Source organism: Epinephelus fuscoguttatus, linkage group LG22, assembly GCF_011397635.1.
Source record: "Epinephelus fuscoguttatus linkage group LG22, E.fuscoguttatus.final_Chr_v1".
Lineage (NCBI taxonomy): Eukaryota > Metazoa > Chordata > Actinopteri > Perciformes > Serranidae > Epinephelus > Epinephelus fuscoguttatus.
In genome coordinates, this window is record NC_064773.1 from 14039321 (window position 1) to 14182544 (window position 143224).

General features: G+C 42.4%; 1 protein-coding gene across 1 annotated transcript; it reads right to left on the reverse strand.

Annotated features, from left to right (window-relative positions):
- Positions 1-13746: 13746 nt before the first annotated feature.
- sema3aa (sema domain, immunoglobulin domain (Ig), short basic domain, secreted, (semaphorin) 3Aa) lies at positions 13747-65720 on the reverse strand. Its single transcript, XM_049566234.1, has 17 exons — positions 64974-65720; positions 41923-42083; positions 39346-39408; positions 34327-34446; positions 32693-32783; positions 32480-32599; positions 30340-30482; positions 28899-29013; positions 28726-28795; positions 26277-26421; positions 25939-26158; positions 24236-24327; positions 24080-24121; positions 23678-23835; positions 21958-22025; positions 19032-19180; positions 13747-16384 (listed from the first exon to the last, which is right to left on the reverse strand). The coding sequence occupies exons 1-17, from the start codon at positions 65077-65079 to the stop codon at positions 15653-15655; spliced, it is 2595 nt and encodes an 864-aa protein (XP_049422191.1). The 5' UTR covers positions 65080-65720; the 3' UTR covers positions 13747-15652.
- Positions 65721-143224: the final 77504 nt, after the last annotated feature.

The following is a 143224-nucleotide window of genomic DNA, read 5'->3' on the forward strand; positions in this document are numbered from 1 at the left end:
TGGTGCATTTATTTTGAAAGAAACTTATGTAAATGACAAGTTTCCTGTGAAAACAGAAGTGTATTTTGAAAGAAGACAATGCATGTAACGGGCAGAACTTGATATGGCGTCTAAGACCGTCAACAACCAACACACCCAGGGTATCTTTCATGTCATATGTGGACGTGTAGAGTCCATGACCAAACGTTAATATGTGACGAGGTCGAAGTGAGAATGTGTTGATCTAGAGCGTTTTAGTTTGATGTTTTTGGTAGTGATGGGTGCAGGGTTGTACTACCAAATTGTGGGCCCATGAGCAGTCTCTGTCCCCATGAGCTTTACTTATCCTCATCTAACTCATACAGGGGTATTTTTTTTCCAAAATGTCGAACCATTCCTTTAATTTTTAATCAATGACAGTATCTTACTATCTGATCTTACTATATAATGATGAAAACTCTGTCTCTGTGTGTGTGAGTGTGTCTGTTCCACGTTTTTCTCCTCACTGACTTTGTCAATCCATGTGAAATTTGGCACAGTGGTAGAGGGTCATGGGAGGATGCGAATGAAGCAATATTACATCAATTGGCCAAAGGGGGGCGCTATAGCAACCGATTGAAATTGCACACTTTGAATGGGCATATCTCATGCCCTGCATGTCATACAGACATGAAACTTTGCACAGAGATGCCTCTCCTCATGAGGAACAAATTTGCCTCAAGAACCCATAACTTCCGGTTGTATAGATTTTCCGCCATTTTGAATTTTTTGAAAAACACTTAAAATCGATCTCTTCCTAGGAAGTTTGACCAATCTGCATGAAACTTGGTGAACATAATCTAGGGACCAATATCTAAAGTTCCCTCCTGGCGAAAGTTGGAAAACTTACTAAAACTGAGCTTCTACAGTACAGGCCAAAAGTTTGGACACACCTTCTCATTCAATGCGTTTTCTTTATTTTCATGACTATTTACATTGTAGATTCTCACTGAAGGCATCAAAACTATGAATGAACACATGTGGAGTTATGTACTTAACAAAAAAAGGTGAAATAACTGAAAACATGTTTTATATTCTAGTTTCTTCAAAATAGCCACCCTTTGCTCTGATTACTGCTTTGCACACTCTTGGCATTCTCTCCATGAGCTTCAAGAGGTAGTCACCTGAAATGGTTTTCCAACAGTCTTGAAGGAGTTCCCAGAGGTGTTTAGCACTTGTTGGCCCCTTTGCCTTCACTCTGCGGTCCAGCTCACCCCAAACCATCTCGATTGGGTTCAGGTCCGGTGACTGTGGAGGCCAGGTCATCTGCCGCAGCACTCCATCACTCTCCTTCTTGGTCAAATAGCCCTTACACAGCCTGGAGGTGTGTTTGGGGTCATTGTCCTGTTGAAAAATAAATGATCGTCCAACTAAACGCAAACCGGATGGGATGGCATGTCGCTGCAGGATGCTGTGGTAGCCATGCTGGTTCAGTGTGCCTTCAATTTTGAATAAATCCCCAACAGTGTCACCAGCAAAACACCCCCACACCATCACACCTCCTCCTCCATGCTTCACAGTGGGAACCAGGCATGGGGAATCCATCCGTTCACCTTTTCTGCGTCTCACAAAGACACGGCGGTTGGAACCAAAGATCTCAAATTTGGACTCATCAGACCAAAGCACAGATTTCCACTGGTCTAATGTCCATTCCTTGTGTTTCTTGGCCCAAACAAATCTCTTCTGCTTGTTGCCTCTCCCTTAGCAGTGGTTTCCTAGCAGCTATTTGACCATGAAAGGCCTGATTCGCGCCAGTCTCCTCTTACAGTTGTTCTAGAGATGGGTCTGCTGCTAGAACTCTGTGTGGCATTCATCTGGTCTCTGATCTGAGCTGCTGTTAACTTGCGATTTCTGAGGCTGGTGACTCGGATGAACTTATCCTCAGAAGCAGAGGTGACTCTTGGTCTTCCTTTCCTGGGTCGGTCCTCGTGTGCCAGTTTCGTTGTAGCGCTTGATGGTTTTTGCGACTCCACTTGGGGACACATTTAAAGTTTTTGCAATTTTCCGGACTGACTGACCTTCATTTCTTAAAGTAATGATGGCCACTCGTTTTTCTTTAGTTAGCTGATTGGTTCTTGCCATAATATGAATTTTAACAGTTGTCCAATAGGGCTGTCGGCTGTGTATTAACCTGACTTCTGCACAACACAACTGATGGTCCCAACCCCATTGATAAAGCAAGAAATTCCACTAATTAACCCTGATAAGGCACACCTGTGAAGTGGAAACCATTTCAGGTGACTACCTCTTGAAGCTCATGGAGAGAATGCCAAGAGTGTGCAAAGCAGTAATCATAGCAAAGGGTGGCTATTTTGAAGAAACTAGAATATAAAACATGTTTTCAGTTATTTCACCTTTTTTTGTTAAGTACATAACTCCACATGTGTTCATTCATAGTTTTGATGCCTTCAGTGAGAATCTACAATGTAAATAGTCATGAAAATAAAGAAAACACATTGAATGAGAAGGTGTGTCCAAACTTTTGGCCTGTACTGTATAAGGCAATGAATATTGCGGAGGGCGAGGCTCATCACATGAAGGTGTATAAGGTGTATATGTTTTTTGCCTATATTTGACAGGACAGTGAAGCATGACAGGAAGGATGGGAGAGAGAGAGCAAGGAAGACATGCAACAAGGAACAAAGGCCAGATTCCAACCCCCACTGCTGCAACAAGGGCTAGCCACACCTTTCCCATGTGAACTACCAGTGCGCCCCACTTTTAAGTCAATACAACATATAAACATTTTAACTATCTGCCTTTCAATGTGCTACCTCAGCTACTAAAGTACAGTTTTCACACTGTGTGAAACTGTATGTGGGCAACTGTGCACTCAATGGGTATGGACTAGTTCTCATATTATTCTTCAGGCAGTATACTTCTTGAACAGAACAGTGGTGTTGCTCGTGATATGTAATTGCTTTCCAAACTAACTTGGTGTTTTTATCAAACATCACATCAGGTACATCGTGCTGCCGCAGCTCCCGTCTGACTCATGCCTTACATTTCTTTACATCTGCAATTTATTTTCCTTTGGAGAGATGTGGTATTTGAGAGAAACCTTCAGAAGCATTGCTCACCAGCATAATGGACACATTGTGTTGTCTCCTCCTCTCCTCATCACCCACTCTCACTCCACATTCATTTTTGTGAGTGAATTGACAGCAGCTGACATCTTAACTAATGCTGCTCTGAGGTCTAATGGGCTGATTCATCAGGAGTGGAAGACAATTGTCTGGGAGTAGTCCTTTAGAAAAAAAAAAAAAAAGAAAAAGAAGCTCATTTTAGAAAGAAAAGGATGAGAGATAATGTCAAAGTGATGTTGGTGTGAATGCCAGTCAAGTCATACACACCCCCGCAGCTCATGAATCATTAACAACACACACACACCTGTTGTCAAGGTAGTGCGTCATAGCCAGTGACATCATCACTTTGAAACAAGGGGGTAAGTCCCCTGGGTTAAGATAGACCAAACACAGATGAGTCACACTGACAGAAAATTCAAATGTGTGCACGTAAATACACAAACATCACATTAGGAAGCTAACAAGGGGGTTACATAAAATACTCCAAAGCCGACTGTCTCTATAGGGCTTGGGGGAATTTTCCAAATGCTGCCTCAGCTTTAATGTAATCTTTTTCTTGGCTTGTTACTAAAGTGACGTTTGGACCTGAAAGCTTTGGCAGTCCTTGATGATTTACCAAGTCCTTGAACGTAACCCTGCAGCCGGCAGTGAATCAGTATTCTCTCCAGAGACGGACAGGAATAGGGCATTGATCACCTCATCAATCCCGAGCAATCAGTGAATGGAGAGGTCAAACTGGTGTGAGTCAGTCTCTATCTCTCCCCTGCGAACGTGCCCCGGCTGTGCTGCTGTGTGAAGTGTCTCTGTTTATGACTCCCAGCCTTGTAGCTGGGTGTTGAGGAGGCGGGATGACTGCCATAAATCATGGCTTCTTAACAACAGGCAGTGAAACAGCACTCCCAGAGGGCACTGTATGTACAGTGAACCCCCGAGGAGTGTATGTGCAGAGAGACGGAGTGCTTGGTTGTGTAATTAGTTTTTGAAAATGAAGGTAAACAAGGCCGAGAAGCTTTTATTTTAATCCAGATTAAAAAAAATTGGAGGTAAAATTGTAGCTCAGTTATTGTTATTTTAAGGGACTGTATCATCATTAGTGTGGTTTGAACCTTGTGTTTCAATTATAAAAGAAAAAAGAAGAAAAGAAAAAAGACTTAAACAAATGGATTATCTGCGGGTCTGAAAAGTGAGGCCAATACAAAGTGCCAAACTGCATTCTTTCTAAAGGCCTGCAGGGGGCGACTGAGAAAAGAAATGTATGAAAGTCTAACAGGAAAATGGCCCTACTTCTCACATGATTTATTATCAAAGTAAAAATTTTCCTAATGAGATTATGGGCTTGATCTCTAGTTTCAAGTCTTCTTTAATACAGCATGATGTTTGTAAATTACAGTTTCATTCAGAGTAAAATAGAGTAATGCAAGTTGCTACCATGGCTATAGCCTCGTGTTCTGAGTAAAGCCTTGTCTCAGCCTATTCTTATTTCAAACTTGTCTAATATCGATGCTTTGCCAGTAATTTTGGCATCAGATAGCGATGCAAATGGCACCTTTCACAGCAGTATCATACGCCGCTGGTAACAACATAATATAAGGAGCTGGAAAGTCCCTGTCAGACAGGGAGGAGGGGAGGTGTACGGGCCTAGCAAACCTGGGACTTTCACCTGAGAACACACTGTTTGCTTCCCGTGTGAGTGTAGAGCCCATCCATGATGGTTTTTTCTAAACCTACGCACATGCCTTTGTTACATAAGGAAATAAATGTAAAAATAAAGTGTTTTGCCTACATTGTAAGCAGCATTGCCAGGTGTACAATAATTATCGTATTTGTACGATAATTTGGCCCTCTGTATGATATACGATCAGTAATCCCTAAAAAGGCCAAATGTACGATAATTTGACCATATCATGAACGTGTGGTTGTAATCAGCACGCCAGAGTTTTTTTGTGGGCCCTGAAGGCATCTATTCCCATGTGACATGTTTCCAGCCAATCGCACTTTGCTTAGCGTGAGATACAGGTGATGTTTATCTCTGAACAATGAGCACAATTGGCTGAATGGTCAGCTGTACCCGCCCCACAAGGCGCTAGGACCCATCAGGAAGTTGAGCAAGAGAAGAAGAAGAGGAAAAACAGAAGCAAGGAAAATGGAAAAAAGTAAACCAAAAAAGTAAACACTAGAGTGACTATATTTGCCTATAGTGCATCAGTAGGATTGTTATTTTGGTTATGACGGATGTACGATAATTTCCCTCAAAATACGATGATTTTGAGTCTCTAGTATGATAATCCTACATTTCCCACCTGGCAATGCTGATTGTAAGTGTATTTCGAAAAAGACTGTACGCATCTAATGTGCAGAAACTAAACATTTCCTGTGAAAACAGAAGTGTATTTTAAAAAGACAAAATACATGTATGAAGCGTACAATGACACATTGTCCTCGAACTTTAACAACAGATACAGGAGGATACCTAGCGCATCATCTTTAAACCTGAAAGTCGGGTTGGGATGAGAATGCGTTGTTTGACCACACGTTGATCGGTATTTTTTAAATGGAGCTATTTCTATGCGTTTTCATCTTTTGTCCAGACGCAAATTGTGTTTAAGTTTACTGAAAATGTATCTTTTGTTAAATTCTGTTCTAGCCTGGAGATTTTCAGAAAATTTTCAATGACAACATGTAGACAAGCGCTCTAATCAGGCCCCCCAACAAATCAGGCCTGACTGTACAGTAACCGGTAACAGTCTTTGTCCAAGCTCGCCAGACACCTTCTGTCAGCCTATCATCTTACTGCTCCTCATTTTAAATACAGTTCTTTCTTACTGCAGTCTTGTGCTCCTCCCACCTCCCCATCACAACCTAGTCTTTACGTATTCATCAACCTCATACGCCCCAACAGTCATCAGCCTCAGAGTCATCAGCCACCAGCACCCCCACCAGTGTCTACACTTCATGGGGGGATTTATCCTGCTGCTGCTCAGATGTCCCTCGATCACAAAATATTTCCCTCTGGTGTCCAAGTGCCAAAGACTTCTGTTAAAACTTAATCAGCACAAATCATCTGCTAATCTGTACACTCATATTCTGTATTGAATATTATCTTTCCTTCATTCTTCTGTCTCTCCTGATTGAAATTGTTTCTAATATTAAAACATTTATTACAAGCTAAGTGCTACCATGGTTCCTCACACTTCTTCTCCTCCTTCTGTTATTTCAAGACCTCGTGAGTGTCCATCTTCAAATTTGCACATCAGTCCATGATGATGCAAGGCACAGATGATGACAATAACAGCTCTCCGCTACTTGTTACACTCGTCTCTCTCAATGCCGGGGAAGCAGATTCAAACACTGCCAACCGTCTCTCTTTCTCTCATTTCACCTCCAGTCCAGTGCAGCTCTTGCCATTTATGCATGAGAACTGCCAGTTTCATGCGTCTCCCTAACAGCGCACAAAAGCTTGTGTACAAACCTGACTTGTTTCAAGCCTGAGGGGATTTTGAGAAATTACAGCACGGCCGATTCTCAGACAGGGGATCAAAGCTCTAGAACAGACAGGGAACACTGAGTTTTTGGCTTGAGACATCTGAATGTACGTCCTTATCTCCTTTTCGAGGTGTCACAAATGGGGCAACCTTTCATGCAATGGGACCAAATCCGTGCTGGCGAGTGCTTATACGCAAATGTACTTCCATTATATTGAGAAACAGCCATCAGATTTTGATACGCAGCTCACTGCTTCAGCTTTTATTAGGCTTCTGATTGGTCAACTTATTTTTCTATGAGGTTTCAGGGTCAAGGTTATATCACTGCCTGTAGGTTTGGCGTGCTCTTGACAGCATTTCAGTTGCGTTTTTATTTGGATCTTTTTTTTAAATAGAGCTCGTGTGGACAGGATATTTTTAGAGGAAAAAGAAAGAGGTGAAAACAGTTCCATGTGTCCGTGTGGACGAGGCCTCTCTCCTCCACAGCTCCACCCTTTCGTCCAAATATGGTCACTTCTGGCTCCAAAAAAATCAAGATGGCGATGGCCACAATTCCAAATTTGAGATTCAAAACAGATGTCCACAAACTAGTGCATGCCTACTTCTTTTTGAGGGCTTCAACTAATTGAGCATAGTGTTAGTTCAGGCAGGACATGGTGTAAAGTTCAGCTTACATCTCAGCTACATCAGCTGATCTCAAACAGCCCAATCAACTGATGCTGCTGCTCTCCCTGCCTTAGGATTTCCATGTAGGCGCATGGAAGGGCAGGGAGGTGTGCTCTCACTGCCTCAGGCTTTCCTTATTTGCGCATGGAAGGGCAGAGGTGTGCTCTCTCTGCCTTAGGCTTTCCATGTAGGCGCATGGAAGAGGCTTTCTCAAGGCCTAGAAAAAGCAGAGGCCCCAGAACAGAGCCATACTGAAAATGGAACTTGATGAAAGTGTTCCTGACTGAAATTATTATTTTCATCCTCAGTTAAACTGCTGACTATTTTCTCCATTAAGCCTTTTGTCAATAAAATGCAAGAGCATGTGTTCCCACCACATGACATGCTGACAGAGACTTTTCTAAGTCTGAAGGCTGAAGGCAATCAGTGAGGAGCTAAGCACAGAAAGTTGCACCTGGCGATCACAGTTGTGGCTCAGCAGGGTTCAGTCTTGATGGGAAATGTCATCGATCATCAACGGGAGCTGCTCTGTGTCTAAACCTTCCCCGGTTGCCATGGTTTCTGCTGCAGCTGCCACTCACCTGCTGGGTCCCTAATTATGTGATTGCTTAAGGATGAGTGCGATGCACATTACAGTTTGTTACAGTCCAGTGCAGCGCACCTACAAAGCCCGCAGCTGTAAGCCTCCATGTATGTAAACATAATGTGTGTCATCACTTTTCACAGCAGCTTACTCAGTAAGGAATAGATGAATGGAGTCACATTTACAGATGTTTGAACCTCAGCTCAACAGAAAGAGATCGGCAGGGGCTTACAGAGGAATCAAGGAAGAATAAAAAGATGGAGAGTGATGAGAAACTCAGAGCAGAGAAAGGAAATTATGCAAAAGAAGAAAAACAGAGTTGGAGGAAGCGAAACAGGACATTCTGTATATTTAATATGCTGTATGCTGTAGTGGGAGAGGGGCTGGGGGTGGGGGACAGTGAGTTCAGCTGCTGTCCTGCCGTTGCCCTAAATCTCCTCCTCCCTGCTTGCCCACAGACTTGATTTCCCACAATCCCTTGGGCTAGCTCCTGGGCAAGAAGGAATGAGTCAGAGCTTCTGAATAGAGCCGACTTTCAAGAGTCGTGAGGAGCTTGGGATGTGCATACACACATAATGCAAGTGCACACACACTGATTCAAATCAAGTATGTGTAGCTGGCGGCAACACGAGGATGTGTTGGGTATCAATGTCGCTCTTTTCTCTCTGCTGTCTTGAACATCCAACTGAGCACAAGCACACATAAACACAGTGTAAACAGTGGGATATAAATCACGGGCTGATCAGGATGTTGTGTGCTGATCATTGGTTTTGAGTAATTTTGCTAAAAATTAACAAGGTGCTGGAAACATTTCTCAGAGATCTTGTCGGCTGCACATCCATGATGTGAATCTCCCGTTCCACCACATCCCAAAGGTGCTCTATTGGATTGAGATCTGGTGACTGTGGAGGCCATTGGAGTACAGTGAACTCATTGTCATGTTCGAGAAACCAGTTTGAGATGTTCTGAGCTTTGTGACATGGTGCGTTATCCTGCTGGAAGTAGCCATCAGAAGATGGGTACACTGTGGTCACAAAGGGATGGACACGGTCAGCAACAATACTCAGGTAGGCTGTGGTGTTTAAACCATGCTCAGTTGGTACTAAGGGGCCCAAAGTGTGCCAAGAAAATCTCCCCCACACCATTACACCACCACCAGCACCAGCCTGGACCGTTGATACAAGGCAGGATGGATCCATGACGCCAAATTCTGACCCTACCATCTGAATGTGGCAGCAGAAATCCAGACTCATCAGACCAGGCAACGTTTTTCCAATCTTCTATTGTCCAGTTTTGGTGAGCCTGTGTGAACTGTAGCCTCAGTTTCCTGTTGTTAGCTGACAGGATTGACACCTGGTGTGGTCTTCTGCTGCTGTAGCCCATCTGCTTCAAGGTTGGACGTGTTGTTGGTTCAGAGATGGTCTTCTGCAGACCTTGGTTGTAACCAGTGGTTATTTGAGTTACTGTTGCCTTTCTATCATCTTGAACCAGTCTGGCCATTCTCCTCTGACCTCTGGCACCAACAAGGCATTTTCACCCAGAGAACTGCTGCTCACTGGATATTTCCTCTTCTTCGGACCATCCTCTGTAAACCCTAGAGATGGTTGTGTGTGAAAATCCCAGTAGATCAGCAGTTTCTGGCACCAACAACCATGCCTCGTTCAAAGACACTTAAATCACCTTTCTTCCCCATTCTGATGCTCAGTTTGAGCTTCAGCAGGTCGTCTTCACCCTGTCTACACAGCTATGAATATTATACACAATGTCTGCCAACTCATCTCCCTTAATCCTCCACACCAGACCTTCGAGAATGGCTCAAATTCTATGTCATATATTTCAGATTAGGAAAGAAAAGGGAAAAATCCCAAACAAATAATCTATCTCATTTGGAATTGATTTTCTGTTACAATCATGCCTTTAAAATGTTGAATGTGCGTATATCTTGTGCCAGCTATGCTGGGAGCTGACTGTTGCTGTTAAGATGAGTCTCCTGCTGAAATAAAATGTTGTGCCAAACAGAAACGCAGCTGTGAAGAGACACGAAGAGAAAAGCGCTTCAGACAGTGAAGAAGCTCCCCCTGACGCAAAGGACAGTAACAAAACCCTCCAACATAATGGTCAAGACAAGACTCCTCTCTACAGCTGAAAATGTGTATTTTTAAGACTCAGACAGACACACAGGACATTCAAGGACAGTCGCCATGGTAACAGGAGCAGCGAATTCGTAACACGTGTGTGAAACTTAAGAGGGCGGACATGATTGCAGCGCTCTAATCACTTCAGCTGACGAGCACGTGCACGTACACACATGTCAACATGTGTGACTGTGAAAGACGTCTCTATAAAAATATGACAACATGTTGAGATGGTAACAGCCTCCACTCAGGCCTCACCACAAGACTCTGATGGGCTTTGACAAGCAGGCTGCAGAGGCGGTTAGACAACAGCGACATCTGGTGGTGACTCATGAGAATGACCGTGTTCTCTGCAGGCCATAATCCTCTTAACTGTTTGAGTTTGCAGGCCTTTTTCATGCAGGATATTTGGGCATGTCAGGGTAGAACAATCACAGATTCAAACTTTAATATTAATTATGCAGAATTTTATTTAACTAATTTCATTTCAGGATGTTGGTATGCACATGCTGGCTCAATGTCATGGGTTACTGGCACACTTCAATTTATTAGAAACGCTGGTGCTTTTCCTACAAAGTCAAAATATCTGTTGTGGAACAATTTTAAATTAACATGAATATTAATTGCAAGAAAAAGAAAGTTAGCAGCGAGAGCCCCAAGTGAACTTCTTGTTTAATCCTTGGAGCAACATCACTTTTCTTGTGCTGCTTTTAGATGCCTTTTGCAAGTACTGAAACCTTTGAACCCTGGGAAAATTGGTGCGATTAAAGAAAATTATAATAATAAATGCAATTTCATTTATTATATATTATATTTTTTAAATAAATCAATAAATTAAAAAAAAATTGAAATTTATTTTGAAAAAAGGGACAAAAGAAAAAAAGCTACTTTTATTACATTTTAAAATTCTGTTATATATTTATTCGAATTTGTAAGCACTCTTTCCAGGTCATTTTTGTGTTTTTCCACTTTTACCTTTTTTTTCTTATTTTTTTTAACAAACATAATTAATTATTTCTTATTTTTAATATTTAATTTATTTTTTTTATTTAATTGTAATTAATTTGATTTTTAATTAATTTTCTCTTTTTACTCATTTCTTGCTATTTTTTGGGGTCATTTCCTCTTTTGTCGCTTGTCGCCTTCTTCCCATGTTTTTTAAAAGAAATTGCCATGTGCAGAGTTTTGTGTCATTTGCTCAGCTTTCTGCCTCCATCACAATACAATAACAGTAAATCCATTTCTGCAGCACTACAGATATTACATCTGAAAAAAAAAAACCCTTTGCAGCTCTCTACACTGCATCTTTTCCCACAGCAGATATTTGGAGTTGTCGCAGCAGGGAGAGCACAGGTGGAACTAATTTTGTTAACGATGGCTCAGCTCCATCAAGTATCTCAGGCCTGCCAGTGAGCCAGCATGCTCCCCACACACGCTCACCTAAATGGAATGCGGTTGACTTTAATGTTATCAATTACACCTGTGTTTTCCCTGCTATGACGCGCCAACATTTCTGCTGTGTAGAAAAAAAGGTTATTCGTCATGATTAGCAGTGATTAATCTTGGTAATCAAAGAGCTTGCTGTGATTCATTCACAATAAATCCCCATGACAACTGTTCAGTGGATTAGACAGACTAACAAGGGCAGTGTTTCTGGAAAGATGTGTTCCTTCATGAGATTTTAGACATGTTCTATGGCTGCATTCTGCAAGCCATGAAGACATTACACTTACACGTTTCATACCTTTCGTATCAACGTTTCTCAGGTGACAAAGTATATAAGCTGACTTTGTTAGTGGGAGGTGGAGGGGATGGTGGGTTGAGTGTCACCTAAGGGCTCATTTATGCTCAACATTAAATACGGATCCGGATACGGACGGAGCCTTCAGTCTGTGCTCCGCATTCATTTCGTCCGTATTTCTGCACGTTTCCATAAAGCTTACAGATACAGGCCAAACGGAGCAGTACCACCAGGAACCGCGGGGGCAGTGTTGCTGTCACTACCCTATAAGTAGCTCTAGTGAGACACGAAGAAGAAATAACAATTCAATTTCTTTCATCGGCAGTACTAGAGAAAAGAATTCTTCGTCCTCACCGACCACCACCTCCTACAGCGCTGCCCCTGTTTTTGTCTTCTATGCAAGAGGTACATTATCAATATCTCCTCCACAGTCGCCATGTTTGTTTTTGAGTTTGTTGTTGTCATAAACTTTAGACGCTGGGCTGCCTCCTGGTGGATATATTGGTCAACATCCATGCCAACGTAAAGGGCGCATGGAAGTATGTGGGCAGTGATGGTAACATCGTTTGGAACAGACGTATACATTTTCGTACGTAAAGGGAGCATAAATGAGCCCTAAGTATGACACCTGTCAAGCTGCAGGTCACTGTTCAAGACCAACAAACAACAAACCTGGTTGTGATTTAGCGAGTCATTGCTGTGTTTCCAGCAACTTTTCAGGCGCCAAACTTGGGTGTTTTGTAGCAACCTGTCGCTGTTTTTCCACTGAGGATTGTGACCCCTAAACCGTCTATTTTAAGCCAAAACATCATCTTTTCCCAACCATAACCAGGTGGTTTTTGTCCATCCATCCATCCATCCACTTTCATCCGCTGATCTGGGGCCGGGTCACAGGGGCACCTGACCAAGCAAAGCTCCCCAGCGACGCTTTCCAGCTCCTCCTGGGGGGGACCCCAAGGTATTCCAAGGCCAGATATGTAAACCCTCCAACGTGTTCTGGGTCTGCCCCAAGGCTTCCTACCAGTGGGATGTACCCAGAACACCTCTAACAGGAGGTGTCCACAAGGCATCTTGATCAGATGCCCTCAACTGACCCCTTTCAACGCGAAGGAGCAGCGGCTCTACTCCGAGCTCCCTCCGGATGTCCAAGTTCCTTACCCTATCTCTAAGACTGCACCTAATTCTCTCAGTCATTCCCCATAGTCCATACCCTTGGGTATGGTCATCTGTTGATTAGCTGCAGCGGCGACGCAGGAGTGTTTTCAGCTTGATACAATTACTGCCCCACCCCCCTGATAATGAAAAATATTGGAAGTTTGCATGTTCTCCCTGTGTCAGTGTGGGTTTTCTCCAGGTACTCCAGCTTCCTCCCACAGTCCAAAGACATGCAGGTTAACTGGTGACTCTAAATTGTCCGTAGGTGTGAATGTGAGTGTGAATGGTTGTCTGTCTCTATGTGTCAGCCCTGTGATAGTCTGGTGACCTGTCCAGGGTGTAACCCACCTCTCGGCCACTGTCAGCTGGGATAGGCTGCAGCAATGGTGCCTCCAAAGCGTGGATGTATTTAAGTGAGGCGTCGCTGCCTGTCCAGTGGTGACTGTGCCACCAAAAGTTGGTATAATAAGTCAAAACAGGGTCTTCTCTTAACTGTAACCAGGTGCCTGAATATAACCACACATTAACCACTGTGTTGTTGAAATGAAGACACATAAAGTTTCAACACATCCGCCACATAATAAGACACAAATGTTACATATTCGTGGTTTGCAGAATTGTACAATGCCAAGATTAATTCTGGTGATAACGTTAAGCATGGCTGCAGACTCTCAGTCTGTCTTTTATACAATGTGGGTGAAAGAAAGAGCGAGCGTTCCTGTATGTGCAGCTGTGTTTTGTCACTGGATCAGCAAACATAAATTATTAAAAGCTGAAGCCCTTTGTGTTACCTTCCATAAAATCGAGAGCAGCTGAGGACGCTGTGTGCACAAGGTTTCAAACTGAAATGAGAACAACAGGACTTTTTTTTTGTAACGGAGATGTTTATTTAGACAACTGAATGCATGCCAGAAAGAACTGTGTTACAGCAGCGGTAACTTTCAGCCCTCTCACTTTTCTAACTCTGAGGGAGAGACCCGAATCAGGGACACACCAAACTTTGGAGTTTTGGTAGAGAACACTATCTGCTCTAATTTATTGCGTTGACACATTACTCTTGTCGTGTATTAAGGGGGACAGGGGGACACAGGAGGGGGTACCACTGTTGAAAGTTGAAGCTTTGGCCAGAGTATCGTGAGTTGTTCATATCACTGTTTTGGCAAAAGGACAAAAGTAATTCACACCTTGCTTTAAGGGAACTTTACCTCTCACACAAAACACGTAAAGAGACGATTAAAAAAAGATGCACTTACTGTAGGTAGCATTCACATGCAGTATAACGTGTCTTCTCCTTCAGACTAGATTTAACATTTTTCTCCACTATTTCTTACAGAGATTCACAGCTAATGTTTTTTCAGTTCGGGGATTTATCTTACACATAATGGCGACTGGATGAACAAAGACATGTTGGATGGATTTTGGGAGAACGAAATGTTGACAAAATTGTGCTTATCGTTTGCGGGATCTCTGTCAAACATTTTGTCGTGACACAAACCCCTGAACTCCTAAACGTAACCCTTTCATCCCCCAAAAAGGGAATTCCTCGACACGATTTCAGCCAGTTGGTCCATCAAAGTTTTCTTATAGTTGCTGTTGCCGTTGTTTCTCCAATATATTGATGAGCCAAAAATACCATAATATCAAAAATAAATGCAACCCTTTCACAAAACAATGAGCAATAAATAATAATCAAGTGGTGTTCTTGTACTGTATATGTACTGTATATACACAGAGAGTTAAGTTTGTTGTATATATGTACACAAAACAACTTTCAGACTGGCTTTTTTTAGCGTAGCCTACGACTGGAATTCGTGCCCGGAGTCTACGAATCCCAGGAAAAGCAACAACATAATAACTTACACAGAATCCTGGAGAGCTGACGGGATAATGCACAATAGACTACTATGTTGCTTGTAATTTTTGCCCCCCAAAATAGAAGCAGTGGTCTGGAAAGGAAAGGAAATATAAAAGAAAAAATGTTTTTTTTAAAGGTAGGGTGTAAAAAAAAAGCCTCTAGAATTCCATAAAATAACTAGCTTATTAAAACATTGATTGACAACAACATGCACAATTCCCAGCCTCGCGTGGAGAAGGTTATGATGAAGCACTTTCTCTGCACCGCGGCGCGACTTTGCAGTTTTTGCATGTAACAATGCTTCAGGTGCAACCCTTCCCTTTCCTCCTTTGAAGGTTGCTGTCGTCCGTCTTCACTCGAAGGACGAGACGGAAGGTTCTTTTCTGCTCAAACGCTTCTTCAGAATAAGAGTTTTTTAAATCCGCTATCTTGCAGTTCACATGCTCAGGTCACAGAGGGCGGCAGGTCGCATCGTCTCTGCTCCCCGTTAACGTCTGTGTATCTATCGACTGTTCTCTCAGCACATTAAGTCCGTCTGCTTGCCAACAAACACCTCACTCAACGTTTTTGTCCCAGTTTTATTTTAGTAGCTTATGTACAGGAGGTTGAAGTGTCTGCCAGGCAGTATCCCAGGCAACCAGCCGTATCCTCACACATTTACAGTATGCATTCCAGTTTTTCAGTCCTCTGTTCGTCTTTGTCCTCTTCACAGGTTATGTATATGTCTCTGAATGAAAGCTCTATTGTTGAGTGCAGCTCATGGATTTCTACCTAAAAGTGTTTTTTTGTTATGGTTCTGCTGTTGTCATGGCGAGGTCACTGAATCATACGTTGGACACACAATCTATAGAATGTGTTTTGTGTGTATGTGTGTGGATGCATGGGTTTGTGCTTGTGTGTGACTGCATGTGTGCATCTCTGTGCTTTTTCCTCAAACGCTACGTGGGGGTCTTTGAAGCTCATGGGTCCTCCTGTTGCGCCCTTTCTTGTTTTCCTGCATCCGTCTCCACTTGGCCGTGTGCTGGCTGCTCGCCCGAGACCCCACCGCGGCCTGAGAGCTGGCCAGGCTGCCCTGTCCCTTCTGGCTGTTTTGCGTCTTCTGATTGTTCTTAGGTGCTTGGCTGCTCAACGTACCCATATTTGGTTGACCTTTCTGGGTAGCCTGGCTCCGTGCTGGCCCTTCAGCTGTTGGAGCTCCACCCTGGGGCCATGACCTGCTCTGCAGCGGACCGGCTTGTTGCCTCTGGGCATTGGGAGGCAAAGCTTTAGGCCGTAACGCGAGGACGGAAGCGTCGGTGCTGTCAGGTTTACCCTGACTGCTCCCAGCGGGTGTCTTCACCCTCTTCTGTTTGCGCTCCTTCTTCCAAACTCGATCGCAAAACTCCTCCACGCTGTTGAGGTCTGGGTGGTCCAAGAGAGACAGGAAGTCTCGATACCACAGCCTGTGCTTGGGAGAGTGACCTGCCCCGCCTCCTGCACCGGATAACCCAGGCAGGATGTCACCCAGTTTCTGGGTGGGGATGACCTGGAGGTTGAGGCGCAGTAGGGGCTGGATGAAGCCGTGCTCGACAGCCTGGCAGTGGTAGACTCCTGAGTCAGACTGGGTCAGGCTGCGTATGAGCAGGCCCTGGTCTGTACGGAGCACCCTGTCATCTAGCTTGATCTGAAAAAAGACAGAGAGAAAGACAAAAATAAATAAGGAGCAAGAAATGAGAAAAAGGGACAGACTTTAAGGGAAAACAAGTGTGTTCCCATCTGGACTGAAGCTTCTAGAACTGTCAGATTCAGCAATGTCTCCATTCCAGATGTGTTTTAGGACATAAAAATACTGCTGGGAATAAAAATGTCAGACATACCAAACAGACGTCAAAGAACAAGTGGAGATGAAGGTCAACATTTGCGTTGCCACATGTCGCCTGTGTCTCCACCAAAAAGTTACACTAAAAACACAACAAAGACTACAGCCGATGGCCAACAAGCACGAACATTCTACATTTGCGTGAGAAGAAATAACTCTCCATACCAGCAGGTGGCAGTAGTCGGCATTCATCATTCAAAAAGGGAAACTGGAAAACCATCGGGACGGATACAAGAAGCTATTTAGCCAGTGAGCACAATAACAACACAACCCGATGTTAAAAGGACAAAGGAAGATTACCGTATGCTAGCAAACAATAACACAAACAATTACAAACCATTTCTGCTAAAGTGCCCAATGGCTAGAAACATAATTTTATCTCATATAAAAAGTGTTTTTCGATACACTCTTGACTTAAGCCCTTTGTTTGCCTTCCTCACGTCTGTTTCACTTCTAGTGCATTACGTTAAACTGTTAATCGGAGTGATTCATTCACCAACTGACTTTCGTCAACCAAAAAGTCAACAAAGGCCAACAAGAGCTTATAGTGTGCAACAAAAACTAGGGTAACAGACACTCAAAAACAGCAACATTGGCCAACGCCCCACCATCTGCTTGGGTTTTCACAAAAAATTCAATGACCCACAGTAGTTAAAAAATTGGAAACGTACGTCTCATCCTACTGTTATTAAAAAATCAGAATCTATTATTACACAAACAATTTACAAAACAATCACACTTCTGTAAGTTGCATATAGGACAACAATGAGCTTCCAAACGAGTTGTGATGTCACAAAGTCACACTTGTACATACAGTAAAGTATGTCCTGAGCTCATATTTAAGGTTGGAAAAGAACACATAAACTCTTCCCTTCCAACACATGCATATGAATAAGCCAGTGAATCTCAACAAGTGAAGCGACCATGCAGTTTCAGCACAAGCTGAAGCTTACATACAACAGCACTGTGTGAAAAATTGCTCCCATGTCATTGATCTGAAAGGGACTATTGTGTTGAAGCAGTGAGGATAAATGGAGGGATCCGGCCTATAAAGAAACATGAGATAAGATGTTTATAAAAGATTAAAGGATTGCTGCTGGGATATCTGCCAAGAGTGTAAAATCCTATCTCGTAATATTAAAACCTGCTGTGCGGTGGGTTGCGTCTGATAAGCCTTAAAGGAATATGTCACCCATAAAGCTGAGGAACTCGTCAAAGCCAGACTCCATTGACAAAAACAGTAATTTTACCTTGCTGAACATTGGAGCTGCTGGTCTACCACTGCCTCGATTGGCAGTTTGTTTGTGTTGTTGTGTGACTTTGGTGTTAAAAAAATTCAACAAAGTCACACAATAACACAAGCAAACTGCCAATCGAGGCAGTGGTAGACCAGCAGCTCCTGTGTTCAGTGAGGTAAAATTACTGTTTTTGTCAATGGAGTCTGGCTTTGAAGAGAGCATAGATAAGTTTCACTTTCAGATTAGTTCCCTGTTGCAAAAGGCTGCATGTTTGGGAATTACAGAGGGAATTATTGGATAAATGAGACTTTGATTATGCTGCATGTGTTGTGTGAGAGTTTGTAAACAGATGTTTTGATATTGTTTTGTTGTTGTTAAACACAGACCCCTTTTACTCCTAATTGATCAAGAATTCTTTTTCCATTTTTGGATTTTTCGTTCACTGTGAAGGCGAATTATTTTTACGTTTTTGGATTTTTTTGTTCACTGTGGAGGCAAATAATTTTTCCGGTTTTGGGATTTTTTGTTCACCATGGAGGCGAGTTATTTTTCAGTTCTTGGATTTTTTGTTCACCGTAGAGGCGATTTTTTTTTATCCGTTTTTGGATTTTTCGTTCACTGTGGAGGTGAATTATTTTTCCGTTTTGGGATTTTTCGTTCACTGTGGAGGCAAATTATTTTTCAGTTTTTGGATTTTTTGTTCACTGTGGAGGCGAATTATATTTCCGTTTTGCATTTTTTGTTCACTGTGGTCGGAAAAACAAAGTCTTCCTACCATATTCGTCAGAACAGGAGGTGAGTAACTGAAACATAAATGATCATTTTATCGTGTAAATATTCCTTTAAAACTCGTGGATCTGTTCCTCAAACTGGACTTCCTGGATTGTATTTCTTCACCCTGAACGCCCGGTTAGACAAATACAGCCCCAGAAGAAAGTGAAGCAAAAGTAATTGGTTACATCACAGGGTCAAAAGTCAATCTAAACATCCACACCCCTAGGTTAGCCCCCTAGGGTGTTAAAGATCAAGGGGTCAGAGGTCATTACATGATAACACAGGAGAGGAAAGGTGTAGCCTTTGGCAGAGAGATGATGTTTTGTTTGCAGTGATTGAATTAGCGTGAAATCGAGCTCATCCAGACTGGGATGTGTTGGTTTTCCAATCATCCAGCTGTATTTAACAAAACTCAGCAACAACGTGAGAAGCATACACACCTCGTGCTTGCGGTCGTCGTTGGGCTTCTGCAGCTGCCAGTATATGAGCGCTCTCTGAGACTTGGGGCTGCACTCCAGGAACATGCTGCTGTTCTCCACGCCGTACACGCTCCTGTCCTCCACGCTGCTTCCAAAGCCGTCCACGTCGTCTACTCAAAACAAAACACACACAGGCAGGGGGGAATGAGAAGTGTGTGGCAAGAAGAGGAAAGATAGAGCTTTGATTCTCTGCCTCAGCCCGACTGGGCTGATTTTCGCCAGTGTACTGGTGTTTTTTTATTTGTTTATTTTCTAGTGAAACTGGCAGTTCTGGTGCAGAAATGGCAGAAGTTGTATTAGACTGAATTAAGAGGGAAAGAGAGGAAAAAGACTGCAATACAGACGTGACAGAACAATCGAGCAATATAGGGGAGAACAGAAAGAAAAGGATAGGCTGAGCACCAGAAGCGGACAGAAAACTAGAGAAAACAATCTGACCATTGTGACAGATCAGAAACTGAGAAAGATACTGACTATGTACAGAGTCAGTGATCACAGACTGTTCATACAGACTGGCAGACACAGGCAGACCTGTGACAGGCGGTGTCAGCTCTGTCCTCAGAAACAGAGCAACATTTCCTGCTACAATGTGGCACATATGAAGACCTCAGAACAAAATTCTTCACAAAAATTGAATGTGAATTTTGATTCACTCTCTGACCAGACGACAATGCAACATCTACTTGGAGAAAATTGTGTCAGCGCTATAGATGCAGCAAAACATGTCAGTGCAGGGCACAGCCGAAGAGACAACCAACACAACAACATATAGTTCATTTCATCACAGATCACTTTCTCCTTTAAAATGTATGTCTATGTCAATAAAGCTTATTGAATTGAATTGAACTGAATTGAGAAAGAGGACTACAAGGCAACTTGGTTGGCAGTGTCTGCTTTGGCCTCCCCAGCAGTGGAAGAGGTGTGTGCAACATCATCTGTGCACCGCATTGCCATGGACCACTGTGTGCACTCAATGACGGAGATGCACCAAGGTTTGCAGCCATAGATTTTAATAATACCTAGGTACCAGACCCCAAGATGGCGCCTTTTCTTTCCGATGGAATAGCACGTCTAGCACATACACCAGAGAAGTTTTCTAGCCCCCAGTTTTTCTTCCCTGGTATGCTGCTCGCTGAATATGAGCAGTATGGCCCGCCATGATTTTCCACTCAGCTCATAGACAATGTGACATTTTTTGGTGGGCGGGGCTTAACCGGAGACAAGTGGTTTCAATGACGAATCGCATTGCTGATTTATCGCATCTGGACTCAGAATAGACTGTGCAGATATAAAGTTTGGTGTAGGTAGCCATAGCAACGCCCTTTATAAACAACAGGCCTGTCAATACAAGCAAGTGTTAGCGGATAGTGGGTTAGCTTCGTACTAGTGATGTGACGTTCACGAACGAGCCGAGTCTTTGAACCAGCTCTTTTAAGTGAACGAGTGAGCGGCTGCACTGTCTTTCTCCCTCACAAAGTAGTCTCTTTCAACTTATTGCGGATAAAATAATCTGAAATAAATGGATACAGAGTAAATCCAAGCAAAAAACAAAGAAATTAGGAACTGGCTCATTCACTCTAAAGAGCCAGTTCAAAGACTCGGCTCGTTCGCAAACGTCACATCACTACTACAGACATTAGCTGGGAGTGTATGTGTGATTAACTTAACCACTTGTTGATTCAAAAAGAAATCTAAAGCTCCATTTCCTAGACCAACAGGACTTTCATTTTAATGTAGAGCGCCAGACTGAATTTTTGAACGCACTATGTCAGGTCACTCACTCTCCTGGACCGCGAGTGTTACTTGAAAAGGTAAACACTGACCAACGGGACCAGACTGGCCAACCCGTATGCTCTCACTCAGTGGATGGATGAAGTCACAGGAAGCTTTGTGGTTGGTTACTAAGCCAATCTTACAAAGGAGGACTAAACGTGAACAGTTTTCTCCAGTTTGTTTTGCTATTGAAGCTAACATGTGCTAAAAAGTTAGCATTACGGAGATATCTAATATTCCTCTTAATACATCCCCAATTTATAATGAGGTGGACATGACAACCCTTAATACACATAACGTTATTCATCCCTACAACAGGAAATACTTTTTCCCTAACTTGATATGAAGTGTGCACTGCACACGTGAGCATTTTTGATAATCGCTTCTATCCAGTCCTTTCGTCTTATCGCATTTAACCATAGTTGACTTTGTTTTTGTTGACGGGCTCCTTCTATTCTGGCTCCCAGTAACACAACAAGACAACATTTTAAGACTCCTGTGTAGCCTACAGCCCTGTGTTGGAGAGTCATGTTTTGCCTCCAGCTTACAATGGATTGTGACATTGTGACATCAGCCCTGAAAGGGTCTATAGATTTTAAATTGTGATGACGTCATAGTTTTTAATGCCTTTTTTTCAGCTCCAGAAAAGTTTTACAAACACAAATCCACCATGGATCAAAAATTCATAACAGAAAGACTTATAATTGTCCTTGTTTGCAGTTCCAGGTTTCCTGTCAACTGTTTTTTATTTTATAATAGTGGCCTATTATATGGGGAGAATGCTTTTTTCCCCACTACAATACAGTGAGTGGCCACTGTAAAAATTGGCTGCAAGGCTGAGCAGCTTTCCTGGGGGCCTGGGTGCAGCCCATTCGGCTGAACCTGTTGAGCGTGAGATGTAGAACCAGGGACAAACTATTTAAGTAACATAAGGAAGAGAAGAAGGAGAAGTGGTGTGAGGAAACAGATCAGGCCTTAGCTTAAAAAAAACTGATTTTAACCAGGCTTTGGCCCAGAACTGCTGCTGTGGTTCGGACTTGGACAGCTTTTTTTGGGTTTGATCAAAGCTCTAAGAAGAGAGTGTGTGTGTGTTTGTGTGTAGTCATTAAAGTACCATGATGCTGAAGGTCTGAGCACTGGGACAGAGGGTCTCCGTTTCTGATATCCTGCCGTCTGGTTCGCCTGGGAAGAAACCACAGTGACAGTTAATGGCAGTAGTGGGTGTACTGGTGATTTAAGCAACACATATTCTACAATATAGACCAGAAATGCACTTATCATATGTTCTGCTCACTGTACTGCTTTCATTCAACCACTAGGGGGCAATGTTACCCAACACTATTCCACATTGAGCTTTTAAAGCCTGAAGAGTGGGTATTTATTGAACCTTCACTCCACTGTTAGTGCAAAAAGCTGGCAGAATTGTTAGAAACATAAACCTGCCGAGCAATGAAACAGTGTGCTTCATTGCCTTCTGATGAGCCGTTATTATGAAACACATACAGCATTGTTTCGCCCTTGAAAAGCCTTGTAAAAGCAGCCCCGCTCTTTGTCCTCTCACTATGAAAGTCCACTATGTCATTCAGATTTTTTTTTTTTTTTTTTTTACTGCAACGGCGAGGCGTTTTCATATCCTGGCTTTACTGACTAAATTGCAAATGTGTCTCCCCTGTTCCCAGTTGTCATGGTGGCATTTTAAATCTCGCTGTAAAAATCAAAGTGGGGAGGAGAGGCGGGGTAAGCCAAAGGTGAGGCGAGGGTTGGAAAGAAGGGAATGAAGTAGGTAGAGGAAAAAAAGTAGACGCCTTAGAGGTAAAAAAGAAACAGATGGAGTGGTCAGTGTGTGTGTGTGTGTGTGTGTGTGTGTGTGTGTATTCTGCACACACAACCCTTACTTCTGTGTGTCATACATGTTTGGACACTCGTCTTTGTGTCTCTTTCTCACACATGTCCCTCCTCTGTTCGTTTCCTGGCCTAACATTCCTGTCTTTTTTGGCCATCTGAGCACGTGCGGGCCCGGGTGTCTGGTTCTCATTCTGGGAGGGAAAATATTTGCAGTGTGGAGGAGAGCGGAGAGGAGCCGGCCCTGGCCTTAACTATGGGGTGTGCCACCTCCTCTGTACCCCTGCCAAGCTGGAGTATACCCACTGGCCTACTTCTGCTGGTGTGAGAAGTTCTGGATGAATGAGATGCAGGGGTGTAGTGCTACGTGTGTGTGTGTGTGTGTGTGTGTGTGAGGGCCGTGGTGGTCAGCCTAATCCCGCTGGATACAGCAGAGGGTAATTTGAGGGTGTGTATGTTCATACCTCCTGGCTGCAGGGTGAAGCGGTCAGACGGCTCCTGTTGGCTATAATTTAGTGTGTGTGTGCTTGTGAAGATGTATATTCATGTGTGTGTTTTTATGACCGTGTGTGTGTGTACATCTTGGCTGTAGGGCGACGGGATCACAACTCCGAACAACTGTTGCTGGCAGAAGTTACAACCCAGGTTGTACCTCTTGGAATGCGTGCTCGGCCTGTGTGTATTTAATGACTGTATTTTGTGCCTGTGTAATATTTTGACTCCGGATTACTTCCATGTTTAGATGTTTTGGCATGTACCGTGTAACCGTGTGCATTAGTGGAGGTCTGAGTTTACAGAGACAAAGTGGAGATGCCCTTGAGCAAAGCGTTTAAAGGCGATTGCAGCAGCAGACTGCAGGTGCACTGATAACTCCCAGGTGTTACTGTGTATGACGGCATGACCACAAAGGCAGGATGTTGCTGAGAAGAAGCATGCAGGCTCAGCAGGATAAATAAAGGTCAAAGTTTTGTTTGGTGCGTGCATGCTCCTACCTCTTGGCGGTAGGAAAGTATCTCGAGCACTCGGCGCCGTCCCAGGCGCAATAAGGGTCTCTGGCCAGGCAGCATTCGGCGCAAGCTTTCCCATACACCTCGCAACGGTGTAAAGACATCTGCGATACGCCCAGGCCCGAGCCAAGGTACAGCTGTTGCTGTGGGAGCAAGATACAGAGCGAGGATGTAAAAGTTAGGTATTCCTGTGAGGCTCACTTGGAAAGGCTCCTGTAAAAGAAGGTGGCTGTGGCTTTGGCTCTCAGTAGGCACATTAGATTTCTTTGTTTTTGCATATCAGTGTTTGCATTAAGGCCCAGAAGTTCTCCATTTTTAGTTTCGTTTCAAGCCCTGTCAACGACTTCATGATAAATTATTGTGTGTGGAAACTTTAGCGGCCTTTACCTGCTTGGTAGACAGCTCCATCGCAGTAATGGGAGTCGGCTCCTGCACAAAACAAACACAGCACAGCTGCTTTATTACCACATCTACGGACATCGTGTGTATTTATAGGCAGCAGCTTCATAAATTGTTGTTAACACTCAATTTTCAGCGTCGTACCCTGAAGACAGTCATCTCCTCCAGCACCACCTCCTCCAGGTCGTGCCAGCTCTCTCTGGGGATCGTCACCACCTTCAGCACCGTGCCCATGTCTGAAAGAATAAAGACATTCAGATACAGTTTATGTGTATACAAGTCTGTTATCATCATGTATGAATAAAATTTGTTTCAAAGTAGTGAAATTCACAGCTTAAAGTCCTGATCAGTGGCTGCCACTTTTGTTTGAGATTTGTTACAATATAGATGCCACTGTAAAGTCAAAGATTTGTTTAGTTTGTATTATAATGCTGAATTACAAAATAATGCTTGAAATATTTAATATAATTTCTCAGGAATATTTTTTAAATTGCCATTTTTTAAAAAAAAAAAAAAAAAAAAAAAAGAAGAAAAAATTTGTTATATACAGGTTTGAGTTAAAATAAAAATGTAATTTATCAGTTTATTTTGTATATTTAAAAAGATAAGTAACAGGAAAAATACATAAAATATACAAATGATACCAAAATATACAAGAGCCTGCTTGCAAATCAAATTTCTTTCATAATAGTAATAATAATGAAAATGACGCTGGATTCAGACGCATCATCGGAGCTCATTTTCTCCTCATTTCTCTATTCACATTTCTGAACTGTGCTCATACTGTGGCAAGAGGACCTAATTTACAGTGTGGTGATCAGTTTTCTTGCAGCAGGAAACAAAACACCTTATAAATGCACAGGGACGTGTAATCTTTGTTAAAGATATACTCTGCAGGATTTTCCTAAAAAACAATGTATAGACTCATACACAAGTCATCTCTTTCAATCATCATTTATGACATCATTATGTTTTCGGGACGTGTTCGGACAGCACTCAGGTGAGGTCAGAGCTTTATGAAAAGGTAGCCAGATAGATAGATAGATAGATATGTAGATAGATAGATACGTAGATAGATAGATAGATAGACAGATAGATAGATAGATAGATAGATACGTAGATAGATAGATAGATAGATAGATAGATAGATAGATAGATAGATAGATAGATAGATGCATAGTATACCTTTAAAACCTGATTCAAGTAAGTATTTTTTAGTGAAACTAGGTAAAAATGTTAATAATCCACCTTTATACCCCATAACTGTGACTGATTTCAATCATTTGCCAAAAACTCAGGCTGTACCGAATGTTACGTTTTACATTCAAAGCTTCTACTAAGGTTTTAGAATGAAGCTTTGAATGTCTGCTGTCATATCTTATGACATTATCACCTTAAAAAGAAATAAAACTGGTTGAGAAATCCTCCATATGAATAAAGTTGTTAATTGGATTAAATGAGCTGATGTGCTTTTTTATTCAATCAAATGTATGGTGCTGTTAGATTGGTCGTTGATATAGGTGTGGGCTAGCGGTAGAGAATATGGACTGAAGCAGACTATTCTGAGAGATAAAAGCATGTTGTGAATTTTGGAAACGATCAGATGTGTCTTTTTTCAATAAATCTTTTGGACTTTCAGACCTCATAACACTGGAAATGTTATTGGAAATGTTTGGATCACACAGGCTGGAAACAATCCCACACAGCCACCACTGGAATGTAACTCTACAACTTGTTTCATACTAATAATATTAGCGTCGTTTAATGTTAATCTGCAACGGTGCAGAAATGTCGGGTTTAAACAGAATGAACAGACAAGCCAAAAATGTGAATGTGAAGTTGTGTACCTGTCCCGATGAACATGACGTCATACTGTCCGTCCTCAGCCTCCACTCTGTCCACCACCAGCTGGGAAAACTGGTAGTCCACATCCGTCCGCACCATGATGGGACGCCCTCCAATTGGGTGGACTGGGTTGTACATGGCTGGGTGACCCCTGGCAAAGGTGATGACATCATCAGGGAGGTCCTTGGTGGAGTCGAATCCTCCGAATGTCTTACTGGGGCACTGAGAGTCGGAACAAAAGGCCAGGCAGTTGATTAATGTTAAATTATCCAAATCCTGTGAGCTAATTTGACTTGGCTTGTAAAACCATTTATTAAAAATTGTTTATGCAGAGACTCACAGTGCCAGGGCGGGGGTAGGGCACCCTCCCTTGGAAAGGCACCCACTGGTAGTTGGGTCCATCTCTGTGGGCATAGGGCCCCAGGAAAACCCTCCTGATGTCTGCCATGTTGTACATACACACTGCCGAGCCTTTAAAGATGTTACTGTGGAGGGAAAGAGAGAGAAAAAGAAAAGGAGTTTAAGGATGAAGGGAGGGCGGGAGTGAGAGGGCGGTGAAAGAACGAGAGATGACAGAGACAAACAAAAGGGATTCGCAAACGATTGGTCACAAGACAGGGATTAGGAGTTTGTGAAATGCTGAAGAAAGACAACAAAATGACCCTTCATCGCACAAAGACGGAGGGGAGCAAGGTTGTCATTACCTAAGTATAGGAATGACAGATTGGAACTTCTCTCTGATTGCTTCCAGCCTCTCGAGAACAGACAGGAATTTGGGCACGCCACCAACAAAACGGGAGACCTGGTTCAGAGCATATTTGAAATCCCCTCCAATATTTTTGCGAGCGCTCGCCCGAGCCAGATGGGTGGATTTTGCTTTCGCTCGCCAGACAAGGTCCAAGGCAGGAAAGGTCAATCAATCATGCAAGAAAAGGGAAATTTTGTGGATTTTATTTCAATACAGGCTCCATCCTGGGTCATCCAGAAGACAGCAATTTGAGCTGTGACTCATTAAAGTGGAAAAATTTGGGAGTTTCGGGTGAATATTCCAAGACATATATTTTCCAAAAGAGTTATTAAAATATTGCTGTGGAGATTGTGACAAATACTGTAAGCTGGCTGTTTAAATCTCCGTGCACCATGGAGTCCATTAACCTCTGACCAATTATAAGAGTGTCACAATTTTATGTAGTTATTTGCTTGTAGGTTCAAAAATCAAGTTCATTCATCAGCTTTTTGTCACATTTTACAGATGGCAGATTTTAATTTGGACAGCCAGTCTCTTGCATTTGCAGGAACCGAACGCTTCAATAAGATTCGGGACGTCCTTTGTCTTGCTGACTGCACTGGGAAGTTGTATCAGACTAATTAGGGATGTGGCTGGCATACACACAGCCGACAGTACTCACCAAAGCGTGGAAGATGAATGGATTAGCATTTGAAAATGTTAATTACAGAGAAATTCAATTAACTCCGGGGGCAAAAAAAAAAAAAAAACGACACTCCAATATCTATGCTTAAGAAGAAGGGCGAACATGTGTTTGTGCAGATACACACAGGCCCACAAATTCTGTCGACCCCACAAAAATTGCACATACGCACACAAACAGCGGCACAATCAAACATTGATCTGTCAGTGGCAGCTTCTTTGTGCCTCATTAAGCAGTGATATTAAAAGCCGGTCCCTCTGAATCTCTGCTCTATTCATCTCTGAAAACCGGCCACTTAGAAAACCAATTAAACCACTCTAATTCCTCAATGCCCCATAATTGAATTTTAAAGCATGTGTGTGTGTGTTTGTGTGCACATATGGGCACACATGTGGGGACGCTGTGTACAAGCACACATGTAGGGACGTAGGTGTACACCCACCGCCGCGCACCGACCTCTCACTTTGAATACATTTCCAGAAAGCAGAGAAAAGTCATGCAGGCCAAGTGATGCGAGGCGCCTGTCGGTATGCGTTAGCTTGTGCCGCCGTTCCATTCAGCCTGTCTTATCATTAGCGGTGATTGATGGTGAAGTGTTTGTCCTCCTTTCAAAGCGGTTCAGAGACGCTACTGGACACAAAATGCCCCCTCCTACTTCCCAAATGCAAATTCATCATCATCATGATAAGTGCCACCATCTGTGCCATTTTAACTCACTTATCTGCCTCGCCCCATGCCTTCACCTCTCCGCATGCTTCAATAGAGCCCCACCCGGCCTTCTGAAAACCCCATTCAAGGCTGGGGCGGCGGCCAGGGGAAAGACGCACGTTCCTGCCGAGTGAATATCATGTTTCTCCCGCTCCCCCCTGCTCCATAATCTGATTTCCCTACAAGCCTCTGCCAAGGTTTCACTGTAAAGAAAAAGGGGACAGGTAGCTGGGAATCGGCTAAAAGCAATCTCCATTCTGAGACGTGGAGAGGGGAACCATATGGGGGGAAAGCAGCCATAAGACACCTGTAAGTGGATTAAGGGACGGGGAGCGCCGTCTGGGAATTTGACGGGGGCACGCTTGGGCGCTTGCATCCTGTCGTATCATTTGAAATGGTTAGGAAATTACAGATAAAGGGAGGGAATAAAGGAAGAATTCTTGAAGGGAAATATGAAGCGTGTGTGTTTTTCAGATTCAGAGGAAATAACTTGTCCAGGACGGTTGCCCGCTGAATTTATATCAACTCCCTCTGATCTCCTAGCAACAAATCAACAAAACAAAAATGATACTACCAGCATCTGTCAAGCTGTTTGAGCTTTGGCACACACAGTTTGGAGGTCATCGTGAAAAGATCTGCATGGGTTTGTACCTGGATGTGGTGAATACAGCGTAGATAACTGGATTCTTTGGGTCCTTGGAGCTCATAAGGTACACGTCCTCTGAAAACACAAAGCAAGAACAGGTGAAGGTGAGGCTTTTCAACAGTGTTTGAAGAGGAGTCTGTGAGTATCTTTCAAATACAAATAAAGAATGCACACTTACGTAGCTCATCAAAGTGTGTATCAATGCCGTTGACCCCGGGCACTGAACACATTAGCCGGGCCTTGAGGAAAGTGGTCCACTTGTTCACCAGACTCCTGTGACCTCCCATGTCATTCTGTATTACGAACACACAAAGACTTCAATGCATTTCTGCAAACTCTGACACAAACATGTAGCTTTTCTCTGGAAGACCGTGCAGATAGCTAAGAAACGATTATGAATAGGGAAGTAACGATACCAAAACTCATGCTATGTCATTATTAGGCATAAAAAGTCCACAATGCTAAGAAAATTAATTGAAAAAAATAATCTTCATTAAGTAATAATTGTGATGTTAAAATGTTCTTGCTAAGTCTGAGCTTTATTTTAAACAGTCTATGGTCTGAGGCTATCTCTTTCTTCTCTAGTATGATTGCACCCTCTGCTATCCAAACAATAACAGGGTTTGACATTAAGCTTTTAAAAGATAAACTTAATCAACAGGGATTTGAACAATTATTATAATTTATAAATGTACAAATCATACAATTAACGGGTAACAATTACATGACTAAGACGAAGACCATTGTTTTTTGGCAAGATTTAAGTGGTTGAAGGAGCATTTTAATCCAAAAACAAGTGGCCAAACTGTGGAATTACAACTCTGGGGTTTGTTAAGTGATGCTATCGGGCCCAAAGATACTTTTTCCCATAGATTTACATCGGAAGACAGATGTCAGTAAATAAGTGGATACATTTTTTTGAGCATCACAGCCACCTGAAATAACTAATAACTACGAACTTCACTACAAGGATTCGATTGATTCGTTCTCATAACTTTTGGAAAGCCTTGGAAAGAGACGTAAGGGAGGGAGGTCCCTAGTGAGTTAGCTCTATGGGCCTAATGATGCAGAAGCAGCAGCAATCATCAAGATAATTTCACACAGCGGAAATAGAGCTTTTATGGCTCGATTCGCCACAGAGCATATTTCACAAGAATGAATGGGTTCCGGCCTCCAACACTGCATCCAGGTCTTTTTATACATCCATGACCGGAGCCCTCATTGGAAGGGCACAATGGCTCTCACATGCAGCCTTCCTGAGATGTTTAATGCTTGTAATGTTATGTCATTTACATCGTTGACCTCAGAGTTAACTTCTATAGTGTCCAGTGTGGTAAGACAGACTCACACACACAGCTCAGCAGGAAAAGCTTCGCTTCAGCATTTATTTCCAGGTAACAATACTTTAGACGTCATGTATTTTACACTTGCTCTATCAAACAATTTTCAACAGGGAGAGACAGCAGAAGGCAGCTTTACCAGCAGAATAACCATCTAATGTATTTGCAGATATCGTCACAGTCCCACAATGACATCAATTCGATATGTCGTTACATCCCAAATTATGAATCTTCATTTTCTCAGAGTTAAAAGGAATTTATTTGTGTGTGTGTTGTTACCTTACACAGTTGTCCTATCCTGGCGATGGTAGCTTTGCCAGTGTGCTCTCCGTCCATGGCATTCTCTTTAAAAAATAGGAAGATCTTGTCGTCTTCAGGGTTGTCACTTTCTGGGATCAAGTGAACACCTACGAACCTTGGGTCTAGAGGAAAAAGAAATGAATAAGTGAAGCACAGAAACACTGTACGCAGTAAAACATGCACACGTTTGTTCATACACACATGAATCACACTACACAAATTTTACAATCCAACCTCTGCCCCGATGACAATCCTTTCACCCCTATTTTACACCTCTGAAACCAAATCCTCCGTGATATTCTCCAGTCACGGCTCAGTAATAACAGCCATTCACTTTACACCCTAGTGTTACAGTATCTGACTTTACCCCAAGTGAGCGCTCCAAGTCCAAATCCCACATAACCCCTTTCTCTGGGCCACATCCTCACAAACACACATGGCTCTGATTGTCCCCAGTAACACTTGAATAAATTTATCTCGACTTTAGGCGCGAGAGGAAATCAAAGCTAAACAGGGCGAGCCGAGGCCTCAGGGTCGGGATATCTCTTGACTTGAGGGGTGCAGAGGGACTGAGGAAAAAGTGGCCGCGGTCACTGAGGCGTCGTCACGCGTAAAACGAGCCTGTGTCTGAAATCTCCGGGGTTAGCCGGAGAGAAACAAGCAGTGCCATGTTACGCCTCCATGGCCGTTTAGGATATAGAGTAGCTGTGAAAAAGACAAGTGTGGCCAAAGTGGGGAGCAGATTTATAAGCGCTGCGCGGGTGCGAGACCTCTGGTATGAATCATGCGTACCCCACACACGCCTCATAGCTCCATTGTGAATATGTGCCATTAAATCTACACATTTATAAATTCAACCTTGCGTGCCCTCGCATACAGAAACAGGCTTCTACAAGTGTCGCCAACCACTGAGGTCACAAAACTCATTACATTTAATTCCCAACAAAAGGCCGCTGAAGTTTAATCCAACCTCAGTGTTGAGTGAGAGAGAGAGGGCATTAAAGGGTGAAGAGATGTGTAAATAAATTGCATGAACAAAGACCAGCAAAGCCAAAGCTACCATTTAACCCTAAATCCTTTTTCAGAATCAACTGCTATTAAGGATTCATCCCCAAGTTTCTGTCTTGTTACATTTGAGTACCATGTAACCTTGTTGATAAAGGCTCAATGGACCATCCCCATCCCAGTAATCCATGCAATTACAATCCCCTCTTTGTGGGGAAGGAGCTGGATTTTCCCGGGCCGAATGGATGCAATCCCTGGCGTATTTGTTTGAACAAGGTGAAAGATCGATGGGGATTAGTGCTGTAACAATGGCTTCTCCTTTTTGAGTCGCTCTTTATTAATATGTCACAGTAATCAGCACTGCAGAGAGCAGTGTTTGTGATTTTTGATGGTGCTGGGGGAGGGTGGGGTGGTTGAGGGGAACTGAGAGGAATTTGACTCCACTACAGGAAAACAGCTGAGAGCGGATTAGTTCTGTGGGAAAGAGGGGGGAAAAGGGATGGCACAGCTTGAGGGAAAGGTTCAAACTGACCTTTTGTGGCTCCCTAAGTCCTCCGCAGTGCCGAAAGATAGCCAGACAGACTGAACAGTCAATAACCCCTGCTGCCGCGCTAATCTTACTAGCACAGGCAAATCCAGTGACTTTGTGAATGGGCTCTGATATCTGATGTCTGCACATGAATGGAAATGATTGGAGACTTGAGGCTTGTGAGGGAATTTAATGCTTCAAAGTCCATTAAAAAGCTTCATGGTGTTCTTTCTCCATAACTGGCCGGTGATAAGGGTTTGCTTCCACCTTGTGCTGAACAGTTTATGAGGGCCACAAGTGTCCAATCTTAGTTTAATAGTGAAGTTTGTTGGAGTTTGTCAGGTTTGGAAATTAATGTTATCTAGTTTTTGAAGTCTGAACATTATTAGGTTCCACTGAAAGCTTGCAGGTGTAAGCGGTCTTTTAAAAAAGAACAGGAAAGGCAATTTTTTAAGCAGACTGCAATAACAAAACCCAACATAATACAGTCCAATGTAAAATTACACAATCAGCTTTTTTTTCCATGGAGAAGGAGTTTTTGGTCTTTGTAGGCTAGTAAAAACCTTTCATTATTCTTTTTTTTACCATTCAGCCATCTTGAATCATGCTGCTCCGTTCTGATTGGATGATGATCTCCCAGGGTACGGAAAATAGCAAAGTCCCTTCCCATGAAATCAGCAGATGTGCCAGAGTACAGCTCTCCATCTGCCAGCGAGAAAAGCGTAGTTAGGAACAAGTTCATCTTGAAGAAAATATGTGTACTTCCTGGAACTAATCAAGGCAAGAGATCAAACTCACCGATCAGGAGCGAGGCTGACAGCATTTTGGGGTCGTAGGGGCTTTTCCCGCGGCCATTCTCGAAATGCGAGGCCAGTCGAAAGATGTTGTCCTGAAGTGGAAGAGGTCAAAGTTTAACATGAGGCCAGTGAAAGCCACATGAAGCCTGGCCAAAGGTGCATTTATAGCCCGTGTTTCAAATTACACTTAATTCTTATTATAGTGAGCTGCTTTTGGAATAGCCAGCTCTGCTTTAGTCACAGATCAACAATAATTTCTACAAGAAAAAGAAATAACGCAAAATAAAGTAAAATAAGGCAGCAAAAGCACAGTTCACCCTCAGACTCTCAAAAGAAAAGTCACTTAGGAGAGGCCTTACTTAGTTTTCTTTAAATCAATTACTGACAATGATACTTTAAACTCAAGTGAACTCATGCAGGGCTTCTGTACTCTAAACCTGCATGGTGCAAACAGTCACTCCCCTCCCCACTGTCAGGCTGCAGAGCCCATGCTGGTGCATTGATTAACCTGTAGACCTTTATTAAGATGACTGATTAAACTTTTATGTAGGGGAGAGGTTGTTTAATTTCTGACGGCTGAAGTCGAACCATGTAGTGACCACTTTTTCCTCCACACAAAAGAAAACATTGATGAGAAGATAATCAATGAAGGGGAATGGTTACTGCTGTACTTGGCAGAAAATGTGTGTGTGTGTGTGTGTGTGTGTGTGTGTGTGTGTGTGTGTGTGTGTGTGTGTGTTCATGTATTACTCATGTTGTGGGGACACTGTAACATGGCCACACTGTGGGTACTCACCTTCCTTTAGTCCCTATAAGGTAAATCTTTCTAGTTTCGAGTGAAGACTTAGCTTAAGCTAAGGGTAAGGTTTAAGGTGAAGGCTATGGTTCACGCTACTTGTCATGTTCAATGGAAGCTGGTGACATGAAGCTATGCATGAAACTGATGCATGACACATTGCAAATCAAAGTGGAGCTGGCCTCAACTTTATGGGCACTCCAATGATGCAGTGAAGGGTCAACCAATCATATGCTTTTGTTTCCAGCTGTGGTGCTGTGTTATTTAGCTAGTTAGCTGATGCTATGCTACTTTTCTGTGTGCTGCAGTGCACACAGGGGTACAATGTGGCAGCGAAATATGCTGTTAAAATTTGGTTCACACAGTAATCAAAACCATAGATATTTTTTGACTGAATACAAAGTTTAGGTGACGTTCAGTTGAGCTGTTTTATGGCAAGTATGACACGATGACGTAACTACGTTAACAGGCGCTTGAGCAATACTTCAATAGTGACTCGGCAATAATGCAGCTAGTCATGCTGTTGCGTGGTTGCTCATAGTGTGAACACAGCATTTGGGTTGGGCAAGTAGTGGTTATGGCAAGGGTAAGTCTCCAGAAAATGAATGTAAGTCAAAGTGAAACCTCTGAAACAATGGAACATGACTGTGTGTGTTTGTATGTGAGCAGAAACTGTTTTAATGCGATACAAAACACTGATGTCACATTTCATGACTCACTAATGAGCGCTCAATTGAGATCTAAATTTCCTTTTGCATACATATAACTGATTAAACATGTAAAAAAAAAAAAAATGCACAGTATTTGGTGACGCAACGTTCATGTACCCAATGTGTTACCTCTGCCCTCTTGCCCATCTCCAGAAAAGAACAGATGGGGTGGAAGGCTCCTGTGCCACAGATATACAGGTGGGTCTGGTTGTAGGGTTGGAGGACCCGGATGAAGTTAGAACACTCCTTCTGGAAAAGAAATAAGACATGGAACATCAAAAACCTCACCCAATGTATAATTTCATGCAGTGAGACATACATCTGGCAAAGAGATATTGTGTAGGCAATACCTTTGTCTGTTTATGTAGTAATCCTACCAGCATAGTATATTATATAGCCTTGCAAAGCATGTGGATTTTTATGAAAGCGATTGCATATGTTAGCATTAACCTCTGAAAAGCCTCCTTCATATCATGCAGTTTGAATTAAGTTTTATCCGTTATGAAAATAACATTGACACTTTTAATAGAGAAAGGCGCTGCTGTGATTGAATTGAAACTGGAGAGCAATAGGAAGCAGAGAATAATGGAGAATATAGGAGAGCTCTGTTGGAATTCCCTTTAAAGCAGGGACTTTCCAGTCGGATTGGAAAGGACTTATAAAAGTCTCCTTCAAGGAAATCCCACCTGTAAGTCAAATCAGGCAAATCTACCTCAGATCTTTAATGATCCATATGTTTGAATTTACCGAGGGTGTTTGGGTTGGCTCTCCAGCACATGCTGATAGTCCCAGCGGTGTCAGACTGTTTATTAGAGTGCTAATCAACGGGATTGGTTAATGTAGGAGGGTTATTAGCAGCCTCGAGGAGTTGATTTGGGCACATGTGTTTAAGAGATTAGGCTGGGGTTTGCCTTATTATACATACACGCTGAATATCCACCTCACAAATAAGTCGACATTTGCTCGGGGATTTGGAAACGCAGCGCACACATCAAATCTCATGCAGACGGCCAAATTACCCTTCATTCTTCCTCCCCTTTAACACATGTATCTCTTCAGGCTTCCAAACCTCACGAACATTTCAGTATGATGATTTGATGATGTCCCTCATATGAGACATAAATGGATTCGAGGCTTCCGCTGAGTTCAAGTTTGAGTGATGACATTTTCCAGTGCAACACCAAATTGACTCTGGGATCACACAGAGCACAGCCTCTCCAAAAAACAGAATTTCCTGCTATTATTCAGGGAGGCAGAAACTCATGTTTGAGCTCTGACTCTTTCGCCTCCTTGGAAATCTGCTTAAAGGGAGAGTTCGATAATTTGAAAATGATGCTTAGTCACTGCTTCAGCAGGCAGCCTGCTAGCTTAACTTAGCATCAAGAATAAAATCAGGGGGAAACAGCTGCATCAAACCAAGAAGTAGTCACATTAATACCAAGCCCAGTTGCCGGAAAAAAATGTTGGCATTGTATGTTTCTACAAACCACAGGCACGTTACATTTGTATGTTTCACAGGTATCATATTAGCGTTTCTAAAGTGATGTAGTATATCAGCTGACATTTTCATTGGTAGGGTATCAATAAGTATGTCAATAACTTTAAGGTATTCACCGAATTAACCCAATACGACCCTTTTTGCAGTCAGATCTAAAAAAGATGACTCTGTGGCTTTGCCATCGTATGGCTTTGCTTGCAGCCAATCACCACAAGTTTTCCTCCTTTTAATGCGACGTGTGATTGGCCCACTACTCCAGTAGCAACAACCCACATAGCCTTTGGTGTGGTGAAGAGCGCAGTGTATTTGTCCAACACATTCTCACTCCGACCTCGTCACATATCTACGTTTGTTCATGGACCTTCCACGTCCAGATATTATGTGAAAGGTAACCTGGGTGTGTTGGTTGTTGACGTTCTGGGACACAAGTTCTGCCTGTTACATGCATTGTCTTCTTTCAAAATACACATCTGTTTTCACAGGAAATTTACCGTTTACATACAGTCTCTATCAAAATAAACGGACTACATCAGTACAACAGAAATTTCCTTTTTTTTGCCTCCAACAACAAAAACACGTGGTTAGGTTTAGGAAAAAAGAACAGGGTTCGGCTTTAGAATCTTACAGGACGCGAACACCGGTCTCCTGAGTGAAGGTCACAGTTTGTTGAACCTATCCACCTAACCTACCGCCCGCCTTATTCGGAATTTTGCCGTCTTAACTTTCAGTCTTGTCCTGCCAGGTCTTCCCTGACGCCGGCCGCTAATCTACCGATGTTAAAGGACGGCTTTTTTGTCAGTGCCTGACGGTGCAAGTCACTGCCCAAGCACTGGATTTCAAAGACTTTGGATTGATTTGACGGCGTTAGAAGTTCACTGTGCCGAGATGCTACCAAAAATGTTTGAAAGTATGGCTATACTATTTGCTTGTGGTGTCTGGTGGCATTTCACGCAACTGAATGCTTGTATTCACATAAAGGGTATCAAATGTTTGTAGACAGGAAGGAAGAAGACAATAAAATGACCAACCATCACTGTGTTACAGCTGCTTTTGTGCCATAGAACATGAGTGTTTTCTAGCAATGGTTGGACGCGTTCCCAGCAAACTTGTGCAGTCGAACTGTTTTTTAGTGACCCGTCACCACAATTCAAGAGGCATTTGTGCTACTAAACGTGGAATTTTTTTTAACCACCCATCACTAAATCTCCAATGGCTTTAATTTTAAGCCAAAACATGAACCTTCCCTAACCGAAACCAAGTGGTTGTTGTCCCCAAACATAACTAAAGTTAACAACAGTGTTGTTATTAACGTGACATTTCGATGTATCCACTACATAATAACATACAAATGTAACGTATCTGGGGTTTGCAGAAATGTACAATGCCAACATTTTTTCTGGCGAATGGGTTCCAGCACCACAGATTCATTTTATACTTTGGTTTTTGAATACATAGCAATAAATAGGAATATAAACAGAGTGTGTTACCTTTGGACAGAGCCAAGCTAACTGTTACCAGTTATGTAAAGCTTTATTTAAAGCTGCGCTAACCAGCTCAGTCATGAGAGTGGTATCAACTAACTTTCAACTAAGCATATTTCCCAAAATGTCCCAACGTGCCCAAACTATACAGACAGATACACTGATACACACTTCAAGTGGGTCATAAGTGATGATTAGGAGTCAATCCATTGACTTTTCAAGGAGAATCCTGCATAGTGTACCTTTAACCTCATGCTAGTAGTTTTAAGCTGACCAGGGATCATTCAACCATGCACCACCTTTCAACTGTGCATGTTATCATTAACCCACTACCCCAACAATGTTTGCACATTTTAGCCACATGCCTATTGCTGACTTTACAGAGGAAGACCAAACTTGCATGATTCCTTGTGGTTGACCTCAACCCTGCACGTCTCTGCATCTATTTGACTGTGTAACTTAATGACTTTACCCTCTGTGTTTTCAGTCTCCCCCCCAACATCATTCTCACGACCTTATTATATGCATTTCACCAGCTCCTATAATCCCCCTCCAATGTCAGCTCTGTTTAGGATTTTACACGGCTGTCTTCGAGTTAGACTCATTAGCTATGTGGTAGGTAGGTTGCACATAAACACTGACAGACGTTAGCTATGCGCGTCACTCAAACACGCGGCTCAGTCGTGCCCCCAGGTGAAAAACGGTCTCCCTGATCACAAACCATGTCATTATGTGAAAACCAAAACACCCGCAGAGGATTAATGAGTCATTATTGGATCAAACTAATGACTCACTCCGGACTGGGTATTGATGATGACTTTCCATGGGAGAAATGGGTGGACAGATTTGAATGTGGGTTTGTATATATTTGGATGAGTTGAGTGAATTCTGAGATTGAGCCGAGGCCTTTAATTGAATATGGAGAATGCATTAGACATGTAGGATAACTTTTATTCTTCCTTCAATATCTGGGAAAATATTCAGAAATGACATCAGGCGGCTCTACGAAATCCTGAATCCATACTCCAGTATCCGAGCCCTTTTGTTAGCTGAATCAAACGCAACAACCTGGGCCATGTTACACACTCATCCTGCCAAGGAGAATGATACAGCCATCAGGCATTTTGGAAGCGGGCAGCTGTTACATTTGTTCTGCGGCTGTAAATTGTGGTTTGGAGAAATGCATCACTTTGGGAGCTCTGAATGCTTTAGTAATGTCCTAATCAAGGCCTCTGCATGCTGCGCTCCGTCTCTGCTCTCACCGCCTCATTTTCAAGGGTAAACATTTTCACAGCTTGCAAATACCTCATCATTGTGTTTTGTGTGATTTTTCTGCCGCCAGAAATATTCTCCTTCCACTGTGCAAGGGTGCGAAGGTGTAGTGTTGCTTGTGTGGTTGCAGCGTTGTGTTTGCGCGAGAATCCCGGAAAGCTGGCGGTTGAGTTGGACGCCCAGCAAAAACCTCTGTGATTTAAAAGGGCTACGTAATTCTGGATAATCCCAAAACCCTGCAGCCGCCGCACTCCAGACTCATCCAGCCGTGAAATTAAGATCAGATACAACACAGAGTGGGCCTATCCAAACACAGAGATAACACACACCAACACCGCCGTGCACACGAGCAAACCTGGTGGCATATAGTATGTGTTCAGCAAACTTGGGCAGAATGGCACATGTGAGCTAACACGTCGTGCCAGATAACGAGAACTCAAACACTCCCACATAAATATGCACACATGTGCACACTCTGAGGCACAAACATAAACATCCTCCTGACATTAGCGTCACAGCAGCAAATAACCTCTGTGGTAATGCGTCCTCGAGTGACTGAGACACTGTGTACACCTTAATGTGACCGCACATCTGTTGTACAACGTGTTTAGCTGTTGGTTTCCCTGGGGAACGGCCTACAGAGAGTACAGTGAGCCAGAGGTGAAATTCATCACTGTACTATCACTTTTATGTGAGCTAATTCCATTCCTCTGCTCTTGTACTTGTGTGGCCGCTGGTACCGGGGCGACTCCTTCTACTGCTGCGACCAAAACATGCATTCCAGAGAAATTTGAAGACTTACATGGACGCGGGACAGACGTATAATTTGTTTAACAATAGAAGCAGAAATTGCAGGGAAGAGCTCAAACGATGATGCCATCGTGAACGTGGACTTACCCCGAGGTCTTTCCCTGCCCACTTGCATTCGTCCCTCTTGGAGGGGGTGGCGGGCCACGCGATCTGTGCACGAGAGAAAGACAAAGTCATACTATGCCGGAGGAGGAGAGCGGAGATTTCACATGTTGTTGAGTGAGTCAATGCAGTGAATCAGAGAGGGATACAGATTTGTGTCATTCCAGGAGAATGACTTTGGATTTGTCATGTTTTATTTTGAAATTCTTTGTTTACTCACTTCCTTATTTCCCTCTATACACCCTGCTCATAGCATCGGTGTTGCGTGTCCGTATGATAAAGACGGTACGGCCTTTCAACACTAAAATGATGACTGTATCAAAGTGGAGAAGGTGAATGAAAATGAGGAGACACAAGTTATAAGTGTGCTGTGTTTATGTGAAATTGGATAAGTTAAAGCACGTAAAAACACCTTGGAATATCACCCTCTTCTCTTCCTGAGTCGATATAGACAGTTTATAAAGTCCAAATATGGGTTCTGGTTCAAATTATGGCATTTTAAAAAGTTAAACTCTTCTCTTCAGCTCAAATCCTGAACATATGGTTGTAGTTTTCACTTCAAATATTAAAAGAAAGTTCGCCTTCACTGCTTTAGTTTGGACTCATTGTGAAGTAAATAATGGCTTTGTACTGTCCTTAAGGCGAATCTATCTGTGGCCCCTGGTGTCACATGGATTATAAACACACACATGTGTAAGGGAGTGATTATGTACTCAAAAATTGGGTGCGTTTGAACTCAGTTTCTCGCTGGTGGCCACACAGATGTGGACAGACAAAGGAAATGTATGCACACGCATGCATGTGCATTATTACGTCCATATAATACGCACACATTCCTCATTCTATTCCTAGACTTTATCTCCTCTCTGGATCAGCTGAGTTTTCCTCTCCTGGGAATGTGCGCTGCACATTTCAGGGTAATTACATTAGATTTGCTTAATCACTGCTTTTTGGCCTTTATCTGATAATGATGCAAAGATCAGAACAAAAGAGCGAGAAAAGGGAAGAAGAGAGAATACACATCCGAGCCAAGGGCGAAAAGAATTCACTCTTTCTCTCTTTCTCTCTTTCTCCATCTCTCGCTGCATTGACTATGTATTTTTCAGCACTTTCATTCCCCCGCTCGGCTCTCTGCAGCCTGCAGGCAAGTCTGTGTCAGTCTGTGTGTGTGATAGCAGCTCCAATCTGATAAAGAGACTGTTAACCTAGTCCAGGTGGAGTAATGGAATTATGGACAGCCCTGTCTGGACCAAGACAGACAGTGGGAGGGAGGGAGGGAGGAAGAAGAGGTGGTGGAATGGACTCCAGAGGGAGCAGCGGGTAGAGGAGAGGAAAAGGGGGGAAAGGAAAAGGAAGGAAGAAAAGGGGAGGAGACAAAAGAGGAAAGAAGAGAGGAAGAGAGGAAAGGGAAGGGTGAAGAAGAGGCAGGAAAGGGGAGGAGATGACAGGGATGAGGGGAAGAAAGGAGAGGAGAAGAAGAAAGGAAAAGGGAGGACAGGAGAGGAGACAAAAGAGGTTTGGTTTTAAAAGGGGAAAGAAGAGGAGAGGGGAGAGAGATGAGAAAACAGGGGAGGAGAGGGGCGGAGAAGAGAGGAAAACGGAGGAAAGGGGAGGGGAAGGGTGAAAAACAGGGAGGAAGGGGGAGGAGAGATGAGAGAGATGAGAGGAGGAGAAAGGAAAGAAGAGGACAGAAGAAGAAAGGTGAGAAGAGGAGAGGAGAGAGAAGAATAGGAAAGGAAAGGGAAGAAAGGAGAGGATGAAAGCAAAAGGGAGCAAAGACAGAAGAGGAAAGAAGAGGAGAATGGAGAGAAGAGAAAACAGGAGAGGGTGGGGGAGAAGAGGAGAGAAAAGGGAGGAAAGGGGAGGGGAAAGGTGACGAGGAGGGAGAAAGGGGGAGGAGATGGGAGAGACGAGAGGAGACGGAAGGAGAGAAGAGAGGAAAAGAGGAGAGAAGGGGAGAAGATAGGAGAGGGGAGGAAAGGGAGGAAAGGGGCGAAGACGAAGAGAAGAAGCGAGGGGAGAGAGATGAGGAAATAGGGGAGGAGAGGGGTGGAGAAGAGAGGAAAAGGGAGGAAAGGGGCGGTGAAAAAGAGGGAGGAAGGGAGAGGAGATGAGAGAGACGGGAGGAGGAGAAAGGAAAGAAGAGAGGAGGACAGGAGAAATAAGGAGAGAAGAGGAGAGGAGAGAGAAGGAAAGGAAAGGGAAGAAAGGAGAGGAGGAAAGGAAGAAGGAGGAAAGACAGTAGAGGAAAGAAGAGGAGAATGGACAGAAGAGAAAATAAAGGGAGGAGGGGGAGAAAAGGAGAGGAAAAGGGAGGAAAGGGGAGGGGAAAGGTGAAGAGGAGAGAGAAAGGGGAGGAGATGAGAGAGATGAGAAGAGAAGGAAGAAGAGAAGAGAGGAAAAGGGAGGGAAGGAGAGGAGACAGAAGAGGAAAGAAGAAGAGAGACGAGAGGATAAGAAAGGAGAGAAGAGAGGAGGACTGGAGAGGAGAGGAAGAAAGGAAAAGGGAGAGGAGGAGAGGAAACTATAACCCAAATAAAGCTGAGTACATCTGTATTTTACCATTTTGTGGTCTCTGTTGATGTTGACGAGGTCGAATGAGAAGATGTGGTCTTCGGCTCCGACCAGTAGTCTCCCTCGCTCCTCGTCCAATAGGAAAGCGTCGTAGCTCGAGCTGTTGGCCAAGCCGTTGAAGGTGACGAGGTTACTGGACTCTAACATCTCTGGAACAGAAGGAGGAGGAGAAGTTGGCGTCGATGACGTACAGGGACGGCTTACAAAGAGTTTGAAAACTGAAGTTAGTGAAGCTGGTGTGAAAATAAATAAATCAGTGCTCCTCAATCAGTCCCCTTTTCCCATGTTTCCTTAATAGCTTTTCCACACACACGTTTGCACACACTTCCATACAGACACACGTCAGTCAGGTATAGCGTGAGACGTTTGAAGTGAACACAGCATGCCCCAATCAGGGACACAGTTCAGACTGTTCAGCCGTGTGATTGGTTGAATAATTCATACCGAGTCAGGGCCAGGGGAGACACTGTGTGTGTAAGTACGTGTGTGTGTGTGGCCTGTAGCTGTAAATGGGTTATTATGTAAATCAGCACTGACGAATGTGAGCCTTTAAGTGTATACTAACATTATAAGGGTAAATGGAAAACAAGCATTATGTATGGGCTGAAGTCTAACCAGACCTCTGATGGTTAGTTAACTTTTAACCACCACAGATGAGTTTCATCCGCTCTGATGTTACATTAACAAAGAACCAAACTCCCTTCCTGAGACCAAGTTATCCCCCTGACTGAATTTGGCTCCAGTGAACCTTGTCAGACAAAACAGTTCATTTATATTCATATATAATTTTACATTAGCTGAACCAATGTCAGGAAGTAGTGAACATGTAATTAAATTTGTAGTTCAGCTACATTCATGTGTTCTGGGTCATAAAAGTAAAGGACTGATCTTTTGTTTGCATTTTATCATTGCTTCTATACTGTTATTAAACCCCTTTTGACCATGATCAATCAGTATTGATTGTTGCAATTTATTAAATGTTCAGAGAAGTTGCTGTAGGCTGTTTTGCCCGGCTATAGTAACCCTTCTCGGTGCAGTGCACCCACCAAGACTCTAGTTTCTGGATGGCAGGTGTGTGACTGATGGACAGTATATACAAAACAAAAGCGGACATTCCTGCACTTTCCCATGAATAATGGGGTATTTTTTGTTTTATGACCTGAGAACAAGTGGGAACTTTTTGCAATAAACTCAACTGAGTGGCGTTTTTTTGTTCCCTTATGACATTTTTGTTAGAACGCATGCAAATTCACAATTGGGTCATTTTTTAGTGTAGCTTAAGTCAACTAAACTCAAGGCAGATTCTGCAATTTACATTGTAGAATCTGTCAGCAGCCCTGTGTGAAAGATGACTACAGAGGGGGGTGGGGGGGCAGGGCTTTGAGTTTGAACGATGCTGCGCTTTAGCCAATCACAATGGAGGGGGCGGGGCCGAGACGTGCAGGTGTCCCCAGGAAATGTGTACCTACAGAAACAGCAAGCTCCGCGTCCATAGCGACCGCTCCACCCAAAACACCATCTCATCAACGTAAATTTTTTTTTTTTTTTCCAGCGGATGTCTGAGTTACAACATGATTGAGCTAACTGAAGTAGTTTCATGTCGTATCCGACAACGGGAGGTTTTTAAAAGATGACATCCTGATGTTAGCTTTGCTAACTGTCCCTGTCAGCTGCAGCCACTGATGCTTTCTAGACATCGTGATTTCCCAAAACTGAATAAATACCACACACAGCAACACAAAACTGCTTTGCTAGCTCACTCATGTTGTAACTAAGATATCCGCTGGAAAAAATATTTTATTAACGGATCGTTTATTGAGTTATTACCTTACTTTTATACAGTCTATGGTTATAGACAACGCTAACGGCTAACATTAACAGCTAATGGTTAGCCCAGCTAATCTACGATGTTATTATTGTTATTTACAAAACGTGCACACAGAAATAGTAACGTTTGTTCAGTCATTGTGTTTATAGACTTTACAAACATCAGATTAGTCTACACGGTGATACAGTGACGTGAAAAATGTGATATATAGCTAAACTCTGCTGGTTTTCTACCCGAAGTATTTGTAAACAACACAGCGATTCCCTGGGGGCATTGCGGGAAGTGAAGGGCATGAGTGATCGCCGAGGCGCCTGCACTTCCGTTAGTCGAAAAACTCCGGGCTGTGCCTCCAGAGGTAAAGGAAGAATTTTTTTTTGTTTGTTTGTTTTTAAACTGATGGATTTGCAGATTGACTAAACTAGAAATCTCTTTGCTGTGGTCCAGCTACTTCCTGTGTGAAGTAATTGGTAGCTTGCAAAACTAAACTTTCAAAGTAGCTTCCCCAACACTGAGCATAACCATATTTCCAAAGACAATTAATTGGCAACCATTTAGACCAGTGGTTCCCAACTGGTCCAGCCACAGGGTCCAGATTTCTCCTTAGTCGTTAGTTCAAGGTCCACAGAGTTTAATACATTCAGGGTCATACTTGTATTCTGCCATGTCATCGAGCTACTTTGCTGTCTCTGTGAAGCAGCTGTCCAGTAGTCACTCACTCTACAACAGGAAACTGTACTTCAAAATAAAAGCTCTGTGCTGGATATTTACTATACTTCAAATAAAATGTGTTTGGAACAAACTTGACACGTTGCCACGTCACCTATGGTCCATATGGAACCACTGATTTAGATGATTAATTTCTTTAGTAAATTATCAATGAAAAATAGCAAACATTGTCTTGTTCTAGCTTTTAAAATTAAAGGAGTTAAGGAGTCTGGGAAACTGTGACAAGCTGTTTTTACTATTTTACTATTTTGTAGACTAAACAATGATCAAATAATCAAGTAAAAACAACAAACCATAGACTATAAAATATTCAAAATGATCATCAGTTGCATTCCTCAACAGTATAAAAAAATTCCACCATTGATTCTACTGTACAAACCACTAGAGGTGTGAGAAAATAGTGCTACACTTAAATTTTGTGACACAACACTAAATGACAGAATAGATTGAGTTCCACTGACTTCTAAAACTACATATCAACGTCCCCAAAACAACATATATTACCGTCCTACCAGTCACAGTTTTAAACACGTCCTTAAGTTATGAAATTCTTGCAATTATGCTAAAAACTTTGTGGTTAGGTTTCCAAAATCCCTGTGGTTTGGCTTTCGATAAGTACTTCTGATACTAACATAACATCACATACATCATGTAGCGTAATGTACTACACATACTAGAATACTACGCTATGTTGTTGCTTAATAAAGACCTCACTGACTTTGGGGCACAAACACTGCTCTCTGGGTGAAAGTCCTGTCTGTTTGACCCATCCACCACCCCTCCATCCACACTCTATTTGGGCTTCTTCCATCTTAACACAACATCACACTGACTTTGACCACCATCATAAAATTATTCATTTATTTTCCAAGACCACTTATCCTGTTGGGGGTCGCGGGGTGCTGGGGCCTATCCCAGCTGACATTGTGTGAGAGGCAGGGCAGACTATCACAGGACTGACACACAGAAACAGACAACCATTCACACTCACATTCACCCATACAGACAATTCAGAGTCACAAATTAACCTGCATGTCTTTGGACTGTGGGAGGAAGCTGGAGTACCCACAGAAAACCCATGTTGACACGGGAGAACATGCAAACTCCACACAGAAGGGCTTCCCCACCCCGGGTTTGAACAAGAAACCCTCTTGCAGTGAGGCAACAATGCTAACCACTGCACCAACGTGCCGCCACATCCTAAAATTAGATTTTTTTTAAATTACAATATTGCAATATATCGCAATGTGACCTATTGAATACGGGTGGTAAATCACCAGAGACCCCACGATACGATTTTATCACAATACTGACATGATGCAATATTATTGCAACTTCTAATGTTGAGTATTGGGATTGCCACAGTTCGATAACGTTTATTGCAATAAATTGTAATTAGTGGACTGAAAAAGCAATTTATTTATTCTTCTACCAGGCTACCAAAAGTTCAATTTGTATTTGCAGTATTAATGATTCAAATGATAAAAAAACCTAATACTTTACATCCACGTATTGATACAATATTGCCACACAAAATAGCATGATACTTTGCTGTATCGATTTTTCTCCCCGCCCCTAATGTTCAATCATAACCCCTGTATAGTGATACCTATCGTATCGCCAGATTCTTGCCGATACACAGCCCTAATAAAGACATTTTATTAGTTACTGTTCTTCCTCTAATATCATCTAATTACTCCATATTTCTATGGTAGAGAAGTTGTCCAAATATTTTAGACTTTAATTATAATTCAGAACAAAACAATGGAATATCTGAGCTAATTGAATCACAGCCTCTATACTGTGTAAATTGTCAATCAAGAGAGACTCGTTTTTCCTCACACAGAGTAGATTTCTCTAAAAAATATTATAATAATACTACTTACATCTGTTTTCCAATTAAACAAACAGAATTTGAATTAACCCTTTCACCATTTGCCTCTGGTCGGTCCACTGGATACAGAACATGTGCTTTACATTTTCACCACAGGTACAGTCTTCTAATACATCAGCCTCACTATCACACTACATCATCCATCATCATCAGTGTCACCGTACAGCATGGACACACGCAGGCACACAATATAGAAACCAGAACACATGTGCACACAAACACGTATGTACTGGATGTATATATTTATAGACACACGCACGCACACACAGTCCGGCGGATTGTGATCTCTCTGCTCTCCACACAAAGCTCTGATTGACGGGCTGCTATAGGAGCCATCTGCGCCCACTCACAGTGTGTAAGATCTTGGACATCTGTGTCTACATAAAAGAAGGGATTGATGGCAGGGGAGATGGAGGAAGTAGTGTGTCAACCGTGTCTGTGTGTCGAGTACCGGTGGGGTGGTGGAGAACCGTGAGAGGGAGTGGTCGTCACCTAATAAAAACGGTTGCAGCTCATCTGCGTCAGTTGAATTCTGAGGCTGAGGAAATGGAGTGGGTGGGTGTGGGCATGAATGGAGGTCTGTGGATGTGTGTTTGTAGCGTACCACAGATGGGTTGAGCGTATGTGTGTGGGTTTCAGAGTGTGTGTAGGTATCTTTTTTCCACACTGGCCATTAAACGCACGCCGACATCCTGGCATTCACATTTGTACACACTCGTAAGGCTGCTACCACAGGGAGACAACCCGACAATACTCAAATGATCATGACAAGGAATTAAACACTCAAGATAAGAAGTGTCGTCAGAGCCGTTTCATTATCGTGTGGTAGCCAATCAGATAGCCTCTTATTCTCAGTTTGCCAATCAGACATGACATCGTATCGGGTCAGGAAATGAGTTAGAGGAGGGAGGCAAGGAAATGTGATTTCCAGCCGACAGAACACCAGAGGAGGTCCTCTAATGTTTCAGCTATGAAGTAACGGAAAAAGACATGGATGTGGCAGAGGGCCAGGGTGGGCATAAAAATGGGAATGGAATGTAAAAATAAATACTTTTGGGCTGTTGAAAGATGAGAAAAAACAAAAAGGAGAGAAAAAATGGCAGAAATTGAGACACAATTGCAAACAGTCAATAGCAAATAAACAAACTAGGGACAAATAACAATGAGCCTCATTCAACAACCACCCTGAAGACGAAATCACTTCCCAAAACCCACTCAAGGCAGTTTTCACAAAGATTCAGACATTCACCAGTGTTTTCTTATTTGGGATTTTTTTCTTAGGTAAGATCAGAATCTAAGCATACTCACACTAACATTTTGTGCTGACATGTTTGTGCAAAATTGCTGGTTTTGTGTTTTCTTCAATTCTACAGTTGAATAATATTTTTGGATTTAAAATACAATAACAGTTTTGACCACATGTGACAGGCTTACAGATAACAAGGTGTCAAAAACGTCTGGAATAGTCTGAAACTTTGCGAAGATAACCCCCCAAAAGTCGAGTACCAGACACGCCAAAGGAAACTAGTACGTCACAAAACCACAACAAGATCACCTTAAAACTTCTTCTAGCTTTTATAGCTAATGTCACTGCAACCTGCATGGCATGCTAATAAAGATTAGCAACAAGACGCAACTACTTGCAATGGGCCGCTCTGCAACGTTCTAAAAACCTGCCGGTTCACACCAGTGCAACTAGATGAGATGGTGTATCATCCCTATGCAACAACTCTCTGTACTTCTGCTCTAATTTGCAGCTTTTCAGGCTTATTTTGTGGCTGAATATAATTTGTAGCTTCTTAATATACAAATGAGGATAGTGATAGTGAGATACTAGCTACTGCTGCATTTGTAGTAGTGATGAAACGAGCATCAGATGGACTGTAATCATAAATAAATACGTCACAATAATAAGCCAATTAATCAGTCAATGAGAACGCAAAAGCACACACAGCGAGCAGTAACAATGACCCACCATCTGATACTGGCACACCATGAGGACGGAAACAGAGGACTCGGCGGGGACGGAGCAAATACGCCGTCTGTGGTCATTTTGACTTGACCAGCAGACTTCACTCCAAGCTGACTGGCTGTAGCAACAGGTGATGTGCTTTACGTTCTAAAACCAGCCCCTGGCGATTTGACCAGCAGAGTTGCAAGTGACACCATCAGTCGGCTTGAGTCGAGCTCACTAGGGCCAGTTCACACTGCTGCAACTTTTCTCTGCAACGTTCTACAATGGTTTTGTCTCGTAGCGAATCTTTGGTCTGAACTGGGCTTCATGTGCATTGACTTATGTCCTCACCTGTTATTCACCCCCCCAACACTAAAATTTCAGTTCACATCAATTATGTTAATTGGTAACCACTTCATCCAATTATTAGTGATTGATCATGCTACTTAAAGGCCCTAAGTAAGCCTAAATATTTCTGCACCCTGAGTCTACTTGTGACCTGAGGATGTAGCTTCCAGGACCATGTAGATCAATTTCCAGAGGGTAGCAAGGCCAAGTCTCTTTGCCTCAGATTTGAGATTGAAACTTTTTTTTAAGCATAAGGAGTGATGGTATCCCATGCATCATTTGTTTCGTTATCTTGTTCCCACTACTGAAGTGTTCACGTTAAGATTCTCAGCCCTCCAAATCATGGTAATCTTACGTGCTATATTGTAGGCAACTGGACTTGCTTGAGTTTCTTGAAGACAATTGCCTCTCATCCGAGAAACTTCTTCTTCATTTCTGTGCATCGATGGTGAAATGAATCTGTCCCACTCTCTCATTGAGCAGCTGGTTCTGAGCCCTGTGAAGGATTGCTGCAACCCAAGCGTAAGCTGTTTGGAATGATGCTGTGTTGCCTGCATCTCAAATTGAAACGCAGGTGGTTCCTCTAATCAGCCAGCTTCTTCGACGTTGATTCGAATTCCCGTATCGGTCGAAGGGCGCTCTTCCCAAACTGTTTCGCAACATGTTGGTGAAGATTCTCGGTCATCTAGGTCATGGTGATGTTGACATTACACCTCTCATCCAAGAGGTTACACATCTTCAAGACACTCAAGCAAGTCCAGATGCCTCTGATAAGCACTCAAGAACTCTACTTCAGAAAAACTGGAGGTTGTTTTTTCACGTATGGAGTCCAGCGCTCCACCTTCTTTGGACATTCGTTTGGGCATTCTTGACTTCATTCTTTTAACTTTTCAGTTTCTGTGTGCGCACTGCCCTGCAGTCTCATGACCTTTTTGAAGGACTGGCTGGAAGATTCATCATTATGAAAAAAAAATCACAGGTGAAAACGATTTTGCGGTTAAAGTTCACATCATGACTCTGATGTGAACTTTTCTTGGAACAAATTTCATAAAAAAAACTTGGGAAGATATTGGTAAACAAGGGCCCAGTAGCCTTAGGAGAGACTTTTCTTAATTCCTCTTTCCTTCTATCTTGGCTCAACATATAACAACCTGTATCATCTGAAAGTGCGCCTGGAGCTGAACCCAGGGAATGTGGTGCAATACGGCCCGTCACGAAAGGTTTCCCCCAGATGGCCCAGAGAAGAGAAAACACACGCGCATATTTCAACACGTGGCGATCTCTGACAAAGACACGGTGGCCTGCACACCCAAATACACACAGAGACGCTTTATCTGAGCTGGGATCTGCTGTGGTTTGGAGAATTGGAGGAACTGGGCGTGAGCACCTAAGGACCTCTAACCTAAACACAGACACGCTCATTTGGAAATGGGAGCATGGGCAGATACCGAGCGCACAGAGCTGCACGGCTCATACAAAATACAATAACAGCAGAGGACAAGCGTAGAATAACATACACACACACGGGCAAAGCAGGATCAACATGAATCCACTGGGCTCTGCTTTGAAAATGCAACCCTTAAAGTGACATGCATATATTAATATTGACCCAAATGTTTACACCGCATCAATTCTCCCTCAACACACACACACACACACACACACACACACACACACACACACACACACACATGCACGCACACATACTTCCCAGACTAAGTTGTAATCCAATCAGTTTTTCTGCTTATGCAGCATGAACTCGTCGAGCAGTGAGCGCACTCAGCAGCTTCCACCTCTAACACACACATGCACACCCTGAACACACATACAGACACATTAAAACACACCTCCTCTCATGTACGCACCCCCCCTCACCGCACACAGTCTGCTTACACTGGCCACTGGATACACAGAGACATTTAAACACATAAACTCGTGTGCGCGTGATGTGCATTCCTCTCACTTCACATACACATGGCTGCACACAGTCTGCTCAGTCCACTTCCATCGCACTTTCTCTGGTTACACACATCCTCTGTCTGCTCCTTTTCACTCACACATTCTGTTTTTTTACACATTAAAGTGCACGCCACACGTCCAGGCACAGCGGCCTGTGCTAACAGCTGCAGACATACATGCAAACGCACACAGATGCAAATATGTAGACACACACGTATGTATCCAATGCCTGGGCTCAACTGGAGTTTAGTTGAGCATGTGGTTGAAAGATTAAAGTTTTATCATATCTTATGTATGTATCACGGGGTAACGGTCCATCAGTCTTGATCTACGTATTGATTTAATTATCAGTTAACATCATCGATGCAAAGTGAAAACATCAATTAATATTATTATCTTTAGAATTCTTTTATTTTGAAATTCTGTGGTACCGTCAAACAGCAGGCAGGTGGCAAACCACCAAACAAAGGAAGATGAGGATAACGTTCCTGTTCGGGAATAATTCAGCAGAGTAAAAAGAAAATACTGGTCAAGGCATGCCATATGTAGACTAGAGTTGGGTCAATTCTAGTCTTGCCGGTCCGGACCAGTGGACAAGCTTATAAAACACATTCTCACTCTGACCTTGTCACATATTGATGTTTGGTCATGGACTTTCCACATCCATGTACAGCTTAAAAGGTACCCTGGATGCATTGGTTGTTGACGTTCTGGAACACCATGTCAAGTTCTGCCTGTTACATGCACTGTCTTCTTTCAAAATACACTTCCGTTTTCACAAGAAATGTTCTGTTTACATACAGTCTCTTTCAAAATAAACGCACTACATCAGTACAACAACGCAAATTGACGTTTTGTTTCCTATATGCAAAACAAAAGCACGTGGTTAGGTTTAGGAAAAAGAACATGGTTTGGCTTTTGAATCTTTTGGGATGTGCTCTCCTGGGTGACAGTTGGTGTTTGTTGGACCTATCCACCACCGCTCCCGCCCGCCCTACTCAGATTTTCGCCAGCTTAACTTTTGTTCTTGTTACACTGCATGATGCTGCTGAGCACTGTTATACTATGTCGCCCACTAGTCGTGTATTATGTCACACTAAAGGATGGCTTTATTCATCAGTGTCTGATGCCGCAAGTCAGTGCCCAAGCACCGGATTTCGCTGACTGCGGAGTGAGACTGGATTGATTAAACCAGTTTGACTTTATGCAAACCGGCTGAACCGGCATTTGTCACTATGACACGTTCTTACAAATCAAATAAGTAGCCTACATCAGTAACCTGTGCTGACGGCATCACAGCATTAAATCCAACTTATGTTGCATTAGTAAGTAGCGTTATGTGATTATATAATATTGTGTTGAAAGAGTAATGGAGTTATTAGTGTCTGAGAGGCCGTGCATAATCATGAAGTGGAAGTGGGAGGGAAGATGAGCGTTGCAGGTTGTGTTTGTTTATAATGAAAGGTCATGTGTTTTTTTGGGGTGACGAGGCAATACATGACAGTCTCTCAAGAAAACTAAAGCCGTGCCAGTATGGCTACATTTTGAATTTGAAGCCAGTGAAAGAGGAGTCACTCAGCACCGCAAGCAACACAGCGCTGCTTTTTTGAAAAAAGCTTTTTTTAGGTGCAGTGTTTCTATTTTTCCCTGCCACTAACTTTGAAGGTGCTGCAGTTGACAAAAGATAGGCTTTCTGTGAAGTTCTGTAAAGTTTAGTTGATTCAAAACACACATTAAACACACATTAAACATGACTTAATAGAGACAGTTTCAAACACAAGTACACAAATCAGCTTCACTATAACTCACAGCATTTACAGACGAAGCACTTGTCTTTATCTGGACACATTTCCCCCACAAATACAACATGCTAACGTTATTAGCACAAGCCTATGGCATTTTACATTGTATAAATTAGCCTAGTGGCTAGCAGACTTTTCTTCTACTCATATAAACCCAGGGACAACAGCAACATTTAACAAAGGTAACGTTATAAAATGTGGCTCCATTACAACTCACAAGGTTCACTGACAAAACAACTGTCTTATACTAAACCCATTTTCCTAACAAATATAACATGCTAACGTTATTAGCTGAAGCCTATAGCATTTTACATTGTAAAAATTAGCCTAGCAGCTAGTGGACTTTTCCTCTACTCATATAAAACCAGGGACAACAGCAACATTTAACAAAGGTAACATTATAAAATGTGGCTCCATTACAACTCACAAGGTTCACCGACAAAACAACTGTGTTATACTAAACCCATTTTCCAAACAAATATAACATGCTAACGTTATTAGCATAAGCCTATGGCATTTTACATTGTGTAAATTAGCCTAGCAATGAGCAGAGATTTCCTCTGCTCATATGAAGACAGGATAAATCACACACAAGACTTATTTTGCTATTTTTGTGGAGGCTTTATTGTCTTCACAATTTATTGTTTCTTATCTGTGAAATTAAAGTAAATAAAAGCTTTGTTTCCACTGAGGGAAATGGTTTCAGCTTACAAAACAGGACAGAAGGTCTGCCTTGCCGTGCAGTGTAGTTATATTTCTGGGGAGGTGCACATCAGGCTACAGTGTAGGGTACGGTGTCAATTCGACACGGAAGTATAAATCCCGCTTTATTGGTAAAATTCACAAGCCCAACCCTGGTAGACACATCTGCATACATCCAAAGATATGGTGTAATCATGCTGATCTACATATTTATATATGTGGTATATAATGTAACTAGACTCATTTTCATATTCACTCCATGCAAAAACACATGCTGTTTATTCAAGGACACCCCTTGAAACTGGCAAACACAAGCAATTCATTCAAATAAATTATCATTTGTCCCTCTGTCATACTCCATTATGGAAAATAACCTGGCTCTTGTCTTAAAAAGCCCCGGAAAAAAAAAAAAAAAAATCTACATTCAGAATTCAAGTGCAATTGTCTGTGGAGTACTCTTCACTCCCCCATTCTCCAAACAGGCAGGCGCTTTAGACGCCTACATGCCACGCAATCGCGGAATAATGAAACGGCATGAAAGAAAGGCGACGGGGCATTAAATTATGTTTATCTGAATGTGTGTACGCGCCGCTGTGTGAGTGTGTGTATGAGTGACATGAAACATAAAAGCCTGACAGAGGAAAACACTTGACTGAGATTCAACAGATGGGTAATAATATTCCATTAAACTAATGCAACACTTATAAATTGTTTCTCATGGGCATATATACGGTAAAGAGGCGAGGGGGTTTGGATAAGTACAAAAAGTGTGAACGTGAATGACACATTTTCAATGTTCATTTCCTGTTCGTTGACACAGCTTTCCTTTTTGTTCTGCTGCTGGAAAAAGGTGTGTGACTTAGACCCCATAGGTGTGTTTCTGTGGTTTCTTAAAGTGTGCAAATCTGTGTCTGCATTAGAGCAGCTCCAATGACAGGCAAAAGAGGGGAAAAAAGAGGGTTTGAAAAGAAAATGGCAGCTCAAAAAGAACTGGCGCAGAGAATTACACATGTTTATCTTTCAAATACAAGGCTAGCTCCAGAAAAGCAAAGACACACAGTACTGTAAAATCTCCAGTGGTTTGGTTTGGCATGTCAATCTCTCTGTCTTTCCCAACCCTGCCTCCCAAAGCTTTCTTTTTTCTCCGTGTGTGGTGCGGTGTACGTTTCCCCCCGTTCTCATGACGGCCTCGGCCACAAAACACAGGTGTCAGAGAGTTAAAAAAAAAAAAAAAGAGAGCGACGAGACGGCCGCCCCGTGGAAATTTGCAGAGAGCTTTGCTTAACAAAGTGTTCAAATATTATCCTAAGCTCAAGGATATCCACACATGCCTCAAAAGTTCACCTCCTCGCTCTCAGTCGCTCCCTCCCTTTTCTTTCTCTCTTTCTAAGCACAGAAGCAGGTGTGGGTTGGTTTCCATGGCGACCGTCTGTACAACACAACCTGGACCCATTGGATTTCTCATTCAGGTGCAGGTGAGTGACAGCGCTGACGGGAAATGTGCTGCCTCACGCACATGGTGCCGTGAACTCTGCGATTAAGAGGAGCTTGCGTGTGCGTGTGTGTGTGTGTGTGTGTGTTTTAATCGCAGAGAACGGTGTGCATAAATAAAGTGTGTGCTGACTGCAATGAATATGTGAGAAGTTTGCTGTTGGAGCCATATTGAAATTACTTTTCAGAAAGAATGAGCGTGGTTTTTTTTTTTGGTTTTGTTAAACACTGTTTCAGCTAAAATAGAAATTTTCAACCAAAGTGACTCACAGCCATAATTCATAGTCGAGTACTGTTTCTTATGGGGCATTTTAATAGCAAATTATGTCTCGTGAATGTGACTCACAGTGTGCTCAACCATAGGATATGTATCAGCAGGACTAACAAGGAAAACGTGACCACATCCCAAACCACAAGAATCTATGTGAGTAGTCTTAGCAAGTGTTGAATTTCAGCGTACAGCACCATTCGTCTCTCTAAAACCCGAACGCCGGACTTCCTCATCACCGCACGGCATCGGGGGAGAAAGACAGAAAGCGAGGAGGAACACAAGAGCACAGTACACTAGAGGAGTGGACAGGAGAGGAAAAGCAGAGAGAGCAACATAATGAATGACACAGGGATAATGAAAGCAAACTGAGGCAGAAACATGAGTGCAGAATTTATAAAAAAAAAAAAAAATAAGAGCACACATAACAAAAGCGGTTGAATATGGAACCATTTCATTAGTGTGTGTGTCTCCTCCTGTCATTGGACGGCTGGACCACATAGAGCGGTTTTCCACCAGCGCTGTGACCACAGACGGCTCGAGGCCTGGCCATGCCGGCCGCAGAAAGCCCACTCGCACACCACTAAATGCTCACTGTATAACCAGGCTGCTCAGCCTCTCTGGTTCGTATTACTCTTAAGGAAAACACACACAGACACACACTTGCAAATATGCACTTTTGTATGCAAACGCAGTCAACGACACAAACTTGTTTAAATATACAAACAGGCAAAATGTGCCATGTGCATCAGCTCACACACGCGCACAAACACAAATCCCTCCGCCGCAAAGCTGTGCAGGCAGCGAGGGAGATAGTGCTATTGTGAGGCAGTTTGATGGATGGACTTTGAGAGGGACCAGGCTGTGGTTAGGGTGGTCATGTCTGGAGCCACTGCCTGTTAGTGCAGCCTGTCAGCTGTGCCGTGTAGCTGAATGTCAGCTCTGCCATTTTATTAGAAATTAATGAGGCAGGGCTACAGATCTGAATGTGTCCCAGGCAAACTGTGACAGCAAACACGTTGATGCGTCAGGAACACAAATCCACAGGCACAGATGCGCATTTCAGCTCTGCACACCATTATTTAAGGTGTAACAAAATGAGGTCTCATGTCATAAATGAGTGTCTGCATTTCATGAAATGCATTTGTGGTGGAAAATAATAATTGACAAAAACAAAAGTACTAAAATAATAAAAAGTCAGAATTAGGGCTGGGCAATATATATATTTTATACTGATATCTAGTTTGACATCTAATATTTGAATGGTTCAAAAAAAAATCTTGCAGATTAAACTCTGTGTTTAGGCAGAGGGCCACAAATATGATTTCCCTATGATAATTACAGGTGTCCCCCAGGGTTCCATAGTGGGGCCCATATTGTTCTCTCTCTCTTTTTTTTAAAATTATTCGAGATTGATGATTCACATTTTTCTACTATGCAACTTGACAACGGAATGATTTGCAAAATGATCTAAAATTAATAAACATTTACAACCATTAATGAATTGAAGGGCATCATAAAGAATGTGGTGATGGAAGCGTGTGGATGTTTTTCTTGAGAGACCATTGTGTTTAATAGCTGTTTCTCTGTTTTATTGTTAATTTTTGTATATAATTTTCTATATTTTGTGTTTAAATATGTTGCTACCTTGACCAGGTCTCTCTTGTAAAAGACATTTTAAATTTCAATAGATCTTCCTGATAAAATACAGCTAGATAAAATAAAATATTGCGATACAAGACTAAATCTCATCTTTTTTTATTTTGGATATTGTGATATTGTAAGTGTTGTCTTTTCCACGTTTAAAAGGCTGCATTACAGGAAGTGATGTAATTTTTTAAACTTCAATCACCTTCTATAATTTGCCTTTACCCACCTTGTCATTATATCTACGTTACTAGGGCTGCCCCCCCAATAGTCGACCAAACTTTAGTTGACCAGAAAGGTCATTAGTCGGCAAGATTTTATTGGTCGCTTAGGTATGGTTTAAAGAAAAAAAAAAAAAAGGTGAAACTCTACTAGGAGCTGCGGCTTGTCAAAATAAATCAAAACCTATATGACTGGACCATGTGGGAATTTAATTTGAAAGGACAGACACAAGAAGTGGCCATGCTCAGCAGTCAGACAGGAGTCAGGTTAATTTCCAGGGCTGGTACCTGGGGTTATTCCACAGGCTAGTCAATAACATGTCGGGCAGGAAATCCAAAGTGTGGGATCATTTTGAGAAGGTGAAGGACGAACCCAAGGTGATATGTAAACTCATCTTCATTGGTCGACTACAAACATGACGTATCATCTGAAACATGGAAGTAGCTACATGCCCATTAGCCCACAGCGTCATTAACAGGCGGCTCGCTCAGTGTGTGACGTGCACTTGTAGATAAAATATAGGCCTATATTAATGAAGGTTCATTAGTACGGTTTTGTATTTCTCTGTAATGTAGCACAGTGTTAACAATGTTACTGATGCTATTCTTTCTCACACCTTCAACTCAAACCATTGTGTTGCCCCACCCAAAATATATATCATTTATTAATTACATTAATGTTGTAAACATGCGGGCGACTAGTTGACTAATGGCCCTAAATGATAACTATTGGTCGACTAGGAAAATTCTTGGTCGGGGGCAGCCCTGGCTAATCTCACTGTGTAAAAGCACCAATAGTTAACCCAAAACATCGATATTTTGGGTATGATATTTGATTTTCTCTGTATCTTCTGGCTCTAGTCAAGATTTATCTTTGTCATTTCCCAATGCAGTAATGTAAAATGAGTAAAAGTGTTTCCAAAATCTTCCTCATTATGTCTCATGCTGGTTCTGGTATGTATGGCAGGAAGAGATAAATAACAAGTCCAAGGGAAAAAAAGGAAAAAGTGACTCCACTGCAAATTGAGTCTGAAATTAATGAGATTTCAAGGGACTAGAGTCTGTAAATTTTGTCAATCACTGCACATCCTCGGTACTTCAAACCTATTTTCTCTACTTATTAAACATTCTTCCCCCTTCCCTTTCTTCATCTGTGCGTCCGTCTGTTGTCTATCAGTCCCTCAGTGTGTCTTTCCGCAGAGATGTCCCCCTCATTTGTAACACGACTCTGTTCAGATTGAATGGTGCAACCCTTTCTCCATCTGACTGACAAGACTTAGCAGGTGGCGGGACCCATTCATACCCGCGGTTCAGCAATCTGCACCGCTCTGTAACCCAAGCCTACATCCCAAACACAGATGCAAAGGCGCGGGGTATTTTTCCCGCATGCATGTCCATACAGCGCTTATGTACACACAGACGAAAATGTACACTGAGCGCACACAATTTGGTGTGTGCATGCTCGTTAATCTTTCAGCAAAGCACTGACACTACATGCTATTGTGGGCCAAAGAGCACACATCCAGGCTGTTTCTGATAATCGTTTCGGTTTGAATAAAAATTTCTGGAGAAAAGAGCGCTGTAATTACGGGGGACATTTTATGAACGCTGGGGAAATGCACGGCATTCCGACACACTCACCAACTCGGAAAGCAAACTACAGACACATGCAATCGAAAAGGTCGTAAAACTCGCAGATTATTGCAGCCCATTCTGCAACACGGGGTAATCATAACATACTCCAATCGCTCCGCCCGCCTTCCATTATTTGTTTAAATAACTTACAATAAGATACAGCATGAAACAATCTACGATAACAACAAACACAACACTCTCCCTGTGGTGTATAACTTCAACGAAAACAAGCCAGAGAGTCTTCTGTGACTTGATGAATGGCTTTTTGTTTTGCAAGTGCGCTGTGTCATTGCACAATTATCCGCAGGGCAATGAGTGTCAACAAAAATACACGCTTACACACACTTAATTACACCGTCTTTCAACTTGTGGACTTGTGGTCAGGTGTGTGAGTCAGGGTGAGGAAATGTCACATATTCGGATGTAACATGGGGGCACAGTTGAAAAGCGAAGCCACTGCAAAACATTGGTTTGTAGTGTTGGAATGTGGCCGTGTGGGAGCAAAGCTGAGGGTAGTTCAGTGTGTGTGTGTGTGTGTGTGTGTGTGCAAATAGAGTTGAAAAGAAGGATAGCCAAAAGATATGTATCAACTGAACTGCAATCAAAGAGACAGGAAAAGGAGACCAGCATTAAAAAAATGACAAACACACACACAGAGACACACACAGCCTACTTAAAGATTGTACTTAGGGTCTGCGGTGTTGTGGTTCCCTGAGAAGCGACTGAGCCGCAGGAGAGGAGGGAGGAGGGGGTAGAAAGGAAGAAAAGAGCGATGAGAAGGAGGGAGAGAGAGCGATGGAGGCAGACATCTCCAAAGTTGGCGCGTTGGGAGAACACCTTATAATTATCTACATCCGCTCTGTCAGCCCGAGCCCACAGAACGGACAGATACAAGAAAGAAAACGGAGAGCGAGTTAGAGAGAGATTCTCATTCACATATAAAAGAACGAATAAAGATCCACTGATAAACCAACACACATGCAAACACCCACAAACAGTCCATATTTTTATAGGCAGGCACGCCCACACACAAACACACACACACACACACACGGACATGCTCACACAGACGGGCTTATTATGGGGCTGAGTCCAGACTGCGTTGAGTGCGGTTCCACACCAAGTGTCTATTTTGAAGGGGTTGTAAGCCAATTCCAGATTCCCTGTCTCTTTCTCAGTCTCGCTCCGTCTTTGCTCCTCAGTTCCGCCCATCGAGCCAGCGTGGGGCGGCTGCGATGGCATTAAGAGGTCATACAGTAGGCTCCATAATTACCCGTGCCGAGTGTAATTATCAGGTTGTTTGACGAGGCCTTTTAAGTGTTAAAGTGCCGCTCGCTGGCGTCTTTTTTAAGGGATCACAATAGGGTCAAGTTCTGCAGTTTCATTGATCTACTCTCGTACTGTGTTTGTATTGACCGTGTGCTGTATGTGCATTGATTGACCTTTAGGGGTCAGTGTTCCCCCTGATGGCTGCTTACAGTATGAGAGGGTGTTCAGGAATGTGACTGTGTGCAGGTATGCATTGATCCATGGGAGCATGGCATTGTTTCACCCTTGCAATTTGTATGGTTGTGGAGCAGCAGCACTGAATAGCCTCAGTTGTGCAGCATTAAAGGTCCAGTGTGTAGGATGTAGGGGCTTTGATTGGTCATTAGTTAATGACCAATGGAAAATAAGAGTCATTGTGTTTTCGTTACCTTAGAATGAGTTGTTTATATCTACACAGAGAGCGGTTCCTCTTCCATGGAGTACGTCCTGTTACCTGCTCTATATAGGGCCATTTACATTTCCTGTCAGTTCTCCTACATGGTTAGCACTCAGGATAAGTTTCAGTTCTGCAATCTCACCACTAGATGCCACTAAATCCCACACACTAGACCTTTAAAGCACCATAGTTTTAGATCAGTCACTGTCAAACTTTTTTCAATAATGTTCTGCCTTTTTTATCCGAGTAACTCTTGACTAGCGCAAAACATTTTTGGTGGAAACACACAACTGCTTCAGAAAACGTTGACAAAATTTCATGTGTTGCAGCAGCTGAAACACTGAACACTGAAAACAGGAATATGAAACATTAAATATGGTTTTATCAAAACTTACATTTACATTTTTTAATTAAGTGTAATTATTTAAAGAGTTATGCATGACATTTTTTAAAGGTCCAGTGTGTTGGATTTAGGGGGATATTTGGAAGGGATGGAATATAATATGATGAGTACGTTTTCTTTAGTGTATGATTATCTGAAAATAAAAATTGCTGAGTTTTTGCTACCTTAAAATTAGCCATATACATCTATGGAGGTTGCCGATCCTAGTCCACAAAGTCTGCTATGTTGCACTGCCATGTCTCTACAGTAGTCCAGAACGGACAAACCAAACACTGGCTCTAGATAGGGCCATTCATGTTGTCATGTTGGCCATTGTAGTAGCCAAACAGCATCAGAAAAACACCAACATGAAACTGCTTTATTCAGTGTTTCACCCTTTTTAATCAACTGGTCCGTTTGTGTTGGAGAGGAAGAGACCTCTATGGTAACTCAGTTTCTAAGAACACTGAAGAAATTCTAACCGGGAGCTCAGGCTTGGCACATGGGACAATTTTTCAGCTGGTTGCAATCCACAGTCCTCACCACTAGATGCCACTGAATCCTACACACTGTTCCTTTAATCTAACATTTAAAAAAATCTCATGTACGCCCAGAAGTACTCCAGAGTACCCCTAGGCGTACCCGTAGTCCCACTTGAGAAACACTGTTTAAGATGATGACACAATATGTTTTGCTTTGCTGGTAAATTCTGGGTAATAATGACTCACTTTCAGTAGAAATTCTGGTTGCCAATTTTTTAATATTACAACACAACACTGGTTTATATCAGTCATAAAAAGCTATAACTGTACTTAATGAATTCACAAAGGCTTGACTATGGTGATATGTTTGAGTGTAGTATAAGGGAGTTGTGCAATAGGTGGAAGGCCCTGAATATTGTTTACTGATTTACCTTTACTTTATTGTTTTTATAGGCTCTTATTATATTTGCACTGAGGAGGCTGCATTCAGTTTTGTTGTACATGTACAATGACAATAGGGATATTCTAGTCAGCCTTTGATGACATGATATTTGTATGTATATCATCTTTGCTAAGCATGCTTATTTTAACTTGGACTTGAGTTTCACCTTCTTCTTTCTCTTTCTCCGGTCAAGGTAAGGAAAGTGTGAGGTATTCTCATCTCAAGGAGAAGAGAAAATCATTAACTCCTGTGATCATGGTTCTGTCCCCATGAAGCCAGATCCTTTCAGCTGAGAGAGATGTCTAACTGACCCCACTGGGAAATCATTTACTCTGCACTTGCTGCGCCAGCCGTCCCATGAGAGGTAATTTTATCTACCTGCCTCCATTTCTCAGTCCTTCTACCTCTCAAACTGCTCACTCTGCAGTCGCTCGCCTGTCCTTCCCAGCAGAAGACGATCAGTCCCTGGAGGCGTGTCATCAGCGCTCATTTGAGAGTGATTTCATGGGACCCTGCTCGCACGCTCGCTGCTGATTTGACTGCCCCATATCACAGGCCCTCCTGGTTCTTGCCACTCAGGCTCTCTTTCACTCTGTGCTCGTGTGATCGTCCCACTCAAGGGCCCGGCGTACTCTTTTGCTCTGCACTTGTCTGACTGTCCTTCCCAGGAGGATTCCTCCTTGTCGTTTATTTGACTTAATTACTATGCCGCCTTCGTGTAAAGAGAGGGGATGAGTGACACTTTGCTTAATGACCAGGCCTCACTTCCCTCTGCGTTGTCTACTGTATGTCTGCCAGCTTTTCCTTCATTAAAAGCAAGTCTCCTCCCCTCCGCCGTCACCCCCGCCATGCCTCCATCCCCCCTTTTCCTCCCACCACCCGCCACAGTGTGGGTGTCAACCGAGAATCTTCCCCCGACAGGCATCAAGAGGGCCATCAAACACCTGTGGGCCCGAGCAGTGACACACAAAGACTGTGGCGCGCGATACACTCTGATGTCTTTACACACACAATGACACGCACAACAGCAGAACCCAACAGCAGTTTGCAATCACACACAATTACAGAAGATTCAACAGCACAATAAAAGATACCGATTTGTGAGCTCATGCATACGTGCGCGGCCACACGCACAAAACCAGGTGTCTAATTATGTGGGCGCATGCCAGACCTGACACATTTTTTGCTTTGCTAAAACACACGCAAACCGACACACCGAGACACTGCTCGCAGTCTAAGGGGAGGAAATCGCAGGAGAGGGTGTTGAGTCCTCACACCAAGACGTGGCAAGAACATTCACACACGCACATACACATAAACAAAAGGCTTTGATGTACTTTTAGCAAAAATAATATCCACTAAAGGACATCTGTCATGACAGGAGACTCTTCCTCCCCGCAGACCTGCTCTCTGGGTCTGACGATGCACACCCATCACTCGTACAGTGAGTCAGTGCAGAGTTTGATGCTTGATGACATATCTCTTGTCTAGTATTGTTGTCAACAACATGTTCGCTTGTCAGACTGAACAGCGAAGAAGATCACAAAAGGGGGCAGGAGGGAACTATATTTGCATTCTTGAAACAGATGGCTGTGTAAAGGAGGGATGACATTTTCCCATCATGCCTAGAGGCTTTGCTTCGTGTGAACTGACATGATGGAGCCCAGGGGATGCATGACTTGCAGCAGGTAAGTTCAGCTCTGATTCTTTCCAGATTCACTGTGTTCACTTGGTCAATGCATGTCATCGCCTTATAAAGTCTTTGACAGTGACGTGCCAGCGAGTCCAAACACCAAGGCGTAGGTTATATTTCAGCGTTGGAGGGGGGCACATATGAAAGAAGGGGGTAGTTCGCCAGAAAATTTTGAGCATCAGAAGTTCGGGTGAATTTTTATCCACCAATTTGAGCCTTTTCTGCATCAATTTATGGTGTAAATGTCTTTAATTTTGTCAAAATTTAAAGTCCGCTGCCACTTTTATGTTTCTAATCGGGGGGTCCTGCGCCCCATGCGAAATCTACACTTATGCCAACCATAGCGTCATCAGGACACCGTCAAAAAAAAAAAAAAAGCTTATTAAATGTTAAAACACAAAAGTCACATGCTTTTTTATCCGAACAATCGCCGTACACACTAAGAGGTTGAAAGGTTGATGAAGGAAAATATACTTTGCCAAAATTACAACTTGCACTCCATCTAAAGAATAAAGCATGTCATATAGCAGGCCTCTAAACATAAGTTATACCAAACGTCTCGGCTAAAGATAGAAAACGAATTAGAGTGACAAACATCGCATTGGCCCCCTTCAAGACTGAAATTTTCCCTCGACGAAGATTGAAATTATCCGAGGAACCAAAGCTTTGGGTGACACACGAGGGGGGATGCTGCTGAACGACGGCAAATCAGCACGTTCATAAATTTTCAGAGGGCATGTTTTATGAGAGAAACGGGGACTAAAATAAAGAATCGAGAGACCACACTCCCAGCCATATACTTTCGGTCATGTTTTAGGACAAAGAACCACAATAGCCTCCCTTGCTGACATTAAAAAGCACAAAAAAAAAAAAACCTTCCCCAAAATATGCCAAAAATGTTGCCAGTTATTTCTAGCTGAGATGAAAAGTCTGCTATTACAAAGAGCCTGATTTAGTGTGGGGTGTGAGAGAGGAGACGAGACAGAGAGAGAGAGAGGGAGAGAGAGGGAGGAGGAGGAGGAGGAGGAGGAGGAGAGGAAGAACCGGCGCTCCGCAGTCTCCCCTCAAAATAACACAGAAGGAGAGAGAATAACATGTTTGCTCGTATACGTCAAAAACTTACACGTGCACGATATAAAAAGACACGCGAAACTCCCTCTCGTTCTCTCCCTCTAACCTCCTCCTGCAAATGTATTATTGTATACGTGCACGTTAAATCGACGTGCATGTATAGTTTTTCCGTTGAAATAAAACTCGACAACTGTTGGATCCATTTAGGATACAGTACAGAGACGCAGAGAAGTCGTGAAACCTGCACGGCCCCTTAAAGAAAGGCTCTGTGTCATGACCAAAGCAGAGTTTTTGGGACAGAAGCCATTAAAACAGAGGCTCCACTGCCTGTTCGGAGCACTTAACAGGGCTGTACAGTACTAGCAGAAGGGGACAGCACAAGGGGAAAATTGGTACAGGGGCCAATATATACATTTAACTCCAGGCAAGAGCCCTTCCTCAGCATATGGAACCAATCTGACTATTTGTAAGAAGAATAGTGAATTCTGAGAGACAGGCAGAGCGAGTGAGGAGGAAGGAGTGAGTTAATGGGAGAGGGGAAGGTTAAGCAGGGAGTTAGATGTGCTGACCAAGAGGGAGAAAGAGTGAATGAGAGACACACAGAGGCAGAAATAGATTCACAGAAATAGAAGAGAAAAAAGGGATACTCAACGTGAGGAAGAATGGATGAAAGGAAGAGCATGAAAGAGCGCCCCACGGGCAAGAAAACAGACCAGACAAGCTGCGTTAAAAGCACCAGCGACCACCACTATATCCTGGAGTCAGGGGAGAACGGAGAATGAGGCTTACCCTTGTATGACAGCTTTAGCCTGGGTACGTTGTGCTTGGGCTCCACACCTCTTCCCGGCTGCACCGCCCCGCACAGCAGCACTACAATCCCAAACAGGTAATCCATGGTGCTGGAGTGCTGCTGGCTGGCCTCCAGACCAGGGGGCACTCACACCCCCGACCAGTGCCCAGAGATGAGTGTCTCCCGCTGGGGGTCCGCCGAGCCTGGAGAGTCCCTCCACGCGAGTCCTGAAAGTGGAGGTTCCAGGGGAGAGAAGGAGGTAGAAAAATCCTGGTTGTGCTCCCCAGCTCAGAGAGCAGACTGTGGGGGGACTTCTGTAGTGTGAAGTGGGTGGAGGGGGGTGCCGCTCACATGGCTCCCCGTGTGGAGGTCCAGGCAATATAGTCCCCTTGGCTTATCTGTTCTTCCTCCCCAGGTGAAGGCTCAGCAAGGCTTGAGATGAGAGGTAGAGCCTGTGTGAAGGTAAATCAGATCACTTATCCACAATAGTGAGGCTATCCTTTCCTGGAGATTTTTTTTTTTATCTCTTTCTGTCTTCTGGCTTCTTCTCTTTGAGCAGACACTCACAGCAACCCTCTAATCCTTGTGTGCGGCTCCACCAGACTGCGAGGGAGAGAGAGAAGGAGAGAGGGAGCTACACCATCCACGGGAAGAGAGGGGAGGGGAGGGAGAGCAGCTGAGCCAGAGAGAAGGGGAGTGCTGGTGAGAGAGACAGAGCGGGGGGCGGGATGACTGGAGAGCGGCGATGAAACCAGTACACTGGATAAAAAGTGAAGTGGATGGTTGGGTTTTTATAGTGTGGCCTTTTCTTCACTCTTTTTTATTAGTCATCAGTTCTCCATTTCCTTTATGCTAATATCTCTTACACCAGAACTCTTCCTGTGGAAAACCACAAACGAGGCGTTTGCCGGGTTTATTGCTCCTGTCAGCTGATTCACAGGTCACCTGTACGTCCTCAGGCAAAGGTCAGACAAAAGCAGAGGTGGGACCGAGTCATTGTTTTGCAAGTAAGCCCTTGCAAGTGTAAAGACTCTTTTGAGTGACATCCCAAGTCAAGACAGTCAGATTCAGAGTCAAGTCCCAGGTCAAGACTGACAACTCCCAAGTTAAGTCTATCAATTCATCAATTCAAGAACATAGAATTGTAACAAAATAAGTGATGTAGTTTTACAGTTTGCCTTCAAATATTCATAAAAAACTATATACATAGTTTTTTGCTGAGCCTCAAGCGTCACGCAAGTTTACATGACCAAAGATTTAAGACAATATCGCTTGATGAAACCGACTCCTGTGTGCGCACAGCGAGAGAGGAGAGGGAAAGACGCTGTGCTGCTGCCGGAGGAGCCGCTGACTGAGTTCCCTCTGAGCGGTAACTCGCTAAGAGTCTGAGAAGTCCAGGGCTGTTCATAAAAAGACGCCACAGTTTATTCCACACTGCTGAGGCTGCTCCTGTGTCTGGAGCCACCATGAAGTCTGTAATAATTACCCTTTCAGCCATGTTTGTTGTTGCCGTGGGTAACAGTATGATGCCACTGTCAACAAGATCAAGATCATGATAATATATAATATATAATATCATAATACTTTTCATATCGTATTAAAAAATGTACCGGTATTATCATGAACAAGATGATACGGCACAACCCTAGTCCCAAGTCGTAAACTTCGGGTGGCAAACAAGTCATAATGTGCTCTTTACGAAATGTAGTGCCATTTTCAACAAGGAAGTCATAACGTTAGCCCAGCTTAGCCCAATAACTCTGTTAATTGTTCTGTGTGCAGCCTCACACGTTGAATAAAGTTAGAAGTCGTTGCTTCTCGGCCTGCACTGTAATTTTTTAATAAATGTAGGTTGACGTGGGAACCCTACAAGATTTTCTGATGTGGAATTGTGGGAGACCCCACACGTAAAAAGCCCTGTCGCAATGGAAAATGTAGTAATTTACCTTAATGTAGCCCACACACTTATGACAATGTGAGATTGGTTACACCTCAAGCTTATATTATCTTGCACAACTCTGCTTATTTTATGCACACTATTCTGCACAGAGTGAATACAAAGAGACAGATTTAAAAAGGTGCACATGAAACCGTGGCTGTAAAAACATGCCGAGATCAGTTAGGACTGTTTTGAAGAGCAAAGTAGATCTGACGTAATGAGTAGGCATTGTTTATGAAAAATGTACAAGAAAGTAATTTTTAGCATGAATCAGTCCCACAAGGTTTTGTTCTCACAAGTATCGACACACAACAAGACACATGCAAATTTTCCTGCAATCATGTGGTGTCTGAATGATCATAAAAATAAGTTTCCGACTGGGAAAATTTACGTGATCGCCCCTTCAAGTCAGAAAAACAACTTGGAGAGTGGGCAAAAACTTTTGGTTCACAATTTGCCAAGCTGACGTCATATACGCAGAAACATGCAGGACAAAAGTAAATGTTCGGTTGACGGCAGAGTTGGGACCAAGTCATTGCTTTGCAAGTCACAACTAAGTCTGAAGTCTTTGCATTGAAATCCTGAGCCAAGACCGATAGGTCTTGAGTCCCAAACTGTGAGTTTTGAGTCCTACACAAGTCATCTGGAAGTTGTTGCGTCTCTGTTTGTAATTTTCAACCCGCACGTTTTACAATTGGTTTTTACAATTGTTTTTTTGTTGACTACACTTTAGTGCACAAACAACATTACCTTTGGTATCTTATTTTTCCAACCGGTGCTCAGTATCATAATGTTAGTTCTTCATGATTCTCTCCTGCAACTTGACTAGATGCTGTCAGATTGGTTCAACTAAAGATCTGTGGAACTTAATGGCGAATTGCTGTGAATGAGCAGTGTTAACGTCAATTAAATTAGGAAGTGAAGGCAAATGAATTTATCTGTGACACACAGATTAAAGAACATTACTATTTCATCTTTGGGCTCTAGGGAAGGTATCAAGTATTTTCAAGTCAAAAGGCTAAAGTCCAAGTACAGTTAGTACAGTTACTGGTGTCCAAGTTGAGCTGCAAGTCATTTTTGATTTTGTCAAGTCGAGGCGGGAGTCATCAAAGTTGTGACCCCAGTCTGACTCAAGTCCACACCTCTGGACAAAAGACTGTCAGACTGAACTGATAGCTCCCAGTACATCTTATATAGTAAAGTAGCATTTCAACCAGAGATCTGTACAAATATTTTGTTTGACTCCTGTAGTTTGAATAAAATGCTACTCCTGGTCAGTGCAATTAATGCAAGTAATAAGTCAAATTAGAGATAGACAGTGAGTACTCATTCAATAAATATGAAACTAAAATAAATACTATTAAAAAATGTTCACAAACTGTCCTCAAGTCTAAATTAAAATCCAGAGTCAAAACTCACAACAGTCCACTTTCCTCTATCCAGTAAAACTTTTACGCTTTGGAAGTCCCTCCACCTTGTTAATGATTGGCTCAGGTATTTTACAGAATCACAGTTAGTCAAATGTCGTATGATATTTTATTGTTCACCTTAGTGTGATTGGTGTCAGCTGATAACATGTCTTAAAAGTTACAAGAGCCATTTTCCTGGTCTGCAAATATTTACATTGTTGTGTAAAAAGTTGGAAAGTGTTACGCAGTCTTTCTTAGTCCAGTCTGCCCAGTTGCCATGGAGCTGTAGATGTTTAACTTTTGGTTAAATTGAATTCTTTCGAGACCTTTAGTTTAAGGTCTGCCCATCCACTTTGGATTAAATGTTTATATTTATTCAACCTTTTTCAACTTTTTTCATGTCAAGAAGTTAAATTTGCAAATGCTGAAACTGATGTTTAAATTTAGTTTAGTTATAAATTTGAGAAAAAAGTTCATAAAAGCCACTTGGCTGGAAAAACAGGAGTGTTTTTTCCCCCTTAGATTTCATCTTTAGAATTTCGTCAGGGAAAGAATTTGGGAGGAATTTACACGCAACACTTTTTTCATCCTTCAGAAAATCTACTGTTTTCACATTCAGGACTTCAGTGCTGGCGAGACAGGCCGATGAAGGCTCGTCTACATGATCTCTATAAATTTTAAAAGCATTGCGGATCATGTTAAAGACTTTTTTCAGGATCACTGGGTTGAAACATGGGATTGAAGTGGTTTTGGGAGTTAGTAAGAACCAGTCTGGATGACACGGATAGAAGAAATATGGTTACGGTCCTGGGAAAAGTTGGGAGAAGTAAATCAGGACCAGGCGAGACAGAACAAGAGTGTCTATTTCTCTAACAGCCACAACATGTAGACTTCAAGCCCTGCGTTCGGCAAAGTAGATTATAAGGACGGTCTCTTGTTAAAATAGCTCCCATATTAATTTCACACATTTGGTTCCTTTTGAGCTCGGATTTTTTATTTACATATTTTTCAGAGAGTTATGAGGAAAATTGTATGTAAATCACAAGTCAGGATTTTCCCACAGAGTGTGTTTTTGACTTATCCAGATGAAATCTGCCGGGCGAGGGGAACACATGCTGGTAGTTAACCTGTGTAGTCTGGGACGGATCCTGTATCTGGTTAAGTCATTCACATCAGCACGGCAGGTCAACAACACTCCCCCTCCTCTCTCAACCCGCGCCGCTAGTCCCTGCAGGTGTTTGTGTGTGTGTGTGCGTGTGTGTTTGTGTGTGTGTGTGAGTGGGCACCTCCTGCTTCCTCCCCGAAGGTGACATAGTGGTGGAGAGGTGATAAAAGCTTTGATAAACAGGAGTGCTGATGTGTCAACTCACACACCTTGAGACTCTAAAAGAAAACAACCTGAGAGCTTTGCTGGTATAGTGAGCACAGTGTGTGTGTGTGTGTGTGTGTGTGTGTGTGTGTGTGTGTGTGTGTGTGTGTGTGTGTGTGTGTGTGATATAAGGATGCCCTCATATTCCAGCACTCCCACCGGTGCTTTGTGTTGTGAAACTACTGTTGCTGCATCGCATGCTTGTGCGTTTGTGTGTCGGATAAAATTGCAGCATAACTTTTTTTGGCAAGGACAGTAGATGTGCTAAATAATCTCTGGGAAAAGTACAAGAAAAGTTAGCGTGTCGAAGCAAAGCTGCCTCCTTAGGGAAACACCACCCTTAAAGGTTAATTTCAGTTTATCACTACTTGGATCTTATATTTGTAGTTGTGGCCATTATTCCTATTGATTAAAATATCATAGTACACAACATCATTCCTCGAACTATAGGATAGTAAAAAAGATACAAAGCTAAAATTAGATAAGGAGGACCGGGGGCATTCTACCCCGAAAGAAAATTTTAGTGATCTTAAAATGCAAATGAAACATTTTAGAGCAGTTTCAGATCAGATTCATTTATTTTATATATTAGTGTATATTGCTGCTGGGTAGCTTGTGAATATCCCCCTCATACTTCTGCGCATACGTGCACCTCCCCAGAAATGTTACTACACCTTGCAGCGTCACAGACCTCCTGTATATTTTTGTAAGCTGAAACCATTTCCCTCAGTGGAAACGAAGCTTTTGTTTACTTTAAATTCACAGATAAGAAACAATAAATTGTGAAGACAATAAAGCCTCCATAAAATACCTCTTTAAGTCTTGTGTGAGATTTTTCCTGGCTTCTTATGAGCAGAGGAAACCTCTGCTTGTCGCTAGGCTAATTTATACAATGTAAAATGCCATAGGCTTGTGCTAAAAATGTTAGCATGTTATATTTGTTTGGAAAATGTGTTTAGTATAAGACAGTTGTTTTGTCAGTGAACCTTGTGAGCTGTAATGGAGCCGAATTTTGTAACGTTACCTTTGTTAAATGTTGCTGTTGTCCCTGGCTTCATATGAGTAGAGGAAAAGTCCGCTAGCTGCTAGGCTAATTTATACAATGTGAAATGCCATAGGATTGTGCTAATAGCGTTAGCATGTTGTATTTGTGGGGAAAATGTGTCCAGATAAAGACAAGTGTTTGTCTGTGAATGCTGCAAGTTATAGTGAAGCTGATTTGTGTTTGAAACTGTCTATATTAAGCCATGTTTAATGTGTGTTTAATGTGTGTTTAATGTGTGTTTTGAATCAACTAAACTTCACAGCACTTCACAGAAACCTCCACCACCAGCTACTGTTTTGGAGTTGTAACTGCAGAGTGACACAGAGACACCACCACATAGGTATAAATCCCCCATAATGAGGCATTTAGTGACATTTCAGATGGATTTTCTTTCAGGTTTACGTCAAATAAAATGGTTTGCATAATCTGGCTAAACAGTTGACTTGTTTACAACCCATGTCATCATCCAACTGCTTCGTAGGGCGTCTGTGCCATGTCACTATATTCCCAGACCTCAGTGATTGATTTTGTGAGTTCATTGTGTAACATTCAGGACTGTGTCTTTAAGTCATGTTGACATTTTATCTGTGAAGTCGTCCTGAATGAATCTTGATGTGTGCCGACATGAATCCATGTCATCCATTGTGCATTCACTTCCACAACCATGGCGCCCACGTCCTCGTCTCTCAACACCCCTTTAGTCTAAACAGCCTTTTTAGCTGTTTACACCAAACAAAAAGAAGTGTGGACAGACACATGAAAAGTACCCTCTCTTCTCACACTCAGCCTCTCTGCATCGACCTCTCCCTCTGTCCTCTGCCCCGATCAGCCACCTCCCTCCCATTTATCTGCATTAGCCAAACTAATGGCAGCCTGGCTACCTGCATCGATCTACATTGGTGGAGTGAGATGTGCTAGAACACGCCTTTATGGCTTGCCCTTTAGGGAGTGCAGCAACAGTCTGACCTATCCTCGCCGATCTATTTGCGACACCCCCCGGCACACCATCATCCAGGATGGCCCTGAGTAATGACGACTTAATAAATGGTGACACGCCGTTGGCGGTGGAATGAGATGCCCATTGACAAGGAGCTTCCAGAGGCTTTCAGCGCCTGTCGGTAAAAATAGAAGAGGACACGAGACACCCTGCTTATGAGGACACAGCGGATAGGGGAGAGGCGTCAAACAGGTCTGTGTGTGTGTGGCAAGTGTCAATGTGCTGTTACTGATATGATGGTGTATCTTCATCCGGTGGTATGGGAGGCGCTGTTAATGTTCTGTGTATGAATGTGTGTGTCTTAGAGAAAATGATTATGGTAACATGACCCCAGATGTCTGTTTTACAGAGAACATCGGAAACGTCCCACCCTGTACACACACTGCCCTTTTGACCTGTCTTCTTCTTTAGCACACGCCTACAAGCCGCCCTAACTGACCCATCGTCCCCAAGGCATCGCCACTGCGAGCACATAACAATAATTGCTGTTTCGATAAATGACATGCAAAGTTCAAGGTACGAACTGCCATCACTTCCTTCATGCCACGGGAGTTCCTCTTCCTATTCACTTCCTGTTCAACAACCCCTCCTTCTCCGTGTTACAGGAGGTCACACAACTCCTTACTCAGCAAATGACATGTCCAGGAAACACGGAACATGGAGGAAAGACGGGTGGAGGGACAGAGGAAGAACAGTAGCAAGTAGTGCGTGTTATGACACAGCAGCATTTCCATTTGTGTGGCGGTGTGAGCCAAGGCCTCAAAGCTGCTTATTTTACAGGCTAAAGGAAAGTGACTACAGTGTGTTTCTGTGTGCACAGGTACGCACATGGTGGGGGGTGAATTCACGATCATATGACACCATAAAAGACGCAGCAACAGATGACAAGTGAGGAAAGTGAAACTGTGAAACGTCAGCACATGGGGGAGTTACACTGATGACTTTTATTGCCAGAGGGAGGATAAGAGAGGGCACAGGAGTTCAGGAGATACTGAAACTCTGGACTTTTTCATTACACATGTTTGACTGTAAAAAAGAGATCACCTAATGTATCAGCAGTTGTGCATGTGTTATGTCACAATTAAAGATTTATCTGAATGTGAAAGCATGTATGTAAACATGATGCAGTCACTTGAGGGAAAAAAGCTTTGTTTTTTCTGAATTAACAAGATTGAAATTTACATGTAAAATCAGCGCTTGTTTTTTCAGAAAAACGAGAATTGATTAGTTTATTATCTTGTTAATTCATAAAAATAAGAGCAAGACATTTTTTTCCATAAGGACTTTACAAATAATCCTGAGGTAAAAATCTTGTTAATTCAGAAAAACAAGAGCAGAATTTCCATGAAAATGTTTCTCAGACTTCTGAGATAATAATCTTGCAAATGCAGAAAAACAGAGCAGATTTTATTCTCATGAAAACTCAGTATTCTGAAATAATCTAGTTAATTCAGGAAAAAAAATATTTCTATGAAAACTTTTCTTATAATTACGAGATAATTTAATTTAATTTTTTCCTTGAAAACTTTTCTCAAAATTCAATAATTTTGTTAATTTATAAAAAAAGGAGGATTTTTTTCATGAAAATTATTTTCATAATTCTAAAATGATAAACTTGTCAATTCAAAGCAGAATTTTTTCCATAAAAAATGAGATAATTATCTCATTAATGCAGAAAAAGAGCTCTTTTTCCCCCCATTTTTTTTTTTTTTTTTTACATAATTCTGAGATAATTATCTTGTTAATGCAGAGAAATAAAGATTTTTTCACTAGAAAAAATTCTTCAGACTACTGATATAATAATATTGTTAAATCATAAAATCAAGAGCAGATTTTTTCTTTCCATGGAAACTTTTCTCATAATTCTGAGATAATAATTAATTAATTCAGAAAAACAAGAGAAGTTTAATCATTAAAAACTTTTCTCAGAGTTAGAGGTATGGTTAATTCAGAAAAAGATGAGCATTTTCCCCCATAAAAACAACACAATAATGAGAAAATAATCTTATTACTGCAGAAAAAAGAGCTTTTTTTTAAATGAATAAAATAAAAATTGTTTACATTATTCTAACATAATTAATCTTGTTAATTCAGAAAAACAAGACAATGTTTTCCTAGAAAACGTTTTTTTTTTCAGAGTTCTGAAAAAATAATCTTGTTAGTTCAGAAAAACAAGGTTTTTTTTTCATTAATTCAGAAAAACAGGAGAAGTTTTATCAATAAAAACTTTGCTCAGAATTGTGAGATAATATTATTGTTAATTCAGAAAAACAAGAGCAGATTTTTTTTCCCCATAAAATCCTTTCTCAGAATTTGGAGATAATAACCTCATTAGCGCAGAAAAACAAAGCAATTTTATTTTTCGATAACATGTTTTTACATAATTCTGAGATAATAATCTTCTCTTAATTAAGAAAAATATGAGCATTTTTTTTTTCTTTTCATGAGAAACTTTCCTAAACTTTTCTTTTTCAACTTCTGAAATAATAGCCTTGTCAGAAAATTTGTTTTTATGTGAAAACTTTTCTCAAAATTCAGATAATAATCTTACTAACCCATAAAAACAGGCAATTTTTTTCCATAAAAACTATTCTCAGAATTCTGAGGTGATAATCTTGGTAACTCTAATAGGAGTAGAATTCGTTTTTCAAGAACACTTTCCTCAAACTTCTAAGATAGTTATCTTGGTAATTCCAAAAAATTAATTAATTAATTAATTTCAGGAAAACCTTTGTTCAGACTTGTGAAGTAATAATCTTGTTAATTCAGAAAAAGCAAGAGTTTTCCGTGAAAACATCTTTAGAAATTCTGACATAATAATCTCCTTAATTTAAAAAAAAAGAAGAAAAAAAAAAGCCAGAAAATTTTCCAAGTGAATGCATTACACTTCTGTTGGCATGGGGAGGGAACAAATAGGGAAAAAAAAACATCTGTGGAGGCAATCATTACTGTAACTCTGTAAACCTGTCCGTCTCTGTGAGAGCTGTACAATGAGCTATATATCACACTATATGAAGCCTGAAAGTACGTCTCCGTTAGCATGTGAAAGTGTCAACTCAGGGTGTCTGATATTTCCAAAACCCAGACAAAGAGATAATTTTAACAGAGAAGACATCTGGAGCGTGATAGAAAGAAGGTCTGGCAGTTATGTGGCTGAAGACTTTGACCTCATTCTTAGTAAAGTCTTTACAATCACAGAAATATAAAATCATCCCCCGACTTCATCATCTGTGCAGACGAGAGCCGACACCTGTTTCTGCTCTCACATGCTCCTTTTGCCCTCTTCAAACAGAGCGGCCGTTTCATTAAAAATCCATTCTAGACCTCATTAACAAAAGTTTCCTCTACACCAGAAGAGCCTCTAAACTTCAGCAGAGGGAAATGGGAGGTTTCCTTCCATTTCATCGCTTCTCAAAAGGTCAAAGGTCGGCCTCCGGGTTTACAATAGGGTCACGCAACCCCATCGTGTGCATGACAGAGCTTGGGTAATCTCTTTTAGCGGGGCCGTCCACCTACACATACATACGGCTCCGTGCGCGCACATCCAGTTTCCGCATCCACTCAAGACAAGTACGGGAATGAGAGGATAAATAAACTAAAGTGGAACCACACTGCACCATGGGAGAGAAAACACGACGGAGCTGTAACATCTGTTGCAATGAGGGAGGGATAAGGGGGAAGTTGTTGGGTGTATTTATTCATTGCTGATACATTTCCATCCATCTTCTGGTGACGGAAGTCTCCCGTGGAGCTTTGCCTCACACAGACGTGTCCGCTCCACTCATGTGATGACGATGGTACAAGGCAAATCAGGAACCGTTTACAGGAAGCGAGGAAATTTGACTGAAACGCAACACTGATTCATAAAATCTGATCTTTTCCTGCTGACGTTGGCGTGGGGAGGAGGAGGAGGAGGACGGGGGAGTTGTCAGCTCGGCACTTGTGGAGCAACAACATGTCCCGAGCAGAGGTGTAATCTCTTCTTCTGAAGTCAATTACAACAACATGTATTACATTTAAACAAATAGGCTTGGTAAATTGTAGCAGCTGAGCAACAAGTACGACGATACAAATAAATGACTGAGCGACTTCTAACTCTGAGATGAAAGACTTCTGACTTGTTTGAGTCTAAATGAAGCTCATCATGAGGCCTCGCTGGTGCGGAAAGGACCAATAGAAATCTTAAAGCGAGGGGGACGTGAACTAATCCAAGACCTGAAGGATTCCTTTAAATTGTATGTATATGTAAATGCAGAACACACAATTTGCAAATGGAGGCTTGTTGGGGGAGGGCTTAAGTCCGGGGCTGGGCTGAGACAACAGTGGAGAGGCTCATTATTCCCTCTGTATGGCTGAATTCAGGGAGCTTATAGGCCTTAGAGAAATCTCCTTTCCCTCACCCTTATATACACCCACAGTGAACGTGAAAAGAGCCTCTGAGAGATCTCTCAAAGAGCATTAGCTCCTCGCTCGCTGAAATTAAAGTGTAACCTAATTGCGCAGTAAGGATTTGTTAAGGTGGGAGAGTAATAATGAGACTAAAAGCATTAGGTTGGGACCTTGTTTTTGCCGTGTCCAGTTGGAAAATGCCAATTTACACTCACTTTCTCTGAATTCTTTGTTAGAGTCGCCCACACTGAATAAGCAACACATACATTTCTTCGTTCTCCGCTTTTAATCTAAAGGTAATTTATAATTACTGAAGTACTGCATCAGTTAATGAGCGGTGGTGAATGGACCGAGCCTTTTACAGTAACAAACATGGCTGATGCAGACTAAAAAACTGTTTTGTCAGCCCCCATCTCTCATTGCAACTTGTCATTTATTTTAGAATACCTGTATTGACACTGCCACAGCTTTCTGCGTACAAATAAATCAAAGTTCTTCTTGTCTTTGGAACCAACCTGGGGTGTAGTGCTATTTGTTTAAGGGTGCTTTCACTGGTCTTTGGTTCAGTTCAGATGAACTTCTGGTTCGTTTGGGCAGGTATGAACACAAAGACAACCTGACGGAGACCTTCTTGAAGAGGTGGTTTTCGCCCGGTTGCAAACAAACTCTGGAGCGGTTCGTTTGTGGTGAGAACCTGTTCCGACCTGGATCTGAACCAACTGCAGTCACATGACACATTGTTTGGGTTAAACATGAGCATGTCACAGTCCTGGAGGATTATTAATGTGCACCTCCTCCTGTACTGCCTTAATATGCACATTCAGCACATCCAATGCATCAAAACATTGTTTTCTAGTTGGAGCCGCGCCTCGTTTTCAAACTGTATGGTTTGACTAAAATGAACAATGGCAGCAATATAGTCCACGATGAGCAGCGCTAAAATCAACCTGCGTAGTTGTCCCTCCATTGTGACATTAGAAAGTGTCACATTTATCTTGCAAGTGTACTCTTCTTCAATGTCTTGTTTACTTCCTGGATTTTTCCCACATGGAAATTCTGACCAATCAAGAGCAGCTTTCTCACACAAGGCATTTGATCTGGTCCGCTTGTAAATGCTGCCGTGAGAACACGGACCAACTCTAGGTGATTATGCAACTTTGTGACAAAATAAGTCCCTGATTCAGACCAAAGCAAGACAACTCTAGGTCTGAAAGCACCAGTGCACGCCCATGATGAGCACAAACGTGCACGTGAATGGTGGCTCATTTCAAAGGTTGTGTAAGCACTGTACCTACAGTGGCAACTTCACATACATTAGTCAGACTGTATGAATAGTTTCAACATGTGGCAGTCAGCCAAACATCTTGCTAAATATTATTAGGTGAAATCAAGGACATCGTGGGTCATAATGACGTGGCACATAGTTGGAATGATTTCATTTTCTTACATTGTTGAGCAAATGAAGCCGAAACATCCATTCTGAGTAAAAGCTGCAGTGCAGGCAGAGGTCATCAAACGGGCTAGAATATGAAAACGAAGCAAAGCAAGCTTTTATTTTCTGCAGGCAGTGTGTATGCAGCACATGCCGGCCAAGTTCAACAGGCTCTGTGATGTGTTTCTGCAAAAGCATCACAAATAAAGAAACTGTCAGAAGAGTGATGCATATTTCATCTTTTAAGATGAAATGTTTTCTTGCATGTTAGTGAACACATGAGATCATTGTCATTTAGCAACTTCAATGGCAATGTTACAACTTCGACCATTCTATTTGTTTTTAATGGCTTTCTTGCATGACACACACTTAAGTGATGACTATCCATCCATCCATCCATCCATCCATCCATCCATTTTCATCCGCCTATCCAGGGCCAGGTCGCGGAGACAGCAGGCCAAGCAAAGCACCCCAGACCTTACTCTCCCTAGCAGCGCTTTCCAGCTACTCCTGGGGGGGGAGCTCCTACCAGGGGGACGTGCCCAGAACACCTCTAAGAGGAGGCATCCTGATCAGACGCCCGAACCACCTCAACTGACCCCTTTCAACGTGAAGCGGCAGTGGCTCTACTCCAAGCTCCCTGTGGATGTCCGAGCTTAACCCATCTCTAAGGCTGAGCTCAGCCACCTTACGGAGGAAACTCATTTCAGCCTCTTGTATCTGCGATCTCATTCTTTCGGTCACTACATAGAGCTCATGACCATAGGTGAGGGTTGGGACGAAGATGGACCAGTAAATCGAATGCTTTGCCTTCCGGCTCAGCTCCCTCTTCACCACGATGGTCCAGCGCAGCGCCCACATCACTGCAGACACCGCACCAAACCGCCAATCTATCTCCAATCCAATGGAGATGCATAGTGATGATTAGGTATTCAAAAATTAATAAACTATATATATATATATAGATTTCAACCTGATCAAGCAAACTGCAAATATTTTTTCTCACTTGGAGAAAAAAGTGGTGGAGCGTTGTTGTGGTGCGCCACAGCAGCAGAACACACATGAAACTAACTGGCAAATACTGGCGATCTTGGTTAACAGCTGGACTTTAAGACCATAAAGCAATTCATTTTTTATACACCTGCAGCCTCCTGACAACAGTAACTAAAAATAAAACATCACCAATGTCATATAACATGTGATACTGCATGACTGGCAAAACATGAAACACTAAAAAAGTCAGGTTACCCATCAGTGTCGCAGAACAAAACCTGCATTCTAGACAAAAGTGGCAATGTGAGCTCAGCAGTATGACATCATGTGATATATATATGTTGAAATTAACAAGAGTTTAAACTGGAATCGTATCTGTTGCATGAAAACCAAAAGTACAGACAGTCTAATTGTAATTTTAGAGTAAATAACACCAGAGTTCCTGAAGGCACAGGAAGATATAAAGGGCTGGACAGAAACCAGCGGATCTGCAGCCTCTGTGATGATAATCACGTGGGAGATGAGTATCATATTTTGTTTGAATCTAAGCTTACTGACTTACAGAGAAAGGTGTTTGCCAAGGTGTTATATAAACCGTCCATCTATGTTTAAATGAATTTTGTTATTATAATCAGATAAGCCAAAAGTAATCTGTACACTAGGTACTTTTTTAAAGAATGTTCTTCTTTTGTTTAAGTCACACTGGTTGTACTTCCGCCACGCCGTGTGCCATTGTTTTGTTATAGTATGTAATGTTTGTACTCTATACCAAGTGACATGGTTGTGAGTCAAATAAATGAAATGAAAAACAGAATGTACCCACTCTATGTCTGCAACTATACTGATTATTTCCAATACAGATTAATGTGCTCGTTATTTTGATGAATTAATCAATCCAGTTTATTGTCATATGACCATACATTCCTGTGCAAGGCAGTGGTTAGCATTGTTGCCTCACAGCAAGAGTGTTCCCGGTTGGTGGGGATTTCGAACCTTGGGGTCGGGGAGCCCTTCTGTACAGAGTTTGCATGTTCTCCCCGTGTCAGTGTGGGTTTCCTCTGGGTGCTCCAGCTTCCTCCCACAGTCCAAAGACATGCAGGTTAATTGGTGACTCTAAATTGTCCGTAGGTGTGAATGTGAGTGTGAATGGTTGTCTGTATCTATAGCCCCCTTTTACACTGTCAGATTTTCCGGCTAATGTTGGGCCGTTTTGCCAACAAGCTGCAATCGTTTAGACACACAGAGCCGGATTGCAGGTTGATCTGAGGTGCCCAATTTTCCACCTCGTAGGGTAGTCATATTGGCGGAATCTTTTTTGGTTTAAAAAGAACAAGGCGCCCGTCCGCCACGGGAGGGGCTGTTGATGACTTGTGGGAAGAGCTGTTGATGACGCCTCACATGCGAGCCACTGGCGGTGGATAAACAGGAAACAGCTGATAGCAGGAATTAGCGAGCAGCTAGTAGCAAGAGGGAAACGCAAACCTGACAGACACTGTAAAGATGAGCAACTGGGGAGACAAGGAATTGTGCACCCTCCTTATCCTCGCAAACAAAGAGGCCATTAACCGTCAAATGACAGGGACGGTGAAGAACGGGCCGACTTATGAAAAAATCGCCGAAGGATTGACCAGCTGCGGCTTCCCTCGGAATACGTCACTGTTCACAGCATTTTGCTGCACTCCCCGATTTTGTTTTTATACTGCCAATGCTGAAGGAAGACTGATTGGGCTTTCCTGCAAATTTGCACAATTCCTATCTAAAAAGGGCTTTTGTGTCAGTCCTGTGATAGTCTGCTGACCTGTCCAGGGTGTACCCCACCTCTCGCCCAGTGTCAGCTGGGATAGGCTCCAGCCCCCTGCGACCCCTAACAGGAAAAGTGGTTATGGAAAATGAATGAATGAAAATAGTAAAAACTGTTAATTCTTAGTGGTACAACGTTATAAAAAAGGTGTCCAAAATATTTTCCAGATTATTCAACTAATCATTTGGTCCATGAAATGTCAAAATCATCGCCCATCAAAACAGCCCAAAGCCAAAGTTAACATATTCAAATTGCTTGTTTCTTCAAACCCAAGCTTGAAACTCAAAGTTGTTTACATGAAGCTGGAACCAGTGGGGGTTTTTTTTGTTGCAATTTTTCCCCACTGAAAAATGATTTACATAACTCGTAGGCTGATTACAGTTTCAAGATGAACATCTAAAATGGGACTGAAATGCGTGCAAGACCTGTGGGTTGGAAAAATATGAATGGAAAATGCAACGAGACTAAAAAATGCATCTGAAGTCCCACCAGCCTTTGTAAGCTTACAGTATGCAGTAACAAAATACCAAACAGACCAAACACACATCCCAAGTTTGGAATGCTGTTCCATCGTGTTTCGTACATATCAAGTTAGGTATCAACATCTACACCAACTAACATCTACTGCAACCATAAACAGCTTGTATATCCATGTCTGTGTCACACGATCCGAGAGTCCGACTGCGACGGAATAAGAATAAGACTTGTATATGAATCTTCTGGCTGCTCCATAAATTTCTCCTGTCAGGAGGAAATTCTCTCAGTATTCCTCTCTCTCTCTCTGCGTCTGTATGGCTGACAGGGCAGGAACAGTGACACAGCACTCCGCCCCGCTCTTCTATTAAATATTTACACGCTTGTGAAACATATAAAACTAACCGCCGGCGCTCGCATTACCGCTCCGGCAGAGGAGTCAGATTTAATATGGCTCACATTCGCTTCCAAGAATATGTGTGTTAAATAAGGAGAGGTAGAGAGACAGACAGACAGACAGACAGACAGAAATACAAATGGAGTCCAACTGCATTCATGCTGCTGAACGAGCGTCCCGTGGTCGATTGAGAGCTTCCTTTTGTTTGGTTTCTCTTTTTGAGTCAAGCCTCAGCCTGAAATCCCACATGAGGAAACTAACTGTGCTTAAATCGCTCTGTAAAACATCTCAGCCCATTTTACTGAATACATATCTGACTGCTTTATTGGATTATGTGGAGAAGTTAGCCAAGGGATTCTGGCTACCCCAGTGTTTCTGCTACCATCATGAGTGCTTTCTTTTATTTCTTACACAGACTTATAATTCAAAATGAAGTGACGACAGCCCCTTTTCCCAAGTCACAAAAACCCCACTATCATCTGGCTTTTGTCTTTGATGGAAAAGGTTACAACTGGCATTTATTCCTGGGACAAATGACTTAGCAGTCGTATTTATAGGTATGTATTGGCTTCTGCTCCGATTGACTCCAACCGACAGTAAACATGACAGGCGGTTGGTGTGCAGATTTTTTCCCCTTTACCCTGCAATGACACACTAACAAAAATTCCACCCTTCTCCGTCCAAGTATTGCTCTAACATTTATCCAAATTAATCAGCACTAGGGATTAATATTGTTCCGAAAAGCCTGACATTTTGTGTCCCGCAAGCACAGGCACACTATCCTGGGAATCCAAGAAAATTGTTTGTTTTAAGATTACTTCAGATACAGTCCAAAGCGTAGGTCATAATTCAGTCATCACTGGGGGTATTAACAATTATTAAGGCAAAAGAACACCATTATATTAACCAACAAGTGATGTGCAGGTTGGCCTACATCCCACAGGACCCAGGTTGGGTGCATTCACGTAAGCTAACTAGAAAATATAACAGGTTAAGGCAGATCCAAAAGTGACAAATCAGCTTTCAGAGTAAGCTATTAATGACTCATTGAAACATAGCAGGCAATAGTCCACCTTCCACCTTCTCTTTCTTTCTCTCTGTCACTCTCTGTCTCTCTCAAACACACACAAACGCACTTCTTGGAAAGTGCAGCTGGGCTTGTGCTTAAAGTTAGCGGTTTGCGGTTCTGGTTCAGGCTGTTGATTCACTGAACCTGAAATAGTTGAATTTCGAGACCAAAAAGGAACTAACTGTTGTGCTGCTATGTTTTGTGTCCCTGTTGACTCGGAGAATTGTATCCATATGGGAGGACGTAAAGGCCTTATGCACATAACTTACAGAGGAACTTGCGTATTTCTGTAGGGATATGTATATTTCAGTATCAGCCTATTTGGTTTACGCCTAGGACATTACTAGATTTTTCCTTTTTGCCATTATTATATAAACCTGAAAAATGGATGTGTAGTCTTAACCACTGTAATCTTTTCAATGGCCTCAGTGCTGCATTCTACCGTTTACTAACCTGTTTTCCGCTGTGTTTTTGGTGTTTGTCACATACATGTAAAAATCAAAAGAACTAAAAGGCATACTCGTGAGAGCCATGAACACAGCTCTGGTCTGCTAGCAATGGGGAAAGAGTCTATCGCCCATATAGGCACTAATTTTGGTGGAAAATGGATATATGACTTGGCAGAGTTAACGTCATTCACGTTGTCTGTTAGGTCCGGGACACACCACGCAGACGATCAGCTGTCCGTGAGCATCTGTAGCTTAGTTTTTGCAGCGTGCTCCACACCATTGGTACTAGTCGGCCTTTGTCGGCTTCTTTTCAGATGATTCAGTATCGGTGTCTGAGATGGTGGAGCCCGTTTGTGATTGACATCACTCTGATTGGCACTGTAGCTCAGTGCATGAGAAGAGAAATGGAAGTGAGGCAAGTAAACAAGCTACTAAAGTCAAGAGGGCGTAAGATCGAAACAACTTGTAAATTTTTTTTTTATGTCATTGAGCTCTTCTGCAGAACGTGTTATAATTGTTTGTGTTGTTGTTTGCTAGCACTCGGTATATATCATTTGTTCTTCAAACATCAGGTGGTGTTGTTGATGAGCTAACTGGCTAACTAGCATCTTGAATCCATCCTGTCAGTCTTCCAGCTTTCCTTTTTCAATGATGAATACAGACTTCCACCGCCTGCCGGTATGGAGAATTATTTCCTTTCAGGCGAGCACAGAATATACATGCTCGTCTCACCATTGGCTCAAGTTTTTGCGGTGTGTTCAGTGCGACTTTTTGGCCCATACACAGGCAACGTGTTGCAACACAACAGTCTGCCTTCATCACCACTAGTTCTTTGATGTCGGCTTGGTGTGTCTGGGCTTTATTGGCTGGAAGCAACAAATTGCTGAACAATCTAATTACTTCTCACAGTGCTGAGCAGCGTGACAAATGACTATTTCATTTCCAGCAATTATACTACAGCTACAAAGTCTCATTTAGTTAAGTTAGTCCTGTTAACTATCACCCTTTAAGATTTATGGATGAATATGAATTATGCAAAAACATGATACCACATCCTCCACATTATCATTAGCTGCTTCCCCTCGCATATGGTGCATAGATGAGTAAGAACAGAGATACTTCACTTCTCTCCTCACTCTGGGACTATTTCTAGGATGAATGGGATATTGGATTTCTACAGTATCACATTTCATTTTTATTTCTGATAGTTCACAGGGACAGGGAGGAGAGGTAGCTGATTTGTCCTCATTTTTAGGAGTGGGAGAAGAAGCACTTGCCAATTTATGGTGTATAACAAAAAAAGTTATGTAAAAAAGTACAATGAATCACTGCTTCCAGGGAGTAATAAGTAAAGTGATAATATTCTTTCTGAAATGATGAATGAGAACAATATATTCTTCGAGAGGCGAGCCCAACGCTGATCACTACCATATGATCCCAGCGAAATCTATCTGAAAGTGAAATTATGTATTTTAGCTTGGTTGGTGAATGTCTCCTTTTAATATAGTAGATGTGTTGTGGCATGTGGGTGACTCAGCCACAACATATTTCTCCACAGTGATTTGCCCCAGCTGTGTGAACAGGCTAACACTTCCACGCCAAGGGAAAACATTTCTGTGTTTTATCAGGAGAAGAAAACTCGTCGCAGATACGAGGCTCGACTGGCACCAAACTTCATCACCTCGCATTACTTAACCCTGTTTTTCCTCTAGATTAGAGACCTGACTCCCAAACAGTTACGGCCCCAGTTTTTAACAGCGTAATTATCTTCTTTTATTTATTGTCCCAACCCTCACCCGAAGCCATTAACACAATATTATCAGTTCAGATTTATCAGGGCTCATAATGCAACCTTGGGGAACTTCAGGCAACCTTTGTGCCCCGGTCGCTCTGGGGGAAGTGGTTCATGTCTGTCGCCTTTTACTTTTTATGAGACCCGTGTCAAGTAACCCTGAGAACAAAACTGTCATGTATTCTCTATTCATTACTCTACACAGACAAAGTCCTCATATACTGCTAGCTTTACAGCATTCATATAGGGCCCTGGGTGAATACAAACCATCTGTATAAACACAGACTTCTGACAGGCCAGTATGGTGAGCGATGAGTCCCACCTGTACAAAAGCACAATACCTCAGAAGAAGTCTCCTTCTGAAGTGGTTATATACCTTCTTTTTTATTATACAAGTCACACAAGCTCACGCAGGCTCTCACTGTATACCTGGGAGAGGTCGTTCCTCATAAGAGTAATGACTCAAATGACTCACTCCAATTCGACAAGGGATAATTGAAGGACATCCTGCCATGTTAATGAATGATATATCCTGCCATCTCCTCTCTCTCTAGTGCAATCACCCACTCACAAATTGATGCTTCACATTCGCTGTCCCTTCGACACCTTGTAAATCAAGTATAATTGACAGACAGAAGTGATGAAATGCAAAGCGGTGCAACTAAATGACTCCATCAAAGCAGCTCCATTAAAACCTCCTAGGTGACCAATTATCTTTCACACTTGCTTGGAAAATAACATGCGGGCAGATACTAAACAGCAAACTTTTGCTGTGCACTGTATCCAAGTTCAATGTAGATATAAGTGCTGTTCGGTAAAAAAGAGATAATTACATAGCTAACGATTTTTTGGTCATTCATGAGGTGCAAATGTCTGAAGCCCAGATCGGAAGATTTGTGAGAAGACGAGTTCAAACTTGCAACTGTTGTCTGCAACGTTCTGAAACCTGCCAATTCAGACTCGACGAGACAATGTATCGTCTTCATAGCAACAACTCTCTGTATTGCCGGTCTAAATTTCAGCTTTTCAGGCATATTTTGTAGCTGGATATAATTTATAGCATCCTAAAATATGAATGAGGATAGTGAGAGTGGCATACTTGCTAAAGTTGCATTTCTAGTAGTGATGAAACAAATGAGCTGAACGTAATATGACACAACGATCTAAATAACCAGCACCAATGAATTAATCAATGCTGGTTTGTACACTTTCCTTCTATTTGAGGAATTTTTAAGAGCTTGTGTCAAACATGCTGGTTATTCAAACAAATTGGTGGTGATCCCCTCTTCACTCTGTCCAAAATCGAAACCAGCCTCTGGCGACTTGACAAGCTGTGTCGAAGGTGACGCCAGCAGCTGGCTTGAGTTGAACTGAGATGGACCAGTTCACACAGCAGCAGCTTTTTCCTGCAACATTGTCTCGTTGCACATCTTTGGGCTGAACTGGGCTTCAGTCTGAAAGCTCAGAAACTCAACGGTGAAATTCATCTGCACGTGAAATTCGTGGTTCTACAAGCATCGTGTTGTAGGGCTATATCAGCTTATTAAGTTGGCAGGCTAACACATTAGCAATTTTTTTTATATTCTCTGAACTTAATGAGTCGTAAGACATCATAAACTCTCTTAAAAGGAGTATATGTTAACTGTATGCTCACTTGGGCTCTGTTAAATTTAACAGTATGTTGTGTGCAAACTGTCATACAGGAATCAATAGTCAATTATGGAAAAAGTTTGATTCGAAAATAAAAATCAGATATTTTAGTACTCTCCTCATCATCTCATCATATATAAAAGAATCCTCAGTGGCATTGTGTTGGAGAAATTGTGGAAAAATTGCAGAAAAATTGAGGATCAAACGCATATTTCTTGGGACTGCCCAATAATTCAAGGGCTCTGTGGAAGCGTTGGGAAAAAAAAGACAAAATTTTGGAGGTAGATGTCCCGCCAGACCCATTAATATTTTTGCACGGAGTTATACCTTTAGATAGTATAGTATCAGAGGTATTTAGCCACTAAGGATACTCTTACTGATTGCCAAGAAAATCATAATGGTGAACTAGGAAGATGCAAAACCACCAACTATAATCCAGTGGATGCAGAAACTCAAAATGGTTTACACGGTGGAACGAATGATTGTTTTTGCTTTACTCCTGTTTAGTTTGTTTTTAAATATAAAATTTTTAAAAGGTCTTACGTCAGGGAATGTTCTGTTATCTGAAAAAATTAAACGCTAAATAAAAAGCTCCAAAATAAAAATTCATGAATAAATAAATTAACAGTATGTTAGCAGAGCGCAAGGCAAGCTAATCCCGAACAAGCCTAGGTAAAAAGGGAACAAAAGCATGTTTGAGATGGCAGTCAGAGATTCCCAATCACTCGAGGAAAGACAAGTAGCATACCATTAGCTAACTGCTAACATTAGAAAATGCTGGTTCTGGTTTCGAGCCAGAAGTCGTTCCCATGTTTCAGACAAGATGTCATGGGGCAAGGAATAAAGTGGACTGCTCATTAGCATGCTTGTTAGCTTGACCGCTAATGGGGCAGCAAGTTCAAATAGTTCAAAAGGCGTATTTGTAACAATGACTCCTGTTTCTTAACTGTCTGCAAACCATTTCTCTGAGAAGGAGCAGTTTATACTCAACATAGGAGGGTTCATTAAAAGTAAATGATGCTACACAACTAGTAAACAAAGTTCAGCCCTGTCAAGACAGCTTGCTATTGGTCCTACGTTTGCCACGACCAATTAACTCTTCTGGTGTCACCAGGCCTTATAACTATCCACTGGGCTGTAGTTGTGCACTGAAGAACAACTGCAGCAGTTTCATTTCCTCTAATCCCATTGAGAATTCTTTTAAGGGATTCACCAGCATCTGTCAGGATTCATCTTTTCCCAAGGGGGAAAAAGTTGGACTTTAAACTACTCATCTCATCATCATCCACACACTTCAGTCCTTTAAGATGTAAAGGAATCCCTTCCTTCAACTGCTTTCTGTGACAGCCTGCAGACCGAGAGTCGTTCTGTTCCCTGGCTCAACTTGGACTATTAAACCACTGGACAGATGGATTCAAAGCACTGTCCACAGGATGATTAGGTTTCATGATGGCAAATGAAACACCCCATTACTCTTTACTGTCTTATAATAAATGTCTTCAAAGAATGTCATGAGTTAGAGACAAAAAGACCAGTGTCCAGAGATGGAGGAGAAATGACCATGACGCTGACTTTTGAGGACTCTTCTTTTGACCAGAGAAAATAGAGAGGATGAGAGGAAGAGGAGGAAATGAATATAAATGTCAGTGTTTTGTGTCTGTACAACAAGCCTTGTTAAAATAAATAAGTCAGTGTGTCATTTGTATGCTGTGTTCGACCGGCAGAACACACTCCATCTGGGGCCTGAGAGAAAATATCTGGAGCTTAAGCATAAAGATTCAAGAGCCTTGCATCTGGCAATTTAAGAGACAAGATAGAAACACAATCAATTTACAGGACAAATATTGAGCTGTGGTTTGTTCCACCACTCAACGGCACAAATGGGGACTTTCTTTTCCCTGTTAACATGCTGACAAAGCAGCGGCAACCGATACCCATCTAATGGAGTAATCCCGAATCATGTCCAAAACACAACACGCAGCGAACAATGCAACACGGGGCAGTCTGTTTGGACAGTTCCCCGGAAATTCTGTTATCAGTGCACGTCCAGAAATAAATGCGGGGAGGGTGGACAGTGGGTGGATGCCAGCGGAGGGTTTGAGGAGGGAGGTTGGGGGGGCTGGAAAAGTCAACTGGATGGTGGCCCCCAGCTGAGGCTGTCTGGCAAAGGATCAGTCTCATTCCTCTTCAGGCGGAGGCTCCTTTTCTCTGACCCGTCAGTCCTGACATCTCAGAGAACTGACGCAAGAAATGCAGCTACAAAAACAGCCTCTGGTCCTGCTGGTGAGAACTGGGCAAAGCTTGCTACCACATCATGCAATGACATACAGGCCCACTGTACTCCAGCCATCTTGCATTTCAATAGGGAGAGCCAAAAAGATAGTGTAAATTAGTGCTGGGTGTGGGGGCTGTGTGTGTGTGTGTGTGTGGTGGGGTGTTGGTTGATGATAAAAAGAAAAGATGATACCGATGTATTAAGTGTCTCAAACAGCTGTATTGCATATGTTCTGGCATTGTCTCACGCCTTTGAACTAAAGTCTTTGTGATGACTGTAAAATAAGATGTAGAGGACTGACAGCGGAAGAAACCACATCAGTCACCTGAGCGCTGAATGGTGCATAATGGTGCACTGTTCAAATTAGCACAGCTTTTTCTTTCAGCCACAGTGAACTTTTAAAAAAAATGCCCTGAAGCCTGAAGTGCATTCAGAGCTTTGTATCCATGCTCATCTCGTTGATAAAGGTGCCTTTGGGCATTTTTTTCCCACACATGTCTGCTTTCAAAGAGGCTGCTCTCATGCACTGTTGGTACGTATACCTACAGAAAGTACTGCATCAAAATTCGTATATCTTACGTAATCATGAGCCAGTAATGTGTGTATAACCCATGTATCTGGGGAGGTTACGATCACATGATCCTTGCGCCTGGCAGAGCTGGGCACAGACAGAGCAGCAGAGGGCCAAGTACAGTGAAAGCGAAACTTGAAAAGGTACTTTATCAATTTTCAACCAGCTTTGTATCATATCCTAGTGGGCAGTATGTGTAAATGAACTGTGGTAAACTTCCCTCCGTCAAACCAGTGACTAGATATCCCTGCTCCACTGGCTCTTGGGCTGTTGCAAACTACAGGCTGGACTTCCACATTTTCATTGCACGCCACCCATGCCGCCACCATGGATACAAAGAGTATAGAAGTGGATCAAGAGACAGACCCCAAAACTCAGACCAAACCTCAATCAAATGGGAAAACTAGGCAGTACTGATCAATATAAACCAAGATTATGTTACAGCACTGCCTATTCCTCACCTAAATTGCTCACAGTAATACAAGACTGTTACTTAATAGCTGGCTGCCATTGTGTCCAAAGGACGAGTTCACATTATGTCACCTACCAGCAGGAGCGTTTATTGGTCCAGTGCGATGCAATGCATTCTATTAGTTGTAGGTTTTCTACCTTTTGGGCAAAAGGGAATGCCGCAGCCTAGCTTTATAAAAAAAAAAAAAAAGCGCATTACGCTTCCCGTCACTAGGCATGTGCGAGAAAGTCGACCAACAACAATGGCGGACTCCCGAGCTCTGCTTGTGCTACTCACTCTACTGAATTTATCAACACTTCCTCATTGTAGTGTAGATTTACTGTAGCAACTCCACCTCGTCGTCCGTCCAGACAAATGTTCATGCGGTTGCCATTTTGTTTGTTTATACATCGCCGCTCTGTAGAAGGAAGCGTAAGCGTCACACCACCAACTACTGGCCGGGTATGTATGCTGCAGCATTTTTGGTAATTTTTGCGGATCCGTGTGCACGGCAATTGTTATCGAAACATTGTCGTCTAAACGCGGAACTTTTTTCAAAATGAAAATGAGAAACGATTCTATTTTCAGTGGATCGTTTTTGTGTAAACATGGCCTTAGAGATAGGGTAAGGAACTCCGACATCTGGAAGAAGCTCGAAGTGGAGCCGCTGCTCCTTCGCGTCAGTTGAGGTGGTTCGGGCATCTGATCAGGATGCCTCCTGGGTGCTTCTGGTTGGCACCTCACACTCCTGTGAGGCCCTGGGGCTGATACAGAACACGCTGGAGGGATTATGTATTTCGTCTGGTCTACAAACGCCTCAGGGTCCCCCAGGAGGAGCTGGAAAGCGTTGCTGGGGAGAGGGGGCGTCTGATATATTTTGCTCAGCCTGCTGCCCCCATGATCCGGCTTAGGATAAGCATCTGAGAACGGATGGATGCATAAATTGTTGGTGTTGTCTATCATTTTCAACCCAAAGATTTTTCATCCCGCTAATCAAACACAACAAAGTGCTGCTGAGGAAAAAAGAAAAACTTGTGAAGAGTTCTGCCTGTGCTGCATCAACACCCTACCACCAGCCACCACCACACATAGAAAGTATTTCTGTCGGAGACACTGGCTTTACGGGAGTAAAGAAGGAATTAGTCCATGAAAGGCGGCAGGTTCAAGTGGCATATGGTTTACAAGACACAGGACTTTCCCCAGTAGAACTGTGTAAAAACCAAGGAAACTCTGAGTCACCTTAAGATACGTCATTACCATGTTTTTTTTTTTTTCCGAAACCTAACCTATGTCACTTCCCTTGCCTAAACCCAAAGACGCTTAACTATGTTTCTTTTCCAAAACCCACCAAAAGTAACTTCACATGAAGTTTGGAATTTTACATTAGGATGTATCGTCATTCGTGGGGAGCTAATTCGTAGATATTATACCATCTGTTGTATGAGGACACATTGTTTCAAATGAAGCATAGAAAAAGTTCTCTTTCTATACTCGTGCATAAAGGCAGCCACTGTTTTCTCTGATAACATCACATATTTCAAGGCTGGTGGCACAGTGGTTCACCAGTCACCTCAGGCACAGAAACTCATCACATCCTGTTTTCCCTGTGCCAGCGAGGTCGGACAATAGCGGCGCATCTCGTCCCTGTGTTTGTCTTGGGGGCGGATTCTTGTTGGATGATAGATGAAGCAGTGTCCTCCTGTTTCCCTCTGATGTTTGGGCTCTGGATTATCCCTCAGCTCAGTGTGGTTGTTTTTGGTGGATTCGGCTCTAATCTCATGTGCTTCTGTCACACTGCGATGAAAGACGGCCTGTTGGTATTGGCTCGGCGCTGAAGCTGACTCACAGGCACAGGTGCACCATGAGAGAGGTCACACCATGAGCTAAGCCTTACAGTGCATTTTCATCTCCACTAATATTCACAAGAAATACAAACAACGCAAAACTAAATGGTGCTCATCCAGGGAACATTCACAGGGATTTCTATTGACGAACACCTCATTCACCCTCGAGCAGTAAACACATACTAGTTTGAACTTGTGAAACCTGATTTTGGAGTGACTAACCTGACAATTTACAGAATTTTTCTCCCCTAATCCTTTAAAAAGGGTGGAGTTTTTTTTAGAACAAACCACTCACTGTGTTCTTTGTTGCAGGATTTTGCAAACCTGACAAGTTTAGCCTGTGCTGCTAAGCTATTTGTGATTAACATGTCTTCATCTTCTGTATGCGGGATTACCTTAAAACAACAGTTGTCAGGGCAAAAATGTAGGCAAAACCTACATCACACAAGACATGCCTACCTTTTGAATCATCTATTATTATCTACACCAACACTGTATGATCATACTGTATACACTCTGCAGCAAGAACATGTCTGCTAACACCTGAATACCACAGGTGTGTTTGAGCGACTTTGAGAGTCAGCATTATTTAGTCTTTTCTTACATCGAGCCATTTATTAATGAGAATTATTTGATACATATAACATTTAATTCTGGCTGAAGGCTGACATGCTTGTGCAAATGAAGTCTAAAAAGCATAAAGAGTCTGTAGCTCTGCAGTAATCTTTTTTTTTTTTTTTTTTTTTTTTGCCCATGGGGCTGTTAATGTTTTTTTGTTTGGATGTGCTAATTAATGTTTTCTTGCCAGTATCTTTTTTTCCTGTTAAAAATATTGAGATTGGCAGCTGGTTGATTATATAAATAATCTTGTTGTACTAGCAAACAAAACCCCAGCGGACTAGGTGGGTTTCACAACCTGCTGCTGCACAGTGTGAAGCCTCTAATCCTGCCAGACAACTCCTATATTTTACGCTTGGCCTCAGAAAAACATGTTTTGATTACAGTCATTGGACATCATCCCTCAGAACATACATTAATTCAGGGTGGGGGAGTCCTCCTCTTTGGCCCTCTACCTGCTGGGGTGTGATGGGTAAACAGTGGCTCTGATAGTGGTTGGTGGTCTACAGCGTTCAGTGGTTTACTAGGGATTGGCTCCTCTGGGGAGCAGTCCTGAAGAGAAGGGGATTACCTCAATCCTCTCTCTCTGCTTCACCCCTTCCAACTCGACACTTCAAATTCAAACAAAGGCTCGGGGACTGTGGGCCTCAGGCCCCTGGCGGGCTGCTAATCCCATTCCAGCTGGACAACAATCTGTCTGGCCGGTGGCCCCTGCGGGGCTGTAAGCCCCCAGTAAGAGGCTTGGAGGAGAAGTCAGACAGCTCATCAAGGATGAGGACTTAATTAGCCTTGCAAAGTCAACCTGGCTAATTGAAAAGATTCAACCTGAGTGCCGCCACAGGAGCAGAAGAGAGCATTTTTTACGTTTTTTCGGCATTGTGCAAGGTGTTCTGTTGCCAGGCACAGAAAAATGCCAGGGATGAGGTACCCCTGCTGCTTCAGAGTTGGCAACGTGAAAAAGGGCCTGCTTGTAAGGTTAATTGGGCTGGACACGGTGCCAAGATAAAGTATGGGGGAACATGTCTTGAAGTGTTTTGGTGGATCTGAGCTTAATCTTTCATGACGGGCTTTATCGGCGGGGTCAGGAGTGGAGGTCTGGGAGTGATTCTACATGCTGGTTTTATTGGATGCTTCCAAGTTTAAAAAAACAAGACAGACGTGTGTGTGTGTGTTAGTTTGTGACTTTATTCACATGTGCGTCCGTGTCTCTGTGCACGTATGTTTGTCAGCACATGGGTGCATGTGTGTGCCAATAAACCCTCAAGTGTGCTTCAGGTGAGACGGATCACTCTGGTGGAGTTTGTGTACCCAGGTTGAGCTGATGTCAAAACTCAGTCAGCACTCAACGGGCAGACAAAGCACACACACCTCGCCGAAATAAAACAGAAACTCTCTTGACCCCCCTCCATCTCCCCGCTCTCCATCAACACTCTGTTTAAGCATGCCATCGCCGCTCTGGCATAATGTGTTTAGAAATGTTGCACTCCCTCAACCTCTCCGACTCCGTAATGCATTTCGCTACACGACCCCCATCTCTCTTATCCGTGTGTTTGAATACGCCACTTCTCCCCAAACACGGTGTGTTTAAAGAATGCCACACTCTACCTCTCAAGCTCAATCACTGTAACGTGTTTGAGAGCGCAGGCTACCTCTCTCTTTGTGTCATTTGTTTGACGATGCTAGCCTTTCCGACGCCACTTACACCTAATGTGTTTGAGCGTTCACAGAATCACATAAACCCCTTTCACACACACACACACACAGAAAACATTTTCACTACGAGCACACTACTGATGAAGCTGAATGCAGAGAAAATGGCTCTAATTCATGAAGCGAGGCAGCAATTGTGCTAAAACATTATGATAAGATGTAAAGATTCAAAGGCTGGGATAAAATGCACCAAAAATAAATAAATAATATTTTAAGGGCATCCAACCCTGTGGAATTTGTATCTATGAGGCTGATGTATAATGGATTTTTCATTACTTTGTACTGTTAGCAGTGTGAACTGGCTCTATGGATGACAATACTGGTCTATCAACTGCTCCACCACTTTGGTCCAGACTGAAACATCAACATACTTAATGGATCACTATGCAGTTTTGTACAGACATTCATGGCTGCCAGAAAATGAACGTTACTAACTTTAGCGATGCCCCCGGACTTTTCCTTTAGTGCCACCATGACGTCAACATGTGACATTCCCAAATTCATCAGCTGCACTTTGTGTTTACTGTTGTTTGAGTTAGCAAACATTAGCATGCTAACACCCAGAGCTAATAGGGTGAACATGGTAAACATTATCCACTTGTTAGCATTGTCATCGTGAGGACATTGCTAGCATTAGCATTTAGCACAAACTATTTTTTCTCATGGCGTGACTACCTACAATGTCAATGCAAAGACAGGAACGGACATGAGATGTTTCAACTTGAGCAGAAACTTTAAGTGACGATGTGTCGTTGCGAGCATTGAGGTTCTGCTGATGTCATTGATTTTCAGAAAATGGACGTCAAACTTATTGTCACCATCCGTGGACACAAAACATCAGTACAGAGACAAAGCAAAAAATAAGATGGCCACAGCCACAGGATGACAGTTTTGGAAATATGTATTTGTTGCTTTTGTAAGCAATTTTGTTGAGTTGCCTATAAGTAATTTAAACTGGGCTTTCATTGTGGAGACAAAAAATGAAAGGAATGAAGCATCTTGGTTCACACTGGTTAATACTAATACCGTAAAACTTCAGTTAAAAGCCTAGTTCCTTTTACTAGTTCAGTGTGGCTACACAAAGGCCTGTCTCAATTAGACGCCTGGTCTGGTTGTCAAGCAGTTCATTTTTTTAACAGAAGTTCTTCAGATGTATAAAACCAGGTTGTTGTCTGCCTCAAATTATGTGTCCACTCCTCAGTTACCCTGTAAGTTATTCATATTCCTTCAGTACATAAGGGTCCTCAGATCAAACGAATCAAGAGTTTTTCATAAAAATTAATCCAAGTTGTGAGGATTGTTTTAACAGGATAAAGTGGGGCTGTGTTGGTATGCCAGGTGCTGTAATCCTCGAGTGCCGTAACTCACTCTCTCTCTGATGCGCTGTCTGCCAAAGATAGATCAAATGGATGATTTATAATTGATATATTATGTGAAGCCTAATTTTTAAACAAGTAATATTCATACCGGTTAAAGTGAACAATTTGATCATATTTCCCATCTTTGCTGAGCAACAGTTTTTTTGTGAATGGAATTAAAGGCCTGTCCCAAATATAGGCCTGTTGATTTCAGTGATTTAAGCAAATAATAGCCCGGGCTACTAATTGAAGTTTTACGGTAGCTCACACTTGATTCCAATTATTGGTTGCAGTTTATAACAAACCAAGTTAGCACTAACGATAGTGTTCGCTGCCTGACTTTACTTAGCACAGCTGCTGGCACAGCTGTTGAGTGTGAATATACTTGGGTTATGAAATACTCCAAAAAACACTCCAGTGTTGGTGTTTAGTCTGAACACAGTTTTAGCCTTGTTATGTCAGTTTCATTACATGACGACACATTCTCACTCCCGATTCATCAAATACCAACACTTGATCAGTGGTACTACATGTCAAACTACTGCTGTGTCTCAAATCGTGTACGTTCTGTACGTTCACACCGAGAAGTGCGTTCACAATGAGAAGTATGGAAAAATGCAGTGCGCTATGAGTACCCGGATGGTGCACTCAAAACGGTCAAGAAGTTGAGTGTGGAACTATGGACACTTCTCGCCCTCAATGGTCGCCATCTTGGCTACGTAGCGGAAGGGGAGGGACCGCTTTTCAAACTGGAAATAGTGGCCGAGGACTGTGCGACCATGGACGTCACTGCATTGTATAAATACATGTGTTTTTTGCACTAAGCACCACTATATTGTTGTCGGGTATAAGCCAGCAGTATGTTTACTGGGTTAATTTAGCAGTCTGTAATGATTTGGCACCATGAACGATAACGCGAATGCTAATGCTAGTTTGCTAACTAGCTAATTTGCAGTCGTCATTTCCAGTGAGTGCACAACGGCCATGTTTGGTTTGAGACAACACTACCCTGTCGAAATTTGCGCACCACCTCAATAAGTACATAGTGCACATAGTATACTACAGTGAAGTGTACCAAGGGAAGTATGTGATTTGAGACACACCATAAGACTCTAGGTACCTCTCACGCACCAGTCTTGGACAGTAAGGGACGTCGCGTCAATATACGCTGTATCTTTTCAAAATTAAACTTGTTTTTATGGGAAATATACAATTTCTGCTCGTTAAATGCATGTAATCTCTTTTTCAAGGTAAAAAGGTTTAGTTTACTTTGTTAGGTTTAGGCAACAAAAGTTAGATTTGGGAAAAAAACCCATAATGGTTTGCCTTAAAATAAAAGCTTTCGTTAATAACATAATGTAACATCACCTGACATATGTCACAAGCATAGTATGCTACAAATACTTGCACCTTACATTGTTCTTCAAAAGTCCAGAATATGTATGTTTGTTTTAAATGAAACATTTTAATGTCTGTTTATCGGAAATGGTTTCGTATAATGCAAACCATGACACCTGTAATTAAGTTACAGTACACAATATTACACTGCATTCGAGCGACATAGAAATGTCAGAACTACTCACAGCTGCAAAAAAGCTCACATTAACCACTGAAGCAATGCACACAATGTTTTTATAGTATACATATTATTTCAGTGTTGATGGCTTAAAATACAACATGGGAGATTCCAGTGATCAACGCACCTTAAATCAGACGAGGAGAAACTAATTAGTAGGTTGGGTTTTTCTGTCACAACATTCTTCCGCTTTGTCAAGTCAAATGTATCTTTCATTTAATCCCCCTCTGTCTCTGCCTGTCCGTCTCCCCTAAAATCCTCACTTTGATCCACATCTTTCCTTCCTTCGGGCCACCTCAAAGTAAACCCAGCGCTGACCCCGAGCTGCAGAAACCGATCACCCACAGCTATGATGCTAATGGTCTTCATGGGGTGACGATACTGTGCACAATGTGGTCATAAGGGATTAGCGCAGCTCTCTGCACATGGACCCATCACTCATGGGTGAGGACAGCTGAGAGTGGAGGGGCAGATTCAACTGAAAATGATTTAACAACTTCAGAGCTGCTTTGAATTCTTAGTCTCTCTTTGCTGTACCATGGCTGCCATATTTGACAAAAAAAAAAGGAAGGAAGGAAGGAAACAGGAGGATTAGCTTTGTTTTTTTGTGCCTTTTTTTCATAATGTATCCAAAGAATTAGAGCATATCCCATTTGCATGTGCAAATACTCTGTTGGCACACAGTTTGTTATCATCACAGTAATCTCTTGTCTGTTTAATATCAAATGCAATGCTTCTGGAATCAGCTGAAATAACACCGCTGGTGTTTCAAGCAATTAACCTTTTCCACCGTGCAAATGGCTCGGGGGGGAGAAAGAGGAACTCAAGTGGGAATGAATGTCTGCCTGTGTGCTTCATCCACTCTGGGAGAATACATGGCACGTTTCAGGGAGGCCCCAGCTTAGTCGGGCAAGAACCTCGCACAGTGTGTGTGTGTGTGTGTGTGTGTGTGTGGGTGTGTGTTGAAGGGTGGGAGACAAATGCAAAAGAAATCAGTGTGGTCTCCAAAGCACCGTTTGGAGTGAATATAATGGGGGAAGGGGAGCGATGTGTGGATGGTGGTGGGGGAGAAAAGGGAGGTAAGACATTAATAAAAAACAAATCAGTCAGGCTTGACATAAACACCCCTTTGTTCTTTGATGTGATGGCAGCAGCCACACAGTCGGCAACATGATACATCATGCACAGGACCGCTCCCCCCCCCCAAAGACCACGTATACTCATGTTCTCTCTGGCTCCGTGTCTTACACACACACATACATGCACACACTATGAGGCTTAATATCCCCTCAACCTCTATCCCCTACCTGGGAGCCTAATATCCAGGGCTTGATAATAGAGCGCTGTGTCTGATTCGTGTCTGCAGGAAGGAGCCATGAAATTACCTTCCTATGCATCGAGGGCTATAGCATAAAGCCGCACCTCAATCACCAAGAGAATAAGGCCTATTGTTACAAGCCAGAGCTTTTACGAAAGTAAGCGATCCTACTTAGAAAAGGAAAGAAAAAAGAGAAAGATGATAAGACTTGATATCTCTGAATAGTACGACTGCTGCCTGGAGTCAGAGCTTTACAGAAATCCAGGTCAAGCCCTCTCTGTGTCTTTGAGATCTCGGAAGAAACTCTTGAGTGTGTGATTATATATTAACCCCCAAGTGCAGGAGAAGCTCTGTCTTCATGTTCAGAGATGTTTAAAGGAGGGTAGGTTTTCAATTGGTTTCAGTTGGGGTTATCTTGCTTTTGTCCTTTGGAAGCTGTAGTTGAGGTTGAGTTGAGGCTATGAAACTTGGCAGCCATTATCCTCCTTTCAAATGGTATAATGGCATGTTGCACTGAAACAGTGGCGTTCAATGACCCTGAGCGCCACAGGTAAAAAAGGGTCACAGTTTCCTTTTTGCTTGAGAGATCCCTAATGGCCTGAGGTCAGCAAGTCATGTTTGTCCTGCCTGGAGTGAATAACAATAGAGGAGGGTGGCGATGGACAGAGGCAGGCAGGTAGACAGATAATTAGATGGATGAGCAGACACGGGGCTGAATCTTATCAGCGAGGAACAACAGGGAAGCAGACAATAGTGGATCGCCATGTCCTAGTCTCTTTGTTGGACCCACAGAGGCACATGCTCATTAAAAAGTTTTGTCCTACATTCACACTGTGACAAAACAGCAAACTGAATCTGATGCTGGAAAGCAAAGCAAATATGTTTAATGAGTGCAAAATTAGCTTCGGATTGTTTTAGACGGGTCTCGTTGGAATCAGTGTTTGAGTTTACCAGCGTCAGAAACTGCCTCAGTTGTAGACATTTCCTCACCCTGCTCTCCATGTGGCTGAAGAAATGCTGTTTTTCTTTTACATGCAAATAATACAGAATATGCACTAAACAAAAACAGAATTATTTAAAGGAATAGTGTGTAGGATTTCATGGCATCGAGCAGTGAAGATCGCAGATTACAACCAGCTGAAACTTCTCCCATGTGCCAGGCATGAAATCCTGGTTAGAATTTCTTCAATGCTCATTGTTTGGGAGGTTTTTACCAAGAGCCGAATTATCAGCAGAGGTCTCTTCCTCTCCAAAACAAACAGTCCCAGTGATTTAAACCAATAAAACACTGAATAAAGTGGGTTTTTTTGTTGCTGTTCAGCACATTGCAGGGGGGCTGCTAACTACGGTGGCTGACACAAAAACACAAATGGCCCTAGTTAGTGCCTGTGTTTGGTTCGTCTATTGTGAGCTACTATAGAGACATAGCAGTGCAACATGGCGGACTCTGTGTATGAGGACCCGCTCCCTATGTAGATATAAACAGCTCATTCTAAGGTAACAAAAGACGACGATTCTTAAGCCCTGTTTCCACCGAGCAGTACGGTACAGTACAGTTCGGTTCGGTATGCTTTTTTTCTGTTTCCACTGTGAAAAGTTGTGGATGGTACCAATAGAACCGTTCTGTACCATCCCCATTTTTGGTCCCCCCTCTGTTGAGGTACCTAGCACACAGATCTGGTACTAAAAGGTGGAGCTGTGAACACTGCAGTCTGATTGGTCAATAGGGGACGGTCACTCTGCTCAGGGCTGAGTTGTGGCTGGTTTTGAGGCTCATGTAACCACTGTTCATACCGTGGTGAGTTTGGTAAACTGTAACTATAAAGTGAAAGGATGTTTTGCTGCCTTAATGACTTAATGTACTGGGCCGACTGCCGGCGACTTTTAAGGTGGAACGTTTACTTGTAAAGTTACTAAATGCATGAGTTGACGACGTGAATCCATCAACACACCTTAAATTTCACTGTGATAACTATTACAATCACTTTAGAGTGGATCTTTAAGCATTAATATATATATTTATTTCGACTGGACGATGGCATGTATTCTAATCCTCACTTGGAGAAAAAAAAAAGCGTCGTAGAGCGTCATTCCTGTGGGCTACAGCAACACTAAACCCCTGAGCTTGCCTGAGAAGGACTAAATGCACAAACCAGCAGTTTTCAAATATCCCATGGAGAGAGACTCTCACTGAGCCTGTTTTATTTTGTTCTGAAAATGTTGGCGTGCAGCCTCGTTCTGTGGATGATGAACGACTTCCATCTGTGTCACAGGAAATACAGGACGGAGCAGTGAGTGACAAAAACCCCGCCCACATTTAATAACACTGTCTGTGGTGGAAACGCTAGGGTCTAGGTACCATGTCTGAGGGGTTACTGTTGGTTCCAAAGGTACCATACCGAAAGTGTTTGGTGGAAACGGGGCTTTATTTTCAGGTGATTATATACAAAAAAAACACTCCTTTTATTTAGTTTTTGCCAATATGCCCACTTAAATCCTACTCACTGGACCTTTAGGGATTTAAGAATCCATAGAGACTTATTTAAGGACTTCAGGATCCTTTGATGACTATTTACAGATTTAAGGAGGAATCACAGAATTCTAAGTATCCTGTGATGAATACTGCCGATTTTTCCTTGCGTCTTCGGCCCGTCAGGATTGGCTCTGGTTCTGAGAGAACACACTAATTCAGCCCACAGAGGACTGAGATGACTTTCTGATAAGATGAAATTCATTAACAGGGACAGGCCATCATTTATTTAATTTAAAGGAAGAGGATGAATGAACCACGAGGGCGTCTCAGGTCCTTGGAGCAGAAGCTATTCTTGTCTCATGAAGCTCTGGTGTCCAAAGAAAAACAGCTCATTTTCAAGAACTAGGCCAAAAATTCAGCAGTAAACATGTGTTTTATTAGATTAAATGTGTGATGATTTCTTTTTAATCTCAGTCTTACTCAAATGGAAATATGGTTTCCAGACTTTGAGCGGCGAAGCTAAAATGAGTGATTCAAAATTTATGAATCGCAGTCATGCAATATGCAATCACTGATGAAAAATGTTATTTTGGAGTGTTTTGACAGAAATGTAGCTGCGTATAATCTCAACCCGAGCAGGAAGTAGAATATACAGAGCATTTAGTTAGTTGTTAGTCTGTCAGCACTTTCAGAAATTATCTGTTTGCCTGGATTAGATCATACATAATTATGTTTTTCCGCCTCTGTGCTAAACGTGCTCATCCATGGAAAAAGCTAGAGAGATTTACAATGAGAACCACGGCCCAGATTTTCATCCTCGGACCCCGACAGAGACAAAAGCTCAGATAAATGTTTACTTAATTACCAGAGCAAGAACAATAACCCCATCAATGGTCACTGACTTCAGCTGGGTTGATGAGTTTTGTTGTGGTGACAGGACCGTGCGCAGGGATCGATCACTTTCATTAACACTGAGTGACGGGCATCCGAGGCGGGTCGATCTCGAACCAGCACTGACATTGACCCAGTTCCCTCTCTGCATGATGCCTGTGTCTACCCAAGTCCATCATCACTGTCATCAATAGCCAAAGCAGCCGGGGGACAAATGTGCGTGAATTGATTGTGGAGAGCACATGCGGAGCATTACTTGTGGAGGCACTGGACCTCATCCAAAAACCAACATCCATCACTTCGCTGCCTCTGTTATCAATTCTCCATTATGGTTAAATTAAAGCTCAGCAGATTACCACTCCAACAGTTCGCCTCATTAGTTCTGTGGTTGTTCTGTGATCTGAGTGAACACATACTTGACTTTTGTCTAACATAAAAGTAGAAACTGATTGAAAGAAGAGTGTAAGTGTTTGTTGTGTTGTGAGAGAAAGTAAATATAGTTTTCTCATCGTCTCTGATCGTACTCACAGCGCTCATTTCTTACATTCTTTCTCCTCTCACCCCTTTCTACTTGCTTGTAGGTCTTGCCAATCCTGTCTTCTAGAAATGATGTTTACATGATACTAATTTGAACAAACAAACACGTTTTGATAGAAATGCTGCCCAAATTAGGTTTGTCTCATCATTTTAAAAGCCCAGTTTCCACCAAACACTTTCGGTATGGTGGCTTTGGAACCAACAGTAACCCTTCAGATATGGTACCTAGACCCTAGTGTTTCCACCGCAAACAGTAGGCCTACTCTTAAATATGGGCGGGGTTGTTGTCACTCACTGCTCCGTCCAGCACTGTATTTCCTCACTACTGGTGACACAGATGGAAGTCTGCACATTGTTTATCGTCCACAGAACGAGGCTGCATGCCTACATTTTCAGTTACGTGCATTTAGTCCTTTTCAGGCAAGCTCAGAGGTTTAGTGTTGCTGGATCCCACAGGAACAACACTCCACGATGCTTTTTTTTTTTTTTCTATGGGTGGGGATTAGAATATATGCAGTTCACATAACCCAGTTGAAATTAATATATATAAATGCTTGAAGATCCACTCATTACTAAAAGTGTAGGTCGTATAAATACTAAATCACGTAGGAAAAAAGCAAGAACTCTCAAAACAAATCCCCTCGAAAGGTGCACAGCCAAAAACAGCGACAAAGGGAAAAATGCCAGCACTCACAAATGTCCTTTTGGTAAATTTAATAAACCAACTTGGGTGGCAGTACCAGAAACACAGACGTTTCTGCTCTGATTGCTTCGAGCGTACTTAAACGCCACTTCCATAACCTGAGTTACATACTGAAGAAGACTTTCTGTCGAAACGTCTGTGTTTCTGGTACTGCCACCCAAGTTGGCGTATAAAAACTAAAGTAATGGCCAAAGTTGTCACAGTGAAATTTAAGGTGTGTTGATGGATTCACATCGTCAGCTCATGCGTTGACTAATATTACAAGTAAATGTTTCACCTTAAAAGTCGCCGGCAGTCAATCTGGTGAAGTAAGCTATTTTTTATGAGGCAGCAAAACATCCTTTATTTTATAGTTACTGTAAATAAAACCCTCCATAGTATGAACAGTGGTTACATGAGCCCCTAAACCAGCCACAACTCAGCCCTGAGCAGAGTGACCATCCTCTATTGACCAATCAACAGACTGCAGTGTTCACAGCTCCACCTTTTAGTACCAGATCTGTGTGCTAGGTACCCCAACAGAGGGGGGGCCAAACATGGGGATGGTATGGAACGGTTCCATTGGTACCATCCACAACTTTTCACAGTGGAAACAGAAAAAAAAAAAGTGTACCGAATTTAACTGAACCGTACTGCTCAGTGGGAACGGGGCTTTTGTGTGAGTTGCAGAGTGTTGGAGGTATCGGCTATAGAGAGTAGAGATGTCTGCCTTCTCTCGAGTATAATGCAACTAGATGGCACTTGGCTTGTGAAGCTCAAAGCGCCGAAAACATTTGAAAAACTCAACAGCAATGTCTCTTCCCAGAGATTATGACCCAATTACTCAAGATAATCCACAGTGCTTGTTGTGAGCAGTTTCATGTAGGAAGCCAATGGAAACAGCAAAGACTTGCTAAAACACAATTAGTTTAGTTGGTGGTCTCAAACAGGGATCTGTAGCTTGGCAGGTGTCTCACCTAGGATGACACGCTATCAACCATCCCCTCAATCTCCCAATGACAAAGTCAGCTCACATCACTTTAGAGACATTGATATGATACATACATCTTTTTTCAGCTGAAAACAGACAAACAGGAAGTGACTCCACTGTTTTCCTAATGAGAGATGTTTACAAAAACGACGTGAGAATTCTAACGTGGATCCTTCCACATCTGTTTTACCTCACTCATTCTATCATTACTGCAATCTATTTCTGCTTGTCAGCTCAACATGCTTTATTGTCTCACAGTATTCCTAGTTCACACACTGTAATGTGACAATCTGTGCAGAGTTTACCTTCCCTCTCTCTGTTTCTCTCAGCAACAGCCCCCACCACCTCTCCCTCCTCCCAGGGGAGTCACTCCAACAGACAGGACCAATTTTCTGCTAATTGGGCCTCAGGAAATTGCTCCTCGTTTTAATTTACTGTTGGACAGCCATGAAGACATGTGATCCACTGCTGCTTTTCTCTCTCCCTCCCTCCTCTCCTTCCCCACAGCGGGTGCAGGTGTGAGGATGAGAAAGATACACTCTCTCTGTTTGGAAAATGTAATAGTATGCAAAGGCGGAGACTGGAGCTGAGTTGAAGGGTTAACCCACCGTGGCACAAAGATGCATTGAATATAACACGGTCCATATTTGTAGGTCAGATGCACGCACAGTTGGGATGTGACTTAAAGGTGGTTTAAGTTTTCCAGGACAAAAGCTTGAAGAGAAAAATAATCAGGGTGAACTTTGGAGGTCTAGTCCAGGCTATTTTCACAAACACACACTGTCACAATATTATCCAAACCACCAGGGCATGTTCTACACACTATCCAAACAGGAACTATTCATTGGAAAGAGTATTAACCTTTGCTATCAGGCGATGACAGGCCGGACTCTGAGATCACCGGGATCAAATGACGATATCTGACAGAGCTGCGTCTGGAGGATTGTCTAGATAAGATTAATTGCCAGTTTGGTGACAAAACTAACATAATAACTGTAACATTAGTAACAAAGATTACTCTGTTAGCAATTACTGGACAAGTATCAGAGGAAATCTACACCATACTTTAGATTTGCAGACCTTGACAGTGATGGACGGTTGAGACAGGTGGTCCCCTCCTCCACGGCCATTACAGGACGACCAGTACTCCATTCACTACTAAGGAAATTAATTATAATATATACAGTTCTACACAGGCAAAGACATTTTGGCAAGGAGAGAAATTAGTCCCATCCGGATTGTTTTACATGTACATGTTTCAGTGTGCATGACAATTTGTAACTAATTCATCTTGTTTACAATGCATGTACTTTTACAGTCTATGAAACTAATACAAATCAATTGTAAAGCCCTCACTCAACACTGTATGCTTTATTCCAGGGCTGGTCGGCCATCTTTGACCTTTTGTAGGCTCAGTCACTGGTATTTATTTACTGGGTAAACTCCCTCCGCACATTTGTACTTGGACTGAACAGTGATTGAGTCGAGTGACGAATGAGTCGGCTGGTTCTTGTCTTAGCTGTGTCTCGGTTCAGGGGCTGCAGCCTTCGAAGGCTGCATTTGCAGACCGAATGCATCATATCGGCGCGACCAAGACTGTCCTATTTCAAAGGCTCCTTCAAATGCGGCCTACTTCACCAGAATTTGGAGGATGCAATGGAAGAATCCTCTGTGGCCAAGCCTATCCTAAGATGCATTGCGTGCTGGTGACGACTATATATTACGTTATCTATCTTAATTTAATATGTTTACCTGAAAATGTTGAATCAGGTGAATCCTCTCCTCAAGTATTTAAAAAATAAAAATATATATGATAACAATCTCTGGGTCCATGATTTCGGGCTAACTTATTAGCTTACTCCGTCTTTCGTCAAGCACAGCTGGTTGCTGAGTAACAGGAATGCCAACAGGTCAGGGTGAGAACAACTGGTGATGCCACCAGGAAATCCTCTGCAGACCAGACGTCCCATTTCGGAGACCGTTCAGTTTTGGACGTGGCCGATGTTGACCACAAAGGCTGCAGTCCCCAAACTGAAACACAGCTATATTGCGTAAGTGTTGTAATATTTCAACATGTTACTGTGTGCCTTTTACATTTCTGTGTGGGAGTTTCAGACTCTTTTCACATCCTGTGCTCCACAAATGCATGTTGCTTTTAAGTGCTGGTGGAAAAACTTGGATAAACTTGGTCTTTTCATCACATTTATGCAGTATTTCAAAGTGGGAGCAGACAATGGTTCATCACATTATAGCTAGAGCGTGGGACTTATACATTTAAATGAACATCCATAACATTGCTGATTAAGCCTATCCCAGCCAGGGATAGTTCTCTGTATATCATAGTATACCAGAGTTGTGGTGTCTGTTATCTGTGAAGATGCGTTTTAGATTAACTAGTCAAAGCTAAAGGGGGGACAGCACATAGTAACAGAGCAGTTTGGAGTATGGCATAAGCTATGGTGGAAAATATTAAGAGGCGTCCAAGAAAAGTTTCTGGCATGGTTCCTCCAGAAAAAAGAGGAAGGAGTAAAGAAAAAAAAAAAAAAGATTTAAAGACAGCGCTCCAGGGGGCAGGGGTGAGCTCACCTGCAGGCATATGTCAGAAGTAGGGGTGGGCGATATATCAGTTATACTTGACGTATCGTATATAAATCACTATATCATCAGTATATATTGTCAAGTCACTTTTTCAAGCCACCGGCATGAGATTCACTTCAGCATTTCTCTTTTCCTCTCCAGACCATAACCATTTAGTCTAATTTTGGGACCATGGAGCACAAGAGTAATTACAAATATCAACATATATCTATCTATCTATCTATCTATCTATCTATCTATCTATCTATCGTGAAAAGCTGTTTTTTTTTCTAGCTTATAGTGAATACATCCTCACATTTAACTTTATTTAATTTAATTAGAACAACACTTCATTTAACTTCAACGTAACAGTACTTTGTTATAACAGTAACTACTTTAACTTAACTGTACCTGTGGTTTATTTAGTAGTTTAGTATTGTAGTCGTCTACAGTATAACAGATTTCAAAATATCAAGATATTGTGTATCTTGATATAGCAAAAATATATTGCAGTGTTATTTACAGGCCATGATGCCCAGCCCTAGTCATAAGCACATATCAACAAAAGCTCCGAGCTCCAGTTGTAAGACAAATCAAAGTAAGTATTTGTACATGAAATATTCTGTATGCAATATGGCTTTCATTTTGGCAATTTCAAATTTACTGACTGCATTTTTTCCAATTGGTTGGTATATGTTGGTGGATTGGAAAATGCCTTTTTGAACACCACAAATTGCTCACAAGTCATCACATTCGTAAGTCTTGTTTTTATTTGTGGATCATGAGCATTCGTCACCAGTAATAAGACTAATTTCTCTTCATACTAAAATGTATTTGCCACTGTTGAATTGTATTTAAAGAATTTTGTTGAGTTTATTTTGACCTATTTTCTGCATGCCCTCTAGCAGCCAAAAACATATTCAGCTTAGGAACCTGTCTTTTGTTGCTACAGAACATTTGACTATTTATTTTACCAAATGAAAGTGTCAACCTTCCGTCTGACAGCAGGCAGGCCCATTTTCAACTTGAAGTGCTCATGAATCAGGGAACAACCTGAGCTGTCTGCAGAAGTCAAGGAGAAAAGCCTTCACTCTATACAGCACTTAATGGAAAATTCCCCTCTGGTCTTGTTTTCCCTTCTCTCTCATACTCAGTTTGAACATCTATCATTTTCACTTCTATCTACTGTTTTTGTGTTTTTTGCCAACATAAGCAATGTTGGTTTGAAAATTGTGATTGCTTACCACTTTACTGACGATTTATAAACTATGACAATAATGCAACTTCAGATGGATTTTAGTGGTTCAGCAGAATTTAGTGATAGTAATTTAGATCACTTTTGAAATACAGTGAATACAACCGTCTGAAAAAATCTCTCCGCAAATCTATCTTGGTGTGGCGATATGCCATAGGACTGATAGCCACGCAGTTACATTTTTGGCTATGTTTACTGCACAATTTTGGCATGGACCATAAGAGCTCATACGGTGTGTGGTAGAAAACGTTTTTAGGAAATTAGTCATTTTTGTGCTCTCAGCAGAAACGCTCAAATCTGAGGAGACAAACGCTGATGTGTCCACACATATCTACTGTATAGGACAATGCTACACTCACACAAACAGCCTCCAGTCCTTCCTCAACACACGTGTTGCAGAATGACTGGATCCAACCTTGGTTGACATTCACAGCAACACACCCACAGCCCCCGAGGGCTCGCTCTGACCCTCGCGCTGGGTTCATCTGCATCGACCAATCAATACACGTGCATGTTTTAGCACAGAATCCCTCCATCCGTGCCTATCAATACCGACATGTTACGCAGGCCAAACATCCATCAGGCAGCCTGACATGTTTTTGAGCCAAGTGCCGCCATCCATCAGTGCTGGACTTTTATAAACCTAACGACCTAATATGAATCAATAAGTCATGTTTTCAAACATTCTCCGGGGTCGATATGCAAAGCTGCACTCCAACACCAGCAGTGACCTCCGTTCAAGGACCCCAAAAACAATCACAACAAAGACCCACCTCAATGGAAAGATGGCCTTTCTGATTAGGGATGTCAATTTCAGTTAATTTTGCTTTCAACACCTATTAACTGGTAATTAACCAGTTAATTACTCACTTGGCGCATTTCAAAGCACTATCCATTTAAAGGTGGTGAAATTTCAATGTTATGTGATGGAAATGTGTTGCCTTTTATTGTATTATTTGTTGGCTTTGTTGATAGACAGCCAGCTAGCCTGTTTACATGCAGAAACAGCGCCCACTGCCCGTTAGAGATGAGCATTTTAAGCAACTTCCATTTTCCAGTACTCACATTAGATCAGTGGTTCCCAACTGGTGGCTCGCGGTCCAAAAGTTGCGGGGTAACTCTGAATGGACCGCAAGTGACTTGCAGTCGTGTCAAGTTTGTAAAACAAAAACTACAAAACCCACATAATTTTAAAGTACTGTTAATTTTGAGCACAGAGCTTTTATTTTGAAGTGCTGTCTTCTGCTGTAGAGTGAGTGACGAACAGACGTCTCAGCAACATGGCCATAAGCAAGTATGACGCTGATTGTATTAAACTCTGTGGACCTTGAACTAATGACTCAGAAGAAAACTGGACTCTGTGGCTGGACCAGTTGGGAACCACTGTATTAGATTATCATAAAGTACTTGCCATAGGTTGGACACAGTACGTCTACAAACCACTAACCACTATCCTCCTGATCAGTTCAATGTCTGCCCAATGAGCACGAGCCAACACAGCAGCAGCGGCTAACATCTGACACCAAGCTGCTATCGATCAAAACAAACTCACACCAACACTGAAACAGCTAAATTCTAATGTTAAACCTGTTAAGAACCATTGGGTAACATTAGCCGTGTGATGCTAAACGTTAGGCCTATCACTGAGTGTTCGGACTCTTAGCAACTGTTCCCCGGTGCGGAGCTCACACTCTCACTCTTCAAATAGTTAAAACAAAACAGACATACGTCATGTTCAGATGTGGGAGGTTGGGGGGTCAGTATTGTATAAGTTGAACGAATACTTACGTCTAAACATGTACTTGAGTAATCGAGTACTCCCTCCCTACTGCCCACTGTCCACTCTCCACTGGTTAGTTTACATAAACGTTGGCTGCTTTGCACCATGCACCACCCCAGTTAGGTAGGAGCTACAAAGTGATGTTGCTTATTCGGCCATTTTAGGAAGTAATCAGGATGGCGTTAATGCAAAGACACGGTCGCCACCCTCCAGTCTCCCCCCAGCCCCCAGGTCAGTGAGTAAGCATCTTGCGACCGGTTACGCGTCAGTCTCAACTGGGCCTGGTGGGAGCTAGCTAGTGGCACCACTCATTTGGCATTTACCGCCAATAAGGCTATCCAGACCCAACATCGTTGTTGAAATATTGTACCGACTTTCCAGTCTTCCCCAGGGTTGCCACGGTGAGTAAGCGGCTCAATTTTTAGCCACAAAACACCCATTAGCATTGTTAACTATGTTAGCACCATTAGCCGTGTTGACACTGCTATTGTGCTAACGGTAATAACATAGTTAACCATGCTAATGGGGGTTTGTAGCGACAAATTGAACCACTTATTCATCGTGGCGACCTGGGGGTAGACCGTAGGATCGGGACAATATTTCCACAGTTGGGTCTGGATCGCCTTATTAGTGGTAATTGCCGAATGAGCAGCGCGACTAGCTAACTCTCACCAGAAGCAGCAAAATATAACCATGTACTGACATGTGTAACCAGTCAAAAATGTGTTATACTGATGTACTGTACAGAATGCCCCTGTAAACAAGCAGGAAATGTTCAGCATGACTTGTAATAGTGCTCATTGATCGTGTATTTGCAGGGATTAGTGAGCTAACAAAGCCCCCTGTAAAGTAGTCAGGCTTGATAAATCTGCAGAGTTTGGTAAGCTATTTTGTTCTCTTCTCATTAAAAAAGGATCCGGAGTGACCTGCGTGACCGTGAGTGTGTGTGTTTATGTGTATGACAAGGATAAAGAAGGGAGAGAGTGGAGAGACGAGAGACAGTATAAAACAACCCCTCTGTAACACACACATATCTGAGCATAGACGCACTATCAAAAATACCCCTTTCTTTCTCGCTCCCTCAAAAGTACACACACACACACACACACACACATTCACACACACACACTGAGCTCATTACATCCACCCTGCTGCCTGATGGCTGGTTGACAACTTAGCACCTTCAAACTACCTTTCACACTTTCCAAACTTCCTAACTGCTCGGCCTCTGTGCACACTGGAGCTCATTCACTCGAATCCTCAGCGGACAGGGAGGAAACAAATAACCCTGCGAAACCTGTCTCCCCCCTAAATCCTCCATATCTTATCTGCTCGAACTTCTGACTCTCCACTCGCACTTTAATTGTTCACACACTTTCCAAATAGTTCTGTTCAAAAATACTCAATAAAAGTGAGAAACTTTTTTCCCCCCTGAAGCAAACTGGGGTTTTGTTGTGACTAAAATCTCCATCCATCATGCAGATAGGTATGTGTCCCTCGAGGGGACTCCGGCTCTCTCTTGACTGTTGTAATAAAGTGGACCTATCAGTCAGGATGGAGCAGACTTATTACTGTCTGTGTGGCTTGCTAATGCTTTACACACTCTGTAAACCTCCCGCTGCTCCGGCTCACTGTGCAATAACACCACTGCTTAAAACATAGATTTAAAAACAGTGGGAGGCAAACCCCAGGGTTACAGTACAGAGCAGGGGTGAAACATATTTATGGTTTACAGATGATCGTGGTGACAAATCTAATATTGCAAGACAAGACTTCTCGGTATCACATATAATATTCATTGAGTCATTAATAATGTAAATAATAATGAATCACATAAAGAGCCTTTTAACTCAGGCCGACTGCTTTTGACCGCAATTTTTCCACTTTGTTCTCATTTTGTTTTTTTTATTGTCAGAGGATTAATTAACTGGAAGGACGATGGCCAAACACGTTGCGCAACCAAAGGAAAATAAAACAATGTGCTGCACTGCGGCCGCCACAGAAAGACTGTGGCTGCAGCAACAACACAAGGACACTTATCAAGGATGCAGCAGCACTGCAAAGGCGACTGGGACTTTTTTTTTGTCCTCCCACAAACCACCACCACCACCACCACCACCACCAAAACTGTGGTCTCAGCACACCATGAACTGTTACATCCAAGCAGCACAGTGAAATCTGCGTCTGCTCCACAGAGACACATCTCAAGTGAGTGAGCCAAAGGTTAAGTCAAATCACTGATTTATCTTGAATGATACAGTTAACACCCTAAAAGCCATATGTATTAAGACAGGCTTGAGTAAATCACAGCTTGTGCTTTCACGCAGCGCACCTGAACGTGGCGTTTGAAGGCTCGGTGAGTTTAACGGCGTGGCAGGTCATCTGCACTATGTTCAGACACCCTTGGGGCAAAGGAGAGTGAGAGCACTCGTTCAAAGACCTCCAATATGTACAGCTATATATTCCACCTGGGTGGCGAGCAGTAAAGATACAGTGGGAGATCAGCGGGGAGGAATGTTGTGGATTTATGCATGTCAGGTATCACCTGTCAAAAAGTGGGGACGATATACAGGCAGAGATCTATAATGAAGAGGCCAGGGCTTGTGAATGAGCTTTCCATGTTTGTGGGTTATGGCTCTTTTTTTTTTTCTTTTTTTTTTACACTTCATCACACCTGTTTTCTCTCTCGCTCTGTCACTGTCTGTGTTTGCTCGGGTCTTCAGAGGTGAGGTGTTTTTGTAAACCCTTTGACTCTGAGTTCACCAGCATTTCCTGTTGTTCCTGTCCCCCCCCAAAAAAATAGACGAATATAGACTACTGCCGCAGAATGTACCTAATAGTTGGCCGCTGGCTGTAGTCTTTGCAGTGTGCTCATGTGCAACTTTTTGACTGAAACACAGGCAATGTGAGGAGACTCAACAGTCGGCCTTTGTCGCCACTAGGTGTATCGGGACCTGTAGACATGGCGGGCCTGACAAGATTTATGGATGGGCAGAGAGCACATCTTCCTGCCCTTCCATGCGCCTACATGGAAAGCCTAAGGCAGGGAGAGCAGCAGCAAAGACCTCCCAGGAACAGAACAGAGCAGCATCAGTGACAAACAGAAATGACATTGATAATTCAGACACAGCATGAAAACGAGGAGCTGGGGTGGAGGCAGGTTGCAAAGCAGCTTGCAGAGGAAGCAGCAACAGTAGGCAGGCCAGAGCAGTTTCAATAGGGCGCCCTGAATGAGATTCACAAATTGGTTGCATGGAAAGGAATCATGTGATCTATCAGCTGACTCCCCTCCATCAATCAGCTGCTCCATCAGTTGATTGACATCAGCTTGACATCGTGTCCTGCCTGAATTAACGCTATGCTCACTTTCTACAACTTTTTTGCCCTATCTAGACTGACCATTTGCTAAGCTCCTCCCCTGAGCAGTTACTGCCTAATCATAGCTTAGCAATCATAATTAAGGTCCTGAAGCACCAGGATGAGAGTTGGCTTTCTGCCAATGTCGGGCAGGCGGTGAATGTGCGTCACTCCAGTTTGGCCCTTGTCTGCTGTTTTAACAGCCGATTCATAATGTTTAATCGCCAGCAGAGCCTAGCCTAGCTTTAGATTTTAGCATAAACAGTTTACAATTGTTGGTGTTTTTGGTTACTAGCACATGGTAAATATCCTTTCAAAATCAGGTTTTGTTGTTAAAATGCTAGGTGGCTAACTTTCATCTTGAATCCGTCCTGTTGGTCTTCCGGGTTCCGTTTTTGCATGACGAATATAGACTACTGCCGCAGAATGTACCTAATAGTTGGCCGCTGGCTGTAGCCTTTGCAGTGTGCTCATGTGCAACTTTCTGACTGAAACACAGGCAATGTGAGGAGACTCAACAGTTGGCTTTTGTCGCCACTAGGAGCCTGTAGACACGGTGGGCCTGACAAGATTTATAGATGTAAAGAAAAAGTTGTCACTGAACGTAACCCAGGGTTTTGCAGAATTGTCCAATATCACAACTGTTATCTGGCAACAGGGTTGCATGTTTATATGTTGAAACAAACTGTTAACTCTCTCTAAGTCTATTAAAGGGAGAGGAGAGGCTGTGATTAGCCTGTGGGAGCTGTGGTAAGCTGATATCTCCTGGGCCTCTCCAGTCCAAGCTGGGAATGTGCAACAATTCCCAATCCAAGTCAGAAACAGCTACTCCAGGTCATCTGTTAAAAGAGTACCTCTGTCTCCTTGCATCATCAACTACAGGTCCATTTCCTCACCTGAGAGATGTGGAGGAGCAGGGGTCAAAAAAAAAAAAAACCCCGCTACAGTTCCATCTTGATACCCCTCACCTGTCATTATGTGACCCAGGCAATGCACTTACGATGACCCGCAGAGCCTTGAGGGTATTTCTTCTTCTGTTTTAAGTATCCACAATCAAAACTCCTTAAAATATCACTGGGTACCCCTGAGGCTGGGTGCAGCGGCAACCTTTGACCCGAGAGGTCAGGCGACTAATTAGCCAACACCTCTGCGGCACTGTGGAATGCTCTGCGCTGATGGCAGGAAAAACGGGATTGGGATCTGTCAATTCCCTTCACTGGGACTATAAACACTTGCAGGAAGACACTTGGAAACAGCTGATGATTATGTGCGTACAGTCACTCCGCGTGTGTGTGTATGATACGGAAAGTGTCAAGTGGAAAATGATAGACTAGAAAGGGGAGATGGTTTGGGAAGGAGAGCTAGTTGTGGTTGTGTTGACAGGAAATGTGGTTCGAACATCACCGGCAAAAGTAAAAGCTTAAATGTGTTCCTTGCCTGTATGTGATGTCATCTGCTGACTTATTTACCAAAAAAGCACCCTTTTGTTCCCAAATAGCCTGTGCTAGCTAAGGGGTACAGTATAATTTAATGTGTTTAGATGAAGGGTAGGAGCTGAGTTCTAATGACATATAATGGTCTGTGTCCTACAGCGGTTTATTGGCTTTTCAAGGGCGTAATGATAGTCAATGGCCATGCATTACATTATAGACCATGGCCCCCATTAGGTCCAATAGGATCTTTCATCTTCTACGTTCCTGCTTGTGGCCAATAGAGGATCCTATGTCATTGTCAAAGGGCTGTCCCCACGGTACAGGAATCAACTCCAGGCCACCTTGACACAGAATTCAACATGATTGATGGTAATTGCCTTTGTGAAATGCCACAGCCACTGAAGACTCTTTATTTTCCTGCCCGCCTTCCATAAAGAGCGCCTAAAATACTTTACCTGATCTATATGAGGAAATATGCGTCGTATGAAACGCACGACACATTTGGCTCTCTGTGCGCTAACCGGCTTAATTGTGCTGATGACATGTTGCGATTCATTGGCCTATTTGGACGCGGTGACTGTGGTCGAGCGGGGGCCAGATTTAGAAGGGATAAAAAGGCTATTGTGTGTGCGAGGATGAACGAGGAAAATATATAAGGAAAGGCATTTGAAACTGAAACCAGATGTGTGCGTGAGTGTGTTGCTGTGTGAGTGTGTGCAAATGCAGTGCTTGTTTCAAGGCTGCCGGCCGTGCCATTTCTCGGCCAGTGATTTTTTTTTTTTTTTTTTAAAGTTTGTGGTTTTCAAAGAATGTTTGGCACAATTAAAGGAAGGAATAAAATGAGTAACACGGTAGGGTAACTTAGAGGCTTGTAAGGAACTGCTTGAGGGTTTTGATGTGATTTGGGAACAGTGAAAGGGACAAAAGGAGCAGAATATATCCAGAAATGCTCTCTTGACTCAGCAAAACAGACCACATGGGAGGAAGAGTCAAAATCTGACATCCTGGATTCACATCACTGTTACAAAGGATGGGCACAGAGTCTCACCCAGGGATGACCTGCATGAAACAGTCATCTTACATAAAAGACACAACTCTCCCACATCAGCTAAACAGTCCAGCCTATTCAGTGCTATCCACCCTGTCAGCGTAACAACCAAACAGTTTGGGGAAGTAATGAAAAAATTTCTCTTGCACTGCTCGGTTCAATATAAGCCAAGAGACTCATTCCACCACGGCGTCCACAAATGTCCCCTTTCCTTGCACCTTGAATATTTCCAGCCGCCGCAAATAAAATTGTTCCAGGTGCACCAATGAAAAGGACGGGCCCCGACTTCCTAAAAGCGGGGCCAAGGGCTGTTAAACGGAGAGGCGTGAATTCAGCCAAGCTTTGTAATAGCTTAAAGCACTGGCTGGTGACCCCTGCAAAGGCTGACTGCCCTCTCTCACAATACCAAGTGGTGTTATACTGACAGGTGTCTGCTAACCATTATAACACATGGCAGATTAATTCAGTCTCATAACATATGGCAGAAATATGGACGGATAGACCAGGATGGATTATCATAAAGACATTGGCTCTCATGCAAGAAACGATATATGAATGAATTCTCTCTTATTTTTGTTCATATCCACAGTTTGTTCTTATTTTGTTAGTACCCACTGATTTCTGGGATTCACCACTGTTTTCTTATTTTAGCCTTAGTAAGACAAAGTTTCACAAGTGATCAACATCACTCTTTCCAAAATAAGACATAAACATCTTGTTTTCATGGTCCACAAATTATTAAAAATCCATGAAACTGTATGCAGCCAAACTTAGATTATGGTTTGGGGGATTATAATGATTGGATTATTAAATTTCAAGGCTAAAGAAATACTGCTATAGTTTGTCCATTGATTCCACTTTCAGTTACTACGCTGACCAGTGGTGAAGTGTAACTAAGTACATTTACTCAAGTACTGTGCTTGAGGTCAAATTGGAGGTACTTTTAACTTACTTGAGTATTTTAATCTCATGCCACTTTCTACTTCTACTCCGCACTACAAAGGCAAAGACCATACTTTTGGTCGATCAATTAAAAAATTAATTGGCAACTATTTTGAGAATAGTTAAAGCAATTTTCGTTCATTTGTTTTCCATAACCACTTATCCCGTTGAGGGTCAGGCGGGTGCTGGAGCCTATCTCAGCTGACATTGGGGAGAGGCGGGGTACACCCTGGACAGGTCACCAGACTATCACAGGGCTGACACATAGAGACAGACAACCATTCATGCTCACATTCACACCTACGGACAATTTATAGTCGCCAATTAACCTGCATGTCTTTGGACTGTGGGAGGAAGCTGGAGTACATGGAGAAAACCCACGCTGACACGGGGAGCACATGCAAACTCTGAACAGATGGGCTCCTCCACCCCGGTTTCGAATGGTTCCTCAAATATGAGGATTTGCTGCTTTTCAGTTGAATTGTTTTGAAATTTTTCATTTGTTCAATTCATCTAAAATTACCACACATGGTGCCACCTGCTACTCCGTAAGCATTCACACTCTCTCATTAGGGGTGTAACGATCCATCGGTCTGGACTGATGAATTGATTCAGTGATCAACAATTCAATAGCATCAATGCAAAGTGAAAACATCGATATATATCATCATCTTGAGGCCACGCCCTTATTTTGAAATTCTGTGTCACCGTCCATCAGCAGCAGGTAGGTGGAAAGCAGCGGAGAGAGACACGATGAGGATAATGCTATTAAATCAGGAATACATCGACACAGTGGAAATATTCTATGGAAAATTACGGATAAACAGACACAGCAAGTGCTGTAAGTAAACAAAACTGTTGGGAGATGAGATGTTTACCTACACTAATACGTGATTTATAATCAAATGGGAGTTATCATTCACCTCACCTGGGAAAGAGAGGATTTGGATGGTTAAGACCTTTTGATGCTTCTGGAGTTTACTTCTGTTATTTCTTCTCAGACAATTAAGAGAAAATAAAGGAGAAATTTAAGATAATGGCATGAGGCCCATCGTTCCCAAAATAAAAAACTAATTTTAATGGTCTCTGGTTGGAGAAGAAACTGTAATATTTAAGCTATATGACATACATTTCTAAATATATATCTTTGTTTTTTGTTTCAATTAGTCAACACAGAAGAGTAACTTTAGGAAATTATGACATCATATGGATCAGAAATGGAATGATCAAGCACAACACTTTGTTTCACCAGAGCTTCACTGTGACTCTCAGCTCTGAATGTTCAAAGATCCTGATTAAGGTTATAAAAACATTAACGTGACGTACATTAAGGGCAGGTCCTAGTTCGTACTTTTCCGTGTTTTTCATATGGAAAATCCCACTCAGCTGTTATCAAGAAGCAGTGACGTAAGTTAAAGCCCATCACCCCTCACCCTCACACCCACCCTGTCCACTCACAGTGTAAACATGGAGAATGACAGAAGTGTTCACTTGAAAACTTTGAGCTTGGAGGTGGGACATGGTGCTATTTTACACATTGAAATTCAATATGCATGAACGTCACGATGCAGAAACCTATGTAATGTCACGCTGGAAAATGTTTTTAGAAGGGCTTAGGAGCAGAGCATTTTAAGGCTAAAACATACATACTTCAACCAAAATCTGAATTTTCGGATTTTAATACATAATGAACACTACTGGAAAGCTACAGTATGATATAAAAACCTTAAGAAACAAGCAAACAAAAAAAATGGAACCACCCTCTTAACCAGTGGTTCCCAACTGGTCCAGCTACGGGATCCAGATTTCTCCTTAGTCATTAGTTCAAGGTCCACACAGTCTAAGGGTCCGTCCCAATACTCACACTTCCCCTCAAAATTGGCCCTAGCCCTTGTTTTTGTCCCAGACTTTAGGGAAGTGCTTTTCAGCCTTTAAAATCCCCACTTAATTTGAAGGGCCGTGCGATGCACACTTACAAACTCATCTCAACTAAGGGGAAGATTGAATTTCCCAGGATGCCTTGCAAAACTATCCAACCAGGCGAGTCTTCCAGGAAGACGGCAGTCTCCATGAGAAAGTCATCGCACAACTGTGGTAGTATTTTCGCAAATGAGCATGCAAAACTTCCAAAATATGTTGGAATGTGTTATGTTTCTGCATTTGCATTATCTGTGAGCACTGAGTTAGAATATGAATGCACAAAAATCGCTAATTCACGATGTAGCTGACATGAATATCTACAGAGTTCTCTGTGCAGAACACGTCTGTTACGCTAATTTACATGAAGTTGTTTTTGTAGGTAAAATTCTCTACCCCTCAACACTACCCCTTCGTCATTGAGGGGAATCTATCTGGCGAGTGCACTTGAAACCTAGGGGTAAGGTAAAGGGAAGAGAATTGGGATTGGCCCTAAGACTCTCAGCGTCATACTCTGCCATGTCATGGAATTCAAAAATAATTCAAAATAAAGCGTGTTTTTTACAAACTTGGACCCACAACCCACCAGTTGGAAACCACTACTCTAGACAACATACCAAATCACTGTGACGTTGCACTAATAACAATCACTTCTGGGGTCGACGACTGGCCACTGATGACCACTTTTTGATATCTGTTGTCATTTTCAGCCGTATCTGTAACATTCAAAGACATATAGCTAAATACTGTGGACGAACCTGTCTGATGTTTCTGCTGTGGTGATTTTATGTACTTTGTTGCTTAGCTATCATATTTGATGAACCAAATCTACAGGCAATGAAGCCAAGAAATGTACTGCTGCAGATGGAGGCCACAGCAAAATGTATTTTTGCCAGCTAAAAAAATCAATATCAGTGTAGGTGTACACTGTATTTGAATATTTGTTCCACTTTACCTTATACTCTAACTGATTGAGGACCAACAGCTCCGTGTTCTGCTCAATAAAATGACTGTTTTCTTCAATGGCGTTTGGTGTTTTTGAGATAACAGCTTGAATTCCCTGTCGAAAAAGGCTGTCTGACAGCAAGGTAAAGCGGTGAAAATATTCTAAATATAGCGTGCAATCAAACTGATATAAAACAATTTTGGTGGGAGGCAGTGTTTGCTCAGCAATGTTTGAATTTATGTATGCGATGCAAGGATTGACTACCCGAAAGTTGCTGTAAATAAACATTGTGATTTGATCTGAGGAATTCAGATTATTATTTCCTATCCACCACCAGGAAGGAAACTTAAGTGCACAGTCAACTTACACAAAATTGTGTATTGACTGAGAGACTTGTCACTTTCTGAACACCAGAAAGACTCAATTCAATTCAATTCACTAAGTTTTTTAAAAAAAATGGGACAGAGTGGAGTCTTTCTAACAGTCCATCTGTAGCCTATTTAAATCTAAAAATGAAAAGCCTGCTAACAGCTTTGATCCTGTCCTTGATTTTTATGGGGATTACTGGGCTCAGGTAGGCTGTCACGATGGGATATTTTATGTTTTAATGGGGACACTGTCACAAAGGCACGCTTTGGCTCAAACCCTTTACACCTATGTAATATTAGCAGAGCTACACTACAGCGATTGTTCTTGAAAGAGAAGAAAGTAAACTAGGTTTGGCAAGAACCATGTTTGATATTTGATAACCATTTTATTTTTGACAAATATAGTAACTGACTACTGTAGTTAGCTGCCGTATGGTTTTGCAGTGTCATGTGAACCATGAAGCAGACTCTGCTGTGCGAGAGACTACAAAGGAGTCAGTGAGTGGAGCAGGACAGGACTCATTACACACCAACAGATCGCAACAACTCTCAACAGCTCCTGCTTCTATCTTGGGTTTCTCTCTAAAGCCCTAACAAACTCCAGGTCTGAAAGAGCGGAGCTTTCAGTTCAGGGTTCATCAGTGCCAGTAAGCTGAAACCAGAGCGGAGGAAAAAGGGCACCTCTACGTATGGAAAGGTTTAGGTGAGTAGTAAACTCCCTCTTACGGAACTGATGAGAAACACCTGCGTGTCTGAGCAACGACGTCAGCCAGACGAATCAAAGCCAGGATGGATGATTGAGAGCGAGGCGGCACAAATCAAGACCTCTGATCACACAGTGCAGAGCAACAAAAATACATAGACCAACGGCTGAACGGCTGGCGCTGGAATGAAACCTCAAACGCACCATCAAAGACGCAACACAAACATAATAGAAATAACAGAAAACTGAACACATTAATCAAATACTAAACAACTGGAAGTCTGCATAAATAACCAAGATCCAAGGTCTAATCCATAATGAACGTCACGTTAAAGGAACAGTGTGTAAGATTTAGGGGGATTTAGTGGCATCTAGTGGTGACGATTACAGGTTGCAACCAGCTGAAACTTCTCCTGGTTTAATTTCCGTCAGTGTTCATTGTTCAGGAGGTTCTAACCAGGAGCCGAATTATCCGCAGAGGTCTCTTCCTCTCCAAAACCAATGGAACAGGGGATTAAAACCGTTGAAAATACTAAATAAAGCTGTATCATCATGTTACAAATCAGTGTTTCTCCAATGGTGTTTGGCATGTTAGAGACAAGCCACTTGCTCAGCACCTGCTAAAGTGTGCTCACCTTTTTTCTCCGATAACTTAAAATCCAGACGTTCAGGAGGTTTTTACCGGGAGGCAAATTATCCACAGAGGTCTCTTCCTCTCCAAAACAAATGGACACTGACATAGTTTCACGGTAAAAATTAAGTGTTTTTCCGATGCACTCTTTGTGGAGGGGCTTCTAACTACAGTGGCCGACTTCGTCACATCTTGACATTTGATCATGGACCTTCCACGTCCTGATACGATGTGAAAGGTCGTTGACGTTCTGGGAAACCATGTCAAGTTCTGCCTGTTGCATGCATTGTCTTCTTTCAAAATACGCTTCAGTTTCACAGGAAATTTACTGTTTGCATACAGTCTCTTTCAAAATAAACTCAGTATGTCAATACAACACCGCGATTTGACCTTTTTCTGGCTTCAACAACTAACACACATGGTTAGGTTTAGGAAAAAAGAAAAGGGTTTGGCTTTAGAATCTTGCGGGACACTAGCACCTTCTTCCCGGGTGAAAGTCCTAGTGCTTGTTGGAAACAGTGATAAATGGCTTTTTCATCAGTGTCTGACACCATAAGTCACTGCCCAAGCACCGGATTTCGACGACTTTGGAGTGAGACCAGGTTGGTTTGTTCATTCTGGGATACTGTAGAAACATTGCAGTGAAGCATGGCGAACTCCGTAGACGATGACCCGCTCCCTATGCAGCTATAGATGTCTTATTCTCAAGTAACAAAAACACAACCATTCTTATTTACAGGTGATTATATACTAAAGAAAACATATTTATTATATCATATTCCATTTCTACCAATATATCAACATAAATCTTCTGCACTGAACCTTTAACAAAATGTACGCAACACACTCAGAGGCATTAAAGAGGCTCAAGCACAAACAAAATCAAGCCATTTTGAAAACAAATCCACCGCAATGCATCATTTAATCTGTGTGTGAGGTTCAAAGTGACAGTCCCTTCCCCACTTTGTCTCTTGATTGTGCCATAAATGATTAAAACGGGGCACTGGGTTCTTTCTGGCTTCGGCGGCACAACATTTGATTGAAGTCATTAGAAAGACGCCTGTTGAAAACAATCAAATGAGGGCCGGGGAAATGCAAAAGAGCTGGAACTTGTCTGATCCTTTGGCCGCTGCTGCCAAACACTTCTCCCGCCATGTGAAAAGAAGTGTGTTGGGTAAAACCAAGAAAGTGCCACGGGCAATTTAAACTAACTGCCCCAAGTTGCAAGCTATTTTGGATGGTGTAACCAGATATTTCTTGATTTATGCTGTCTTCATGAAACCCAATTACACCTCAACCAAGAGAGACCATTCTCGATGTTGTACATCAATTGAAAATAATTATAATCTGGATAATCGCAGGGGTTTGATGTTTCAATTTCCTCTTTGTGGGGAAGACGCGGCCGTTGGCAAATAGTATGTGAGCGGAAATGAAACACAAATGTCTCTCACCCTGTGGTCCTGGGTTTGTGATGTATTTAAGGAGGGACCGTATGAAATGTGCCCTCCGCTGCCTCCTGGTGATGTGTGTTCTTATATGCCTACTGCGTGTATGTGTGAGAGTTAAACACACAGAACAGATAAAAGAGTTCGCCTATATGTTATTTTAAAGCATGGCTTCATCCAACTGTACTGTGTTTGTACAGTGCGTGTGTGTGTCTGTGCCTTGTGTGTTGGCGTCAGTACTAATAGGTCTGTCAGATGAGATGCTGCTGAGAGCAGTTGTCATAGACCGATGTCCAAACTGGCAGCATTCACTTTCCACTTCCAGTCCCTGGAGAGAGTTTGACCTGAGTGGAGTTACCACAATGTGCTCTCACACTGCCCAGTCGGTCATCTAACCCTGCACGCACACACACGCTCTCTCACACACACTCACACGCAGCCAATGCAACTCAGCTAACACACTTAAAGAGTCTGCTACTTAACCCTCCACTGACACCTTATTCATTATTCACTATTATATTGTGCTAATCAGCCATATAAACAACTCAGTCTCAGTTTAAAGGGAAACTATGGAATTATTCAATGTTTTTGTGCCTAAGTGACGAATGGAGACGACACGTTTTGAATCTGGGAACACTGAGAGAGACCGCTGTAACCAGCTGTGGTGAAACAGGCTGCAGTGTAATCCCTACGAATAATTGTGTCAGTTTATGTCGATAGAAAGTGCTTGTTTTGCCACTGACAGGCTCAGATTGTTATTATGTGCCTGACAACATTACTAAAAGGAAGCGACAGAGAAATTCAACGTTTCTCCTTTTCTTTCACAGGTCTCGCTCTGACATCATGCGAGAGGTGACTTGCTGCAGGAAGACAACAGTGGAAACGTTGGTGACAGTTCGAGAGAGGAGCGCAGGGAAGAGTTTGTTGTGTTGGAGTACTGAACGTGTAGCTTAGTGTTGTCTAAAATATTTTCTTTCTTTTTTTAAGATATTTTTGGGGGGCTTTTTGCCTTTGTTTGATAGGACAGCTATTGCATGAAAGGGGAGGAGAAAGGGGGAATGACATGCAGCAAGGGGCCGTGGGTTGGAATCAAACCTGTGGCCAATGTTGCAAGGACACAGCCTTTGTATGTGGGGCACTGCGCCTGAGAACAGATGGTGTGACAGAAATTTATGGATTATTGGAACGACACTTTGGTCAATTTTGCCAGTTTTAGAGTGCTTTCACACCTGAGCTATTTGGTTCTGTTCAATGGAATTCAAGTTTGTTTGCCCCCTCAGTGTGGTTCATCTGAACACAGCAATCACACTCAGGTGTGCACCAAAACAACCGGACTGAGACCTTCTTAAAGAGGTGGTCTCAGTCCAGTTATAAACGAACTCTAGTGCGGTTCGTTTGTGGTGAGAATGTGTTCTGACCTGGATCTGAACCAACTGCAGTCACATGACACATTATTTGGGTTAAACATGAGCATGTTACAGTCCTGGAGGATTATTAATGTGCACCTCCTCCTGTACTGCCTTAATATGCACATTCAGCACATCCAATGCATCAAAACATTGTTTTCAAACTGTATGGTTTGACTAAAATGAACAATGACAGCAATATAGTCCACGATGAGCAGCGCTAAAATCAACCCGCGTAGTTGTCCCTCCATTGTGACATTAGAAAGTGTCACATTTATCTTGCAAGTGTGCTCTTCTTCAACGTTTGCTTTACTTCCTGGATTTTTCCCACATGGAAATTCTGACCAATCAAGAGCAGCTTTCTTACTCAAGGCATTTGATGTGGTCCGCTTGTAAATGCTGCCGTGAGAACACGAACCAATTCTAGGCAAATATACTTTGGAACAAAATTAGTCCCTGATTCGGACCAAAGCAAGACAACTCTAAGTCTGAGAGCAGCCTGACTTGAACTTTCTGAAAGAGAACACAGCCTCCTTCAGCTCAACATTCACTACTGTATTTAAATGTCCTTTCATACTGAATCGCCTTGTTCGCCTGTTTTATGTCCATTCTGTCAATTTTCATGTGAAGCACTCAGTGCATATAATTCCCTTATTGTAAGGCTGCATTTCTTGTATGAAAGTGCTATATAAATAAAGCTTTATTATTATCATTACTTTTACTACTATTATTATTATATTTCTACTTATACTTTACAATACAAATATTTTTTTTAAATTATTCCTCATAGTGAGTTAAAATGATTTACTAACACTGCGAACAGTCCCTAAGAATATGGAATAATAGTTTTACAGTTGTACCTAAAAATCAGAGATTAACATTATCAACAAAATCTGACTGCTTCAGTGCCTTTTGCAGCATCTTGCTATAGTGAACAACATTGTGACTGAATTCTGAATTCAGTATAAAAAGTGGAATAAAATGTCTAACGTATCTAAAGGCAGCCTCATATTTCTTTGTGTCAAAGCGTCAAATGTGAAGAAAATGTCATTGAGGGTAAAATTAGAGTCGGATTCTTGGTATCACTATAGGTTATCTCACACCAAACTTTTTCTCATAAATTCCAATTTCCGCAGAAAATGTCAAAACAACAATAGCTCTTCCTGCCCTGGGTCAGGCTTCGGCCTGGAACACGCACAAATATATAATTCTCCTTGCGCATGCAAATTTTTAAGGTCACGCAGAATCTGTGCAGTGTACACACGGCTTATGAAAAACTCCCACTGTGCTCACAGATGAGGCTGAGTATACAATGCAGCCAGAGGACAGAGACCTCAGCCGAGATTTAACAGGAAAACAGCATGCCAGCGTGTTGGCCAGCCAGGAGACATCTCACAAAGAAAACAGTCCTGTGTTATCTCTACCAGAGTCGCCCGTGTTGGCCATTTCGCCTTTTCTGCAGAAAGACCTGTTTAGTTTTTGACTGATTTTACAGTAACAACTACTGTCTGAGGTCTACAATAACCACACCACCTGTGCTTTTATTGGAAATGAATGAAAGAAGCAGTGACCTCACTGTGTTCGACTGGACCACCCTTAAGTGAAAGCTCCCAGAGCAAATCAAAGTGTCGGAGTTTGAAGCCTCCGATGAAACAAATCTCCACGTCAAGCGCCTATGTTAAGATTTCCCATCTTGAAACGCTGTTTTCGCACCGAGGCGGGGAGGCACAGCTGCAGAACATCCGTGTCCTGATGTTTATAAGTGAACCTGGAAATCACGCAGAGCTCTGTCACCGCTTTTAACGAGCCTCCGCAGAACGCAACACACGTGCAAACACATAAACATACGCAAACAAACACACGTGCACACAACTACACACTCTTTAGGAGAGAAAATGACGACACTGCACAACAGTCCAAGTGACCTCAACCTGCTTATACCTCAGTGTTTTTCTCCTTTACCAGCGCTTCTATGAACACACTCATTTATTTAGAAAAAAAAATGTAATTCTTCTCCTGCTGCAGCCATTTTTCCTCTCAAATAAAAACTGCATTGAAATCAAAATGGAATTCATCCATCTCTGTCTCGGGGGCTCTTATTAATAAATACAGCCAGGCTGTGGTTTGAGTGCTGCGAGGAGAGGAAGAGAAAGAGTGTGCGCTTGCATTGGGGTGTATGTGCATGATGGAGATTAACTGTGGGAGAAAATGTAGTGCTGCTTGTAATGCTTGTAGCTTTGTTGTGTTTGCAGGAGAGTGTTTGCTGCCCAGAGGACAAGTAGAAGGCAACCAGATCCAAATGACTCTTCCTCTGTGTGTGTGTGTGTGTGTGTGTGTGTGTGGGTGTGTGTGTGTGTGTGTGTGTGTGTGTGCACTGGTGCTGGCTCAGCAGGCTTTGAGTCCGCTTCATTCTCCTCCCTGATTGCATTGGCCTTCTGTCCACCTAGCCATTGATTCCCATGCCCCAGCCAAGCACTTTTCTGTTTGCCTTGCTCTCCTCTCAATACCTACAACCAAAGCTGCCTCAATACTGGTATTACCACTGTGTTACCTGTATTAGTGCGGAGGTCAACGGGTTTAAGAGGGGACGGTTCATATGGAGCGGAAGATGCACGGCTTAAGGAACCTGACATCGTGACTTACGCCCTCCTGCAGTGGTGAAACAGAGAGCGGCTTGCGCAATCCCAAAGGTCAGAAGGTGCTGTTTCATCATTCTGAGGTCTATCACTTTGACTCAAGTTCAATTATCGGTATTTGAAGTCCTGTGAGGAAACATTTGCAAAAGGTTCACGGGGGTTAGAGGTAAAGTACATAAAAGCCTTTATTCCTCCGTCCAAAACATCCCATCCAAGATGACATCTTAGTTGCTGAAATATCGATTTCACACACACACACACACACACACACACACACACACACACACAAAATAACTTCATAACCTTCAGCTGCAACTGTCCCTCCAGCACTGGATCAAAATCACGCAACCCGCTGTGAAACTGATATTAGCTTTAAAGGGGAGGGTTCCAGGCAGGCGAAAAATACAGAGGCCACATTGTATTTTTGTAATAGCTCTTTATCTCACGAGCACGTCTTTAATCTGTCCGATCGTACAATGAAGACGTTTCAAGACTCTAATGTGTGCCGTCTATGACATGGTGAGATTTGATCTGGCTCCTCCGCCGCAGTTTGAGTATGAGCAACCGTGCATTAGTGCCGTCCCGTCATTCACGCTCAGCTACGAGGGAGGTTTCATAATGGGCGGAAACATGAAACCGGACGCAGAGGTGGGAACGTTTGCAGACAGAGAAATATTCTCCAGAAACACAAAGGAATGCAAGTCAAGCCTTTGAAGATTAGAAACCTAAGCAGACTGTCTGATAACGTACTCTGACAGGAGAGTTTGACAAAGAGGGGTTCTGAGATGCCTCTGAGGTACCTTTTTTTGTCTTTAAGAGGAGCACAAGGCACTCACCTGTGTGATTTGATTGGAGAGCACTTGATGGACGCTGACTGTGGAAGCAAAGAAAGGTCAAAGTAATCTGAATTTCATGAGCATGTTAACAATGTTACTGATGCTATTCTTTCTCACACCTTCAACTCAAACCATTGTGTTGCCCCACCCAAAATATATCATTAAATATTTACATTAATATCGTAAACATGCAGCGACTAGTCAACTAATGGCCCTACATTATGACTATTGGTCGACTAGGAAAATTCTTGGTCAGGGGCAGCCCTAATATTTAGTTCAGAATTGAAAAATTGGAGCCACTTGAATGTAGTTTTTTGCATATGGGACTCTACAGATTGCATCTTGGAACTGATGTTGACAAACAATTCTTCAATAGTATAAATTCAGCTCACACCACACTATAAATCATGGGAAAGAAACAGAGCAACAAATATGAAGAGAAAAAGACACTGTGAGGGGAAAAACAAAGAGCAGACAGACCGACTGAAAGAATTTCTCGTAATGAATTCACTCTTACATGGGGCCAGGCGCTTTAATGAAAATCAATAGTGTAATTTTCTACTTAGATAACCCAATCCCTCGAAACTGATTCCCTCATTTCCTCCCGGTGCATCTTCGATTATTCAATCAAGGAGGCGACCGCAACAGCACCTTGGTGCGGAGATTATAGTTTTAAAGTCAGTCAACTCCAGCCCTGGGGTCAATCTCACACAGAGTTCATGGCGATTTCAGCTGCCCACTTCAAACGCTCAGATTCAGTAGCTGTTTGTTGTATAATCCCTCTCACTAAGACATGCCTCTTATTTATGACTTAATCAATGTAGACCCTCAGACCTGGAGGCCAATCGATGTGATTACAGGGCTGTTAGAAATTTGTAAAGACTTGCCAAGCCCCGGTTCAATTGTGCTGATTGGGCAGCTTGAGAAGGTGCCTGTAGGTTGTCAGTCATCGAGGTCTCACTCACGTAACATCCAGGGGTTTTACAGAAGGCTAATCAGGGGGAGCTTGTCGTGTTTGTGCAACTTAAGCCACCATCACAAAATTTGTCTTCTTGAGCGCCGACCCTGACTCCTCACTCAGTGTGCTTAAGTTCTCCCCTGAGACATTTAAAGACCTTTTAGCACTAGCGGAGTACCTTCTCTGCTACAGTCCTATTTTCACATTGTTAAAGTGTTTAGATTTGGGTGGGCCCAGTTGTTTCGGGCAGGTTTCATTGTGCCACACTGTTGAGCTTCCTGCCAGGAAAGTGCTAACGGTAGTTGTAAATGGAAGGTAAGGCAAGCCATTATAAATGTGTCTAGACACATAAACCATGGTGCTAAGGGTGAAATAGTCAGAGAGTAAATTTAAACATGATACATATCATAAAGTTATAGTGTTTTTCAGTGCCAAGGAGGCAACATTTGAGTGCTTGTTTAAAGGTCCAGTGTGTAGGATTTACAGCGATATGCTGGAAGAAATGGAATATACTATAATAAGTGTGTTTTCTTTAGTGTATAATCACCTGAAAATAAGAATCCTGTTTTTTATTACCTTAGAATAATTATTTACGGAGACCGTCACGTTGTTTTGCCGTGTTTCTACAGCAGCCCAGACTGTAAAAATCAAACACTGGCTCTAACTGAGGGGTTTAATTACTGCGTCCCTTTCTTTGGAGAGGAAGAGACTTCTGTGGATAATTTGGCTCCTGAAAAATGACCAGTGAAGGAATTCTAACCAGGAGAAGTGTCAGGTGGTTGCAATCTGCACTTCGTAAGCCCATTCAGACCAGTGATTTGCGTCGAGATTAAACTGTATTAGAACGTTGCAGAGAAAAGTTGCAGCGGTGTGAACTGGCCGTCTGAGCTCGACTCAAGCCGGCTGATGGTGTCACCTGCAACTCAGCTGGTCAAATCACCGGCGGCTGGTTTTAGAACGTAAAGCACGTCAACTGCTTCAACAGCCAGTCAGCTTGTCTTGAAGTCCACTGGTCAAACCTAAATGTCGGCAGGTGCTCTGTCCTTGCCAAGCCCTCTGTTTTCGTCCTCACGCTGTGCCGGTGTCAGACAGTGTGTCACTGCTGCTGCTCGCTGCCCCCAAACACACATTCTCATTGACTAACTGCTTACATATAAATACAGTCCATCTAATGCTTGTTTTTGTTTGTTTTTCCGCCATTTCATCACTACTACAAATGCAGCTGTAGCCAGTCTCTCACTATCACTATCCTCATTCATATTTTAAGAAGCTACAAATTATATTCAGCCACCAATAAGCCTGAAAAGCTGGAAATCAGAACAGAAGTACAGAGAGTTGTTGCATAGAGATGATACACCATCTCATCTAGTTGCATTGGTGTGAACCGGCAGGTTTTTCGAACGTTGCAGGATGAGGCATTACAAGTAGTTGAGTGGTTCAACTTGTCTCGTGGCAAATCTTTGGTCCGAACTGGGCTTTACAGCTTGATGCCACTAAATCCCCCTGAGTCTTACCATATACTGTAAAAATAATGGATTCCACAAGTTCGACATCAGTTCAGTTCATCTTGGCTTTTTGGCGCCAGAAGTGACCGTACTCAAGCAAGAGGGTGCACTGTGGGGGAGCGAGGGGTGGATCTGATTGAGAAGCCGAGAGCACTATCCACAGACAGCCTGTCTCTCAAAGCAGCCTACCCTTAATAATGTGTAGCTTTAGGCGTCAATAAAATGTGAACGAGTGAGTTATATAAAATTTAGTCTCTATATAGGCAAACCCCGGAGATCTTGCCTCCGGAAGAAGAGCGGAAGAGCACTGGTTTCCGATGCTAGGTTTGCCGATGGGTTCCGAGAATGTACAAAATTCAACCCCTGTATAGTTGTCACGAAGGGGGAAGTTGGCTACAGAGACCAAAACCTTATTTTGTACCAGGCTGTAAACATGTTTATTTCTGCTGTAAAGTTGGGCATTTTAACATGAGGGTCTATGGGGATTGACTGGCCTCTGGAGCCAGCCTCAAGTAGCCAGTCAAAGAATTGCAGCTTTTGGCACTTCCCTACTGGCTTCAATTTTCAGCCCCAGAGGTATCTGCTTAAACCCTACACACTGTTCCTTTAAAAATAAAAAGTAAATGTATTTTCTCCAACCAATAATATATACTGTATCACTGTCTAGTTAAAAAGAGATTTGGGGATAGAGAAGAAATACAATTAAAAGATCATTATTTATGATGTTTCTGAAGTCAACCCCGATCTGTATTTCACAATCCGTACCTGCCGAAGTCTATAAATCAATGTTATCATGTGCTGGGACTTCATAAATCTCAATATGGACATGAAAGAGGGGCCTTCGCTGATGCCGTGCCAAAAGCGATTGGGAATCTCATGAAACGGAATCAGCATCCAGATGCAGCGAGCGTGGGTTTCTGTTTTGTATTTAATCTGTGGTCCAATCTGGAGCTGAGGTAAGCGTGAGCTGATCGCTACCAACAGCTGGTATGTGCTCGTTTTCATTGTCTGGATCATCTTTCTCTTTTGGACGGGCAGAGAAAAAAAAACAGGGCTCATGAGATGGATATGTAATGTTTCTGGAGGGGAGAAGATGGAAAGACAGGAGGTGAAACAGGAAAAGGTGGCATGAGAGGACAAGTGAGCGTCAGAGACAAGAAAGAGCCGCTGGGCCTCATTGTACCTGATCAAACAACTTGACAGTGTGTCAACACACATCTGGAGCAGATATATCGCCTCCTTCCCATTGTGAAACTATCTCCTCCCCTCCTCCACATTCCCGCGATGCTTTGTGATCCTATTAAGAGGAAAACACATTTGATAGCAGTGCAGTCTTACTCCATTATAACAAATGCTGATCAAGAGCAAGACTGACCATGAAGACATAAATAAAGCGAAACTATGTTAATTACATAAGAGTTGAACTTCTCAAAAGACTCCTGAAGGTCTGCGAGCACTTGGCACAGATTCCACTCCTTTCAGTCTCTTGTTTGCACTTGGACGCCTACTCTTGTTTTTATGAACTGCCCCTTTAATCCCATGCGACCACAATTGATGCAAACAACACGGGGCACTGGAGTATACATCAGGCAATTGCACAAACACAAACATGTCCTAACATTTACAGCAGTGATTGAAGTGGAGGCCTGAAAAATCTTGGAGAGGCAGAATGAGCCCATTTCCCAAGGGCGGGCGCAGTGCATGTGCGAGGGGTTGAGCGGTGACCATGTGTGATTCGAGGCATGTTTGGAGCATTATTCTTGGCGTGCGGACGCGTCGCATCTGATATTACTTCCGTACTGTAATAATAAACCTCATCATCTCTTCGGAAACAACAGATAGAGTGTTCTGGAGGGTACAGACCTTCCTGAAATTATATACCAGATGCTGAGGGCATCTCTCCTGCCTGATATTTACAGCAATGAAAGCCAATAGTAATGAATGTACCATAATGCCTTCAGCTGCCTCAAAATGGTTGACACAAGGCTGAATCAAATGTTAGTCTGTGACGTATGAAAGAGGAGGAAAAAATAAACAAATCGAATGAGTCATGAAAGAAAACAACTGACATTGCGGATGAGTAAAACGATGTTTGTAGATTTAGTCCCACACATGGTATGAAGATTCACAAAAACAGAAACAGATTAATTACTCAGGCACATTCACATATATACAAACACACACAAACATGCCGTCCTGAAAGCCTCTGTGACATAACTGTATGTGTGATCATTAAGTGACTGTGGCAGGTTGTTTTTGCCCAGGCTGCCCTCTCTGCATCTGTTCCCCATAGTGCCTCATTAGTGGAATTCCTCAGGGAGCTGATGGGCAGGTCAGGGAGAGGGTCCCAGACCTCTGCTGTCTGTGAGTCTGACAGACCTGATAACGTTGAGGTCTGGACAGGACAGGGAAGAGGGAGGAGGGAAAGCAGTCTGATCCAGGACCCCTGACCTCGGTGCCCAAGATCTGATGAGAAGGTGACGCTGAGGAGGCGTGTGAATAAGGCAACCCAGCATGTAACCTCAGCTCCTTGTGGCTTTCCTTTAAAGGTTTGCTGCTGTATCCTGAAGCCTTTACTTAATGTGAACAAAACAAGATGTGCTAGCTGAGTCATTAAAGGGTCAAGTCATTCAAATAGCAAAAAATATATAAATATATGGGGTGCGCATCAGTAGTTATTCAACATATAGAGTAATTGCTGCCCAAGCCCCATATGTAAACATGACTTTTATATATTTTACACATCAAAATGGGTCAAATTTTATTTATTCGTAGAGCTGCGTGCAATTTATTGCTTCGCTTAACGCCTCTTTCACTCTCTCTGTATATCATAAGACTACTGCTGCAGGATTGCAAGCTTTGCACCAGGAACCAGTTGGTGAGGGTCCATGCAACTGTGTGAGTTTATTGGGACTGTTAAACAGCTTGGATGTTAGCCGCTGCTGTGTTAGCTCATGCTACCTGGTCAGACAGTGAGAGTCCACCCAAGCACACACACACACACACACACACAGTGACAGAGCTAACTGTTAGCATCACACAGCTAACCTAATGGTTTGTAACTGATTTAACAACAGAGTCGAGCTGTTTGGGTGTCCATGTGAGTTTATCGGGACCGTTTAACAGCTTGGATGTTAGCTGCTGCTGTTGTGTTAGCTCATGCTAATTGGTCAGACGGTGAGACCCCTTGCAAACACATATGCACAGTGACAGAGCTAACTGTTAGCATAACACAGCTAGCATTACCTAACCATTATGGTTTTATGACAGAGTCGAGCTCTTTGGGTGTCCGTGTGAGTCAGTTTATTTTTTTTCTTTTCTTGTATTTTTTTTTTTTTTTTTTTGCATCAATATTAATTGCGTGAGATGGCCAAGCAGTCACACACATCCCCTACGTGTGACTACATAATAGTACAAGAACTGTGTATGGGTTTTTAAGCCTGCACTGGAACTGAGCGAAGCCCATTGCTCATGTCAGTGTTAACAGAAAATCTTTGAATATTAAGTGGGTTTTTTAATGCGTTTTGGGGGGGATTTTTGCTGCAAACCATGCAACGGCCATTAAAAAAGCACTATTTGTGGGGCCCCTAGCATTGAAAAAAATACATTTGACTTTTAATGGCCACATGTCTTCCCAGAGAAAAAAAAAGCCCTAGTTATTCAGCAGAATCCACAGACCACACTGTCAACAACTTTCACTGGAAGAACTACAAATCCTGAGAACCAAAAACAAAAGTCCATTTACCTCCATTGTATTCGGGTAGTGGCAGAAATCTTGGTGGGTATCTCAAAACATCAGCAGATAAAACAAAAACTGTATGGGTAATTTGGGTGAACTGACCGTATCACCTCTATCATCTCTCATCCCTCTCCCCTATTTCCTCTTCCCTCACCGTTTATTTCACCAGACCTTCCCTGTCGGATGCATTTCTCTCACCGACTCGTTCTCCATCAGCAGCTTGCGATTCCTTGATAGCGTTTGTGTAATCAGTGTGAGCTGTAGATAAATATCAGTAAACAGTGAGTGACGTCCCCCAGCTGGTTTTCATTTTTCTGCTGTCTTAGCGGGTCAGTCAGCATCTTACACCGGATCACAAAACCAGAATGTGATACCTCGCAAATCCCAGTAGACCACTGAGGTTTGACCACTGATGTCCCAGAATTATAAACTTGCATGAGTGCACACATATGTACACATTCACATTCATGATCAACACCTCAGTGATGTACTCAGATATATGCTTACGCACATGTACAAACCCAGGAGCCTGAAGATAAATCATAAATCACTATTTTTTTTAAAGAGACAGCATCTGTGAATGCCCTCGATTCATATTCTTTGGTCGCTCAGCACTCAGTATTACGAGACATGACAGGTGTCAGCATATATTCTTTTCCATATTAGAGGGATTTTCACCTTTAGTCAATACCTCCTTTTGAAGCCAATGGGACTTAGGTTCTTTATGCCTCTTATCCGAGGGTGAGAGGAAGTTCACAGACCATCAATGCACATGAACAGCTTTCACAAGCAATCTAACTCAATCTGCATCTGCTCCAGCTGAGTAGCCATGGGTCTCTGTGAGACTTGGAGTCAAAGTAACTTGGCACCAATGTCAGTTTGTCCTATTGGGAGCGCAAAACAACCGGTTAATGAGATAATTCCAAATAAATCTGACTGAGAATCAAACTGCGTAAGAACATGTCTGGTTTATAATACGGAGGGCCAACAGATGGGAAGTGAAGGGTTAGAGTTGGACAGAATGTAACCTGAGCAAAACTACAACAGTAAGATTATCCTTTAGATCCTTCTAAAAATACTGTGTATAGACTCCCAGGGATGGGGCGATGCATGGTTTTATTGAGGATCAGGATAAAGAACACAATGAACTGACTGTGGTGAATTTCAGACTAACACAATGCTACTATTTTATTATACATTTATCCTTTATTTATGCAGGGGGACCTGATTAAAAAAAAGATGTGTTTCCAACCTGTGAAAAATATTTGATTCTACAAAATGTAAGGTTAAGTGTTTCCATAAGTTTAGTGCCATTTTTAAACTTTTAAGCATAGATTGTATAAAAAAAAATGGACGTAGCCACGTTACATTACCCATTAGACTGTGGACTCTGAACCCTCGAGTTTGGCATTTTGAATTGTTGGAGCCAGAAGTGACCATATTTGAATGAGAGGGTGGAGCAAACCCTAATGGTAGCTGCTAGCTTTGTTAGCATGGCTCATTTACAGCTATGGTTAACTGTGAAAATAGCCCCCCCCCCCCAAAAAAAAAAATAAAAATACAAAAATGTTTAAGAAAATACCAGAAAACCAGAACATCCAACTCTTTAGAGGGTCTTTTAGTGCAAGCAAATGCTGAGCAAAACTTTTTTAGCAGACCAAAATGTTACAGTTAACTTTCATTAACTGAAAACAGCGATTGTGATGGGTACAATTAATCTGTTGCACTGCATCCACTTTTCGCATAGTCAGATGTGATTTGTAGCATTTGTGTTGTGGTTTTGTTGATCCGTTAAATACTGCTTTGTATTTTATTTATCATATGTTATGGTATCGTGTCTTATTTTGAAAAGTGACAGCTAACAGTCAGGTTCATGATGTCCTGATTTCAACCTTTGTTCAAATTCTTTGGGGAGTTTACAAACCATACATTGTGTGAAGAACCCCAAAATCAATGTTTCCATTTTTTTCAAAGTCTCTGTGGCGGCCATCTTGGACTTTCAAAATGGCGACCACCCATAACCTGTTTTTAAGCTGGATCCCTCATGATAAATCAAATTGGTTCTGAGTTTAGTAGTTAATTTGGATAATTTTCAAGCCAAAAAACAAATGCAACCATTTCCAATACCTTAAAAATATAATAATGTGTTTTGTATCAGGTAAATCATGCTGTATCTCTTGTTATTGCATCTCTTATTACTACGCTTGACAACTGGCTAGGTAGTGTTAGCAGCTGGCTTTGGAAAAACAACAGCAAAGATTACCTGAGTGGCTAATGTTAAACATTGGTTGACATAACTAGCTAATATTAAACACAATACGTTATTTAGCAGTTGTTAGCTGAGAACTTGCTTGACAGCTAAGACATCTGCGTAACTTTCAGCCTTAACATTAAAAAAAGTGAGTCATATAAAAATTCTCTCCCTGTACGGTTTTCATGAATGATGAAATTAGCTAGAGGCCAAAACTGTTTTGTGCCAGGCTGTAAACATGATTATTTACGCTGTAAAGTTCAGCATTTTAACATTCTAAGGGGACTGACTTGACTGACTTCTAGTGGCCATTAGAGGAACTGCAGTTTACTGTAGTTCATTGATTTTTTATTTTTTTGCTTAGTTTTAAGCATATTTTGATGATTATCGGCAAAACACTGCAATTAGTTTGGCTGGGATAATCATGACACCAAATTCCCACATTGGCCTACACTCCCAATACATTTCGGATATGTGACAAACTTTACTAAAGCTCTGAGCGCAATCATTTTAATGAGTGAAATTTCACTGTAATGTGTGTTGTTTTACCCTCATTCATGCCCCTCTCATTTATTTTCCCCGCAGTGAAATATGTGACATTACAAGCAAACTAATAGCACTACATTTGCCTAATTTGTTAAAATTTAAAATAAAATACGTCTATTTCCGTTTATACCTCATGAGTTCAGTGAATAATATTTTTGGTACCAACACAAACTTGTGCAAAATATAAAATTTAATGAGGAACCATAAAACATGCGGCGAGTTACCACTAACTTCATGCTGAATGGAGTGTTTCAGATTTTTAATGGTGAACACATTCCCATTTTCTGAACACAACTCCTCTTCCAACTATTGATAAAATGAGCAGCTAACAGCCTAATAGGTCGTGGTTGGCCTTACATTGCAGACGAGCGCCAAGCCTTCACTTAGGATCCTGCACTGCTTTTATTGTAGGTAAGCCACAGTCCAGAGCACTGCGTAGAAAAATAGTCAACCCTCTCACCTTATTCTTTTCCTGTCATACACTCTGAGCCATATTTTGCTTGTCGTGCACGCTCTGTTTCCCCATTGCATCACTCACACAGAGTGTAGTTAACTATTGGCAGGTACTCCAAAATCTGGTTGCATTTAATGAAAAGTGACTGCCCATTTTAAACAGGCCTCAAATATGAAACTGCTCTCCCTCCGCCTAATCCCACAAGGCTACGAATATCCATATAAATATGTCACATTTGTCTAAATCCACAGATTTGACAGGCCACAGTACAAACCATCATTTAAGGCTGACAGACACCATGGCCCACAGAAAAAATAAAGAAATAAAGAAAATAAAACAGCAGCTCCATTTTACAATTCCATCTTCCTTCCATTTTGGTTATATTAAAATCTCCCTGCTTCCCCCAGCCTGAAGAATTTCAGAAGGATTTTTCAGCATCAGCTTAAACAGGAATTGTATCCAGATGTGGCCGGAGCCCAGCTCACAGTCACTCAGGGCTGGAGGGGCAGAATAGGTGAACGGGGTAAGAGGGACAAGGAGGAACCACGTGGTTTTCGGCACACTCCAAGATGCACTGAATAAACATGGCCCCACTGTGACCCATTCTATCCAGCGTCACCCTCAAGGGGCTCCTGCAGGTCCATTAAACCTGTTCAGATACCTCAGGGCTGACCTGCCCTATTTCAAACTCAATCAGCATCCCACAGGAGATCTGTTATATTGCTGTACGGCTACAACACAGCCACTACACCACAACAAGGGCCTCTATTACTGGAGAGTGAGCGCATATACCTACAGGAAAGGCTCTGGCTCCGCTGAAGAAAAACAATTCAAGCACAAAATTGAGTTTTGATTCTTTTGCCTAACAATATCCAGCACACAGACACACAATGGAGGCATGGAGTCAGTCCCACAGGATAACACGCATGGCTTCTAAAAGGTTATTTTTCATGTATGCATTGTAGAGCCGTGTCTAAAATCAGCCTCTCTCTTACCCTGTAATGGATTCCTGTGGCTGCGCTTGGCCGTCATGCTCAAGTTGGCGGGTTGCATCATGAAAACAGTTGAAAGAATTAGACTTGCGCATTTAGCTGACGTCCTCTCGTTCCGTCGTGTGTAAAGCAAAACAGAAACCTGGCACCGATGTTAATCACAAAATGGGCAATAAGTGTATTTTCTAATACCACCCATGGTTAGTTACGCATGGCGGATTTTTGATGACTAATGGCACATCGTTCAGTCCTACCTCATCCCTCACCCCTGCATCACCCTTTCTGGAGGATAGTCGAACAAGGATACATTGATTTTGTATTCAAGGAAAGAGGAAAAAGCTTCCACTATCTTAGGCCAAAAGAATTTAAAACTAACAATACTGTTGCATTTTCACACAGAGCAAGACTCACACATGAACTTGAGACCTGAAAAACCCAGTTCTCAAAATAAATCTGACTCAAACACGGAGCAGGGAAATTAATTAGTACAATTAAAACATCTCAGTTGCTTTCACTCCGTAACGTGCTCGGATACAGTAATGTCACCTCAGCAGCTCTTCCTCACATTTGAAGTCTGTAACCTACTTTTGTCTCAGGGCTAGCGGTGACTCTGCAGGCATTATCGGCTCTTTTTAACACCGACACTCGCAGCACCAGGATCAGCACTGCAGGCACTTCTTTTCACATGCATGAAGAGTAATTATGGAACACTCGCAACTCATTGCCATTCTCCCTGTGCCATAGCAACTGTAATTACCTATTCCTGCATCGCATTCCCAGGAAAAGTCTATCGATTCCAGCTGGGATGGGCGCTTTCCACTGCTCAGAGCAATGAAGACCCAGCAGAAGGAGATGTGTTTTTATTTTTGATTAACAGAATCATCATTAACCAGTAAAGTCATTTTTTTATTGCTTTAAGAGCTGGGATATGTTTTGAACATGTTTCAGGGCTGCATAATATGTCTTTTTTTTTTATCTTCATCGCACTGTCAACTTGCACTTGAGTCAGTTGAAAGTCCATCCATCCATCCATCCATCCATTTTCATCTACTTATCCGCGGCCGGGTCTGGCCGAGTTGCAGGGGCAGCAGGCCAAGCAAAGCACCCCAGACGTCCCTCTATCCAGCAACACTTTCCAGCTCCTCTTGGGAGACCCTAAGGCGTTCTCAGGTCAGATAAGAAATGTAATCCCTCCAGTGTCTTTTGGGTCTGCCCTGGGGCCTTCTATCAGTGGGACGTGCCCAAAACACCCCCAGCGGGAGGTGCCCAGGAGGCATTCTGATCAGATGAACCACCTCAGTTGGCCCCTTTTTATACGAAGGAGCAGCGGCTCTACACTGAGCTCCCTCCAGATGTCCGAGCTCCTCTCCCTATCTCTAAGGCTAAGCCCAGCCACCCCACCGAGGAAATTCATTTCATCCGCTTGGACACTTTGAACCTTGAGCACCTCGCCCGGTATGGGGACACCAGGGCCCCCTCCTGAAGCTAGACCTGGGGGGAACCTGTCAGCAAGCGTTTGACTTTCAGTTCAGTTTTAAGGTTTTGGTGAAAATGCATGTGTTTGGGAAGTACTGAGCACGTGACTGGATCGATGAGACCTGGATTATACTGCACAAGTGTAAGAGTTGGTAAACAGATGTTTTGATAGAGTTTTGCTGTTATTAAATGTGGTCTCAATTCATGAGTCGATATGTTCCCCGATTTTTGTGGCTGATGTATTCCTTTAAAGGAATCTGCGTGGGAGTGAATATTTATGTTCTTGACTGCACCTGATTGGTATCTTCCAACAGCAGAAAAAGTACAAACGGCAGCTTTTTTTTTTTTTCCAGGGGTGCATGGCAGTGTCAGGTCATTTTATTCAAAAGGTTTTCATTGCTTTGTTTTTGTTAATACAACAGATCTTTCCTGGATAATAATAGACCTCCGAATAAAAGCTCTGTTCATATTTTCCAGTTTAAATATAGCAACAACCGTTAACAGGTGAAAGGTTAACTTTTCATCGAACATAAATTAATCACAATGTCGAAATAATCTGTGTTTGGAATTAGATTAAACACAATCTGACAGGAGGAAACCATCTAAAGGTTTGGCTCTCAGAAGTTACACTGTTGTATAAAAGAAAGTGTTTACTTTTCCCATGGCTCATCACTGACTGTGATTGGTTATTCACACGAGGGGCACGAAATCAACCTCTCTGCTTCCACATACCAGAATTCACCGGGCGGAGAAGTTATTCTGGGGCTGCCACAAGATTATTTGGATGCTTGTCAAGGCTTTAAATTGAAAACCACAAACATTCAGAGTGCTTCCCCCCCAAACTCTTGACTAATCAGACTGGAGACTTGGAGTACAGTGAGTGGTTTTCTCACAGGTACCGGCAAGGCAGCAATGAACCCCCCAAAGTGGGTTTGACTCCTCCACAAGTGGCCCTTTGCTACAAAATCAAGGCATCTGCCAAGAAGTATTCCAGTCACTGGCTTTCTGATTTTTCCCATACCATTCCGTGCTGAAAATGAAGCCTTTCTGCTCATTGTGGATGTGTTGCAAGTTTACACTGACCACTTTGTGACGGCTTAACTATGTAGAGAGAGTGATAAAAAAGAAATGTCTGGCTTTTCAAGAGCAGCTAAACCCACACATAAAAGCATCCACAAAAATGTTATGAGGTTATTGGTTGCTTAAATGGATATCACAATAGCCGAGAAGGAACTGTCAGGTGATAAATAAGAGCATATTATCATGTCGACCATGGCATCTCAAGATGGTCATAACAACTAACAAACAGATGACCTACTGAATAATGTACGTGCAATGATAACTTGAGGCCTTGTTCCATTGTTCCAAATTATGTGTTTTAGAGAAGAAATGTTTACAAGGGTCAAAAAAAAACTTCAGTCTGACAAGTTATTTGTAGGAAACCATGCAAGACAACGTGTGGTTGCACGGCAAACACACACTTGCACGGCTGTGATAACTGGTGTTTGAAAATGTCGGTTGTTGTGAATTTTGATTTACTGAGCAGGCTGAAGGTGGATAAATGGTTGAAAGGGATGAACAGGATAGGGAAGGAAGATACATAACGAAAGGACACATGCTGAAATTAATGTGAGAAAAACTGAAGACAGGGAAAAGTCGAGAAACGAAGCCAGGACCGTCAAACTACATGGTCCGTTTGCTGTTGGAGTAGTGAATAACCTTTGCAGAGAAGGATGCAACAAAACATTGCAGCGCCAAGTGTTAAGAGAAATAAACTTTCAGAAAATCAAGCACTCCCAGGCACCGAATTCAAACACACCTGAAGGTCTCATCAACAATGTCTGATTTGATGTCCAGCTGAATATGCAACGCAAAGCTAGAGGGCAACCACCAAACGAGGCCGTGTATCACACCATCCATCCATCCATTATCAATAACCACTTATCCTATTGAAGGTCGTGGGGGGACTGGTGCCTATCCCAGCTGACACTGGCCGAGAGGTGGGGTACACCCTGAACAGGTCCCCAGACTATCATAGGGCTGACACATACAAACAACCATTTATGCTCACATTCACACTTACAGGCAATTCAAAGTCATCAATTCACTTTCCACGCCATACCTGCAAATCAGATCACAAAATTACAAACTTACTTACAAAATTTCTTGGGGAACGTATACAACTTCCTGAAACAACTAACTGTGAAAATAAATTCATAACAATGATGAAAAAGAAAAGTCACATAGGTAGCAAAATTTACAAGACCATAAATGGTCTGAAAAATACTATCAGCATCTCCCTAAAGAAAACCTGGGAGAAAGATCTAGATGAGAAAATAGATCCTGAAACATGGGCATCAATTTGGCAGAAATTACATAAAATATCGAACTCAGCACGAAATAAAACAATAAATTATTTAAAGTTAAATTTATTAACAGGACGTATTATACTCCAAGAAAACTGAAACTTATGAATTTATATAATAATGAAATGTCCTGGCACTGCAATAAAGAAAAAGGTTTATTTTTTCATATGATATGGCAATGCAATCATACTTTCAGCTAGAAAATCCATTCAAAATGGAAAATATTCATCATTTTGCTGACTTTTTACATATGATTCAACTTTTCAATTCCATTCAAACTTTGTTATAATGGAAGTCAATGAGAAAATCCTTCAAACTCACTCATCTTCACCCACACATCACAAATTCATACATTGACGTAGAAATGCCATTCCAACTCTCAAACATTCACGCTGCCGTTGACTTTCAATATCTCTTTTAGTTTTTCTACAAAGTCAGTTTAAAATACATGAAGTTTTCAGCCCTTCTCAGACTTTATAATGGGTGTGTATTGTGTGAGCTAGAGTGGGTGATGTCATCGCTAGAGTGGCGAGCAGCTGTAAACTCATCAAGAAATTTTCTCTTCAACTCGCTCATACGGCCACAATTTTCACTGTACATACACAATTTATACCAAAAAACGTAGGAAAATTTGTCCTGGTCACAGAAATGTTGACATGGAATCTGTCACACGCACACATTTTTGCTCAGTGGCTCCAAAGCGAAGGGAGCGCCGATTTTTTTCTCCCATGTAAATTGAGAGGAGAAATTTCTGGAAACAGCTGAGGTGCAACACATTTGTAACTCGCTCCTGTGACCACATTTTTGACTCTAGAGATATAAAACATGACACATGCGTTCACGAGAAGTGGATCTCTCTCACCATCACTTTACTTTCATTATTGGACCAACGGTTTGGGAATCAGAAGAACTTGTTCGAGGAGTTCAAACCCATTATAAACAGCCTTTGCTGATCTGCTCTCTCATGAGCTCTGTGTGTGCCCCTCAGGTGCAGGCAAGTCATTAATCGCCATGACAACGGCTGCACACACACAGACATGCACACACAGCCCTCTGTACTCATACTTGAATTTTCTCTTCAACTTGCTCATATGGCCACAATTTTCACTGTACATACACAATTTATACCAAAAAACATAGGAAAATTTGTCCTGGTCACAGATATGTTGACATGGAATCCGTCACACGCACACATTTTTGCTCAGTGGCTCCAAAGCGAAGGGAGCGCCGATTTTTTTCTCATTCACTCCCATGTAAACTGACTGAGAGGAGAAATTTCTCGAAAACAGCTGAGGTGCAAAACATTTGTAACTGGCTCCTGTGACCACATTTTTGACTCTACCAGTATAAAACACGACACGTGCGTTCACGAGAAGTGGATTTCTCTCACCATCACTTTATTTTCTTGATTGGATCAACGGTTTGGGAAGCAGAAGAATTTGTTCGAGGAGTTCAAACCCATTATAAACAGCCTTTGCTGATCTGCTCTCTCATGAGCTCTGTGTGTGCTCCTCAGGTGCAGGCAAGTCATTAATCGCCATGACAACAGCTGCACACACACACACACACACGCACACACGGCTCTCTCTGTGTCTCACAATCTTTAAAGGACAGATTACAGCAGCAGAATCTTCATTTGAAACAGCAAATACTCATTATTAACCCCTAAAGTGCCAAAATGGGCTCTCTAGCGCCACCTAGGTGCACTAAGATGGCCACTGCAGCCCGTAGGAATGTCGTAGACAGATCAAACCAAAACTGGTGTGTTCGACCTACAAATCACGCACTGACACCCATGACCTAAATCCAACAGGAAGTGAGCTATTTGCCCTTTCAAAGTAAGATTTCGCCTCAAATGTGCTCCTCCTCAAAAAACATCTCCTCCTACGCACACATGCCACCTCAACTGCTACTAAACAGATCTTCTGTATAACTTTATCTCTCTCATCATTACTTTATTTTGATGATAGGACCAACGGTTTGGGAATGGGAAGAACTTGTTCGAGGAGTTAAATCTCCACTAAAAGAGGTCTCTTCTCTGTGTTCTGTCTGTCTCTCTCTGCTCTTCTGCCAGGTGCACTTACTTAATTACCATGGCAACCACTGTCACACACAAACTCACAGAAACATGATGTGGGTGTGTGTCTACATCTTACATGCAGACATGACAGGGGCAGAATCTC

What these genes read in the sequence shown, in the direction of transcription:
- sema3aa (XM_049566234.1), bottom strand. Translation starts at nt 65,079, where the DNA reads ATGGATTACCTGTTTGGGATTGTAGTGCTGCTGTGCGGGGCGGTGCAG. An exon ending in TCAACAGAGACCACAAAATG is followed by an intron (nt 39,409 to 41,922) that starts GTAAAATACAGA and finishes TCTCGTGCACAG; the next exon opens with ATCGCGTGGCCCGCCACCCC. An exon ending in CTCAGACCTTCAGCATCATG is followed by an intron (nt 19,181 to 21,957) that starts GTACTTTAATGA and finishes TGTTTTGAGTAG; the next exon opens with ACGACGTGGACGGCTTTGGA.